This window comes from Oncorhynchus kisutch, linkage group LG29, assembly GCF_002021735.2.
Source record: "Oncorhynchus kisutch isolate 150728-3 linkage group LG29, Okis_V2, whole genome shotgun sequence".
NCBI lineage: Eukaryota > Metazoa > Chordata > Actinopteri > Salmoniformes > Salmonidae > Oncorhynchus > Oncorhynchus kisutch.
In genome coordinates, this window is record NC_034202.2 from 20,475,483 (window position 1) to 20,619,661 (window position 144,179).

At 42.5% G+C, this 144,179-nt stretch overlaps 3 protein-coding genes across 3 annotated transcripts in view; all 3 read left to right on the plus strand.

Annotated features, from left to right (window-relative positions):
- Positions 1-10,217: 10,217 nt before the first annotated feature.
- LOC109873627 (zinc finger protein 618) lies at positions 10,218-57,716 on the plus strand. The gene is made up of 13 exons (XM_031809271.1): positions 10,218-10,584; positions 18,946-19,204; positions 23,352-23,429; positions 23,896-23,940; positions 40,713-40,802; positions 41,198-41,281; positions 42,177-42,266; positions 42,425-42,520; positions 43,395-43,472; positions 44,179-44,223; positions 44,967-45,044; positions 46,285-46,455; positions 47,382-57,716. The coding sequence occupies exons 2-13, from the start codon at positions 18,979-18,981 to the stop codon at positions 48,983-48,985; spliced, it is 2,685 nt and encodes an 894-aa protein (XP_031665131.1). The 5' UTR covers positions 10,218-10,584; positions 18,946-18,978; the 3' UTR covers positions 48,986-57,716.
- A 19,152-nt stretch (positions 57,717-76,868) lies between these two features.
- Positions 76,869-82,876, plus strand: LOC116358297 (uncharacterized). The gene is made up of 5 exons (XM_031809474.1): positions 76,869-77,001; positions 77,174-77,266; positions 77,365-77,643; positions 77,762-77,866; positions 77,979-82,876. The coding sequence occupies exons 1-5, from the start codon at positions 76,986-76,988 to the stop codon at positions 78,362-78,364; spliced, it is 879 nt and encodes a 292-aa protein (XP_031665334.1). The 5' UTR covers positions 76,869-76,985; the 3' UTR covers positions 78,365-82,876.
- A 26,785-nt stretch (positions 82,877-109,661) lies between these two features.
- The window catches only part of LOC109874377 (pappalysin-1-like), a 126,572-nt gene continuing 92,054 nt past the window's right edge, over positions 109,662-144,179 (plus strand). Inside the window, 7 exon segments of the mRNA XM_031809557.1 lie at positions 109,662-110,400; positions 119,818-120,919; positions 127,502-127,647; positions 127,986-128,279; positions 129,443-129,635; positions 129,955-130,076; positions 141,580-142,081. Of these exon segments, the coding sequence (XP_031665417.1) occupies positions 110,010-110,400; positions 119,818-120,919; positions 127,502-127,647; positions 127,986-128,279; positions 129,443-129,635; positions 129,955-130,076; positions 141,580-142,081 (2,750 nt within the window). The 5' untranslated portion in view covers positions 109,662-110,009.

Consider the following 144,179-nt stretch of genomic DNA (forward strand, 5'->3'; position numbering starts at 1 on the left):
CTTCTCTGTATACATCAATGATGTCGCTCTTGCTGCTGGTGAGTCTCTGATCCACCTCTACGCAGATGACACCATTCTGTATACTTCTGGCCCTTCGTTGGACACTGTGTTAACAGCCATACAACTCTCCTTCTGTGGCCTCCAACCGCTCTTAAATACAAGTAAAACTAAATGCATGCTCTTCAACCGATCTCTGCCTGCACCTGCCCGCCCGACCAGCATCACTACTCTGGACGGTTCTGACATAGAATATGTGGACAACTACTAATACCTAGGTGTCTGGTTAGATTGTAAACTCTCCTTCCAGACTCACATCAAACATCTCCAATCCAAAGTTAAATCTAGAATTGGCTTCCTATTTCGCAACAAAGTATCCTTCACTCATGCTGCCAAACATACCCTTGTAAAACTGACCGTCCTACCGATCCTCGACTTCGGCAATGTCATTTACAAAATAGCCTCCAATACCCTACTCAATAAATTGGATGCAGTCTATCATAGTGCCATCCGTTTTGTCACCAAAGCCCCATATACTACCACTGCGACCTGTACACTCTCGTTGGCTGGCCCTCGCTTCATACTTGTCGCCATACACACTGGCTCCAGGTCATCTACAAGACCCTGCTAGGTAAAGTCCCCCCTTATCTCAGCTCGCTGGTCACCATAGCAGCACCCACCTGTAGCACGCGCTCCAGCAAGTATATCTCGCTGGTCACCCCCAAAACCAATTCTTCCTTTGGCCGCCTCTCCTTCCAGTTCTCTGCTGCCAATGAATGGAACGAACTATTAAAATCTCTGAAACTGGAAACACTTATCTCCCTCACAAGCTTTAAGCACCAGCTGTCAGAGCAGCTCATAGATTACTGCACCTGTACATAGCCCATCTATAATTTAGCCCAAACAACTACCTCTTCCCCTACTGTATTAATTTATTTTGCTCCTTTGCACCCCATTATTTTATTTCTACTTTGCACATTCTTCCACTGCAAATCTACCATTCCAGTGTTTTACTTGCTATATTGTATTTACTTCGCCACCATGGCCGTTTTTTGCTGTTACCTCCCTTATTTCACCTCATTTGCTCACATCGTATATAGACTTATTTTTCTACTGTATTATTGACTGTATATTTGTATTATTGACTATATGGTTGTTCTTATTCCATGTGTAACTCTGTGTTGTTGTATGTGTCGAACTGCTTTGCTTTATCTTGGCCAGGTCACAATTGTAAATGAGAACTTGTTCTCAAATTGCCTACCTGGTTATATAAAGGTGAAATAAAAATATAAGTTCTGGGTGGCAGGATGGTAAGTTGGTGGTTGAAGATATCCCTCTAGTGGTGTGGGGGCTGTGCTTTGGCGAAGTGGGTGGGGTTATATCCTGCCTGTTTCGCTCTGTCTGTGGGTATCGTCGGACGGGGCCACAGTGTCTCCAGACCACTCCTGTCTCAGCCTCCAGTATTTATGCTGCAAAAGTTTGTGTCGAGGGGCTAGGGTCAGTCTGTTATACCTGGAGTACTTCCCCTGTCTTATCTGGTGTCCAGTGTGAATTTAAGTATGCTCTCTATAATTCTCTCTCTTTTTCAATTCAATTCAAGGTGCTTTATTGACATGGGAAACATGTGTTAACATTGCCAAAGCAAGTGAGGTAGATAATATACAAAAGTGAAATAAACAATAAAAAATAAACAGTAAACATTACACATACAGAAGTTTCAAAACAATAAAGACATTACAAATGTCATATTATGTATATTTACCGTGTTGTAACAATGTACAAATCGTTAAAGTACACAAGGGAAAATAAATAAGCATAAATATGGGTTGTATTTACAATGTTCTTCACTGGTTGCCCTTTTCTTGTGGCAACAGGTCACAAATATTGCTGCTGTGATGGCACACTGTGGAATTTCATCAAAATTGGGTTTGTTTTCGAATTCTTTAGGGATCTGTGTAATCTCTCTCTTTCTTTCTCTCGGAGGACCTGAGCCCTAGGACCATGCCTCAGGACTACCTAGCCTGATGACTCCTTGCTGTCCCCTGTCCACCTGGTCATGCTGCTGCTCCAGTTTCAACTGTTCTGCCTGCGGCTATGGAACTCTGAGCTGTTCACTGGACATGCTACTTGTCCCAGTGATATATTATTATTTGACCTTGCTGGTCATCTATGAACATTTGAACATCTTGGCCATGTTCTGTTATAATCTCCAGCCAGAAGAGGACTGGCCACCCCTCATAGCCTGGTTCCTCTCTAGGTTTCTTCCTAGTGCTTGCTGCTTGGGGTTTTAGGCTGGGTTTCTGTACAGCACTTTGTGACATCATACTTGCTATATTGTATTTACTTTGCCATCATGGCCTTTTTTGCCTTTACCTCCCTTCTCACCTCATTTGCTCACATTGTATATAGACTTGTTTATACTGCATTATTGACTGTATGTTTGTTTTTACTCCATGTGTAACTCTGTGTCGTTTTATCTGTCGAACTGCTTTGCTTTATCTTGGCCAGGTCGCAATTGTAAATGAGAACTTGTTCTCAACTTGCCTACCTGGTTAAATAAAGGTAAAATAAATAAATAAATAAATCAGCTGATGGTAAGAAAGGCTTGAAAATACATTTGATTGATGGTGCATTTGTGTAACTCTTTATTTTAGGGCCCATGACAAATCTGTTCAGACTCCTAAGGGGGAATTTTCGTGCCCTCTTCATGACTGTATGCTTGACCCTTCATTTCCTGTAGTCCATAATCAGCTCTTTCGTCTTACTGACGTTGAGGGAGAGGTTGTTGTCCTGGCACCACACTGCCAGGTCTCTGACCTCCTCCCTATAGGCTGTCTCATCGTCGTCGGTGATCAGGACTACCACAGTCAGCAAACGTAATGATGGTGTTGGAGTTGTGCGCGGCCACACAGTCGTTGGTGAACTAGGACTACAGGAGGGGCCTGAGCACACACCTCTGATGGGCTAGTTTTGAGTGTGGTGGATGTATTGTTTGCCTACCCTCAACACCTGGAGGCGGCCCGTCAGGAAGTTCAGGATCCAGTTGCAGAGGGAGGTGCTTTGTCCAGGGGTCATAAGCTTAGTGATGAGCTTGGAGGGCCATATGGTGTTGAACCCTGAGCTGTAGTCAGTGAAGAGTATTCTCACATACAGTGCCTTGCGAAGGTATTCACCCCTCTTGGCATTTTTCCTATTTTGTTTTCTTACAACCTGGAATTAAAATGGATTTTTGAGGGGTTTGTATCATTCGATTTACACAACATGCCTACCACTTTGAAGATGCAAAATATGTTTTATTGTGAACAAACAAGAAAAAAAACAGAACTTGAGTGTGCATAACTATTCACCCCCCAAAGTCAATACTTTGTAGAGCCACCTTTTGCAGCAATTACAGCTGCAAGTCTCTTGGGGTATGTCTCTATAAGCTTGGCACATCAAGCCACTGGAATGTTTGCCCATTCTTCAAGGCAAAACTGCTCCAGCTCCTTCAAGTTGGATGGGTTTCGATGGTGTACAGCAATCTTTAAGTCATACCACCGATTCTCAATTGGATTGAGGTCTGGGCTTTGACTAGGCCATGCAAAGATGTTTAATTGTTTTCCCCTCAACCACTCGAGTGTTGCTTTAGCAGTATGCTTAAGTTGTTATTTTCTTTAAGCAACGTCTTTTTTCTGGCCACTCTTCTGTAAAGCCCAGCTCTGTGGAGTGTATGGCTTAAAGTGGTCCTATGGACAGATCCTCCAATCTCCACTGTGGAAGTTTGCCGCTACTTGAGGGTTATCTTTGTTGCCTCTCTGATTAACGCCCTCATTGTCTGTTCTATAAGTTTTGGTGGGCAGCCCTCTCTTAGCAGGTTTGTTGTGCTGCCATATTCTTTCCATTTTTTAATAATGGATTTAATGGTGCTCTGTGGGGTGTTCAAAGTTTCAGATATTTTTTAATAACCCAACTCTGATCTGTACTTCTCCACTACTTTGTCCCTGACCTGTTTGGAGAGTTCCTTGGTCTTCATTGTGCCTCTGGCTTGGTGGTGCCCCTTGCTTAGTGGTGTTTCAGAACAGGTGTATATATACAGATCATGTGACACTTATGTGGCACACAGGTGGATTTTATTTAACTAATTGGTTGCACCAGATTTAGGTGATTCATAGCAAAGGGGGTGAATACTGCAAGCACCACTTTTCCATTTCTTTGAATTTTTTGAAACAAGTCATTTTTTTCATTTCACTCACAAATGTACAACTATTTTATGTATGTCCATTCGATGAAATCCAAATAAAAATCCACTTAAATTACAGGTTGTAACGCAACAAAATAGGAAAAATGCCAAGTGGGATGAATAATTTTACACTGTAAGGGTTCCTCTTGTCCAGATGGGGGAGTGCAGTGTATATCCGTTGAGGCAGTATGCGAATTAGAGTGAGTCCAGGGTGACCAGCCTTTTAAAGCATTTCCTGTCTACAGATGTGTGTGTTACAGGACAACAGTCATTTAGAGAGGTTACCTTTGTGTTCTTGGGCACAGGGACTATGGTTGTCTTCTTGAAACATGTAGGTATTACAGACTGGGTCAGGGAGAGGTTGAAAATGCCAATGAAGACACTTGCCATCTGGTCAGCGCATGCTCTGAGTATGCATCCTGGTAATCTGTCTGGCCCTGCGGTCTTGTGAATGTTTACCTGTTTAAAGGTCTTACTCACATCGCTTACGGAGTGCGTGATCACACAGTTGTCCGTAACAGCTGGTGCTCTCACGCATGGTTCAGTGTTGCTTGAAGCGAGCATAGAAGGCATTTAGCTTGTCTAAAGAGTGGTGTTGGGGCTACATAGACCATTGCAAAAAAGTGGGTTTTAATCAGTTATTTGGTGATGTGAATATATTTAGTATCGTTTCACGATTTACATTTTTCTGGAATTCACTGAGTAGGATGGTCCTCCCCTTCCTCTGAGGAGCCTCCACTGCTAGTTACACAGCTTGTGTCTGATAGACAGAGGTTGATATGAAGAAAAAACTATCACAGAAATGTAATCATCTTTGGTCGCCGAATCAAATATTGAACAATGTTGTGGTTTAAAACATGTGTAATAATAACAGGACAATAAACAGCCAATAGCCTACTATCATTGTGCACTTAGCCCAGGATTTAGTATGATAATTTGGACTGAAAATCACCATACTGTTCTAATTTGAAATCTTCTAAAGTGTTGGCCACCCAAGAAGTCAGCAATTGTCATCCAGTTTCAGTAGCCTACCACTTTTAGCTTTGATGAGTGGTCTTGGCCATTGTGGAGAGGTTGGAGTCTGTTTGATTGAGTGTGTGGACAGGTGTCTTTTATAAAGGTATCGAGTTCAAACAGGTACAGTTAATACAGGTAATGAGTGAAGAACAGAAGGGCTTCTTAAAGAAAAACTAACAGGTCTGTGAGAGCTGGAATTCTTACTGGTTGGTAGGTGATCAAATACTTATGTCATGCAATAAAATGCAAATGAATTACTTAAAAATCATACAATGTGATTTTCTGGATTTTTGTTTTAGATTCCATCTCTCACAGTTGATAAAACAAAATACAGACCTCTACATGCTTTGTAAGTAGGAAAATCTGCCAAATCAGCAGTGTATCAAATACTTGTTCTCCCCACTGTATATGAAACTACTTGATTAATCGGTAGTTCCATTCTCCCCAAAATATTCTTGTAAGATCCCCTCAAATGCCAGTTGGATTAGTTGAGCTTTCCTCAGGTGTACTGTAGCATGCTTCTTCTGTGCTGATTGAACACGTTTGTCATAGTGGAAAATTAGTTCTCGCATGTAGCTGTGGATGCCCCACTCATGACCCCTATGATTTCATTCTGAATATCGTGTGGCGTGTATGTGGCATTGTGGGGTATGGTGCTAAACACATTAGCAAGTTCTTTGTCTTTTCGGAGAGTATATTTCATCATAGACAGAAAAAGTCCACTGACTCTATCGCGCCCAATGTCCCCCTCTGGTTGCTGATTTGAAACGAGGAACTCAATAATGTCCACAATGGCTGACACACCAATGTTCCCATAGCACTTTGAACTTGTTTTTATTTCCACAGTGCAATACATTTCAAATGCTCTTTGCTATCAATAGCATGTTTCCAGTTAGAATACCCATATTGGGTGCAAGCCTTGTCTGCATTAGCATTGGACCTAACACAGAAATTTCGACATGAGAAATAAAATGCTGCTTCTGCAGTAACCGAGTGTTCGAGCCATTCTCTTCCTATGAACCAGCTGGGGTAGGATTCTAGGCTGACCTGGGCTGGCTCCTCTGTTCCAAGATCATCAAGAAAAGTTGGAGGTGGAGGGGGCTGTGGAGCCATTATCCTGTTGGCACTGGACTTGGTGGTGGCCTCAGCAGTGGTGTAAAGTACTAAAATAAAAATACTTTAAAGTACTAGTTTTTGGGGTATCTGTACTTTACTTCATTATTTATATTTTTTACAACATTTAATTTTACTCCAGTACATTCATAAAGGAAATAATTTCCCCTGACACCCAAAAGTACTTTTTACATGTTGATTGCTTAGCAGGACAGGAAAACGTTCTAATTCACACACTTAAAGATTAAATCCCTGGTCGTTCATACTGCATCTGATCTGGCGGACTCAATAAACACAAATGCTTTGTTTGTAAATTATGTCTGAGTATTGGAGTGTGCCCCTGACTATCCGTAAATTTAAAAACAAAAAAATTGTGCCATCTGATTGCTTAATATAAGGAATTTGAAATGATTTATACTTTTACTTTTAATACTTAAGTATATTTTAGAAATTACATTTACTTTTGATGCTTACAGTTGAAGTCAGAAGTTTACATACACCTTAGCCAAAAACATTTAAACTTAAAGTTTTTCACAATTTCTGACATTTAACCCTAGTAAAAAGTCCATGTCTTAGATCAGTTAGGATCACCAATTTATTTTAAGAATGTGAAATGTCAGAATAATAGCAGAGAAAATGATTTATTCCAGCTTTTATTTCTTTCATCACATTCCCAGTGGGTCAGCAGTTTGCATACACTCAATTAGTATTTGGTAGCATTGCCTTTAAATTCCTTAATTTGGATCAAACGTTTCGGGTAGCCTTCCACAAGCTTCCCACAAGTGTGGTTCATCATTGGGAGCAATTTCCAAACACCTGAAGGTACCATGTTCATCTGTACAAAAGCAAGTATAAGTATAAATGAACATACAGATGAACGTACTTTGGTGTAAGAAGAGCAAATCCATTCCAGAACAACAGCAAAGGACCTTGTGAAGATGCTGGAGAAAACAGGTACAAAAGTATCTATATCCACAGTTAAACGAGTCCTATATCATCATAACCTGAACGGCCACTCAGCAAGGAAGAAGCCACTGCTCCAAAACCGCCATAAAAAAGCCAGACTACGGTTTGCAACTGCACATGGGGACAAAGATTGTACTTTTTGGAGAAATGTCCTCTGGTCTGATGAAACAAAAATAGAACTGTTTGGCAATAATGACCATCGTTATGTTTGGAGGAAAAAGGGGGAGGCTTGCAAGCCGATGAACACCATTCCAACCGTGAAGCACGGGGGTGGCAGCATCATGTTGTGGCGGTGCTTTGCTGCAGGAGGGACTGGTGCACTTCAAAAAATATATGTCATCATGAGGAAGGAAAATGATGTGAATATATTGAAGCAACATCTCAAGACATTAGTCAGGAAGTTAAAGCTTGGTTACAAATGGGTCTTCCAAATGGACAATGACCCCAAGTATATTTCCAAAGCTGTGGCAAAATGGCTTAAAGACAACAAAGTCAAGGTAATGGAGTGGCCACCACAAAGTCCTGACCTCAATCCTATAGAAGATTTGTGAGCAGAACTGAAAAAGTGTGTGTGAGCAAGGAGGCCTACAAACCTGACTTAGTTACACCAGTTCTGTCAGGAGGAATGGGACAAAATTCACCCAACTTATTGTGGGAAGCTTGTGGAAGGCTACCCGAAACATTTGACCCAAGTTAAACAATTTAAAGGCAATGCTACTGAATTCAAATTGAGTGTATGTAAACTTCTGACCCACTGGGAATGTGATGAAAGAAATAAAAGCTGAAATAAATAATTCTCTCTACTATTATTCTGACATTTCACATTCTTAAAATAAAGTGGTGTTCCTAAGACAGGACATTTTTACTAGGATTAAATGTCAGGAATTGTGAAAAACTGAGTAAAAATGTATTTGGCTTAGGTGTATGTAAACTTCTGAGACTTCAACTGTATATGTAAAAACATATACAGTTGAAGTAGGATTTTAATAGGTGACTTTCTCTTTTACTTGATTTATTTTCTATTAAATGTACCTTTACTTTTACTCAAGTATGACAATTTGGTACCTTTTCCACAACTGGGCCCCGGTGGTTTGATGCTGCTGCTGCTCATCACTATCCTTATCCTTTGGCTTTATTTGGGTACTTTGGCAAAGCAAATGTATAATTTCCATTGTGGCAGATTAGCTGGTTTGAGCTAGCTAAATAGGCTAAGGCTAACAACATTAACACTTTTTGCAGCTAGCTAAAAAGCTAACTAAACTCTGTAGTGGTGGGGCGTGAGGAGGGGGATGAGTGAAGCAATGGTAAACTTGACCCTGGCTTTATAAATCAAAATCAAATTTCAAAGGTTGAGGTGTATCACATTATTTACTTAGCCTACCACAGATGAGAAACATTTTTGACCGCTTTTTATGGAAACCCAAAGGAGTCATACCTAACCACCCCATTGGCTTTTCATAGCCCCCCTACACACACTGCGGTGCTCTCTGTCCATTGTGCTGACACAGTGAAGCGGAGATACAGATTTTGCGCAAACCTGTCACTCAATCATTCAAACAATCATATGTGTATAGGGACATAAAACTAAAACTGAAGGGGCTAAGCTGCCTTTTGCCCCCTCATGGAGCCGGGCCCAACACATATATGCATATTGGCCTATATACACTGTGTACAACACATTATGGACACCTGCCCTTTCCATGACATAGACTGACCAGGTGAATCCAGGTGAAATCTATGATCCCTTATTGGTGTCACTTGTTAAATCCACTTCAACCAGTGTAGATGAAGGGGAGGAGACAGGTTAAAGAATGATTTTTAAGCCTTGAGACAATTTAGACATGGATTGTGTATGTGTGCCATTTTGAATGTTATTGGACAAGACAAAATATTGAAGTGCCTTTGAACGGGGTATGGTAGTAGGTGCCAGGCGCACCGGTTTGTGTCAAGAACTGCAACACTACTGGGTTTTTCACCCTTAATGGTTTCCTTTGTGTATCAAGAATGGTCCACCACCCAAAGGACATTCAGCCAACTTGATACAACTGTGGGAAGCATTGGAGTCAACATGGATTAGCATCCCTGTGGAACGCCTTCAACACCTTGTAGAGTCCATGCCCTAACGAATTGAGGCTGTTCTTAATGTTTTGTACACTCAGTGTATCTATAATTCAGACATAGCAAAAACATTTATTGAAATAAAATATATTACACTGAACAAAAATCTAAATTCAACATGTAAAGTGTTGGTCCCATTTTTCATGAGCTGAAATAATATATTTTCCATATGCACAAAACACTTATTCTGCTCAAATTTTGTGCACAAATTTGTTTACATCCCTGCTAGTGAATATTTATGTCTGTAATAAAGCCCGTTTATGGGGAAAACTCATTCAGATTGCCTGGCTCCACAGTGGGTGGACCTGGCTCACAAGTGGGTGGGCCTGTGCCTTCCCAGGCCCACCCATGGTTGCACCCCTGCCCAGTCATAAGAAATCCATAGGGCCTAATTCATTTATTTCAATTGACTGATTTCCTTCTATGAACTGTAACTAAGTAAAATCTTTGAAACTGTTGCATTTATATTTTTGTTCAGTATACAATATATGTATACATTTGTGAGTGGGGAAAAATGTACAACAAATGTACATCGGTGTTGTTGGATTGATTTACATATTATTTGGAAATACATGGATAAAGGGTACAAATTACATAACGTTTATAATGCTTAACATCATTTCTAATAATGTGTGTCATCATGAAGTTGTTACTTTGTTTCAACTACTATACAACTTCCATATTATTATATCCGGGAATTTTATTCTGGATGATTTATAGTTTTTTTTATTTCCCTGCGCAATTTAACTGTCGTTCGACCTTTTTTTTTCACTCTGCCCAGAATAATTTTGATATAACTAGCAGGCGTTGCAATTTCGGAATCTGTCCTTGTATGATGGCGGACGAAAATTTCCACTGGAGAAACCGCAACGCATAGCCTACCCTGAATACGGAAAAAAAAATGAAAAAATAAAACTAATAAACCGAGCCCGGACGGACTGTAGCCTACACCTTCGTCAAAACAATCGGGCTCATTCCGGAAGATGTCAAGGTTGCAAGCTCGGAAATATAGCTGTTTTAATTTTGATCATTTGAGAATGAATACCGGTAACTCATTTGATTTCAAAGCGTTATTTGTACAGTCACCTCTTGTGGATGAGGAGGATTTTGGAGCTCGAGCAAGCCTACTCGCATGAGCTGCATCATTTTGGGAGGTAGTCAAACCATTCTTTTTCGTTTTTTCTGATTTAGAAATCCTGAATTAAAAAAAATGTGTACAGGCCGCAGTTGCTGATAGTTCACTCGACTCGCTCTTCATAATGAGTGAGGGTGTCTGTTTTCAAGCTAATGCATGTTTGGTGAGCATTATCAAAAGCAATGGTGTGCTGGCTTTAGTTACAGCCACAAATTATCTGTTGATTTTAGACAGCGATTTCGAATAAAGTTTTCGAGTAAAACTCAGCTGTCTGCACTGGCTAATTAACCCAGTGGTCGATTGTAACTGATGAATTGTAGCTTTGGAAGCGTGTTGGAAGTTAAAGCAGTGAAGGACGAGGAGGCACAGTCTGAAAACAACCTTGCAGCCAGCCATGTTTTGTGAAATTTGCTTAAATTTTCTCTCACATTCCATAATCACATCAATTGAGTCGTGACAGTGTTTGTTGTGATAAAGCGTAGGCTATTTGGTTCAATCGGTCGACATGAAGACAATGTTTCCAATTTCGAATATAATTTCTACTTCTGTTTTCGAAAACGGGGTAGGATTTTAATTCATTTCATTCTGAAATTGGCGACACCTGTCGGTAGTTATTTTGTGAAATTAAGAAATTCCAATTAATTTGTCGTTTTAAACATTTTATTGTAACCTTCGTTTTTAAAAACATTTTGTGACATTCATTTTCGTTCATTTCGAAGCAATTTTTGAAAAGTAAGCTGCATTGGTAGCCTATGATTACGACCTTTGACCGTATGAACGTTTGCAGTATGAACGATCTTTCTTTTTTTATTGTAGAGCATAATTGGTAGATTGCACGAGCTGCTGTTTGAGTGCATGTAAAAAGAGAAACTGTTTGATACATTGCATATGGCCTCAGTCTTGAACCAGATTCGTTCTATCATTATGCGCTCTTTGATGTTGAATATGACAAACTAGGAGTAGCCTAGGCCACAGTTTGAATCAGGGTGTGTCAACTCCCATGACGTATAAACAAAAAGTTTGAACTACTATATCGTTTTTGTAAATTTCAATAGTGACTATGTCCTTAATTTAAATAGCTTACCAATTCGCATCATCATACTTAAAATAGGACAATATAACTGCCTTAATTTACAGTGCAACTGTCTTACTCCATCAACCCAAGATCTTGACTGTATTAATCCATTGTTGATGTAGGCTATAGCCTACAAACAATGTAGGCTGTAGCTTCACAATCTGTTTAGAACTAATGTCAATCTAAAAGTAGACTGTTAATCTTTGTTTCCACAGTTTAGCTGCATTTGAGTGTTCATATTTACCCAGCCCTATCAAGCTTTAACAAAGTGGCAGGCAGGGTCTGGCTTTTGAAAGGGTAGATTGTGGCCTTGATACTACTAACATCCTCTCTGATGTTGATGGAAATTGTGAGAAAGTGTTTTTAGTAGGCTACCGATATAGTAACAATCAGCCTAATCTTTAGGCTCGGTGTTCCTTTCCATAGTATTAAAGAAATAATGACATATCTAAGCTCCTAGATGTAGATTGGAAGAGAGGGTAAAGAGATGTGGCAACAACACTGTAATGTAAGAGCTTCTGGATGTCACCCATGCTGACATTCTTATATAAGAATTCCCTTTGCAATATACAATAGAATTGTGCTGTTTGAAAGGTCAAGGTTGCCCATCTTGAATTTGTTTTATGTGTTTTGAGAAAGTATATAAAGCAAATTCATGTCATGGTCTGCTCGAATGATGAAATATGGTAAACAAGGAATACACCGGACTTGTGTCTAAACTTTGGAAATAAAACAAACACTGCCCAAATCAAAGGGAGCAGTATAGAAAGGAGGACCAATGCAGAGGACGACAGTCGGCACATTTTAGGAACAGGAAATACAATCACAACCAATTTCTCTGCTGTTTACATTAATCTTGTGGACACTAAACAATTTCCCGTATAGGATGGTTTGTCTATGTAAGTAGATCTGAGGGAGCCATTTTAGTTTGGTCATTTTGGCACTGACCTTCAGAACTGGACTGTGAATTTGAAGTGTTGGTGGAAATGTTGTACTTTGCATGCTGAACCTGAACCCTGACCTTTTCCCTCCACATTCAATCTAATAAAAAATGCTGGCTATGAATTTCATCAGGAAATTCCAGGTTTTTAATTGAAGAGAATGAATGTATGAATGACAGGAATATTATTATTTAACTTCAGAGCAGCCAGGTAATGAAAATCATTTAGGATTTGTTTTGGTGTGAGGTTGCATTAAAGTGAAAGGTACCTTTTTATAGACCAACAACATGCAACTTGAATTGTACATTTTGATGGTGTTCTGTGCTTCATATATAGTATATGTTAATACATATTAGTTTGTGGAACGTATTCTCAAATGTTTTAACTAATAGACCTAAACTATTTACCCACCCAGTTGACAGACACTGTGGCTTGTGGGATCTTGGTAGAAGGGAGACACAGGACTGTGCAAGACAGCTGTTTGCACCAAGAGGTACTGTAGGGTCTGTAATGGTCTGCTTGTGAACCCCAAAATATCTGCTTCCCCAATTTAAACAAAACAACTCAATAGGTCTGTAAAGAGATGGAGAGCGAGAGAGAGCAAACCCTGTTGTCAGTTCATAACAATTCATGAAGGCCTGACCATCTTTCACTAGCTAGAACTTAGTGTCATTTACTTTTGTCTAGAGTGCAGTCCAAAATTTATGTAGGCATAGCTGTGTTTTTAGGAGGCCTTGTTGCAATGTAGGTAGCTGTAATCCTTCCTTCAAAGCATTTGGATGTTCTTGCTGAGAGCTACGACAGCTTAGCAATTACAGTTGCTAGTAACTTTTTTCTTCCTTCGTTGTTGGCCAGGTAAACGTTGGCATCTGTCCAAATCTGCCAAACGCATCAGCAGTTACCTACCTTTTATGAGCATAGTTGTCCTGATAAGTCTCTGAAAATGACATCACTCGAGTTAGGGCCAGCAGGATAGTATTTCAGGTTTGGACGGCAACATGAAAGAGCTTTTGGCATTTTGGGAGTTTGTGTATTCTGTGCATATTTCCCCCTCTACTTAAAATGAACCTTATTGGTCTCATGAATAATTCATAAGGACACTCAATTGCTGCAGCAAAGATGAATTAAGGCCAGTCTGTACAGTGGTTTTATGCACATAGGAAGTGTGTGCTTTTTGTGTCAGGTTTCTAACGGTTTCAGGGCTCAGGTTGCCTTTCTAAAAATACTATTTTATAAAGATAATTTAATTTCTGTGGAACAGCGGGAAAGTCTCCTCTTGCGCTAATGAATCTATAAATCACAATGGAGCAGGTTTACCAGACCTGCCTCAGCCTGCACTGCAATTTAGATTTTCATAAAAAATGTAATCTGCCAGCGTACAAGGGCTTAGCGGCAGACCGGATGCCGCCCTGAATTTCTAATTTTAGGGCTGCTCTTTCAGGATTTATTTTTGTATAATTCAAGTCCGCTTTTCAAAATCTCTAGTTATTAAATTTTAATTCACAGCATTAACATATAAATTGAAAAGTTTTTATGGGGGTTTGGAGCGCATATGGATGGAATTTTACGAGTTGACGCAGTTCTGTTTTCAGACCATTCCGGCTAATAGAAGGAAATGTTGGAGGGGGGGAAAAAAACGATTTTCCCATTTCTCTGCATTATTGCTTTTTTTTATTTATTTTTATCGTTGGTTGGAAGCCATCTTGAGAGAAATTTATTACACCGAGGGGGCTAGGAAAATGTGCTTTTGATTAAGGAGCGAGGGAAAGAATTCAGACTGAAATAGGTTTTGGTCATCCCTGTGGCTGACAATATTCTACTCACCACTGATACTCCTCTCTGCATAGCAGGAATATAGGGAACCAATGTATTGATTTCAATCACAGGAGGTTGGTGGCACCTTAATTGGGGAGGACGGGCTTGTGGTAATGGCTGGAGCGGAATGAATGTATTTGTATTTATTATGGATCCCCGTTAGTTCCTGCCAAGGCAGCAGCTACTCTTCCTGGGGTCCATGGTTTCTGTGTTTCATGCTATTCCATTCTCTCCATTCCAGATGTTATTATGAGCTGTCCTCCCCTCAGCAGCCTCCACTGATTTTAAATGTTTTTTTATTCATATATATTCAACCAATTTCTATACTCTTGTTTCTCTTATTTTGTATCAGAATTGGTTTAGTAGTGCATCCTTTGTTCTGTTATTAGCCCATCATGCCTGTCCACATTTAGCCTTCTATTTCAAGTATCTTGACCCATCTTGATGCAATGTTTAATTTATTTTTCCTACAATGTTGACCTTTCCGACATCATTAGCAATGAGACTGATTAGCTTAGTAATGTAGTCTAGCACAAATATTATGTTTAATATCCATGCAATGACATTTAACAGCTGCCCTCAATCTTGAGGAAAGCAGGCATCTATTTAAATGGGGAAATTTCATGCTAAACCAGTGTCATAACATGCAGTCTCGCATACACACACTGCCTATTGCCTAAAAAAAAAGCCCTCCATATTGAATTGATGCTGCTTTGATCCGATTTGATATGACACGTTTTCAGAAGGATCTGGTGGAGTATTTTCCTATTTCATGGTTGATATGACAAACGGATCTGGTATAGTATATTCGACCAGATCCTTTGGAAAATGTGTTATGTCAGCCATGAAATCGGAACATTTTAACCATGAAACAGGCATTTGAATAATTTATTAAATAGGAAAATCATCGTCTGTTTTCCTTTGTTGGTTGAACCAGTTGTGTGAAACAAGGTTAAAAAAACATTGATGGGGAAAAATGTTTTAGTTGTCGTGCTTCAATTACCCGAAGTTGCAAGAGGTAAAGCTTCTGGGATCAATAAAAATGACAGATGGCAAGTTTCACATTTTCAATTTGATAGAAAGAATACAGCAAGCCATTTTGTTTGCAGGGAAATATACTAAGGTTAGGCTATACAAAATGGAAGCGTAATATGGGTGCCAAAACGATTCATCAAGACTCTGAAAGAATTCAGCCTATTTAGAAGCATAAAGCATTTATTCAAGAATTTAAATAGGTAAATTCTTCAGACTTATATATTCGGTCGCTTCCCCTTTTCTCTTCTAATGTTGAATGTACCTTTTGTCTACATTTTAGTAAAACCTGTTGGTAATGGGCTGCATTAATGCATGAGAAATGTGCTCAATATACAACCATTTGCTCATTGATTGATTTTCATCCATTTAAACCATAAGAGGGGAGTGGAGATCAATGATGCCTTCCCAGAATTCAGTTGTTCTTTAGTCAATGTCCATACATGCTATTTCCAGGCTGTTTTTGAAGTGTTGTGACACTGTGTTTTTGACATCTTGGAAGTAGGCCCATTTCAGATTCAGAGCATTGGATTATTTGGACACGTTCTGTGTTTTTCTTCCTGATCTCGATTGACTCTGAGAATGGTCAAATTCCATAATGTGAATAGCAAGATGTCTAAATCCCCATAAATTAAAAAAAAAAAGTCTAGGCAAGTCAGATAAGAACAAATTCTTATTAACAATGATGGCCTACCAAAAGGCTTCCTGAGGGATTAAAAATATAGTACAAAACATGCATCACGACATAAAAGAGAGACCTAAGATGACAACACAGCAGGTAGCAACACAAAACATGGTACAAGCATTATTGGGCACAGACAACAGCCCAAAGGGCAAGTAGGTAGAGACAACAATACAGGTGAAAATATCTGTATCAGTAGCTAGGTTTCCATCCAATAGGTGACAGATTTTCATGCAAAGCTTCTAAAATCAGCTTGAAGAAAAATCAGTATGTAACGCTTTACTGCACACAATATACTTTTTTGCCTGAATGAAAATCTTAAAGTTCAATGTGTTTTACATCACATTCTCAACTTTACTGATAGTTTTGCTATTTAACGCAATAGTTTTTGTGCCAAATGGGCCTACTCTGGTTTTGGCACTTGTGCTTTAGCCAGCAGCTCGCACATACAGTGCAGGTAGGCTAGTATACATGATGAGATTATTATGGATAAGAGCGAGAATATTTTAATTTGTCAAATGGTGGTCAAGCATCGATCATCATTTCACCAGAATAAGGCCCTCAATTTTTATTGGAAAGGAGCATCAAGCTCATCACTGTGCACTTTTACCACCCTGTGAAGTTCATCGTAACTTATTTCATCGGCAGCCTTAGTGGGAGGACCACACACCATTATAATCATGTGACTTCAAGTTTACTTCGAGATGATGGTTATTATATCAATATTTCTGCATAAAGGTGTTTCCTCTGCCATTTGTTGCATAATTAATTTAACAATCCAAAAAGATCCCACCATATCGAACTATCGGCATTTTATAAAAATGTCCAGAAACCTGTTTCCGTCACAGCTGTCGTGGTGATACTGTATGAATTTACTCATATAAAAACGTGGCTGTGTGACCTTATGAGAGAAAGTCCATGAAATGGCATATTTTTTTAATAATGTAGCTTGTTGCTCAGAGGCTGCAAGATATATCTTCAGTTGATCCTATTTCATCCATGGGGTGGGGGTTTTTTCACCTTGAGTTTTCACAAATTTGACCAGATGAATTGCATGATGATGTTTCCAGCGCAGAGCAAACTAGTCTCAACTAGCCCAGTCTATTTATCAATAACTCATTCACATCGCTGCCGACCAAGCAGCACAGATTTAATGCCTACGTGTTCTAATTTTGTGATTTTTTTTTTTTTTATCACATTCTGCCATTTATGGTATGAAATCCAATCATGTCCAGCTCTGAGAGGGATTTCACATTTTCTATTTTTCTTCTCGGCTGATATTCCCCTCCATGTAGCTTCCTGCTTCCACTTGTTCCAGATAGGACTGTGTTTTTGTTTGAAATAAAGCTCTCGTCATAATTTCCAACACAACATGGCGCACAGCCGTGACACGGCTGCTGCTGAAATGAACACTCAGCCGTTCCCTTTGCTTCCCAAATTAGCTTTTACGGCCTCCAATCTGCCCAGGCGTGTTGAATTGAATTGGCCTCTTTTGAGGGAGATTAGAATTTCCAATGTTTCCATTGTCGGTTAGCTACTTTTCTTTGCAGGCATCATTTTATTGAGTAGGCTAGATGTCAGGGGCGGTTAGTCATTTTACATTTATTCTAATGCTGTATGAGATTAGTATAGCCTCAGCCCATTAAACTGTTGAACCCATGCAGATATGAAAAACATGGAGGTTCTCTCACTGTCCATTTCTCTACCAGATCAGGAGCACCATGACCAAGCAATGTAGACTAGATTTCAAAATTTGGGAAGTGTGGCATGAAACACATTTAAATTAGGCCTAATATTTGTTTAACAAAGTTTTTTTTAATGACATTGTTGTGTTGAACCGATGCCCTTTTCAATATGGCCAGCTCTGTTTTGAAGGAGCACTTGAGTAACCAATTGCCATCCAGCAATACTCCCTCCACAGCTTGGTCACCTAAATAGAAAGTTCTGCACAATTATTCGTATTTAGGGTGACAAACTGCGACTGCACATGTAACTCTGATCTGCTTTAATAATTAGCGCCAATGTCGGTCAGTTATCGCTTCCAAGAAAAGGTGTGTTAAATATTATTAGTGAAATTCTCATCTTTCCACAAAAAAATCTGTCCTCCCGGTTATAACTCTGTTTTGTTTGGTTGCATTTTATGCGTCCCCTCTTGACTGGAGTCCCCTCATAGTACTATGGTACTTACAGTAGAAGGCTGGGTCATTTGGATGTTTCTGAAATTAGAGCACCTGGGCACTATGGATGTATTGTCATCATAGGTCACCCATAGGTCACCCATACACAATGAAGCACTGTGCTGTAGGGCTAATTATACATAATGATCATGCATATCTCTCCCATCTATTCCCCTGCTATTTTTGGAAAACTACATTGTCACGAGTCACCTATTTTATTTTTTTAAAACCTTTTTTTTTTATATAGATACCAGATTTGGTATCCCTCTTGGTTAGAATAGACCTTTTCATCTCAATAACAATAATGTCCATATGGAGACAATTTTGAGAACCATAAAATGTCCTTTTCTGTTATTGGTACACCAGACTACAGCTCTCTCTCAGAAGTACGTTGGTCAGGCATATGGCAATCCCAGTTTGTGGGTGTTACTGAGTGTCAAGTGCCTTGCCTTTAGAGCTGTCTAAAAATAGGTTTTTCAGTGCTCGGTTGCCTTGATGTTGTCCCTTGATGTTGTATTTGAACTGCACCTGTTTCAAAGAAAAGCAGCTGTTTTTGGCGAGGTCGATTTAGTAAATCTGTATTGTTTGTTTCTCCTCTTTCCTGGTTGTCTGTTTCTCTCACACATATTCTCACTCTCTCTCACACACACACACACAGCCCTAGGAACGCTGGCCCTGAGTAGTAGGAGTCATGAGTGCTCAGGAGGTGCCTACCAATCCTGCGCAGGAGCAGGTTGACACGGGGGATGGAGTCCCAGATGGCCCCACCGCTACCCCGACGACCGCCACCCTCGCTGTCCCGGTCACAATAAAGAAGGAGCCTGGCACACAGGGGGCCAGTAATGGGAAAGATGTGCCTGCCGAGATCTGCGTGGTCCTCGGTGGAGGAGGAAAGTCTCGCAATGACCAGACCCAGGGTATGACCCCTTAACACATCACCTTCCATTCCACACACAATGTGCAGGATCATTTTGCATCACCCTCTGTGATGCAAAATGAGTTTTCACATTTTAAACCATGATGTAAAATGGCTGACCCAAAACGAACAAACCCAGACTGTAGGAAAGAGGACCACCTTTCAACACATGTTCCTGTCATTCTCCCTCTACATCTGCACTCTTCCTCATGAACTATCTCAGATGGAATGTACAGTATTCATACCCTTTGACTTATTCCACATTTTGTTGTTACAGCCTGAATTCAAAATGGATACTTTTTTGGATACTTAAAAATTTTTTTTTTTTTTTTTTTTTTTTTTTTTTTTTTACATCTTCACACAATACTCCATAATGACAGCGAAAACATGTTTAAAATGTCTGTTTTTTTGCAAATGTATTGAAAAAGGCCATTTCTGTATTTCAAAGTATTCACACCCCTGAGTCAATACTTTGTAGAAGCACCTTTGGTGACGATTACAGCTTTGCACATCTGGATTTGGGGATTATTCTTCCTCGCAGATTTTCTCAAGCTCTTAGATTAGATGGAGAACGGCGGTGAACAGCAATCTTCAAGTCTTTCCAGGGAATTAAAGTCTGGTCTTTGTCTGGGCCACTCGAGGACTTCCACATTCTTGTTCTGAAGCCATTCCAGCGTTGCTTTGGCTGTATGCTTGTTGGAACGTAAATCTTCGCCCCATTCTAAGGGTGTTTGCACTCTAAAGCAGGTTCCCAAAGGTTTTTTCTGTATTTGGCTCAATAGATTGTTCCCTGTATCCTTACCAGTCTCCCAGTCCCTGCCACTGAAAAGCATCCACATAGCATGATGATGCCACCATCAGTGGTGTAAAATATTACTTTTAAAGTCCTCTTAAGTAGTTTTTTGGGGTATCTGTACTATACTAATTTTGACAACATTTACTTTACTACATTCCTAAAGAAAATAAAGTACTTTTTACTACTTACATTTTTCCTGACAGCCAAACACTTTGTGACATGAAAATGGTTCAATTCACACACTTATCAAGAGAACATCCCTGGTCATCTCTACTGCCTGTGATCTGGCTGACTCACTAAACACACATGCTTTGTTTGTAAATTATGTCTGAGTGTGTCCCTGGCTATCCGTAAATAAAACACATGGTGCTGTCTTGTTTGCTTAATATAAGGAATTTGAACTTTATTTATACATTTTAATACTTAACTATACAGTACCAGTCAAAAGTTTGGACACCTTCTCATTCAAGGGTTTTAATTAATTTTTTACTATTTTCTACATTGTAGAATAATAGTGAAGACATCAAAACTATGAAATAACACATGGAATAATTTAGTAACCAAAAAAGTGTTCAACAAATCAAAATATATTCTTCAAAGTAGCCACCCTTTGCCTTGATGACAGCTTTGCACACTCTTGGCATTCAGCTTCATGAGGAATGCTTTTCCAACAGTCATGAAGGAGTTCCCACATATGCTCAGCACTTGTTGGCTGCTTTTCCTTCAATCTGTGGTCCAACTCATCCCAAACCATCTCAATTGGGTAGAGGTCGGGTGATTGTGGAGGCCAGGTCATCTGATGCAGCATTCCATCACTCTCCTTCTTGGTCAAATAGCTCTTAAACAGCCTGGAGTTGTTTTGGTTCATTGTCTGGTTAAAAAACAAATGATAGCCCCACTAAGCTCAAACCAGATGGGATGGTGTGTCGCTGCAGAATGCTGTGGTAGCCATGCTGGTTAAGTGTGCCTTGAATTCTAAATAAATCACTGACAATGTTGCCAGCTAAGCACGATCACACCACCACCTCCATGCTTAATGGTGGGAACCACACATGCAGATATAATCCGTTCACCTACTCCACTTTTCACAAAGACAGGGCGGTTGGAACCAAAAATCTCAGATTTGGACACGCAAAGGATAGATTTCCACTGGTCTAATGTCCATTGTTCATTTTTCTTGGCCCAAGCAAGTCTTTTCTTCTCATTGGTATCCTTTAGTAGTGGTTTCTTTGCAGCAATTAGACCATGAATAACTGATTCATGCAGTCTCCTCTGAACACTTGATTTTGTGATGTCTGTTACATGATCTCTGAAGCATTTATTTGGGCTGCAATATTAGATGCAGTTAACTCTAACTTATCCTCTGCAGAAGGGTCTTCCTTTACTGTGGCGGTCTTTATGAGAGTCAGTTTCATTATAGCGCTTGATTATCGACTGCACTTCAAGAAACTTTCAAAGTTCTTGACATTTTCTGTATTGACTGACCTTCATGCCTTAAAGTATTGATTACTGTAATTTCTCTTTACTTATTTGAGCTGTTTTTGCCATAATATGGACTTGGTCTTTTTACCACATAGGGCTGTATTCTGTATACCACCCCTACCTTGTCACAACACAACTGATTGGCTCAAACGCATTAAGAAGAAAATAAATTCCACACATTAACATTTTAATAAGGCACACCTGTTAATTGAAATGCATTCCAGGTGATTACCTCATGAAGCTGGTTGAGAGAATGCCAAGAGTGTGCAGAGCTGTCATCAAGGCAAAGGGTGGCTGCTTTGAAGAATGTCAAATAAATCAAAATATATTTTAGAACTTTTTTGGTTACTACATGATTCCATATGTGTTGATGTCTTCACTATTATTCTACAATGTAGAAAATAGTTTTAAAAAACTTGAATGAGTACAGTAGGTGTGTCCAATCTTTTGACTGATAGTGTATTTGAGCAATTACATGTATTTTTGATACTTAGGTATAGTAGACTTTTACTCTAGTATTTTACTTGGTGACTGACTTTTACTTGAGTAATTGCCTATTAAGGTATCTTTACCTTTACTTGAGTATGACAATTGGGTACTTTTTCCACCACTACTGTTAAACGGGGGATGGATGTGCCTGGTTTCTCCAAACATAGTGTTTTGCATTCAGGCCAAATGGTTATATTTTTGTCTCATCAGAATCTTTTGCCTTATGCGCTGTCTTTCTCGTGCCTTTTTGCAAACTCCATGAGTGCTGTCATGTGCCTTTTTTCTCTGGAGTGGCCACTCTCCCATAAAGCCCAGATTGGTGAAGTGCTGTAGAGACTTGTCCTTCTGGCAGGGTTCTCCCATCTCAGCCAAGGAACTCTGTATTTCTGACAGAGTGATCATTGGGTTCTTGGTCACCTCCCTGACCAAGGACCTTCTTATCCGTTTGGTTGGACGGCCAGCTCTAGGCTAGGTAGTTCAATATTTTTTTCCCAATGATGGAGACCTCTGTGCTCTTGAACATTCAACACTCTATAAATGGTTTTAGACCCTTCCCCAGATACATACCTCATCACAATTCTTTCTTGGGGCTCTATGGACAGTTCCTTGAAATTCATGGTATAGTTTCTGCTCTGACATGCACTGTCAACTGTGGGACCTTATATATAGACACACAAATGTCTAAACATTTCAATTTGTCATTATGGGGTATTGTGTGTAGATGAGTGAGGAGAAAAACATATATTTAAGCAATTTTGAATTCGGGCTGTAAAGTCGAGGGGTATGAATACTTTCTGAAGGCACCATCTATTTACTGAGCAATGAATTATTTGTGTCCCTATTTTAGAAGAAAATGTGGTTTGTCAATTCTCATCTAATATCTGTTTTTAACAGATAATTTGTCTGTGAAACAAGATGGGAAATGTATTTCTGTCTCGACTAAGTAAAATATTTACTTAGGTCCCCGAGGGGAGGTTTCCCGGACACAAATTAAGTCTAGTCCCGGACTAAAAAGGAAACTCAATGGCGAATCTCCATTGAAAATAATTTTAAGTCTAGGACCAGGCTTAATCTGTGTCTGGAAAATCACAAAGTGTTTAGGTACGATGTTGTTACACACAGAGATCTATGTTTATTAGGTACAGAAATCTAGTACTGGGTTGGACTCCCCCTTTGCCTCCAGAACAGCTTGTATTCTTCGGGCATTGATATGCTGCTCAATTGGTTTCAATAGACCCAATGTGTGTGTCAGGAAAATATTCTCCACACCATTACACCACCAGCCTGTATCCTGGCTCTGCCATCAGACCAATGGTATCAATGCACTCAACTATTATAGCATTTTCAACCATCTCTGTATTGCTTTTCCTCTGTCACACAGGCTCCTATGTTTGTGGGATATGTGGGAAGAAATATAAGTACTACAACTGCTTTCAGACGCACGTCCGTGCCCACAGAGGTAAGGAAGGCCTGTCCTGAAACACTAAGGCTTCTTTGTGTGATGACATTGGAAATGTTTGATAAGATTAAAATAATCAACTCAAGTCACTACAGACATGATTTAATAGCACCTAATTTTTTATAACCCCCCCCCCCCCCCTCCTGCTAAATATATATATATGGCATGATAATGCAAGCCCCGATCCGAAAGTCACATGAATCCAATTTTGGGGACCTAAAATTGGATTTGTGGCGTAATGTTATGTTTGGGGCTCATTTCTTATCATTAACTTGTCAGCTGCATTCATCCGCTAATACTTCAGAAGTCCCCCCCCCCCCCCTCTCCTTCCTGACAACCATAATTTTTAATGTGAGCGATGCCAAGTGTTGTCTGAGATCCGAGTGAGTCAAGCTGTTGTTATAAGCGTAGGCGCCACGCCAACAGCAGATCTCTTATGAATGTGCCTCTGTCTTTCCCCCCACAGAGTCCGATAGTATGCCAGGGGAGGGTGCACCACCAGCTCCCAACAGTGAGTAAACTGATGTGTATGCACACGCATTCACATGCACAAACAAGCACGCGCTCACGCATGAGCATACACACCGACTCACCGGTGTGTACATGCATACACAGGCGCACATCTACAGTGCCTTCAGAAAGTGTTCACACCCGTTGAAATTTTTCTACATTTTGTTCTTACAAAGTGGGATTCAAATGGATTTAACGCCCTAGAGGCGATTGACGACACTGTGTGTGTAAGTAACAATACAAAAATCCACGTAAAAATCTGTCATTTTAAACTAGAGATATCTGTTGTTTTGCATTGGAAAGACATCCAGAAAATCGGTCTTCTCACGAAAACGTCTGTAGCTTCTGAACAGTTTGACCGACATATGAGACTTTCACGAACACTATGGTTGTCTCTGTTTTGCTCTACAACCCCCATAAGTGTCAGGGGACTCGTCTGAAGTCGAAACAGTTGATTTGCCAACTTCTGTTTGTAGCTTCTGAACCGCTTGGGCTACAAACTAATGTGATCACACGGTGGAAAGGGGACATTTTCATGAACACGATGGTGTTCTCCTTTTGGCTTATTTTTGTCTACCAAAAGTGTCACGGGACTCATCTGAATGTAACCGCTACCGATTTAAAAATGTTTTATGGAAGTGTGAAGGTAGTTGTTTGTTTCTTTGGGCTATAGTAGTAAAGGCCAAATTAAATATTTTTATAAATAAATATATATATACATATGTGTCATGCCTAAAGGGGTCCTAAAATTCATAATCAAATAGCTAAATAATTCATAGTTTGAACATCTTAAAACAATACCATATGTCAGTGTAGACCCCCCCCCCCCCCCCCCCCGTGAATATTTTGTTGATCTACACAAACTTGGAAGAAAAATGTGAACAAACAAACACTAATACAGTGCATTCAGAAAGTATTCAGATCCCTTGACTGTTTCCACATTTTGTTATGTTACAGCCTTATTCTAAAATGGTTAAAATATATATATCTAAATACTTTTTTGCCCCACTGTATATAGTCAGCCACCAATTGTGCAAGTTCTCCCACTTAAAAAGATGAGAGGCCTGTAATTTTCATCATAGGTACACTTCAACTATGACAGACGATGAGAATTTTTTTTCTCCAGAAAATCACATTGTAGGATTTTTAATGAATTTATTTGGTCAATAACAAGAGTTTATCTCAATACTTTGTCATTGCCAACAAAGGGTATATAACAGCGGTCAAATGTTTTCTGTAAGTTTTCACACACTGTTGCTGGTATTTTGGCCCATTCCTCCATGCAGATCTCCTCTAGAGCAGTGATGTTTTGGTACTGTTGCTGGGCAACACGGACTTTCAACTCCCTCCAAAGATTTTCTATGGGGTTGAGATCTGGAGACTGGCTAGGCCACTCCAGGACCTTGAAATGCTTCTTACGAAGCCACTCCTTTGTTGCCCGGGTGGTGTGTTTGGGATCATTGTCATGCTGAAAGACCCAGCCACGTTTCATCTTCAATGCCCTTGCTGATGGAAGGAGCTTTTCACTCAAAATCTCACGATACATGGCCCCATTCATTCTTTCCTTTACACGGATCAGTCGTCCTGGTCCCTTTGCAGAAAAACAGCCCCAAAGCATGATGTTTCCACCCCCATGCTTCACAGTAGGTATGGTGTTCTTTGGATGCAACTCAGCATTCTTTGTCCTCCAAACTAGACGAGTTGAGTTTTTACCAAAAAGTTATATTTTGTTTTCATCTGACCATATGACATTCTCCCAATCTTCTTCTGGATCATCCAAATGCTCTCTAGCAAACTTCAGATGGGCCTGTAGATGTACTGGCTTAAGCAGGGGGACACGTCTGGCACTGCAGGATTTGAGTCCCTGGCGACGTAGTGTGTTACAGATGGTAGGCTTTGTTACTTTGGTCCCAGCTCTCTGCAGGTCATTCACTAGGTCCCCCTGTGTGGTTCTGGGATTTTTTGCTCACCGTTCTTTGACCCCACGGGGTGAGATCTTGCCCCAGATCGAGGGAGATTATCAGTGGTCTTGTATGTCTTCCATTTCCTAATAATTGCTCCCACAGTTGATTTCTTCAAACCAAGCTGCTTACCTATTGCAGATTCAGTCTTCCCAGCCTGGTGCAGGTCTACAATTTTCTTTCTGGTGTCCTTTGACAGCTCTTTGGTCTTGGCCATAGTGGAGTTTGGAGTGTGACTGTTTGATGTTGTGGACAGGTGTCTTTTATACTGATAACAAGTTCAAACAGGTGCCATTAATATAGGTAACGAGTGGAGGACAGAGGAGCCTCTTAAAGAACAAGTTACAGGTCTGTGAGAGCCAGAAATCTTGCTTGTTTGTAGGTGACCAAATACTTATTTTCCACCATAATTTGCAAACTGTATTTAGTCAGCCACCAATTGTGCAAGTTCTCCCACTTAAAAAGATGAGAGGCTTGTAATTTCATCATAGTTGAAGTGTACCTATGATTAAATTACAGGCCTCATCTTTTTAAGTGGGAGAACTTGCACAATTGGTGGCTGACTAAATACTTTTTTGCCCTACTGTATACACAGTGTGGGGGAAAAAATATTTGACCCCCTCTCAATCAGAGAGGGGTAACGAGCTGAGATTAGCTGAGCTGAGCTGAGATTAGGAGCACACTCTCAAAGGGAGTGCTCCTAATCTCAGTTTGTTACCTGTATAAAAGACACCTGTCCACAGAAGCAATCAATCAATCAGATTCCAAACTCTCCACCATGGCCAAGACCAAAGAGCTCTCCAAGGATGTCAGGGACAAGATTGTAGACCAACACAAGGCTGTGTACAAGACCATCGCCAAGCAGCTTGGTGAGAAGGTGACAACAGTTGGTGCGATTATTCGCAAATGGAAGAAACACAAAAGAACTGTCAATCTCGCTTGGCCTGGGGCTCCATGCAAGATCTCACCTCGTGGAGTTGCAATGATCATGAGAACAGTGAGGAATCAGCCCAGAACTACACGGGACTATCTTGTCAATGATTTCAAGGCAGCTGGGACCATAGTCACCAAGAAAACAATTGGTAACACACTATGCCGTGAAGGACTGAAATCCTGTAGCGCCCGCAAGGTCCCCCTGCTCAAGAAAGCACATATACATGCCCGTCTGAAGTTTGCCAATGAACATCTGAATGATTCAGAGGACAACTGGGTGAAAGTGTTGTGGTCAGATGAGACCAAAATGGAGTTCTTTGGCATCAACTCACCGTGTTTGGAGGAGGAGGAATGCTGTCTATGACCCCAAGAACACCATCCCCCACTGTCAAACATGGAGGTGGAAACATTATGCTTTGGGGGTGTTTTTCTGCTAAGGGGATAGGACAACTTCACCACATCAAAGGGACGATGGACAGGGCCATGTACCGTCAAATCTTGGGTGAGAACCTCCTTCCCTCAGCCAGGGCATTGAAAATGGGTCGTGGATGGGTATTCCAGTATGACAATGACCCAAAACACACGGCCAAGGCAACAAAGGAGCAGCTCAAGAAGAAGCACATTAAGGTCCTGGAGTGGCCTAGCCAGTCTCCAGACCTTAATCCCATAGAAAATCTGTGGAGGGAGCTGAAGGTTCGAGTTGCCAAACGTCAGCCTCGAAACCTTATGACTTGGAGAAGATCTGCAAAGAGGAGTGGGACAAAATCCCTCCTGAGATGTGTGCAAACCTGGTGGCCAACTACGAGCAACGTCTGACCTCTGATTGCCAACAAGGGTTTTGCCACCAAGTACTAAGTCATGTTTTGCAGAGGGGTCAAATACTTATTTCCCTCATTAAAATGCAAATCAATTTATAACATTCTTGACATGCGTTTTTCTGGATTTTTTTGTTGTTATTCTGTCTCCCACTGTTCAAATAAACCTACCATTAAAATGATAGACTGATCATTTCTTCGTCAGTGGGCAAACGTACAAAATCAGCAGGGGATCAAGTACTTTTTCCCCTCACTGTATATGTCCTCATCAATCTACACACAATACCCCATAACGACAAAGTGAAAGCAGGTATTTAGATATTGCTGCAGTTGTATTAAAAAACAAATACCTTATTTACATAAGTATTCAAAACCTTTGCTATGAGACTTGAAATTGAGCTCAGGTGCATCCTGTTTCCATTGATCATCCTTTTGATGTTTCTACAAATTTGGAGTCCACCTTTGGTAAATTCTATTGATTGGACATGATTTGGAAAGGCACACACATGTCTATATAATGTACGTCAGAGCAAAAACCAAGCCATGAAGGAACAATTCAGAGACAGGATTGTGACGGGGAACAGATCTAGGGAAGGTTACCAAAACATTTCTGCAGCATTGAAGGTCCCCAAGAACACAGTGGCCTCCATCATTCTTAAATGGAAGAAGTTTGGTACCACCAAGACTCTTCCTATAGCTGGGGTGGCAGGGTAGCCTAGTGGTTAGAGTGTTGGACTAGTAACCGGAAGGTTGCAAGTTCAAATCCCCGAGCTGACAAGGTACAAATCTGTCGTTCTGCCCCTGAACAACCCACTGTTCCTAGGCCGTCATTGAGAATAATAATTTGTTCTTAACTGACTTGCCTAGTTAAATAAAGGTAAAATAAATCAAAATATTTAAAAAAAAATAGCTGACTGCTCAGTTTGGCCTGTGCGATCTGGGGAAAAGGGCCTTGGTGGGAGAACCTTCCAGAAGGACAACCTTCTCTCCACCACTCCACCAATCAAGCCTTTGTGGTAAAGTGGCCAGACGGAAGCCATGTAAAAGGCACATAACAACCTGCTTGGAGTTTGCCAAAAGGCCCCTAACGGACTCTGAGAATCAATATTCTTTGTTCTGATGAAACCAAGATTTAAATCTTTGGCCTGAATACCAAGCATCATGTCTGGAGAAACCTGGCACCATCCCTACAGTGAAGCATGGCAGTGGCAGCATCATGCTGTGGGGATGATTTTCAGGTCAGGGACTGGGAGACTTGTCAGGATCGAGGGAAACATGAACGGAGCAAAGTACAGAGATCCTTGATGAAAACCTGCTCCAGAGCACTCAGGACCTCAGACTGGGGTGAAGGTTCACCTTCCAGCAGGACAACGACCCTAAGCACACAGCCAAGACAATGCACTAGTGGCTTTGGGACAAGTCTCTGAATGTTCTTGAGTGGCCCAGCCAGATCCCAGACTTGAACCTGATCAAACATCTCTGGAGTGACCTGAAAATAAACTCTGCAAAAAAAAGATGCGTCCCTTTTTCAGGACCCTGTCTTTCAAAGATAATTTGTAAAAATAAATAACTTCACAGATCTTCATTGGAAAGGGTTCAGACACTGTTTCCCATGCTTGTTCAATGAACCATAAACAATTAATGAACATGCACATGTGGAACGGTCGTTAAGACACTAACAGCTTACAGACGGTAGGCAATTAAGGTCAGTTAGGAAAACTTAGGACACTAAAGAGTAGAGGTCAACCGATTAATCGGAATGGCCGATGAATTAGGGCCGACTTCAAGTTTTCATAACAATCGGAAATCGGTATTTAAAAAAAAAAAAGAAATATATATATATATATATATATATATATATATATATATATATATATATATATATATATATATATATATATATATATATATATATATTACACACCTTTTATTTAACTAGGCAAGTCAGTTAAGAACACATTCTTATTTTCAATGACTGCCTAGGAACGGTGGGTCAACTGCCTCGTTCAGGGGCAGAACGACAGATTTTCACCTTGTCAGCCCGGGGGATTCAATCTTGCAACCTTTATAGTCCAATCTTGCAACCAACTAGTCCAACGCAATAACGACCTGCCTCTCTCTCGTTGCACTCCACAAGGAGACTGCCTGTTACGCGAATGCAGTAAGCCAAGGTAAGTTGCTAGCTAGCATTAAACGTATCTTATAAAAAACGATCAATCATAATCAGTAGTTAACTACACATGGTTGATGATATTACTAGATATTATCTAGCGTGTCCTGCGTTGCATATAATCTGACTGAGCATACAGCATCTAAGTATCTGACTGAGCGGTGGTAGGCAGAAGCAGGCGTGTAAACATTCATTCAAACAGCACTTTCGTGCATTTTGCCAGCAGCTCTTCGTTGTGCGTCAAACATTGCGCTGTTTATGACTTCAAGCCTATCAACTCCCGAGATGAGGCTGGTGTAACCGAAGTGAAATGGCTAGCTACTTAGCGCATGCTAATAGCGTTTCAAACGTCACTCACTCTGAGCCTTCTAGTAGTTGTTCCCATTGCTCTGCATGGGTAACGCTGCTTCGATGGTGGCTGTTGTGTTGCTGGTTCGAGCCCAGGGAGGAGCAAGGAGAGGGACGGAAGCTATACTGTTACACTGGCAATACTAAAGTGCCTATAAGGAACATCCAATAGTCAAAGGTTAATGAAATACAAATAGTATAGAGGGAAATAGTCCTATAATAACTACAACCTAAAACTTCTTACCTGGGAATATTGAAGACTCATGTTTAAAGGAACCACCAGCTTTCATATGTTCTGAGCAAGGAACTGAAATGTTAGCTGTCTTACATGGCACATATTGCACTTTTACTTTCTTCTCCAACACTTTGTTTTTGCATTATTTAAACCAAATTGAACATGTTTCATTATTTACATGAGGCTAAATTGATTTTATTGATGTACTATATTAGGTTAAAATAAGTGTTCATTCAGTATTGATGTAATTGTCATTATTACAAATAAATAAATAAAAATCCCCAGATTGAATCGGTTTCGGCTTTCTTGGTCCTCCAATAATCGGCATCGGCGTTAAAAAATCATAATCGGTCGACCTCTACTAAAGAGGCCTTTCTACTGACTCTGAAAAACACCCAGGCTCCCTGCTCATCTGCGTGAACGTGCGCCTTAGGCATGCTGCAAGGAGGCATGTGGACTGCAGATGTGGCCAGGGCTATTAATTGCAATATCCTTACTGTGAGACACCTAAGACGGCGCTACAGGGAGACTGGATGGACAGCTGATCGTCCGCGCAGTGGCAGACCACGTGTAACAACACCTGCACAAGATCGGTACATCCGAACATCACACCTGCTGGACAGGTACAGGATGGCAACAACTGCCCGAGTTACACCAGGAACGCACAATCCCTCCATTAGTGCTCAGACTGTCCGCACTGGTCTGAGAGAGGCTGGACTGGACTGAGGGCTTGTAGGCCTGTTGTCTGGTGAGGACCTGCCTTACATCAGCGGCAACATCGTCTATGGGCACAAACCCACCGTCGCTGGACTAGACAGGACTGGCAAAGTGCTCTTCACTGATGAGTCGTGGTTTTGTCTCACCAGGGGTGATGTTCGGATTTGCGTTTATCGTCTAGGGAATGAGCGCTACACCGAGGCCTGTACTCTGGAGCGGGATCAATTTGGAGGTGGAGGGTCCGTCATGGTCTGGGGCGGTGTGTCACAGCATCATCGGACTGAGCTTGTTGTCATTGCAGGCAATCTCAACGCTGTGCGTTACAGGGAAGACATCCTCCTCCCTCATGTGGTACCCTTCCTGCAGGCTCATTCTGACATGACTCTCCAGTGTGACAATGCTGGATCGGAGGGTGAGGGCTAGGGCCATTCCCCTCAGAAATGTCCGGGAACTTGCAGGTGCCTTGGTGGAAGAGTGGGGTAACATCTCACAGCAAGAACTGGCAAATCTGGTGCAGTCCATGAGGAGGAGATGCACTGCAGTACCTAATGCAGCTGGTGGCCACACTAGATGCTGACTATTACTTTTGATTTTGACACCCCTCCTCCCCCTTTATTCAGGGACACATTATTCAATTTCTGTTAGTCACATGGTTGTGGAACTTGTTCAGTTTATGTCTGTTGTTGAATCTTGTTATGATCATACAAATATTTACACATGTTAAGTTTGCTGAAAATAAACTCTGTTGACAGAAGACGTTTCTTTTTTTGCTGAGTTTAGCTGTGCAGCGACGCTCCCCATCCTACCTGACAGAGCTTGAGAGGATCTGCAGAGTAGAATGGGAGAAACTCGACTAAAGATTTGTTTTTAGTCGAGCAGTCAAAAATATATATTATGGCACGAGACGCCAGTCTGATTCACGCCTGTCTCTCAGTGGACTAATCCACTGTGGGGATGGCACACCAGTATCACCAGTAGTACATTTACTGTTAATTCCTGTTTCTAGTCTACAGTGTTTTTTTGGTTATGGTAATTTCTGTTAATAATGTTAAACTTATGTCTGTTTTTACATCTTTCCCTCTATCCTGACTAGTTCCTCCAACGTAGCCTATTTGAAAAATCTTTCCAGCTATAACCACTCTGTGTGAAAGGGGGACAAAATATCATGCTCTGATCCGGTGGAAACGTCATAAAATAGGCCTACCTGATTACTACTTATCCCTTGCGCAAATAGCATACAGCTACAGTATGTCTGTCCGGGACACTTATTTTATACAATGTTGCAAGTTTGCTAGCTCAAGCTTCAGTTGATACAATGTTTCAAGTTCCTTGCAGACAGACCATTCATAGCCAATGTGATTTATGGTATATTTATTTTTAACAGGATATTTTCTACCTGCAGGCTGAAATGTTTATTTGTTGGCTTTATGTGGGCTATTTCTACATAGTTGGCAATGGCAGTAGAAGTTACTTTTTGATATTTTTTTTTACACGCACATGATAATGATTTTGAGATACAAAGACTTTCTTATAAATTAAACTGTTCCATGAAAATGTGAATATAAAAATCATAACTGGCACACAGATTTTTAGGAATGGTAAGATAAATTGGGACTCCAAATGGAAAATGTTGCAGAGGGCCAGAGAGACGAGTCTAGGAGGAGTCGGAAATGGCGTTGAGTAGTGCTGACAGAATTGAGAAAAAGATGGTGAAGCAACAGCTGTGCTGGAATGCGAACAATTTGGGTGTCAGTTCTGATGGTATGAAGCGGAATGATGAGGGTCAAGAACATAAGAAGAAGAGATCATAATACAGAAAGCAGTGGACCATCTAATAAAGAAAGCATAAAGAGGGCCAAGGTAGGAAGCAAGAGTAATGATGTGTTGGAATGGAAAGTGGTGATAGTGTTTGATGAGACCACAGGGCCTCACACCCTATCCAACTAACTAATGCTGTAGGTGAAGTGAAATGAGTTAATTGGAAATGGTAGATTTTGTTAATACTTTGTGGTAGCCAGGCTCGGCAAGAGAAAGTTCTATCAACAGAAAAGCTTAATGGGAAGAAGAGGAAAAGTCATGTCCCTGGTGGTTATGCTAGATTGAGAGGAGTCATCACCGGGGTCCCAATATCTATGTCCATAGACGATATTAAAGGAAATGTAAAGGGAGGAAGAGTGATTGAGGCCAAAAGGTTGATCAGTAGGAAAGAAGGATTTCACTTTGACCTATCAGTGCTGCTGAGGTCTGAGGTTTGAGAAGGTTATGCCTGGGAAAGTACAGATAGGATTCCTTAGTTTCAAAGAGATTTTGCCCCATCCCCATTGAGGTGTTTTTAAATGCCAAAGAATGGGACATGTAGCTGCTCAATGTAAAGGAAAGAAAGGGTGTGGAGGGGAGCAATGTGAAGGTTGTGTTGTAAATGTGGGGGAGGGGGGCATAGTGCAGCATTTGGTGGGTGCCAGGTGAAGAGAGGCTCAGCGAAACAGTGCATTAGGAAAGTATTCAGATCCCTTCATTTTTTTCTCACATTTTGTTATGTTACAGCCTCTAAAATGTATTAAAAACCAACAGGTTTTTAGAAATGTTTACAAATGTATTTAAAAAAAAGTTTTTTTAAATGATAGCACATTTACACAAGTATTCAGACCCTTCTCCCCCGATTGCTCAGTTTGACCGGGCCGCCAGCTCTACGATGAGTCTTGGTGGTTCCAAACTTCTTCCGTTTTTAAGAATTATGAAGGTCACTGTGTTCTTGGACCTTCAATGCTGCAGAAAGGTTTTGATACCCTTCCACGGGTCTGTGCCTCGACACAATGCTGTTTCGGAGCTCTACAAACAGTTCCTTCGAACTCATTGCTTGGTTTTTGCTCTGATATGCACTGTTAACTGTGGGACCATATTTGCTCCAGAGTGGCGCAGTGGTTTAAGGCACTGCATCTCAGTGCTTGAGGCGTCACTACAGACACCCTGTTTCAAATCCAAGCTGTATCACAACCTGCCGTTGTTAGGAGTCCCATAGGGTGGCACACAATTGGCCCAGCGTCGTCCGGGTTTGGCCGGTGTAGGTCTTCATTGTAAATAAGAATTATTCTTAACTGACTTGCCTCGTTAAAAAAAAAAAAGTTTGGGGTCACTTGAAATGTTGTTGTTGAAAGAAAATCAATTTTTTTTTGTCATTTTTGTATTTAAAAAAGAAAAAAAACATTGATCCGAAATACAGTGTAGACATTGTTAATGTTGTTGTAAATGACTATTGTAGCTGGAAACTGCTAAATGGAATATCTACATGGGCATACAGAGGTCCATTATCAGCAACCATCACTCCTGAGATCCAATGGCACGTTGTGTTAGCTAATCCAAATGTATCATTTTAAAAGGCAAATTGATCATTAGAAAACCTTTTTGCCATTATGTTAGCACAGCTGGAAACTGTTGTTCTGATTTTAAAGAAGCAATGAAACTGGCCTTCTTTAGACTAGTTGAGTATCTGGAGCATCAGCATTTGTGGGTTTGATTACAGGCTCAAAATGACCAGAAACAAAGCTTGTCAGTCTATTCTTGTTCTGACAAATGAAGGCTATTCCATGCGAGAAATTGCCAAGAAACTGAAGATCTCACAACGCTGTGTACTACTCCCTTCACAGAACAGCGCAAACTGGCCCTAACCAGAATAGAAAGAGTGGGAGGCAAGGGGACAAGTACATTAGTGTCTAGTTTGAGAAACCGATGCCTCACAAGTCCTCAACTGGCAGCTACAGTAAATAGTACACTCCAAACACCAGTCTCAACGTCAACAGTATACGGCCATAAGCGACTCCGGGATGCCTGCCTTCTAGGCAGAGTTCCTTTTGTCCAGTGTCTGTGTTCTTTTGTCTATCTTAATTGTTTCTTTTTATTGGCCAGTCTGAGATTTTTCTTTTTCTTTGCAACTCTGCCTAGAAGACCAGCATCCTGGAGTCGGGTCTTCACTGTTGATGATATTTTAATGAACAACAAAATGTGCTTTTCATTGAAAAACAAGGACATTTTTTAGTGACCCCAAACCTTTGAGAGAGTGTGTGTCTTAGTCTTACCAAATCAGGTGAAATCAATTGAATTTACCACAGGTGGTCTCCAATCAAGTTGGTGAATCATCTCAAGATGGAAACAGGATGCTCCCGAGCTCAATTTCGAGTCTCATAGCAAAGGGTCTGAATGCTTAGGTAAATAAGGTATTTCAGTTTTTTATTTTTATACACTTGCAAAGATATCTTAAACTGTTTTTGCTTTGCTAGTATGTGGAGATTGAGAATTGTTTAAAGGCTGTAATGTAACAAAATGTGGAGAAAGGGACTGAATACTTTCTGAATGCACTGTATAGAAGTAGTCATGATGTTTTGTATGCAGAGGCTGTAAAACCGATTTGGGGGAACTACAGTGTGGAATAATGGAGCTTCCATGGCTGCTCATGTAGTAAGTGGACCTAATGTCGGGGCTTGTGTTTCTGCTGGTCCTGGCTTGGTTTGAAGGCCTGCTCAGAAATCTTGCGCTCATGAATGTGCAGTGTCAAAGGACACTTTGAAAATGAATAAAGTAAACTTCAAAACTTTTAGTTGGTAAGGTTGTCAGTATGACTTTAATCCAGACAGGGCCCTCATCCCCGTCATTCACAGGAGGAAAAGACGGAGGTATCGTGGACAACGTTCCGGGTGCCTTATAAGGATCCGTTGCCGAGAGGGTAATCTACCTTTACCATCGGTCCTATTAGCCAACGTACAATCAATCAATAATAAAATGGACAAACTACGAGCATGTATAACCTACAAACGGGACATTAAAACCTGTAATCTCTTATGTTTCACAGAGTCGTGGCTGAACGGCGACATGATTAATATTAATATTAATTTCGGCAGGATAGAACAGCGGCCTCTGGTAAGACTAGGGGCGGCGGCCTATGCATATTTGTAAACAACAGCTGGGGCATGAAATCTAAGGAAGTCTCAAGGTTTTGCTCGCCAGAGGTAGAGTATCTCATGATAAGCTGTAGAACACACCATTTCCCCCAGAGCGTTTATATCTATATTTTTCGTAGCTGTCTATATACCACCGCTGGCACTAAGACCACACTCAATGAGCTGTATACGGCCAAAAAAGGCTTTGAAAGGCTGACCATGGGCTCACATCAACACCATTATCCCAGAAACCCTAGACCCACTCTAATTTGCATACCGCCCCAACAGATCCACAGATGATGCAATCTCTATTGTACTCCACACTGCCCTTTCCCACCTAGACAGAAGGAACACCTATGTGAAAATGCTATTCATTGACTACAGCTCAGCGTTCAACACCATTGTGCCCTCAAAGCTCATCAATAAGCTAAGGACCCTGGGACTAAACATGTCCCTCTGCAACTGCATCCTGGAATTCCTGACGGGCCGCCCCCAGGTGGTAAGGGTAGGTAACAACACATCCGCCATGCTGATCCTCAACAAAGGGTTCATGCTCTGCCCCCTCTTGTACTCCCTGTTCACTCATGACTGCGTGGCCAGGCATGACTCCAACACCATCATTAAATTTGCCGATGACACAACAGTGGTAGCCCTGATCACAAACAACAACGACACAGCCTATAGGGAGGAGGTCAGAGACTTGGCTGTGTGGTGCCAGGACCACAACCTCCCTCAACGTGGTCAAGGCAAAGGAGATGATTGTGGACTACAGGAAAAAGAGGACCGAGCACGCCCCCATTCTCATCGAGGGGGCTGCAGTGGAACAGGTTGAGAGCTTTAAGTTCCTTGGTGTCCACGTCACCAACAAACTAACATGGTCCACGCACACCATGACTGTCATGAAGCGGGCACGACGAAACCAATTCCCCCTCCGGAGACTGAAAAGATTTGGCATGGGTGCTCAGATCCTCAAAAGGTTCTACAGCTACACCATCGAGAGCATTCTGACTGGTTGCATCACTGCCTGGTATGGCAAATGTACATCACTGGGGCCAAGCTTCCTGCCATCCAGGACCTTTATATCAAATGGCTTCAGAGGCAGGCCCTAAAAATTGTCAGACTCCAGCCACCCTAGTCATAGACTGTTCTCTCTGCTACCGCACGGCAAGTGTTACTGGAGCACCAAGTCATAAGACTCCTGAACAGCTAATCAAAGGGCTGCCCAGGCCCCTCTTTTACGCTGCTGCTGCTCTCTGTTTAAAGTCTTTGCATTGTCACTTTAACTCTACTTACATGTACATATTACCTCAACTAACCAGTGCACCCACACATTGGCTTGTTATTTTACTGCTGCTGTTTAAGTAACAAATAAATGTAATTAACACTTTTCTTAACTTATTGAAAGGTCTACACTTGTTGTATTTGGCACATGTGACAAGTAAATGTTGTTTGATTTTGACTTGGGTTGTGGAAAGCAGAAATGCCAGGTTGAAGGTTATTGTGGCGATGCCAAAAGAGATATTGTGGCTAACAGATGTTACTGTTGAAATGGTTGTTGACCTGCTGAACAATCGTAAGGGAGTGTTTTTAGCATGATATAGATAAAGTGTAATGGGGTATGGTGGGTTGGGGAGGGTGTGGCAGAAGTAGTAGGAATTTATTTGGTATTTATTTTCATGGTTGTACAGAATTGGCGGCATGCACTTAAACGATTGTTTAACGGATATCATGGAAGAGGAGAAGGACCGCCATGATATCATGGAAGAGGAGAAGGACCGCCGTGATATCATGGAAGAGGAGAAGGACCGCCATGATATCATGGAAGAGGAGAAGGACCGCCATGATATCATGGAAGAGGAGAAGGACCGCCATGATATCATGGAAGAGGAGAAGGACCGCCATGATATCATGGAAGAGGAGAAGGACCGCCATGATATCATGGAAGAGGAGAAGGACCGCCATGATATCATGGAAGAGGAGAAGGACCGCCATGATATCATGGAAGAGGAAGAAAAAAAGGTTGCTGACCCCTAGTGTAGCCTTTTAGTAGCGTAACAGCAGAATCTGCAAAGGCCAGCTGCAGCAGCAGCAGGAGGAAGAGGGTCGGGAACATTCTTTTTTTCCCCCCCTTCTGGTTAGGCTATCTTGATCTCTGGCACCCTCATGTCATTTGTGTGTCTAATTTATTTAATCAACATGTGCTTGACGCACCAGACAAGCTCAGTAGCCTACATATAGTTGATTTGATTAAAACACATGGTGTGACTATATGGGGGAAAAATACACAATTGCAATTTCTATCAATCGATTAGTTGAAAGCACAAAGCAAGTTTGGACAAGCCTAGTTTGCACAACCAATGAATTTCTGCACAAACTGTCAGAAAACGTCTCTGGGAAGCTCATCTGCATGCTTGTTGTCCTCACCAGGGTCTTAACCGACTTCGGTGGGCAAATGCTCACCTTCGGTGGCCACTGGCTTATTGGAGAAGTTCACAGATGAAACCCTGTTTCAACTGTACCAGGGAGCTGTCAGTGTGTGTGGTGTGGACGAGCAGTTTGTGAATGTTGTTAACAGTTTCCCATGGTGGCGGTGGCAGGCATGAGCTACGGACAATGAGCACAATTGTATTTTATTGATGGCAATTTGAATGCACAGAGATACCTTGATGAGATTCTGAGGCCCATTGCCGTGCCATTCATCCATTACCTCATGTTTCAACATGATAATGCACACAAGGATCTGTACACAATTCCTGGAAGCTGTAAATGTCCCAGTTCTTCCATGGCTTGCATACTTTTAGACATTTTTGGGATGATGGCGTGTTCCAGTTAATGGCTGATACTCCACTCAGCCATTGAAGAGGAGTGGGACAACGTTCTACAGGCCACAATCAACAGCGCAGTCAACTTTAAGCGAAGGCGATGTCGTGCTGCTTGAGGCAAATGGTGGTCACACGAGATACTAACTGGTTTTCTGATCCACGCGCCTATCTTTTTTTTTTAAGGTACCTTTGTCCAGCAGAAGCATATCTGTATTCCCAGTTGTGAAATCCCTAGATTAGGGCCTAATGAATTTATTTAAATTGACTGATTTCCTTATGAACTGTAACTGAGTAAAACATCTTTGAAATTGTTGCATTTAAAATGTTTGTTCAGTGTCGATCATTCTCTCTAACCCATATTTAAAACAAATAATGTAACCTTTTAACTACAGTCAGTTAAGTCAGTTAAGAAAAAATTCTTATTTACAATGACGGCCTACCGGGTTAACTGCCTTGTTCAAGGGCAGAACAACAGATTTTTACCTTGTCAGCTCGGGGATTCGATCCAGCAACCTTTCAGTTACTGGCCCAATGCTCTAACCACTACGCTACCTGCCGCCCCATAACACTGTAATCACTACTTCTAGGCCACTTATATCATTTTAAACATAATAAAACGTGCTCAAATCAATTAGTTTCCAACAATATGAAGAGTTGTCCTCTGTGATATTTTTGTGGCAAACACAACGCTTTGTATTCAGGACATAAAGTTAATTTCTTTGACACATTTTGGTAGTTTTACTTTAGTTCCTTAATGCAAACCGGATGCATGTTTAGAAATATTTGTATTCTTTACAGGCTTCCTTCACTGTGTCCGTTAGTTAGGTTAGTATTGTGGAGTAACTAAAATGCTGTTGATCCATCCTAATTTTTTCCAATCATAGCCATTACTCTATAACTGTTTAAGTCACCATTGGCCTCAAGGTTAAATTCCTGAGTGGTTTTCTTCCTCTCTGACAACGGAGTTAGGAAGGACTCCTGTATCTTTTCTAGCGTCTGGGTGTATTGATACACCATCCAAAGTGAACTAAATAACTTAAAGTTAAAAGGAATATTCAATGTCTGCTTCTTTTTTTAAATTTTTTTCATTCTTTTTTTTCATCTACCAATAGGTGCCCTTCTTTGGCATTGCGAAAGCTTCCTGGTCTTTGTGGTTGAATCTGTGTTTGAAATTCACTACTCGACTGAGGGACCTTACAAGTATCTGTATGTGTGGGGTACAGAGATGAGGTAGTCATTCAGATATCATGTTAAACACTTATTGCACACACAGTGAGTCCATGCAACTTATTATGTGAATTGTTAAGCACATTTATACTCATTTAGGCTAGCCATAACAAAGGAGTGTAATACTTATTGACTCGAGACATTTCAGCTTTAAAATGTTTTATTAATTCGTAAAAATGTCTAAAAACACTTCCACTTTGACATTATGGAGTATTGTGTGTAGGCCAGTGATGATAAAATCACATTTTAATCTATTTTAAAGTCTGTCTTACAGTCAGGCTGTAAGACAACAAAATGTGGAAAAAGTCAAGGGTGTGAATACTTTCTGAAGGCTCTGTAGCTACAAACCATATGTTTTCGACCTTCACCATTCTCTTCACAACACCACCTTGATAATTCTCTCAGTAAGGGAATAGGTCACATCTCAACAAAAAAAAACAATCTTCTTCCTGTACGACATGGAATAATCCACACTGCACAAAAGCAAAGTCGACGGACCAACAACACGAAAAAAAAACATTCACCGTTTTTATACCTTATTGAGAACTGAAAGAAATGACTGCTGTGAGCTAGGCAGTGACTAGTGGGTTGTGACATCGTTGTGTGTGCCGCAGATAGCTTCCGCTACTCCTGTGACATCTGCGGGAAGAAATACAAGTACTACAGCTGCTTCCAGGAGCATCGTGACCTGCATGCTGTTGACGGTAATGGACTTGCCTACCTAACCTCTCTTCTCCTCCTTTTACTTTCCATTTTTTTGTTCCTACTAGGCCTTTCTATTCGGTGTCTGTTTTTGACTTCAAATGGGAACTTGTTCTGTCTCCGTGGCGATGTTGACTTGACTTGCAGTTCCATAAAAGTTTGGTTTTGTTAATGAATTCCTTGGAAGTTGAGCATGTAAAGTCCCTAGTAAAAGGAAGATCTCAAATGCTTAAAACAGGAAACTAGCCAGTCACAGGGCTGATATTTGTAATAATAATGTAATTGTAGCTATTAAGCAATTTGATTGAACCTTCACTTCCACGGCTACTGCTGCTCTAAAGAAAGTACCCTTGACCCCTTCCTCCATATCGCTCTCGGTCTCCCCCTCTACCCCCAGACCCATATGAGCAGGTGGTTCTAGGACCTTTGGAAGACCTCAAGGAGGAGCCGCCAGTGGAACCATTCCAGAAAATGGGACCAAGTAAGGCTGCGCTGCATGCTGGTCTGCTGTTGCTTGGCAGATTTGTGTTTTGCTATTGGGCACACCATACTGTGCGAGATATACACTGAGTGTACAGAACATTAGGAACACCATCCTAATATTGAGTTGCACCCCCTTTTACCCTCCGAACAGCCTCAATTAGTCGGGGGCATGGACTACAAGGTGTCGAAAGTGTTCCACAGGGATGCTGGTCCATGTTGACTCTAATGCTTCCCACAGTTATGTCAAGTTGGCTGGATGTCCTTTGGGTGGTGGACCATTCTTGATATACATGGAAAACTGTTGCGTGAGAAAAACTGGCACATACTACCATACCCCGTTTTAAAGGCACTTAAATCTTTTGTCTTGCCCATTCACCCTCTGAATGGCACACATCCACCTTCCATGTCTCAATTGTCTCAAGGCCTACAAATTCTTCTTTAACCTGTCTCCTCCCCTTCATCTACACTGATTTTGAAGTGGATTTTAACAGGTGACATCAATAAGGGATCATAGCTTTCAGTCTATCATCTGTGTTTTGTACAGTCAGTGTATACTGCAAAGTGGTTGATTATGTATCTGAAATCCATCCTTTTGCAGTGTGTTACGGCAATGTTATTAGTTTTAGCATGTAGTGCTTTACCTCATGGATGCAATGTATTTGGCTCTGAGGATAAATATTAGTAGATTATATCCCATTATGAGCGTAATACAATATGATTAGATTTGGGGAATAATTCAGGCTCATTTTCCCCAGCACTGAAAATGAAGGGAACCATTTCAGGCAACCACCAGAGATGCTACACATGTTGTTCTTCTATCATTACAGGAAGTTATTTTTATTGAATGCAAGTAATGTGACATTTTGAGTAACTTTTGTCAATTTCTCCCACAGAAACTGGGAGCTACGTGTGTGAGTTTTGTGGGAAGCAGTACAAGTACTTCAACCCATACCAGGAACATGTGGCTCTTCACCAACCAACGAGTAAGTCATCTCACAGGTCTACGGAAGGGACTAGTCATCTGTTGTAGTCTAACCTCCCAAACTCTCGTCACCTGTGTTAGGTCATCAGTTCAGTTAAAGTAGGTAGATAAGTTGGCACTTATTTATCTGATGGTACTGACACAACTCTCTACCCACAGATTGGTCCTTCGATAATATGAAGTCGCCTCGGTCACGTGGAAGTGTGGGTGGAAACATGGACGTCAGCAAGTACAGTGCCACTAAATTAGAAACCGGTATGGACAACTGAGCTAGGATGTGAATGTATATAGAGTGACAACCAAAGAAGGTGTCCCAAACCACTTAAAGATGTAAACTTTTAGACCTTAAAATGGACCGGAGCGTTTATAATTGAAGTGGGCAGGTTCAAACACTAACTGTCGTTATGTAACATTGTGATATCACTGTAAAGCAAGGCTACAACCTCCTCCCGCAGATCGTTTTGTCTCAACCGTCTCTGCTGTGATCCAAAGCACTCCCTCGCTCGTCTGTCATATCTCTCACCTGATCAGTTCCTCTGTCTCCACTGACTAGTCTGTCTAAGCAGAGCTATTTAAAGCTTGACACACTCCTCTAGCACAGAATAATGGGTCAAAGGAGATGGTGGACAGGAGTAGTAGGACTCGTATTCAAATGCTATGGGTGAATATTCCCTTTTTAATTGAATCCGGTGACGAAAAAGCAATGAATCATCCCAAGGTGACACTCCATATGCAGTACCCATGATGGTCATTTCACTGGATCAGAAAGCAGATATTGCATCATTATCCACCATTATTGTATGATACGTTATGTAGCCACCTGTTTTTCACCCATGTCAGAGGTCTACACTCAAAAATAACTTCATTTTTTTGTGTATCTGGACTGTTTTTACTCACCAAGTAAGAAACCTTTTTGGAGAGCGCAATGGGTTTTCTTTGGGTGTTGTCAGTTAAAACATTGTATTTATTCATACTTTTTATTTATTTTGTGTGTTACTTTTCTATTATTTCTCTTTATTTTCTTTCTCTCTGCATTGTTGGGAAGGGCCCGTAAGCATTTCACTGTTAGTCTACACCAGTTGTTTACCAAGCATGTGACTAATACAATTTGATTTGATATATTCCACAGACAGTCCCTTCAGTCGGAAAATAGAGAGCAAAACCCAGTCCAGCTTGGTGGACACCAACAGTTCCCAGAACTCAAGCGGTGAGCACTGAGGCGCTTCTCATTAGCTGTATACTTGTGCATTTTATGAATGTCTCTCTGCACAGTGCAGTATATTTTCAGTTGGGCAACTCTGACAATCATTAGCTGTGAATGTCAATACATAGGGAGACGATGTGTTCTTACTGAGACCTGGGTAGAACATGGAGGTAGATGGAGAGTGAATCAGGCAGAAATGTGAGTGTTGGTGGCTTAGTGCAGTGTTTCCCAACCCATGTCCTCGAGTACCCCCAACAGTACACAGTTTTATTAGAACTCTGGACATGCACACCTGATTCAACTTGTCAACTAATCACCAAACCCTCAATGAGTTGAATGAGTTTGTGTTGAGAGTGTTTGTCAAGGGCTACAACGAAACTATGTACTGTTGGGGGTACTTGAGGACCAGGGTTGGGAAACATTGGCTTAGAGTCCAAGCATATAACCACATTCAAATCAAGGCTGTAGTATGATTCCCTACCCTACTTTCTGAAGTATACACTCGTTTGCTCCCCCTTGTGGATTGAAAAATAAGGGATTGGTCTAGGAAATGTAGTGGAAACATCCTCAGTCTAGCCAATGCCTACATCAATCGAATGCTTTTAAATCCACAAGGGGAGGAGAGAAAGTGCACACTGAAAGGGTAGGGAATTTTATCTGAAAACCAATGTAGTGTGTCTGAGTCTGTCACTCACTTTCTCTCACTCAGGTACTCCAAGCCCCCTGGTGACCGGTTCGTTCCCTGCGTCACAGAGTGAGTCCACTCCTCTCTCTACCTGCTTGCCTGCCTGCAAACACAAACAAATTTCACCCTCTCCATTTAGTTTATTTTGACCATAATGAGAAACAGCTGCTGCCAGTGATGTTTTCCTACTCGTCATTTTACCCTGTTCATTTGGGCTTGTCACACTTGCACCTCCATTCTGGCAGTGTTTGTGACCCTGAAGTACTTGATGTGAATGGTTGAATTTAGGCAGGTTAATCCATGGCGAATGGAAGAGACTAGGTGTATGACTGTTTTAAGTGGTGTCATGACATGAGGGACTTTTTTTGCTGTCCCATACTTTACCCCAGCTGGGCATAATGATTCTGTGCCCTTCAACAATAACCTATTACAGTTGACAAGCCAGGTGGGAAAATGTCATGACAAAACCTATGCAATCAAATGAAGCTTTATCTACATCTTTTACCAAATAAATTAGCCACAAAGTGCTTCACAACAATCAAGACCTAATGCTGCTAGAACCCCAAAGACAAAGCGACAGAGACAATGTCACTAGGTAGGAAGACTCAATCACCCTTAAATGGCATACATAGATAATAAAATATTAAATTAAGTAGGTTGAACATGTCCCTGTATTTTTATATGCGGTAAAATTAAACTTGCCGGCAGTGACCTAGATCTAGCGATGCACCGGGAATAGACTGGACAGGTCTACAGTGGATGTGCTCTTTCTTATGCAACAGGAAGCCTCATTCTGGTTCTTGTGTTTCTAGAACCCTACACATGTGGCGCCTGTGGCATCCCGTTCCAGTTCTACAACAACCTGCTGGAACACATGCAGTCCCACGCTGGTGAGTTACCTGCACCTAGAGGGAGATATGCCCGACTGGCTCTACTCATGGAGTGTAGTCGTCAAATGGCTGGGAGGCAAGCTTTCAGCTTGATCAAGTTGGTCTCAGTCCAAGTTGAAGTTGAATTCTACGCTTGTTAATGGCTTCATACTTTGGATTCTTAAAGCACTTTGATATTCTTTCAAACTACACCATCATTTTGGAATAGTTTGACACAAACAGCTGCGTATATCACACCCTTAGGTTAAGATATATATCACACATCAAATGTTTTACATATTACATTTATTATGCACTTTATTTGTGTTATGACCCTGTACTTTTATGTGTACCTATTCTTTTGGTTAATTATTGGTTGTTTACTAACCCCATCTAACTGTTAGCCACTAGCTAACCCTCAGCTTTTAGCTAACCCTCTGGAAGTATACGCTGCAGTTCATTAAAGGTCATCATGAAATACATTCATTAGGCTTTAATCCATGGGTGGGACTTGGACGGCACAGGCCCACCCCCTTGGCAGCCAGGCCCAGCCACTGGGAAGGCAGGCCCAGCCAATCCGAAAGGGTTTTTACCATAAAAAGGGCTTTATTACAGACAGAAATACTCCTCAGCACCCCCTCAGACAATCCCGCAGATGAAGAAGCAGGATGTGGAGGTCCTGGGCTGGCTTGGTTTACACGTGGTCTGCGGTTGTGAGGCCAGTTGGACTTTGGAGGCAGCTTATGGTAGAAAAAGTAACATTCACTTTTCTGTCAACAGCTCTGTTTGACATTCCTGCAGTCAGCATGCCAATTGCCCACTCCCTCAAAATGTGAGAAATTTGTGGCATTGTGTTGTGGCAAAACTGCTCATTTTAAAGTGGCCAATATTGTCCTCAGCACAAGGTGCACCTGTGTAATGATCATGCTGTTTAATCCGCTTCTTGATTTGCCACACCTGTCAGGTGGATGAATTATCTTGGCAAAGGAGAAATGCTCACTAACAGGGATGTAAACAAATTTGTGCACAAGCTTTTTGTGCATATGAAACATTTCTGGGATTTTTTATTTCAGCTCCTGAATGGGACCAACACTTTACATGTTGCGTTTATATTTTGGTTCAGTGTATATGGCCCTATAACAATTAACCAATTACTAACACTTTAGCTATTAGCCTTTAGCTATCCCTCTGTAGCTTCTAGCGGTTTGATACTGTAACCCTAGCTTAACAGTTAACCAACTTTCTGTCTGTTTCCCCTCAGCGGATAATGAAAAGCATACCAAAGGGGAGTCTCCAAAGACATCACCGGGCCCAGCCTCACAGGACCAGTTATGGAGGTCCCCCCAGCCCCAGCATCAGGCCCAAGCTCAAATAGTTCAAGTCCAGATACAGGCTCAATCCCAGGCTGCACAGAGAAAACACTCCATCAACCGTGAGTAGGCTACGAATCATTCAATATCGCTGTTATAGTCAATGCTGCCTATGAATAAACAGGGTTTCCACCCACTCTTGAAAATGTGCTATGGTGATGAAATTTCACTTGTGTTATAAAATACATTTCACCTGAACATGATTCGTATTTCGTAACCTAATAAATCCGATGATAAGCACCAAGCTCTGTTGACAGAGCGGTGCCATTTCTTTTGCAGAAACTTTTGAGGATTTTACATGTTGTGGTTGTAGTCTGCAAAGTTGTTTCAAAATTCAAAATTAGCATGGCACAATCTAAATTAAATGTAAAAGGCTTTGCAAGTAAAAAGCTTGCAGTATGCTCAGTGCTCCGTTGACATACCAGAGAGAGGCTTTGTTTTTGTAAGAAATCTTCTGAACAGAACAGGAATTTAAATGAAAAGCGTATACTAAAATATAAAAATGCATGACGTCTCAAAATCAATATCCATCTTACCTCTATATTGTTTTATGTCCTCCGGATTCCAGAAGAAAGATGATGTGTTCTATGGTAAGCCTGTCAGTTAGCCTGTCAGTTAGCATTCTCGCACAGCATCCAGCCTAGCTGACGCAATGCCATAATCCTGATTAATGACCACTTTTTTTCTCTGTTCTCCATTGATTTAGTCACCTTCATTTTGGTCAAATCTCCAATAACCTTTGAATGGATTATGATAGAGACGTGATTATTTTACCCCCTTGTCATAATATGCGTGTTTGATTGGACACCCTAATAAACCCACTTTGGCCACACTGCCTATGAATACATACTTTATCTCTCTTGCTTAAACTCTTTCTCCTCTCTACCTCCCTTTCCCATAGTTTCCCTCTATTTTCCTCTTTATCCCATCTCCTCCTCCCTCTCACTGCATCTCTCACTGCATCTCTCCCATTCCTCTCTCTCCACAGAGCACAGTGGTGGGTTACCGGAGAAGGAAAGGCAACAGGTAGCCGAGCGTCTCCTGAGGGTGATGTGTACAGACCTGGGCATGCTCAACATGCTCAACAGCAAGGACTTCCTGAAGCTAGCCCAGACCCTGGTGGACACGGGTGCCCGCCACGGTGCCTACTCCACCCGCGACGCCCTGGGCAACATGAGCTCTCTGGCCCTACGCCAGCTTCCCCGCATGTACAACCAGGTCAAGGTGAAGGTGACTTGCGCCCTAGGCTCCAACTCCTACCTGGGTATTGCCGTCACCTGCCACTCCCAGACAGTGGGACCTGATGCCTGCCTAGTGCTGACAGCCTACCAGGTGGAGGGGTCCAGGCTCAAGCGCTATGTTTTAGGAGTCAAGGAGGCAGACCTGAGGGAGGCGCCAGAGCAGGTGCACCAGTGGACACAGAACGTGCTGTCGGAGTTCGTCATGTCAGACATCCGCACGGTGTATGTGACTGAGCCGCGGGTGGGGGTGGGGGGCTTGCCGCTGGGTGGAGGCGGGCGGAGGAGGGTGTGCCTGCGGTGTGCCGGGTGCTCGTTGAGTGCTGTGGTTCAAGCGGTGCTGGGGAAGCACAGCTTGCAGGCAAGGGGGCTCCACGAGCTGGCTGAGCTGTTGGCTGCCTGCCACGACATCGCCGCCTCCACCAGCCTCTTGTCCACCAGCGCCGCCACGGATGAGGGCATGTCTAACCCCTCCACTCCCCCTGGGCTCAGCCCCACTCCTCCCTGCTGGGACCGCATGGCTGAGGCCCTCCTTCAGGTGCACTCCCACTTTGAGCAGATCTTCGAGGCGTATGGGAGGAGCAAGGCCACGGCTTCCACACTGCAGGGCCTCAACAAGCACCTTCTAGGGACACTGACCTGCCTGTTGGCCCCTCTGCGCCTGGCCGCCCTGGAACTCAGCAGCCAGAGGAGGCCAACCCTGCAACAGGTGCTACCTGTCTACCTGCGCTTGGAGAAACTGTTCACCTCCAAGGCTGGGGAAGTGGGGACCTCCAGCAAGCTCTGCCATTACTTTCTGGAAGCTCTTAAGGAGAACTTCAAGGTGGAGAAAGCCCACCAGGTAGCCATGGTGCTGGACCCCCAGCTGAAGCTGCGTCCTGTCCCAGCCTACCAGCAAGAGGAGATCATCGCCCACGCCTGCGAGATGGCCACAGACGCCCGCGACGGTGGGGGGTCCGGAGGTGAGGATGTGGATGGACCCTCAACACTCAAACGGCTCCGCGTGGACGTCCCCAGGGGTGGGGTGAATGCCAGAGGGGTAGTAGCCGTGTCGTCGGGTGAGGCGTCGTCAGATGAATGCCAGACCCAGGTGAGACAGGAGGTGTTCCAGTATCTGGCTGAACCGCTCCTCCAGGGTACCAACCCAGACCTCTTCCACTACTGGAGCACCACTGTGGGCGACCGCTACCCCAAACTGGCACGCCTGGCACTGTGGCTGCTGGCCGTGCCCGCTGTGGGTGTCCGCAGCGAGTGTGTGAGCGTCTGTGAACAGAGCTTGGCCATGAAGAGGAGGCAGCAGGTCACCGCCGAGGAGATGAACAAACTAATCTTCCTGCGCTCCAACATGGCCTGAATGTTACGGTCCGACCAATAAGGCTGACCGAACCACGACCATAGCTCGACTGTCCTAGACCGACCCACCAATGACTACACAGACTTTCTACAGCGGGATAGCGGAACCCATAGTGCGATCTTCTCAAGATGCTGATCAAACTGTGGTTAGTGCCAAATGCAACAAAGAAAAAATGTATTATCAGGGGTTGAATTGCTTTTAAAATTGATAGGATAAATGACAAGGATAGTAAGTAAGGGGTGTTGCGTCTGGTGCTAGCTAGTAACCGCTGTTATTAGTAACCGCTGTTATTCTTTGGCCCTTAAAGATCTCGCTTTCACTGAATCACTTCTGACCCTTATGTGTCAAAGTCAATTTCATGCCTTTACTATGTTATCAAACTGCCGTCTTTTTACAATTTCTTCAATGGCTTGTAGTTGTCTGGCTTTAGTAGCCCTTTGAAGGACTAAAGGAGGAAGATTGGCCTTCGGTGGTTGTGTATGGCCTGGCATCAGATCCGTTCTGGACAATGGTGCCATTGGAGTGATCTGTTACTGAGTGACTATACTGAATGACTTGATGGTTGGGGTGGGTGTGATTAGGAACTCGTCGGCCTGATTGCTATATATATTTTAGTAATAATAAATTCAATAGAAAGAGGAAAAGAGAACTTAAATGAAGTGGGCCTCCAACCCCACCCAGCCAACATGTTTCCATCCATCCCACACCTGGAAACCATGTTTCCCCACCCCCCCTAGAAACTAGATTTGCTCGTCAGTCAGCACTCCCCCCTCCAGGTGACCAGAGGTGTCGAAAGCATTCCACAGGGATGCTGGCCCATGTTGACTCTAATGCTTTCCACAGTTGTGAAGTTGGCTGGATGTCCTCTGGATGGTGGACCATTCTTGAGACACACACAGGAAAATGTTGAGCGTGAATACAACAGCGTTGCAGTTCTAGACACACTCAAACCGGTTTGCCTGGCACCTACTACCATACCCCGTTCAAAGGCACTTCAAAATGTTGTCTTGCACATTCACCCTCTGAATGGCACACATAGACAATCTATCCAATTTATTATAATTTATTATTTTGTATATGTGTTGGGCTTTATACATTTTATTTGTATGTATTAGGCTTTAGCTAAGATTATTCTTTAGAGTCAAGTATATTTGTTCAGGCCTCAATTGTTCCTTGATTAGCACCATTCATTCTCGCTGTGGATAATTCTGATGTTAGAGCTTCTAACAGTAACTGTATCCACTGGAGAATTGGGAGAGAGTGAGGTGATTGCCATCTAAGACACAACAGCTTTTTTTTTGCGGCAATGCTGCCTGCCAGCAGTTAATCATCTCTTATTGAGAGGTTCAAGGAGCTATCGTTGTTAAGTAACATGTGCAGGGCACTCCCACATAATTTGAAAAATTTGCCTAACTGATTTAGGGGACACAGTGAACAGTTGGGAGTTGGGGCCAATTTTATCATAAAACGCATCCTTGGTGATAAATACAGTCTGTGAACAAACTTAAAATGTATAAATGAATGGTTTGTGTAGGTCATATTTTTCCATGTTCTGTTCGTTAGTCAGATTCAATTAGATCTGTCGAAAACAATACGTTTTTTTAATGGCTAGCTCAGAATGAGCTTTCCAAGTTGTTTATATATTATAGAGATCAGTCCTTTCCAGAGCCCAGATCATTTATTTATAAGTCCCATCATTGGACGGTTCGGTAGTTGGGTTTCCCAAGGGACTTCTTACGCCAGCATAGCTGACCTAAGTTGTGTAAAAAAATATTTTAAATGTACAAAAGAAGAAAGAGTTGCCTGGTATGTGTATATCTCAAATCTTGGAATATTCTCAAACCATTTCTGTCCATGATACCAGTAAAGGTACGGATTCCAAATTTGGACCATTGGGGAGGATGCAAAAGGCTGCCCTACAGATCGCAAGGCATTCTTGTGATATATTGGAGCATGCCATTTTGATTCCTAGTTGCGTTGTTTAACAACTGGCGCAAAATAGAAATTGTGTGAGCTATAATGGGACCAAAGCATACTTGACATTGTTTAAGGGGTATATCTGTGAAGACCACCTCTTCCATGGCAATAGGAGACAATATTTCTCTCTATTCAAAACGATTTAGGATGGGTTGAAATGCTAGTGCCTGGAAATACTATTTAAAGTTTGGTAGGGATAGTCCTACGTCTTTCCCTCGTGATTTTGTTCAGTTTAGAGAGATGTCTGGTCTATCAAAAGCTTTTCCTGCATGGAGAGAGAATGCAGCCCAAGGAGCATCTAAGATATGTCATAGTCGAGGGAGGTTATCCAAGAAGAAATGTTTTTAAACAAACCCATGTGGGCCAATTTGGGTAAGTCTCGAGATGGGACGACAGCATCTTGGAAAAAACGTTTAATATTTATGTTTATCAAAGATAGGAAGAACACTGGCAGGCATCCTTAACTTTTTTTTTTAACTTAAAGTGAAATTAGTGCTGTATTCACATCTCTCCCAAATGAACCTTTGTGAACAGCTGTGTTAATCATTTCGAGCAATAGTGGACCGAATTGATTCCCAAAATTGTATTAGACCTCAGGAGGAATACCCTCCCATCCAGGTGATCATGCTAGCCCCAATGTCCTTTTGAGTTTACTGAAAGACTTTTGGGCTCCCAGTGAGGTGGCTTCCTCTGATAGAAGAGGTGTTCTTAATTATTTTAGAAAGGACTTAGTCTGGGTTGGTGTGGATTTATAATCCGAGGTATACAGTTCTTTATAGAAGTGGGAAAATATTTGATTCATTTGGGTTCTGATGGTAATTCCCGTGTTTCAGATTCAATGGTCGCTATGTCAGCTAATTGATCATTAGTCCATAGCTTGTTGGCCAGTAAACGACTGGGGCGAATACCATGAAAATAATGGTTGAGTCTAACTCGATGGATGGCAAATTCTGCTCTCTGTCTTATCAGTAAATTAAGTTATGTCTTGACATTGGAAAGAGTAATAGCTACCTGGTCTGAAAATAGTGTTTGTTGAGAACTCACTAACGCAGTTAACATTTCCAATTTTGATATCTTATTTAATTATAGACATGCGAGACAAGTACAATGAGACCAAGTCTCTCCAGCATATACTCTCTGGTTACAACCTCATTGATGCCTGGCGAGCAAATAATCCTAAAGCAGAGGAGTACACTTTCCACTCAAACAGGCATAATACGTTCTTCTGTCCCGATAACAACATGGAAATCAGTTAATTCTAACAATATGTTCAGAGAATCAAAAAACCTAGGATCATATGAATTTGGAGGATACACATTAAGGCATTTTTCTTTCCATTATGGATACATTTAAGGAAAGTGATTCTGCCTTCTTGGTCTTCGCCTTTACCCAATATTATAATTACACCTTTTAGTTTTGTTTGGGGCTGATGAAAAAGCAGCCATTTTTTACAAATTCTCTTTTCTATGTGTGTCCTTTTTGAGCAGATGTGTTTCTTTGAACTTTGCTATATTAATATGGTTTCTTGCTAGGATATCAAGACAGCAGGAACGTTTAATAGAAGTATTAAGGCCCTTCAAATTCCAAGAGAGAACAGCTAGTGTGGACATTGAAGAAGAAAACAAAAAGAAATCATAATGTATTATTAATGGTTGTAATTTGTTTAAATTATTTAATTTTTTGGTTTCTTTCCTTTCTTTCCTTGTCTTTTTATTTAATTTGTTCAATCGTGGGCATGTAATACCATTGACAGCCGTTACAAATAGCCATCCCACATTAGGGAAGTGGGAGCTAAAGATTCATGGTCCCCCAGACTAACCGCCACACCTCCCCCTGAACACCCCACTACCTCGGTGTGGTGGACACATTGTCATATAACTGGCTATCAGGAGCACATTTCATTTGTCTATGAAATCAGGTCCATCCCTCTTGATGTGTTATTTGGTCCAACTTCTCAGTAAAATCTTGACCTCCCACTTTCTTTTGCAATAAATCCTCCCAGTGTATAATATTGTTTGACAGTTATTTTGAAAGAATCTAATACTAAGATATCGGTTTTGAGTTAAAAAAATGACAACCTTCCCCAGCAGAATCAAGAGATTCTTTATCGTGTTGCATCTCTCCCTTAAGTCTCTCCCGTAAGTCACAATTTAACTCTTTGTGGAGATATAACACAATAGTATAAAACAGGGAGTAAACACTTGTACTTTTGCCCAAAAGTTGGAAACTATGGCCCAATGCCAGAAAATATGTAACAAATCCTCCACTTCCACACCAAAAAATTTGCGCAAATGGGATTGTTCAATGCCCCATATTTGAAACATCTTGTAGCCAGAAATGTGTACAAGATCTTCAACTGAAACATTCGGATTGTGAAGATTGTTTTGAGTTACAGTTCATATAAGGAAATCAGCCAATTGAAATAAATTCATTAGGCAGTAATCTATGGATTTCACATGACTGGGAATACAGATATACATCTGAGCACTGATACCTTAAAAAATAAATAAAGTAGGGGCATGGATCAGAAAACCAGTCTGTATCTGGTGTGACCAGAGCGCGACACATCTCCTTCGCATAGAGTTGATCAGGCTGTTGATTGTGGCCTGTGGAATGTTGTCCCACTCCTCTTCAATGGCTGTGTGAAGTTGCTGGATATTGGTGGGAACTGGAACACACTGTACTCAGTGGGTGACATGTATGGTGAGTATGCAGGCCAGGGAAGAACTGGGACATTTTCAGTGTCCAGGAATTGTGTACAGATCCTTGCGACATGTGGCTGTGCATTACCATGCTGAAACATAAGGTGATGGCGGCTCATGAATGGCATGAAAATGGGCCTCAGGATCTCATCACGTTATTTCTGTGCATTCAAATAGCTTTTGATAAAATGCAGTTTGTTGTCCGTAGCTTATGCCTGCCCCTACATAACCCCACCGCAAACATGGGGCACTCTGTTCATAATGTTGACATCAGCATATTGCTTACCCACACAACGCTATACACGTGGTTTGCGGTTGTGAGGCCAGTTGGACGCACTGACAAATTCTCTAAAATGACGTAGGTGGCTTATGATCGAGAAATGAACATCACATTTTCTTTGCAACAGCTCTGGTGGGACATTCTGCAGTCAGCCAATTGCATGCTCCCTCAAAACTTGAGACATCTGTGGCATTGTGTTTGACCAAACTGCACATTTTAGTCGCCTTTTATTGTCCCCAGCACAATGTGCACCTGTGTAATCATCATGCTGTTTAATCAACTTCTTGATATGCCACACCTGTCAGGTGGATAGATTCTCTTGGCAAAAGAGAAATGCTCACTAAAAGGGATGTAACACATTTGTGCACAACATTTGCAAGAAATAAGCTTTTGGTGCGTATGGAACATTTTCTATGATCTTTTATTTCAGCTCATGAAACATGGGACCAACACTTTACATCTTGCGTGTAATTTTGTTCAGTGAATGGGAGTATCAAACTGCTCTTCCCAGAAAGTGGAATGGAATGGCAACCAATTTGTTGTTTTCCAAATGAAAATTATACCTCTTTTATACATTTTAACTCTACTTAACCGTCAGTAGCTGTGTTTTCATCCAATTGGTGACAGATTTTCATGCAATTATTCAAAAATATGCATTAAGAGAATATGAGCATTTTCCCACAAGTGGTGTGTCCACAAAACAGATTTGTTACAGATATAAAATCAGTGTGTGATGTTTTATGCACAGAAAATATACTTTTTCACATAAGTTTTTATGTACAGAATAAAACTCCAGTAGCAGTGCGTGGGTAAAATCACTGGGGAAGCCAGACCCGCCAAACCTTAACACCCACCCGCTTAACCCGGAAGCCAGCTGCACCAATGTGTAGGAGGAATCACCGTTCAACTGATGACCGAAGTCAGCCTGTAGGCACCCTGCCCACCATAAGGAGTCGCTAGAAAACGATGAGCAAAGTAAAGCTCTCACCGCCTAACCCGGACGACGCTGGGCCAATTATGCACCGCCCTATGGGACACCCGGTCACGGCCGGTTGTGACACAGGCTGGGATCGAACCCGGGTCTGTATGGATGCAGGTCCTTAGACTGCTGCGCCACTCGGGAGGCCCAATCACTCACAATTTAGTCCAATCACTGTAAACTAAATATAATTTGGCTGTCCATGGTTCTGATTTATGTATGTGTGTGTGTGCACGTTCATACAAGTAGAAGAATATGTTGACTCTCCCTATTTGTTGAGAAACGCCAATGCCATTCTCCTCTCGTTATTGTTGACAATGGTCTATCACTCTGTCATACAGTAAACACTACTTTTTTGTTGTCCTAGGCTACCTGGCTAAAATGCTTGCTCGCTAGCCTAACTTCCATTCTTGGGCAACGTTAGCTAGTTAACATTAGCCTTCTACATCTAGCTACATATTGAACTTCCATCCTCTCGGGCCAAGGGCACAACAATGATTGAATTAATGGTTGGATCAGAATCACCATTATAATCATTGGCCATTACCGAGAATTAAATCCACAAATCCAAATCTCGATGTCCATCATGGCTAATGTAGGAAAGGGCCAACTTTAGCTAGCTTACTCTACAGTTTTGTCACACAAACTGTTGCATTAAATAGCAAATGTGCCTACTCTGGTCTTGGCACGTGCGATCTAGCCAACAACTATCAAATACCGTGTGGGTAGGCTAGTCTACATGATGAGATTATTATGGATTAGAATATGTTTGTCAAACGGCAGTCAAGCATCGATCATCATGTTACCAGAATCGGCACTTTCACCACCCTGTGAAGTTCATCATAAATAATTTATTCTGTAGTTTAATAAACTGTGTGGTTTCCCGAGTCATTGAGGGAGGACCACACACACCATATCATCATGTGACTCCAAATATACTTCGATATGATGGTTGTTCTATAAATATTTGAGCATAAGGGCGTTTCCACTGCCATTTCCCTCATAATACATTTTACAGACACAGAAAGATCCCACCATGTCAAACAAACAAATTATCTGTCAGCATTTATAAAATGGTACCGAAACTTCCTGTTTCCATCACAGTTGTCAGGATTTTTGATTTATACGCTATGACTTTACTCCCATAAAAACTGGATGGAAACATGGTTCGTGAGATTTAATGAGGTCTACAAACAGGTTCTCTTCTCTTTTAACCCTTGTTGTTTTTAAAGATCGTCTCACTATACCAAACTCCATGTCTTTTATGTATAATATGTCAGTTTCTGATATATTAGTCTTTCTTAGTCTTCATTTTGTCGTTTGTACTTTTTACATCGAATATAGACCCATGTATTAATTTATCCAAAATCAAATAGTCCAAAGAAACTTGCTGGTGTGGCAATTATGGTTTTATGCTTTTAATTCATGCACTGATTTTTCTTGTAGGGTAAATTTTTTTGGCATGGTTGATCCATCCCCGCACTTGAGTTTTGTCAGTCCTCCATTCAGTGACACACTCCACTTTCTCATTTAGGAGTTGTTTGTGAAATCTATTGTTGCCTTTGTGAAGCCTTGCACAAATAAGTTGGAATCCAACTGGCTAGCTAGACCAGTACTATATTGGAAGTGAGTGTCACACATACCTAGGTACACATGTTGTTAACATGTCTATTCAGTATAGATGGTTGACTTAACTTTCCTCTGTCCATAGCATCTGAGTTCTTTTTTTACCTCCAGAACTCAAGGACATACAGTTAAGGCTAAGATTTTGTCCGACATGATGAATATAATGAAATAATAAGTGTAGGATATAGATAATGCCACTGAAATTGATTTCATTTTTAAGTGGTATTTTTTTTTGACAACCATAGTCGAGGGATTTAACCTGTAGATCTTACATAAGAATTTCCAACAGTAAATTCTCCTGGACATGCAGTCGTTGATTTGGTGAGCTCCAATACTATACACTTGCCTCGTACACTTTGTTGGTAAGATGAGAATTTATAACAAAGATATGCATGCAATCAATATGAGAGGACTGATCTATTCTATCGTGTAAGCCAGAGTGTTTATTCTAAAACGGAACCGTTTCAGGGGGTCAGAAGTTGCTCGTAGGCAGTTGACCTCAGATCAGTGTCTAGGGGCAACTTCAGCCTCCTTTCAAGGGGTGGCAGCATGCGAATACAATAACTGTTTGACGTCAGTAGAGGGAGCAAGTGTTGCAGAAATGAGGCGTACAGTTTGATAACGCCATACCTCTTTTTATAAACTAGCATTTCAAGGGTTTTGATACACACAACTCAAATACTGTTTGTTATAAAGAACTGAATTCAGATGACAAAAAAATATATATTTTGCCGCTAACTAATGGCTTCGCAGAAACGCAGGTCTTGTTTTTATCCGGTGGGTATAACAAGATGCTAATGTTCACTGCAAGTACAAGATGGCTAACAAATACTCTTTCCTTCTCCTTCAGAAATTTAGACTATTCTCAATTCTAATTGAGCATCAATGTTGTTTGTCTTATTTTATGGAAACATGTCATATTGTTTGTACTTTTTATACTCTGCTAGACTACAATTTTTTTTATTTTAACTTATTTTAATTCCACCATATTTGTCTTATCAGTAGGCCTAATTTATACTTTTGTAGTGACTATTTTGATATACTGCTGATGATAGGATACAGTGTTTTGTTTCAGAATGTCAGAAGTGACTGCACTGTAGAATGTTCTGAAATACGTTACCCACTGTAGTATGTGCTGTGTGAATAAACTGGCTGAAATGAGCATTATCCTCTGACCACGTTCTAATGTGCAGTGTGGATGCATTGAGGAGTGTGTTTGTGAGACAGAAAGGACTCTTAACATGTAGACCAAGTTAGAGCGAGAGACACTCAAATATGAACATACTGAGACAGGTGGCTGCTTTTTTTCAGTGGCATACAGACTTCCACATGGAGAGAAAGAAAGCTGCTGAGGGAAAAACTGAGGGTTCATGGAAAGGGGTGAGAGGACTTACATAAAGGCAGAGTGAGAGAGAAGACTCACATGGAAGGATGGAGAGAAGCCATACAGAGGGTGGTTGGTTGGAGGTGCGTGTGAGGGTTCTCTGGGGGCCACTGGTGTGGTGAGAGAGCGAGGGGGAGCGTGGGTTTCGGCCTGCTGTCTTTCTTCCTCCACTCGCACCCGGGTCACTGAGCCCCCGAGGCACTGCAGACTGCAGCCATGCAGAAACACCCTTGATGGTTTCTAAGGTTACTCCCACAACTAGCCTGCCCGCGAAAGCTAATTCACAGCACATGTGCCCATCCGGGCCTCCATTTCCCCGCCCCACTGCTGAAGGTGAGTTTTTCCATACCATTTAACCACAGAGTTGGATGCCAAGTTTGTTATTGCTTACATCACAAGTGTTAGGGCAGCTCAAATGTTTGGTCATTTAGAAAGCAGAGGGGAGAGAGGAAAAAACACCACCCTTAGACAATTACTTCCGTTATGCACTAGTAAGAGAAGTTGTTGCATCTCAGCTCTTTCTAAGGGTAGCATAGAAATGTTGTGCACACACGTTTTCACATTCACTTTAGCACCTCTATATAAACTGTAGCTTTATAACGCCTTTAACCTGACTAGTGCTTAATTTCATTGGCAGACAAGTTAGTTTTAGAAGACTCTGGGATTGTGAGGGGTTCCCCTGTTTACACTCTGGGCCAGCAGGTGGCAGTACAGCCTTTAGCTCAATGTAGCTGGAGACATTCTTCAGGTGGTGAACTGGGAAAACATTGATATCCCAACTCCAGGTAACCTCTGGCTTTGCTATGTCGTGCTGTGCTTTAGGGGCTGATGTACTTCAGGGCTGGAAGCGGGAGGCAAATTAATTTAACAGGCAAGTGCTGCCAAGACCAGGGGGCCATCCAATCACAATTATTTTGGATTTGTTTTCTGGCACACGTGCAGCGGTTAGCGTGTTGCCCTTAAGGTAAATGTGAGAATAGTTTTTTCGTCCAGGTGCTGCAAGTAGTGAATTCCCAGAGAGCACACCTCACCCCAAAGTGAAAACCCATGAGTTTTGATCAATGAGATGAGACTGATTATTGCAAGGTACCATCACTGGCATAATGCAGTTTCTCTCGACCACTTGCAAGGGAATTTGGGCCCTAATTCTATTTTTTTAATATAACTGTCCTGTATAAGCATTTTGCTACATCCGCAATGCCATCTGCTAAATATGTGTATGCGACCAATGAAATGTGGTTTTAGCCTACCTGAACCTGCATGACTTGAGCCGTCCTTGCGCTCTCTCCCAGTTTGGACAGAAAGTTATGCGTAAAACCAGTCTTTTTATTTAAAAATGTTTTATTTCACCTTTATTTAACCAGGTAGGCTAGTTGAGAACCAGGTAGGCTAGTTGAGAACAAGTTCTCATTTGCAACTGCGACCTGGCCAAGATAAAGCATAGCAGTGTGAACAGACAACACAGAGTTACACATGGAATAAACAATTAACAAGTCAATAACACAGTAGAAAAAAAGGGGAGTCTATATACATTGTGTGCAAAAGGCATGAGGAGGTAGGCGAATAATTACAATTTTGCAGATTAACACTGGAATGATAAATGATCAGATGGTCATGTACAGGTAGAGATATTGGTGTGCAAAAGAGCAGAAAAGTAAATAAATAAACAGAGTATGGGGATGAGGTAGGTAAAAATGGGTGGGCTATTTACCGATAGACTATGTACAGCTGCAGCTATCGTTAGCTGCTCAGATAGCAGATGTTTGAAGTTGGTGAGGGAGATAAAAGTCTCCAACTTCAACGATTCTTGCAATTCGTTCCAGTCACAGGCAGCAGAGAACTGGAACGAAAGGCGGCCAAATGAGGTGTTGGCTTTAGGGATGATCAGTGAGACACCTGCTGGAGCGCGTGCTACGGATGGGTGTTGCCATCATGACTAGTGAACTGAGATAAGGCGGAGCTTTACCTAGCATGGACTTGTAGATGACCTGGAGCCAGTGGGTCTGGTGACGAATATGTAGCAAGGGCCAGCCGACTAGAGCATACAAGTCGCAGTGGTGGGTGGTATAAGGTGCTTTAGTGACAAAACGGATGGCACTGTGATAAACTGCATCCAGTTTGCTGAGTAGAGTGTTGGAAGCAATTTTGTAGATGACATCGCCGAAGTCGAGGATCGGTAGGATAGTCAGTTTTACTAGGGTAAGTTTGGTGGCGTGAGTGAAGGAGGCTTTGTTGCGGAATAGAAAGCCGACTCTTGATTTGATTTTCGATTGGAGATGTTTGATATGATTCTGGAAGGAGAGTTTACAGTCTAGCCAGACATCTAGGTACTTATAGATGTCCACATATTCAAGGTCGGAACCATCCAGGGTGGTGATGCTGGTCAGGCAGCGAACGGTTGAAAAGCATGCATTTGGTTTTACTAGCTTTAAGAGCAGTTGGAGGCCACGGAAGGAGTGTTGTATGGCATTGAAGCTCTTTTGGAGGTTAGATAGCACAGTGTCCAAGGACGGGCCGGAAGTATATAGAATGGTGTCGTCTGCGTAGAGGTGGATCAGGGAATCGCCCGCAGCAAGAGCAACATCATTGATATATACAGAGAAAAGAGTCGGCCCGAGGGTTGAACCCTGTGGCACCCCCATAGACTGCCAGAGGACCGGACAGCATGCCCTCCGATTTGACACACTGAACTCTGTCTGCAAAGTAATTGGTGAACCAGGCAAGGCAGTCATCCGAAAAACCGAGGCTACTGAGTCTGCCGATAAGAATATGGTGATTGACAGTCGAAAGCCTTGGCAAGGTCGATGAAGACGGCTGCACAGTACTGTCTTTTATCGATGGCGCTTATGATATCGTTTAGTACCTTGAGCGTGGCTGAGGTGCACCCGTGACTGGCTCGGAAACCAGATTGCACAGCGGAGAAGGTACGGTGGGATTCGAGATGGTCAGTGACCTGTTTGTTGACTTGGCTTTCTGTTTGTTGACCTGCCCTGCCTTAGATAGGCAGGGCAGGATGGATATACGTCTGTAACAGTTTGGGTCCAGGGTGTCTCCCCCTTTGAAGAGGGGGATGACTGCGGCAGCTTTCCAATCCTTGGGGATCTCAGACGATATGAAAGAGGTTGAACAGGCTGGTAATAGGGGTTGCGACAATGGCGGCGGATAGTTTCAGAAATAGAGGGTCCAGATTGTCAAGCACATCTGCTATCTGGATTTGGGTAAAGGAGAGGCTTGGGCGAGTAGCTGCGGGGGGGGGGGGGGGCGGAGCTGTTGGCCGAGGTTGGAGTAGCCAGGCGGAAGGCATGGCCAGCCGTTGAGAAATGCTTGTTGAAGTTTTCGATAATCATGGATTTATCAGTGGTGACCGTGTTACCTAGCCTCAGTGCAGTGGGCAGCTGGGAGGAGGTGCTCTTGTTCTCCATGGACTTCAGTGTCCCAGAACTTTTTGGAGTTGGAGCTACAGGATGCAAACTTCTGCCTGAAGAAGCTGGCCTTAGCTTTCCTGACTGACTGCGTGTATTGGTTCCTGACTTCCCTGAACAGTTGCATATCGCGGGGACTATTCGATGCTATTGCAGTCCGCCACAGGATGCTTTTGTGCTTGTCGAGGGCAGTCAGGTCTGGAGTCAACCAAGGGCTATATCTGTTCTTAGTTCTGCATTTTTTGAACGGAGCATGCTTATCTAAAATGGTGAGGAAGTTACTTTTAAAGAATGACCAGGCATCCTCAACTGACGGGATGAGGTCAATGTCCTTCCAGGATACCCGCAGTCAAACGAGGGGTGGTCGTTTGACTGCGGCTCCGTAGCGGATACAGGCAATGAGGCAGTGATCGCTGAGATCCTGGTTGAAGACAGCAGAGGTGTATTTGGAGGGCCAGTTGGTCAGGATGACGTCTATGAGGGTGCCCTTGTTTACAGATTTAGGGTTGTACCTGGTGGGTTCCTTGATGATTTGTGTGAGATTGAGGGCATCTAGCTTAGATTGTAGGACTGCCGGGGTGTTAAGCATATCCCAGTTTAGGTCACCTAACAGAACAAACTCTGAAGCTAGATGGGGGGAGATCAATTCACAAATGGTGTCCAGGGCACAGCTGGGAGCTGAGGGGGGTCGGTAGCAGGCGGCAACAGTGAGAGACTTATTTCTGGAGAGAGTAATTTTCAAAATTAGTAGTTTGAACTGTTTGGGTATGGACCTGGAAAGTATGACATTACTTTGCAGGCTATCTCTGCAGTAGACTGCAACTCCTCCCCCTTTGGCAGTTCTATCTTGACGGAAAATGTTATAGTTGGGTATGGAAATCTCCGAATTTTTGGTGGCCTTCCCGAGCCAGGATTCAGATACGGCAAGGACATCAGGGTTAGCAGAGTGTGCTAAAGCAGTGAGTAAAACAAACTTAGGGAGGAGGCTTCTGATGTTGACATGCATGAAACCAAGGCTTTTTCGATCACAGAAGTCAACAAATGAGGGTGCCTGGGGACATGCAGGGCCTGGGTTTACCTCCACATCACCCGCGGAACAGAGGAGGAGTAGAATGAGGGTGCGGCTAAAGGCTATCAAAACTGGTTGCCTAGAGCGTTGGGGACAGAGAATAAAAGGAGCAGATTTCTGGGCATGGTAGAATATATTCAGGGCATAATGCGCAGACTGGTATGGTGGGGTGCGGGTACAGCGGAGGTAAGCCCAGGCACCCGGTGATGATGAGAGAGGTTGTATCACTGGACATGCTGGTTGTAATGGGTGAGGTCACCGCATGTGTGGGAGGTGGGACAAAGGAGGTATCAGGGGTATGAAGAGTGGAACTAGGGGCTCCATTGTAAACTAAAACAATGATAACTAACCTGAACAACAGTATACAAGGCATATTGACATTTGAGAGAGACATACAGCGAGGCATACAGTAATCACAGGTGTTGAATTGGGAGAGCGAGCTAAAACAGTAGCTAAAACAGTAGGTGAGACAACAACAGCTAATCAGCTAGCACAATAACAGCAGGTAAAATGGCGTTGACTAGGCAGGGAGGGTCGAATTAACTACACACAGAGCCTGAGTGCGGCTGGGGCCGACAGATAAAACATAAACAAGCAGAATGGAGTACCGTGATAAATGGACAGTCCAGCATGCATCAGCTATGTAGCCAAGTTATCAGTGTCCCGGGGGCAGCGGTGGATGGGGCAGGGAAGCTGGACTGGCGAGTATTACCCAGGTTTAAAAAACTGTCTGGCTGTGCAGAAGGTAAAAGGTAAAAGCCGCTAGCAGGTTAGCTTCTGGAGGTTCTTGAGTGTGTTCTAAAAGTTTAAAATAATAGCGATTCCGTATCACATTGGGTGACGCAGGTTACCGGAAGGTATAAACAAATTAAAAATCTAAAAGAGATTGAAAGTAAATATGGGTCCCTTGAGTGTTTGGGACGCGGCGATTCAGATGGTTAGCAGGCCTGTGCTAACAAGCTAACAGTTAGTAGGCCGGGGCTAAACAAGATAGCAGTTAGCGGACCGGGGCTAAACAAGCTAGCAGTTAGCAGGCCGAATTAGCAAGCAAGGAGATAGCACGGGCTAGAAAGTTAGCCTTTGGGGGGCGTCGCGATGAGGTGAGTCTGCTTATGCCTCTTCATGCGGTGACATCGATAGACCGGTCGTGGGTCCGGATATTGTAGCCCAGGAGTATGCTTCGGTGGTAGCACAGGAGCTCTGGCCGGGCTAGCTTCAAGCTAAGTGGGTGGAAACGCTAGCCAGGAGTAATCATCCGGGGTTGCGGTTAGCTAGTTGTGAAGATCCAGCTGAAAATGTTCCGTTTGCGGTGGGAATCCGGGGATTAACAAAAAAAATAGGTCCGTTATGCTCTGGTTAGAGTCGCGTTGTTCGAACTGGCGAGAGCTTTCCGAGCTAAAGGTTAGCTGATGACCGGTTAGCTGAAGACCGCTAGCAATGGTTTGCTGACTGATAGCTGGTGGTTAGCTGGCTAGCTTCAGTTGAGGGGTTCCGGATCCGAAGTAAATATAAATACTTTAGAAAAAATAGCTACATTGGGTGAGGCGGGTTGCAGGAGAGTATTTAGAAGTTGAGGTTTAGCAAAATGTTTTAAAAGATATGCGAAGAAAAATATGTTTAAAAAAACGATATATACAAGGGACACGACACGACAAGACGTCTGACTGCTACGCCATCTTGGACCAATCTTGGACCAATGCCAAATGTCTTAATGCCAAATAAGTCAGTTCACCCTCTAAACACCTCCTTACTAGGGATTGTTTCATTATGCAGTGACGTGGCCAACCCGCGGGGGGACTTGCCTGTTTTGCATGTTATTTAGGCATTAATACGTGTCCATATCAGTTTGCAAACAATGTAAAAAATAATATATAATTGAGTTAATAAAGCTGCATACAAACATGGTCTCTTTTTTGTTGTTGAGTAACGTATCTCCAAAATGCAGGTGTTTCAGCCTAGCTCAGTGTTATCTGTGGTGGGGCAAGCCAGCAGAAAATACGGAGCATTGCGCCGTGATTGGCTCAGTGTCTGTCATTAATGGGGATACTATGTCACCACCAAGTCTAAGGGGAGACCTCATTCTTGCCCCTTGGGTGCCGCCATAGAGTTGCATTAGAAGTGCCCATCCAAGAAGGATCAAGGTCATTGGCCACAGATAAAATTACATCAAATCACGTTATATGTACAATAGCTTTGATTGGACTAATCATGTCAACATCATATTTTTCAATCTTAGCATTGTTATAAATCAAGTTGACAATCTACTGGCAATTCCTTGTCATATGAAGAGAAATTATAAAACGTATCGGTGCACATCGGCCATTGGACTTAATTATTACACAAGTTGGAAATTCAACAATGAGTGGTTTGGAAGGAATCAGTGGCTTTGTGGTCTGGGATTAAGGGGCTCTTTTCCAAGTCTTTTTGCCCACGAAGGACCGCCACACCACCTTGCGGGTCAAGTGAGCACAGCACAACAATGTATTTTATGCTGCTGCATAAATGATATAATATACCAGGGAGATATGTATACTGTAGCTAAGAAAGTAACACTAAATATATGTTGTGTAGTAAGATGTTAGTAGCCCATGTGCCTCACCCTAATAATTTGGTCTATTTATTCCTCTTAATTTTGCCTACTGTTCTAATTTGGTGGTGGACATGCAGCCCATAATCTGTTTTAGAGAAATGTAGTCATTGAATATTGTAAGAGTCTGCTTATATGCCACCTTTTATTTATCTTACGGTTCTGACTTGGTGTACAGGGAGAACACTAAGAACGGCCCATGTTCTGAATTCTGTCGCTGTACATTTCAAAAGTGCTAAACAAATAGTTATATTGACTAACATTACGTCCGTTCTAGCTCGCTCATTGTTTTTATCGAAAGGATGGATTGCCTCGTATCCACTTATCTTCTCTTTATGCCATAGTTTATACATTTGTTTAAGCAACTCAGCCATATCATCTATGCTTTTTTTAAAGGCATTAAATGTGGCTGAATTAATTGTTTAGCTTCCAGACAAGGCTCCGCTGATAGCCAGGTGTAGCAGTGGTAAGATGTTGGCACAGCTTTATGTTAGGCCCTAACAGTATGTGGTCACTGGTATAGTGCAATTAATGTATTGTTTAGTGTTGTGGCTTTGCTGGCATGCATCTCCCCCCCAACCAAGATTTACATGCTTAAATCGCCGCTGATGCAGTGTAGCCTATTACAGTTGAAGTCGGAAGTTTACATACAATTAGGTTGGAGTCATTAACTCGTTTTTCAACCACTCCACAAATTTCCTGTTAACAAACTATAGTTTTGGCATGTCAGTTAGGACATCTACTTTAATTTTTCCAACAATTGTTTGCAGACAGATTATTTCACTTATAATTCACTGTATCACAATTCCAGTGGGTCAGAAGTTTAGATAGAAAATGATGTCATGGCTTTAGATGCTTCTGATAGGCTAATTGACATCATTTGAATCAATTGGAGGTTTACCTGTGGATGTATTTCAAGGCCTACCTTCAGACAGTGCCTCTTTGCTTGACATCATGGGAAAATCAAACGAAATCAGCCAAGACCTCAGAAAAAAATTGTGGACCTCTACAAGTCTGGTTCATCCTTGGGAGCAATTTCCAAATGCCTGAAGGTTCATCTGTACAAGCAATAGTACGCAAGTATAAACACAATGGGACCACGCAGCCATTATACCGCTCAGGAAGGAGACAGACGTGCTTTGCTGCAGGAGGGATTGGTGCACTTCACAAAATAGATGGGATATTGTGGGAAGCTTATGGAAGGCTATCCGAAACATTTGGCCCAATTTAAACAATTTAAAGGCAATGCTTCAAAATACTAATTGAGTTTATGTAAACTTCTGACCCACTGGGAACATGATGAAAGAAATAAAAGCTGAAATAAATAATTCTCTCTACTATTATTCTGACATTTCACATTCATAAAATAAGTGGTTATCCTAACTGACCTAAAACAAAGTTTTTAAATGTATTTGTCTAAGGTATATGTAAACTTCCGACTTCAACTAGACACAGTTGAAGTCGGAAGTTTACATACACCTGAGAGCTGCCTTTTGTCCAGGGACTGCTCATTAGCTCCCATGCTCCTCAGGTGTGTGGGGCGTGGTGGCTCAGGTCCCATGTAAACACACTCATTCCCACAACGAGACAAACTCACAAAAAGGAGGTTAAACAATTCAAAGAAAATGAAGTCACTCAAATAAGAAATAAACTAAAATACAGCACAAGATAGAATAAATATTTAAAGCAGTTCTAGGTTAATGTATTCAAAATAAAGTACACACAAGGGAATAAAGAAAAAGGACTAAATAGAACCAAAGGGACACGTGACATTGCTACCGCAATCAAGCTTTTACCATCCCTGTAACTAGCTTCTGCAGAAGTTTATTTAAACTAAATCTCATAAAGAACGACCTAAGAAGCATTAGGGTCTCGGTCTGACATACTCTTTTGAACACCTGAGTAAACTCCACGCATTGCACTGGCGCCGTCCAAGGCTTGACCACGGCATTTGTTCACCGATATCCCCTTTTCTTACAATCAGTAAAAAATATATCAATAATTCATGGCCTGAAGCACTTTTTCAGTCACATTCCCAAGAAAAAAACATTTTTTAAGAGCACTTAGCTTCCTACATATGGAAAATCAAAAAGTTTATGAATTACTTTATGGAGGGTAACTGTCAATGATGTATTAAATAAAAACATTTAAAGCAATGTTGGACTGACCAATGTAGATATTTTCAAATACATGCAACTTAAAAGTTTCATATCAGGATATTTTGATTAGAAATCTTTTGGACATCAGAGCAGTCTTTGGGGAATCCTATTTGATTCAGAAAAGGATATTTATAAGATGGGTACGATATACAAAATCTTGCAGAAAGCCTATCCAACTGACTACCTCTTCGGGGGGGAAAATAAATTATTGGAACCAAGACTTAGAAATAACTGATATTGGCAGAAGATGGAGGGAATGTTGGAACATGACTAATGAAATTACAGTTTACGAAAATGTAGTATAAGATAATGTATAGGTTTAATTATAAAGAAAAATGCACATTCGACTGCACAATGTCAGAGTCATGTCTTAAATGTAAAACTGACAATGACTCAATAATTCATGCCTTCTGGGAACGCTAGAAAGTCAAAGTGATGGGCGTTAGTTAGAAGGTTGCCTGTCAGAACTATTACAATATAAAGGTATTTTTAATCCGTCTGTCTGTATATTTTAAGACATGGCATATGAGGGTGCAGTGAGATACCAGATAGGTTGGACAACACTTTTCAAGTCAATCATCTTGAAAAAACATATATTTAACTGGAAATCAACCAATCCTCCATCGTTAACACAATGGAAAGGTCAAAAGCTTGTATTATCTAAATGTTGAAAGTGTGTGGGCGATGGAGAGAAACAAAATGGTGCAGTTTGAGGCCATGTGGTGGAGAGTGATGCGGGCGCTGGAGATGGGGTTGTGAGCAGGTGGGTCTGGGAAGGTGTGATGGTATGGTTTTAAAATACAAATAGATTGTATCAAACAAAAGACATCGATGACCGGTGTATGGGCCTGTGTGCCCCCCACCCTGCGTGGGTGTCCGGTATGACTGTGGGTAACATGCAAAATGTAATGAAGTAAGTAGCCTACACACAGGTCTGATCTGATGACTCTCACTGGGCATTGTCATGTTTCTCCTACAGTACAAGCCACTACTAGCCCTTCACACTGTCTCCACCTTGGCAGTTCTCTCATTCCCAACGCTAACAGGTGTCCAATTGACAGTTTATAACAGAGTTTGGCAGATCCTGCATCTCCAGTCGATGAAAATGAGAGGAGAGCCACTTTCAACTCAATTCAGGCCACGCCCCAAGTCCCAATTGGACTTCTTGATTGTTACCCAAGCAGAGAGAGAACCACAGCTTCATCTTGCTTTCTGGACATGCATCTCATACCATGTGCCTGACAACGACAAGGGTGCTGACACCTCCACCTCAGACAACCGGTGGGCATCCCACCTGTCTCCAGCTGTCTGTTCAGTGAGCGCAGGGAGACAGAGGAGGACACAAGAATAGAAGTATAGAGAACTCCTGTCCCTGACAGTGGCAGCAGTGCTGTAGTTCTTCGTCACAGGCGGTGACTTTATCCGTAGTGACATGGATGTACAGAAGTGCCAGGGCGGATCCACCCCACCGCTGTCAGGTGTCGCCCCCAGGAAACATTCCACCTAGCCCCCTCTGACTTCACAGGCACCCAGTGTGCCTGCTTAACTGCATCTCCCTCCCTGCACACCTACACACAGAGAAACACACACTTTGGACTGGATTCAACATCCAGCCACATCGGTGGGGCTTTTCCCAATGATACAGTATGGCATAAAGATTGTGAGTGTGTTGAATACATTCAGTTGGACATCTGGCTAGGTATCCCCCTTTCCCTCTCCCTTTAATGTTATTTTTAAAGACACATACAGGTTTTATACTTCTGGGCTACACACAATACTTATAGAACATTGTACAGAAGAGATGGCGTGTTAGGCAGTCTTATCCTATAATGACACAGAATTTAAGTATCACCGTCATGTTGCAGTTGCGTTAGTAATATATACAGTGCTTCTAATAGACACAGTATACAGGTGTAACTACTAATAGTGTACTGTCTACTTCAGAGAAAAAGCACACGGGTGTATCGCTGTCCACTGGTGAAATACACAGGTGATACTTTCCCCATCATCCACAACCTCCAAACATACAGTATACCAGTGTTAATATTTCATAGTAATGTGGTGAGAGGAAGGTGTGAAAGGATGACGTAGTGGTCTTGGCTTGAGGAGGACGACCGTGGTCAGTGTGTGAAGTGAGGTGAAGGTTGAACTGCCTGTCTATAAATAGAGCTGTGATCTCTCCATTATTATTTATTAATCATAGTCATGATCTGGGGACTTGGGCCAGCTCCCTGCATGATGTCTGACAACCAATGAGAATGTCAAGATGGAGATGACAAGGAAGGGCAGCGAGTGAGCGCAGTCTGTGGTGTTCTCTCTGTGGCCAAATCTGCAATGATCATATCCCTAATCTTCATCAACATTTCATTTGAAAGTTAGCTCATTTTCTTCCCTTCCCATGTCACTGCAGGGGATGCTAGATACAAAATTGTCATTTTTTTTCAGGTAATCGTAGCAAATGTATTAATTAATTCAGTCCCTTGGCTTGTAGTGTCAGTCTTTCTATGTAGAACAGTCAACAGAAATGTTGGGAGTTGCTATCAACGAGTCAGTCAAGTTTATGACACACAACAATGAAAATGGACAGCAGAAGTATTTTTTTCCTTTTCTTTAGAAGTGTAGACATCCACTGACAAGTTCCTGTGGCACAACACGTCTACTGTCAGGAGAATTCAAAACATGAAAATTATAGGACAACAAAACTCTCAGGCACTCACTCAGAGCGAGTTGTCTGCTTCCGTGGTAGCGTAGAGTGAAGGTGATTAACCCTCTGGAGTCTAAGCCCTGTCTAAGCCAGGGGAGGGTGGTTTCTACTAAGCTAACATATGGAATTGTTTTAAGATGGTCATAGCAAGGATCATTTAGCTATTTGACTTTGAATTTTAAGACTTAAGGTAACAAAAATACATATAACATTATTTAATGAAACATTGAATTTGGCATTACTGCTGTCAGCCCATTGAATAACAGATTATTATTTAAATACATTTTTTAGGGTGTAGATCAGCTTTAATTGTCTGCATCATTTCCAATACCCCATATATTTTTGGGAATATACCGTGCATTCGGAAAGTATTCAGACCCCTTGACTTTTTCTGCTTTTTGTTACGTTACAGCCTTTATTCTCAAATTGATTATTTTGTAGAAATGTTTGCAAATTTATAAACAATTTTAAACAGATATACCTTATTTACATAAGTATTCAGACCTTTTGCTATGAGACTCGAAATTGAGCTCAGATGCATCCTTTCCATTGATCATCTTGATGTTTCTATAACTTGATTGGAGTCCACCTGTGGTAAATTCAATGTATTAATTGTACATGATTTGGAAAGGCACACACCTATCTACAGTGCATTCGGAAAGTATGTAGACCCCTTGACTTTTTCCAAATCGTGTTACTTTATAGCCTTATTCTAAAATTGATCAAATTAGCTTTCCCCCCTCATCAATCTACACACAATACCCCATAATAACAAAGCAAAAACACTTTTTTATTTGATTTTTGCAAATGTATTAAAAAAATATGAAAAATGAAAAATAGGGCTAGAGAATCGAAGGCCCATGAATATAATAAGAAACCTTAGGTGCTGGCTTAAGGCCGGTAGCAATTATTACAGAATGGAGCCACGAAGCAGAAACAGGGGATGGCCACAGGACAGGCCCGGACAGAGGGACAAGGTGAGGGCTCCGGATCAGGAGGTCAGGTTTGGCCACAGGCCGAGGCGAAGGTCTCAGTATTAGTGACCACAGGTCCGCAGCAGCAGAGCTCCAGCGGCAACGAGAGGCCCCAGGAACAGAAGTTGGAGTCGGCTGGATCTCCACAGCAGTTACAGGACAGGAGACAGCGGCACACCTGAAAGAGAGGGAGACACTGAGTGCACAGAGCTGTTGACTTGGGGCCTGACAGCGCTACTGACTTGGGGCCTGGCTGTGAGCTAGGGAATGTTAGATCTATCAGGATGGAAAGCTCTGGGCCTACTGGTATAGGAAATCTTGGGCCCAAAACAGGGGTCGGCAGAACCTGTGTCACTGGAGACGGTGATGGCACAACTGTGGGAACCTGTTGAGACTCTGCGACAGGAGATGTGGGAGTGGCGAGCTGAAGCTCCAAGACAGGAGCCGGTGTAGTAGGCCACACTACTAACTTGCACTCCATTGTTGGAACAGGCTGGAGCAGCATGGCTGGGGTCGGCTGGAGCACAGTGGCAGGGTGCTCCACCAGGAGGAGTTCTGGTAGCTCCACTGGCCCTGGAGAAAGCTGTAGCACAACTGTGGGGGACTACACAGCAGGGGTCGGTTCTGAGACCGGAGCTAATGGTGAGGCTGATGTGGAACGGCACTGCGTCTCGAGCATCTCCTGACATCTGGCATCAATGAGCTGGTCGTGCTGGCACCGCAGAACCTCATTCTGGCACTTCTGGTGTAGTATCTGTTGCATGATGAGCTCTGAGATGCCATTAACTTCTTCGGCAGCTTGGTGGCACAGGTCACATTTCTCCCCCTCTAAGACGTCTTTCAGTTGTAAGAGGAGAGGACTGGCTGAGGTAATCAGGTGACACCTGGCAGTGTCCATCAGGTAAGTACAGGCGATGGTAGTCGGGGGAAGAAGGCCACTGGCTGTAGTATATCCTGTATCAAGCGCTCAAGAAACCCCTCTAGCTACTCTCCCTTGTAGGAGAGAGTAGCCAATACCTTGACTTTGTTGTCCTTAAGCCATTTTGCAAAACTTTGGAAGTATGCTTGTGGTCATTGTCCATTTGGAAGACCCATTTGCTACCAAGCTTTAACTTCCCGACTGATGTCTTGAGATGTTGCTTCAATATATCCACATAATTTTCCTCCCTCATGATGCTATAGTGCACCAAGCCCTCCTGCAGCAAAGCAACCCCACAACATGATGCTGCCACCCCCGTGCTTCACGGTAGGGATGTGTTCTTCAGCTTGCAAGCCTCCCCCTTTTTCCTCCAAACATAATGATGGTCATTATGGCCGAACAGTTCTATTTTTGTTTCATCAGACCAGAGGACATTTCTCCAAAATGTACGATATTTGTCTCCATGTGCAGTTGCTAACTGTGGTCTGGCTTTTTTATGGGGGTTTTGGAGCAGTGGCTTCTTCCTTGCTGAGCGGCATTTCAGGTTATGTCGATATAGGACTTGTTTTACTGTAGATATAGATACTTTTGTGCCCGTTTCCTCCAGCATCTTCACAAGGTCCTTTGCTGTTGTTCTGGGATTGATTTGAACTTTTCGCACCAAAGTACGTTCATCTCTAGGAGACAGAACGTGTCTCCTTCCTGAGAGGTATGACGGCTGCGTGGTCCTATGGTGTTTATACTTGCCTACTACTGCTTGTACAGATGAACATAGTACCTTCATGCATTTGGAAATTACTCCCAAGGATGAACCAGAGTTGTGGAGGTCTACAACTTTTGATTTTCCCATGATGTCAAGCAAATAGGCACTGAGTTTGAAGGTAGACCTTGAAATACATCCACAGGTACACCTCCAATTGACTCAAATGATGTCAATTAGCCTATCAGAAGCTTCTAAAGCCATGACATCATTTTCTGGAATTTTCCAAGCTGTTTAAAGGCACTGTCAACTTAGTGTATGTAAACTTCTGACCCACCGGAATTGTGATACAGTGAGTTATAAGTGAAATAATCTCTGTAAACAATTTTTGGAAAAATTACTTGTGTCATGCACAAAGTAGATGTCCTTACCGACTTGCCAAAACAATAGTTTGTTAACAAGAAATGTGTGGAGTGGTTGAAAAATGAGTTTTAATGACTCCAACCTAAGTGTATGTAAACTTCTGACTTCAACTGTATGTGTTCACCCCCTTTGCTATAAAGCCCCTAAATAAGATCTGTTGCAACCAATTACCTTCAGAAGTCACATAATTAGTTAGATTGCACACAGGTGGACTTCATTTAAGTTTCACATGATCTGTCACATGATCTCAGTGTATATATACACCTGTTCTGAAAGGCTCCATAGTCTGCAACACCACCAAGCAAGCAGCACAATGAAGACCAAGGAGCTCTCCAAACAGGTCAGGGACAAAGTTGTGGAGAAGTACAGATTAGGGTTGGGTTATTAAAAAATATCTGAAACTTTGAACATCCCACAGAGCACCATTAAATTCATTATTACATTTTTTTAAAGAATATGGCACCACAACAAACCTGCCAAGAGAGGGCTGCCCACCAAAACTAAGGGACCAGGGATGGAGGGCATTAATCAGAGGCAACAAAGAGACCAAAGATAACCCTGAAGAAGCTGCAAAGCTCCACAGCAGAGATTGGATTATCTGTCCATAGTACCACTTTAAGCCGTACACTTCACCGAGCTGGACTTTACAGAAGAGTTGCCAGAAAAAAAGCCATTGCTTAAAGGAAAACATAAGCAAACATGTTTGGTGTTCACCGAAAGGCATGTGGGAGACTCCCCAAACATATGGAAGAAGGTACTCTGGTAAGAGACTAAAATGTAGCCTTTTGGCAACAAAAAATGCACCTATCAATGCCTGGTGCAAACCTAACACCTCTCATCACCCCGAGAGCACCACCACCACAGTGAAGCATGGTGGTGTTAGCATCATGCTTTGGGGATGTTTTTCATCATCAGGGACTGGGAAACTGGTCAGAATTGAAGAAATGGCGGATGGCGCTAAATACAGGGAAATTCTTGAGGGAAACCTGTTTCAGTCGTCCAGAGACTTGAGACTGGGATGGACAATGACCCTAAGCATACTGCTAAAGCAACACTTGGTTAAAGGGGAAACATTTAAATGTCTTGGAATGGCCTAGTAAAAGCACATTCCTCAATCCATTTGAGAATCTGTGGTATGACTTAAAGATTGCTGTACACCAGCGGAACCCATCCAACTTGAAGGAGCTGGAGCAGTTTTGCATTAAAGAATGAGCAAAAATCCCAGTGGCTAAATGTGCCAAGCTTATAGAGACATACCCCAAGAGACTTGCAGCTGTAATTGCTGCAAAAGGTGGCTCTACAAAGTAATGATTTTAGGGGGCTGAATAGTTATGCATGCTCAAGTTTTCTGTTTTGTGTCTTATTTCTTGTTTGTTTCACAATGAAAAATATTTGCATCTTCAAAAAAACATATTTTTTTAAATTCCAGGTCGTAAGGCAACAATATCGGAAAAATGCCAAGGGGTTGAATACTTTTGCAAGACACTGTACATGTGTCCTTCCTAACTCATTTGCCAGAGAGGAAGGACACCACTCGGGATTTCACCATGAGGCCAATGGTGACTTTCAAACAGTTACAGGGTACAATGTTGAAGTTACTCCACAATACTAACCTAATTGACACAGTGAAAAGATGTAAGCCTGTACAGAATACAAAAAAATCCCAAATATTCATCCTGTTTGCAACAAGTAATACTGCAAAAAATGTGTCAAAGCTATTAACTTTAAGTCCTGAATACAAATGTTATATTTAGGGCAAATCAAATACAACACATTACTGAGTAACAACACTCTCCATGTTTTCAAGCATAGTTGTGGCTTCATCATGTTATGGGTATGCTTGTAATAGTTTGACTGGGGAGGTTTTATCCTAAAACAAACAAACAGAATTAAGCTAAGCACAGGCACAATCCTTTAGGAAAACCTGGTTCAGTCTGCTTTCCACCAGACACTGGGAGATTAATTCACCTTTCAGCAGGACAATAACAGAAAACACAAGGCCAAATCTACACTGGAGTTGCTTACCAAGAAGACAGTGAATGTTCCTGAGTCGAGTTGTAGTTTTGAGAGAGAATAGAGTAGATGTCACGGGTCAAAATTTTGATTGATGACCCTATGTGAACTCTATGGGAACCCTATGTAGTGATGACGTGTGCATGTCTTCTGGTCAGGCAAGCCTGGTTAGGTGGGGGCTATGGGGTGAGTAAGGGTCCCTTTGACAGGCCGTTAATGATTGATGACCCAAGCCTGATAGACAAGCCTGGTTAGGTGGGGGCTATGGGGTGAGTAAGGGTCCCTTTGACAGGCCGTTAATGATTGATGACCCAAGCCTGATTTATGACCCTATGTAATGATTTATGACCCTATGTCATGTAGAAGGGTGCATGCCCTGGGTTGAGTAAGTGACCATGTGTCAGGTCAACCTGTTACTGTTTCTCACGGTTTGGGTTGGTTAAGGCCCCTTATAAAGCCGCTGAACAATACCTGTTTAAGACTGTACATGATAACCCCCCTGAATATTAAACAAAAATGACACCTATGCCAATTTTAGGGATGTTATGCTCGGCTTGTCATGAACCCAGTGACCAAAGCCTTGAAGAAGTTCTGTGTGAAGCTCCAGAATGTTTTAAAGGATTTTTGGGGACGAGTGAGGGCCACATGTCTTACATATTCCACCCGGAGGATTCTACGGTAAAGATATTCACAGACCGTGGACCCAAACCCCTTTATCCTGCAAAACCTGGGAGTTTTCCCCCGGCTCTGGGGATGAGAGAATGGCTAAACATCAGGCTGGCTCTTTGTAAAATTGAACAGGTCCTAAGTGTTACAAATGTGCCAGGATATGCGTTGGAAGAACAGGTCTGCGGCCGCAGTGATCTCAAGGCTCTAAGAATTGCTTCAATGGACTATAGCCCTGACAACAAAGTGACAATTTTAGCCTGTGACCTTTATGATAAGGCTAATGCTACAAAGTCTGTCAATTCTCCGGTAGCTTCCAGAGCCCGCAAACATGTAAACTTTTTTATTCCTGTGTTTAGTTTTAAATGGGTGGATTATCCAATTTTCATAACACTTATGAATAAGCTGGACATTCTCTTCCAAAATGGGGAACAGTTAAAGCGCTGGGCGAGGCTTTCCTTGAGACAGAGTCAAGACCAAAAGGCCCGACGGCGGATCTACCCCTGGAGTGAAAACTTACCATGTGTTGATGGACATAGCAAGAGAGCCTTGCCTTTTGAGGGTGAACTCGACACGGACAATTGCGGTTGGTTGCATAAGCTCCCAGGATCTGTAAGAAAGGCATCGTAAAATACCTTAAGAATGTAACGATATAAAATGTATGTACTAAATATTTTGAATGAAATAAATGGTTTTAAAATCAGAATCTCACCACGTTATGAACTCTCGCGTTTGTTCACTCTTAGCGCAGTCTGTCCCTGAGAAAAATCTTGCGGAAAAAGCCATGTGCGCGCGCATGTGCGTGAGGGAGTTTTCTGTAGTGGCTGTGTGTGTGTGTGTGTGTGTGTGTGTGTGTGTGTGTGTGTGTGTTTCAAAAACAGAAAAAGGGGGGCGGGTTGTTTGTTAAAAAAATACCCCTGCATGCCTGGTGGGTCGTTTGAAACCAAGGTTTACACTAGCCTGCAAAACAGATGCCTACCCCCCCCAACAATAATATTGTGTCTTACGACTCCTAATCTTAAAGGCCTTTCATAAAACTATTTTTTTAGGGGGGCTAAAAAGTCATTCATCCCAGCGATGTCGAGAACAACACACCCCATGCATCTAGGTGCTAGCACCCCGGAGATTTTAGAAGCTCCAAAAGGATCCTAATGTTTAGACACACCCAATACCATGTGTTTGAAATGTGTCAAATATACCATGGGCGGGGGTATAGCCCGAAAAAAACGACAAACCCCAAATGCTATGTAAAAAAATCATTCAGGGGTTTTTCTCTAGGTCGTAGGGTACAAAAGCGCTAGAAACCATGGGCAATGTTAGCAGCGTTTTAGTTCCGATGCAAACAGCACCTCCAGAAACTCCAAGAATCGTTATCGGACTGAAGCGTTAAAAAAGATAATCGGGGAAAAAAGTCTAATGGATCTATCACAAGGTGAGTTCTTGAAATAAATCTTTATTAGATTTGGTTGTTGTTGGGGAATTGTTTGAAAAGCGTGGGATGTTATAGAAATATTAAACAATCATTAGGATCAGTATGCTTACCGTATAACAAGGCAATATTAGCTAAAGTGATTATAGCTTTAATATTGTCGAATGTTTTATAGATTCTGAAGCATTCACGCAGATACTCCGAGGTATAACTGAGCTCGAATCATCCCATGGGTCTCCGAAACAAACGCCTGCCCTGAATTGTCAACGTAAGTAAGCTCCAAGAATTCCATACATAAAAATATTTATACCTTAAAAACAAAAAGTGTGGGCATCTTATATTAAAAGTTATTTTATATGTTTACAGAGGACCTAAAGCCTAGAAGGTTAAACGATGCCCTATGGAGCCTGAACGGTTTCTGCGAAGCATATGACTACGAGACAATTCTGCCCTACTCCCAGGATGTATTTACCCAAAAGCAGCGAACAGAGACTTTAAACGGCAGGTCAACTCCCCTTGGCCAGGACAACGTTGTCCCCCATATTTCTAAACACCAAAGGATAATTAGTGCTCAGATCCACAGTTCCGCTTCACCCGAACAATTCTACTTGGCCGATATTCACGAGACGTCGTTCCAAGGACTAGGTATGAATCAATTATATATTATTATTTATATATATTATTATTTTAATATTTATATATTTTTTTTTTATGCCGGAATATGTTAAAACAAGGCCTAATGCTGTTTTTTTGTTTTTTTCAGGCTCCCCATCTACCGGACCTGCAGATGTTGTAATACAGGTTGAACAAACACAACAGCCCTTGGTTTCAGAGCTTCTTCAGAACAGCCCTCGTCAAAAAAGCAGAGGTATTTAATTAATGTATTGTTAATATATAGGCTTATATCTGAAATGTATTTGTCATTTTTAACATATTTTAGGGTTAATAACCTATTTGTGTATGTATTATTTTTATTTCAGACTCCTCACCGGCTTATGAACACAACGCACAAACATCGGAGGATGCCCAGACAAGCATCCCCGAGGAGGCTCCAAAGACACCAGCGAAACCTGATGATGTCAAAGATTTAAATGACATTTCTGAGGTAGACGATTTGATGTTCTGTGAAGCTGCCAACCTTCTTGAATCGGCCAATTCTGTGGGGGAAACAGCAGATTCTGAAATAGACCAAGAACGTTTTTTCAAAGCGTTTACCCTGGGTTTAAAATCACGAAAGGCTCTACTCCAGAGGCGCATGTGTATTCTACTCGAGCATCAATACAATCAGGATGTGTCATTCTGGCGTAGCGAGCTACCCCGTATGTTAAAAAACATTAGGGCTAAAACAAGCAAATACCGCCGTTAAAAAACACACATGTAAACACACACACACACACATCCTTAATTAGACAGATGGCGCCCCCTATAGACCAAAGTGAGACAATTGAAACACTCTTAGCCAGGATCCCTACAGAGCTCCAAGATATAGTTAACCATATGAATGATTCGGGGGTAATTGACATAATGACAATAGATGAAAATCTATTATCCCAGATTCCCTCCGAACTCATAGACATTATTACACGTATGAATGAGTCAGGGCCTTCCGAGGAAAACATGTTAACACAGATTCCCGAAACCATCATATCTCTAATTACCCAGCTTAACGCGAGCCCTAGGTTTAATACGGCCCCACAGACACCTCTAAGACAGCCTTTAACAACATTGTCCGAAGAGTCTGAAAGTCAATATGATGTTTTTGAACAGTTGGACAAATGTCTAGCAAATCTGGAGGGGGGCGGTCTTGAGATCAGTGTACAGAACGAGAGCGCTAGGTTTAATTCGGCACCCCAGACACCTATAAATCAGCCTTTAACACCAATGTCCGAAGAGTCTGAAACCCAATACGATGTTTTTGAACAGTTGGACAATTGCCTAGTAAATCTGGAGGGGGGAGGTCTTGATCGAAGTGTACATGTTTTGCGTCGAAATAAATTCAACAATATTGAGGTTCGCCAGTTTTTCAATTTCGCATGGGGGGGTCAGATTCGGGAATATGCTGTGTTTTACGTAATGCTTATGGACACTTTGAATGAACTGTTAGCGAGGATCAGAGATTATAGCGAACCTAGGGATCTCTTACAGTTGGAAATTTGTGGAGACAGTCTACAGAGCAAGGTATCGCTTATTTTACAGAATGGTGAAGCAGAGCTTGAACAATTTGTTAAACTGCTAGAACGCCTTGTACAGTCAAATTTAAACGTGCTAGCAGATAGGACCCTCGAACTTGTAGTACAATTAGTACGCCAACCACAAGGGGGCGGGGGTCAGAGACGAAAGCTCGAGAGTTTAATGCAGTCCGAAATCATAAGCAATAAAAGGGCCTATCTCATAAACGTTCACAATCCAGGTAATAAGCTATGTTTTGCCATAGGTTTGGCCCACTTACTCAGCCCCGGATGTACTGATCAAGCCGCGTTACATAAAGCTCTCGAGCTACAAACTGCGGTGGGTCTCGGTATACAGGATGCTGTGGCTTTCTCAGACATAGTCAAATTTGAAAACTTTCTGAACATCAAGATTGTGGTTTTGTACCACAGTAGGGCTAATGACGCTCTCCTCAAGTTCCAAAATATACCCGAACCACATCCTAAGACTATGTACTTTTATGTGCAAAATGAGCATTACTATGCCGTAACTAACATCACAGCCTTTTTAGGCGCGCCATATGTCTGTCCAGCCTGTCATACCGGCTACACACGCATGGGGGGGCACTCGTGCCGTTACAACTGTTCAGTATGTCTGGATAAACATTGCCCTATGCAGCCGCTAAACTTGACCCCCTGTGCGGATTGTCACCGCACATGTCGTTCGGCCTACTGTTACGAAAAACACAAAACTGAAACATGGCATCCCAAGGCATGTAAATCTGTAAGCAGTTGTGACATTAACAAGAAATGTCCAAAATGTCATTGCAATTACAACCTTAAAATAGATAGCCCTAAACCTCATGTTTGTGGAATTATACACTGCCCAATCTGTAAAGGTCCTTTGAAAAGCAGAGACGCGGAAGCAGTTCAAGAAGTAACACATGAGTGTTACATTCAGCCCTTGGCTGAAGATGAACATACAGAGAAATATGTGTTTTATGATTTTGAGACAACTCAGCAATCAGGGGTTCATTTGCCTATTTTTGTGTCAACCATGACTTTCAAGGGTGAAAAATGGTCGGCCGAGGGACCCGATTGTGCCCAACTCTTTCTAAAACATTTTAGAAAAGCCCAGTACAGAAACTTCACGTTTATAGCTCACAATGCTAGGGCCTATGACTCCTATCTGCTTCTGAACCCTTTGATACAGCAAGGCGTGGCACCCAGTGTCATAGCTCAAGGGAGTAAAATATTATGCTTTGTTGACCCCGCCTTCAAACAGAGATACATTGACAGCTTAAGCTTCTTACCCATGAGATTGGCTCAAATGCCAGAGGCCTTGGGTTTTGAAAACTCTGTCAAAGGCTATTTCCCTCATTTCTTCACATCTGAGGAGAATCTACATTATATAGGATCTTATCCAGCCCCCGAAATGTACGGGTGTGATCAAATGTCTCCCAAAGAGCGTGAGAGATTCATGACATGGTACGAGACCGTAAGACATGGCACTTTTGATTTCCATAAAGAGATGGAATCATACTGTGACAATGACGTTGTTATACTTCGTGAAGGATGCCTCAGATTCAGAGAAGAGGTAATCAAAGATGCGGGCATTGACCCCTGGAGCTGTACAACTATTGCATCAGCGTGCATGAAAACCTATCGTACACACTATCTAACTCCTGAATCTATAGCTATCCCATCGCCAGACAACTACCGACGCCAATTCAAGGCCTACTCTAGTGGTTCCATTCAATGGTTGGAGTACTTGGCCCAGGATAAAGATATTTTTATCCAACATGCTTTGAATCGGGGGGAGAAGGCTTTTGGGCCTTACCATGTAGATGGATACACACAGATTGACGGGGTTGAGACAGTGTATGAGTACAACGGTTGTTTCTTCCACGGTTGTAAATTATGCTTTGTCCCCCACACCTTGTGTGTCCTAACCCAAAAGACTTTTGGGGAAATGTACCAAGAGTTTCAAGACAAACTGAATTCTTTAAAGGCTACTTACGGGTTAAAAGTTGTGGTTTTGTGGGAGCACGAATGGACAGCCCTCAAAAAGGCAGATCCTAGTGTTAAGGCCTTCCTTACCCATTATGACCCTCCAGAGCCCCTGGAACCGCGACAGGCCTTGTTTGGAGGCCGGACCAATGCTTTGACATTGCGTTATGTAGCTCAACCCGACGAGACAATAGGCTATGTAGATTTTACATCCCTATATCCTCATGTAATGAGTTCCTCATTCTATCCTATAGGGCATCCTGAAATTATTCACAGCGACTTTGACGAACCCCAAAATTATTTTGGTTTAATCAAAGCGACTGTCTACCCTCCTAGGGGGCTGTTTATACCTGTGTTGCCTTACAAGGGTCCTAAAGGAAAACTTTTCTTTCCCCTTTGTCGCACATGCTGTGAAAACCACAACCAGGAAAACCCCTGTGATCACACAGATCAAGAAAGAGCCCTGACCGGTGTATGGGTCACTGTAGAATTCTCTAAGGCTTTAGAGAAGGGGTATCGTGTGGCCAAAATCTTTGAAGTGTGGAACTTTTCCAGGAAATCAGACACACTTTTTAAAGAGTACATCAAAACCTTCTTGAGATGCAAGCAGATGGCTTCAGGCTATCCTGCATCGGTCACAGATCAAGAAAGTAAAGACCAGTACATTCAAGACTACCATGACAGAGAAGGCATACTTCTTGACCCTGACAGAATAGAGGTCAACAAAACCAAAAGAAATGTGTCGAAATTGTACTTGAACTCCCTTTGGGGGAAATTAGCGCAGAGATGCAATATGCTAACAACTTCGATCATTAAAGACCCCGAAGAATTTTTGGAATTTGTTTTTTCGGACCAATACGAAATTTCACATTTTTCCTTCTTGAGTCAAGACATTGCCTTGGTGCAATGGAGGCGCCACCAAAAGTGGGTTCTACCCCCGGGTAATGTAAATGTGTTTCTTGCAGCATTTACCACAGCCTATGGCCGCCTTGAACTGTACACCCTCATGGAACAGCTTCAGAGGCGGGTTCTTTACCACGACACAGACTCTGTGGTCTATGTAAGCAAACCGGGGGATTGGACCCCCCCACTTAGCAACTATCTTGGGGGTTTAACGAGTGAACTCGAAGAGGGTGACCATATTACAGAATGGTCCTCATGTGGTCCAAAAAGCTATGCTTTTAGGACTAAAGCCAATCACGTGGTGTTGAAAGCCAAAGGCGTGACTCAAAACTATGAAAATGCACCGCGTGTAAACTTGGAATCAATCACGCGCTTGGTCGAGGGGTTCGTAAAGGACAAGAATAGTGACTTGGAGATTTTGAGCTCCTACAACAAAATAGTGAGGGATAAAAAGGGGTTCCATCTAAGAAACGCACCACTCACTAAAAGATTCAGGGTAGTCTATGACAAGAGACAGCTATTGCCTGACGGTACCACATTGCCCTTTGGCTACTGACTTATGCTACAAGCCCCAGTGTGTCTTAAAGCTTAAGATATTATGACTGCTGTCGAGGGTTTTGACCCCCGGCTACAATTGCCTTTTTCAGCATTAATTGCCGGCCCTTCAAACAGTGGCAAAACTTTTTTTGTAAAAAGTATTTTAGAGAATTCTGAACATGTGTTATCTCAAAAGCCTGACAATATTGTATGGTGTTATTCATGTTACCAACCTCTGTATGATGAATTATTGAAGACAATAAAAATCAAGTTTGTTGAAGGAATACCCGATTCTCTGTCTGATGATGAACTTCTCCCCCCACATGTAAATAATCTGCTGGTTTTGGACGATATGCTATTTGCTGGTAGCGAACACCCTGAAATTGCACGAGCTTTTACCCAATATACTCATCATAGAAACCTGTCCGTGCTTTACTTGGTCCAGAATGTGTTTCACCAAGGTAAAAATAGTCGGACCATTAGCTTGAATGCCAACTACATGGTATTGTTTAAAAATCCTAGAGATAAACTGCAAATTAGCACTCTAGCTCAGCAGATGTACCCTGGACGGAAATCATACTTTATGGAGAGCTATGAGGACGCTACCAAAGAGCCATTTTCTTATTTAATCGTGGATTTAAAAGCAAATACTCCAGAACACCTTAGGCTACGTACAGGGCTGTTTCCGGGGGAGAGGCCTGCTGCATACCTTCCTAAAAAGTAAACGCTATGTCTCTGCGTTTAAAAAGAAACCTCCCCCTCTTGAGAAGGCTAGTAGGTTCTACAGCTAAAGAACGGAAGGCCATCTTGGGTCGCTGTTCTTCAGATCTCATATTAGCCCTATGTGAGATTGCTTTGAATCTTCTCAAAGGACGCATTCCACTCACCCTGAACCAATTGAAAAAATTAAGGAGACAAAAGACAGCGATCAAACTCTTTGCCAATAAAAGGGCCAGTCTTCAAAAGAAAAGACATAGTATACAACAGTCTGGGGGTTTTCTTCTACCTTTACTCAGTATAGCCGTGCCCTTCATCACCAGCCTTATTGCGGCCAGACGTGGTGGTTGAACACGGGGGTGTGATGGCCACTAAAATGTACTTGGTGCCTCAACAAGAGTTGGATAGACTTAAAAAACAAATGCAGGGTCCTGAAGATATCAGACAAACAGCGGAAAATGATTTGGATACGGCCATGAAGGATGTTTTGAACCGAAAAGGATTGAACCCCTATGATAAGATTCAAAAATACACAAACCTAATGCAAAGGTATTTGACTCGGGTAAAGCAAGGGGAGAGAGAGACTAACCATTTAACCCTTTCCCTACCGGACCCTTTAACAGATGTCGAACCTAACGATAGCCATGCCCCTGTAAGGCCTGTACCGTCGATCTTACCTAGTGGCGATAATATGTCGGGTGAAGCTCAAATGCCATTTGAAGATAAAGTTATGCATGACCTACTGACACATGTGCCTTTACGTAACAGGAAGAATGTTAAATACATTATGAACAAGATAAAAGACTCAAAGGGGATAGCTGCTTGGAACGACTCTGGAGAGTTTATCCTTCAGGGCTCTGTGGTTAGGGGGTCCCATATGCAGGACTTGCTTAAAAGTACCACGGCTGCCCACAAGGTTGCTGATGACCGAAGGCCTCCCGGCTGGCGTCAGTTTCTTAAGGCCCTGGCAATCCTCAACATCCCCCTCTCCGGTGTACCCAACCATAAGCTTCGTCAACAGATTCAAGCTTTAAAACAAAAGCCTTCAACGAGATACAGCACCCCTAAAGATGCCCCAACGACACCGGCCCCATATGAAAGCGATGATGCTAACTCATTTACTCCCATGAACGTCTCAGGACCTTTTCCTAAACCCGATCTCTCGGCGTGGTTAGACTTTTGAAAATGACTTTTGAATGACTATGATTAAATTCAATAAATTTTTTATTTGAAAAATAAGCAAGTTAACATTTGTGGCATTCTTGAAACATATGACGTGAGCATACGCCTTGATTACGCGTTCTTAAAGGACACACATTTGAACACTTTTGATATTTTCTAACAAAACAAGATACAAGGTTATCATTACTTCTTAAATCATCCTTATAAAGAGACATAACATCTTCAAAAGAAACTCCCCGGGCTCTTTGGCACAGGTAAAATACACAGTGGTGACCGCATGTAGTGGAAAGGTTATCTTGCACTTGTTTGATGTTGTAGTAGATCTTTGTACCGTTTAGGGTCAAAAAATCTTTAATAGATTTAGGGAAATGTGAAAAACCGGGGGGAAAGCCATAGGAATCAAAAAAAGTTGAGATTTTTCGTCCACCTTCCTGTTCTAATGTCATAGCTAGCCAATGTTCACCAGGCATGTGTTTAGGATGGGTATTGACAATAAACATTGCAGGCCTCTCAGACCATATCTCCATAGGTAATTCATCACAAGCCAACACTCCACAAAATTGTTTTCCAATCAAGCGGCTCATGAGCCCGTCCAACTCTTGGGTATTCATGTCTTTGTTCAAAGGTCCTTAATAATAATCCACTAAGACCTGTCTTCGGGCATTCACTTCCAAGATTGAATCAGAGCATGCGTAAACAATCATGCTAACTGTACAGGCTAAAGGTGTACGGAAACGCATTTCCAGCCTGAGGTTACCTTGGGACACCACAGACAGATTTCCTGAGGTGTCATCATCAGGTGATAAATTGAAAGCATACAATGTGTAACCCTCTGCAAAATCATTTCTGTCAATAGGTAAAGAGAGATCTTTTAGATGTCGCCCTGTAGCCAGGAATAGATTGTAAAATTCTCGCACAGATATGTTGTTATTAAATTGTGGTTGGAAAGCCTTCGCCGGAACCTGACGTCCGTCCTGACAGAGCGCTACATACTCTGCATTGAAGTGCTGAAAATTAAAGGGGTTTTTATCTAAACTGCCCGTATTAGAGGCGTGATCAACCAGACCTATAACCACATATCTAGGTAAAGGGCCTAGAAATAGGTTTTCTTGACTGCAGATTCTACTGCCCACAGGTATGCTAAAGGTTTTCATGGTAATTCTTTGGAGAGGGTAAAGGGCATTTCCTTTCATCAAAGCATGTGAGTGACCCAGGCGCACGGCCGGAGATACAGATACTTTTTTAATAAAAAGGGTTGCCCCCAACACTTTCAAACTAAAATCCCCGTCTTGGGGAGACATCAGGCAAAAATCATCCTTGGCCCTGGTTAATTTTAATCTTAAATCAACCGAATTTAAGAGTAACCGTTCTTGAAAGAAAATGTCAGAGTGTATAGGGCCTAGCAAATGAAACTCTCGAGATTCGGCGCAGTAGCGAGCTCGTGCCGCTAGTCCTTTGTTTGCACCGGTGGAAGGGTCTGTCGATTCCATAGAGGCTCCTGCAGTATCCTTGCTAAACAGCCCGGCGCTAAATTGGGTTTTGAGAGTGTCTTCGGAGTAGTTTAGTAAACACTCCATGATGGCTCTATAAGGGTATGTAGCGCTGCTTTGACTGATTAGGCGTTCACCCAAAGTCACATCAACTTGGGAGAAAATGGTGGCCAAGGGGTAATTAATGAGACTCACTTTGGCATCGTCTGCAATATTAGACCCATCTCTTTTGGTCACTTTTAGACGTAAATGCACCAAGGTGTTGTTGAGGTCCAGATAGTTGTCACCATGGCCTGGTATGAAAAATTCGATAGGCCCGTTATCGGTAATAGCAGAGAGAGGGGCTATCTCCACATAACTGGATCTATCTATTGAATGCTGCGTTAACGGTGCCGTGAAAAGATCAAGTTCTGTCTTTATAGCTTCAGAGGACATTCGATGTAAAAGAGCCATGTCACTTATTCTTTTAGAAAATACTTCCTAGTATTCTTTTAGCCTGTTTTGGTACAGACCTCCTCACTTTACCCCGTCTTTGACTTACTGAGGTTCTTTTAACAGTTAACCGACGCTTTTTAGGTGCAGGTCTACGCCTTAAACCAGGAGGTCTCTTTTTTGGCCTTCGAGACAATATCATAAGCCCCGAGCCTTCTTGATGCTCCACCTCTGGTGACGCCCTTCGGGTCATAGCATTGGCTACAACCTCACTTACTATATTTTTAGCCGCTGATTTTAAATGTGGTTTGGCTATGCTGAAGCCTCTCTTCATAAACGGTAAAACCATCCTGAAGAGGTTACGGAATATACCTCCTATCCCCGAACCATACATTGTCGGCGCTCCATGATATCCTGGTAGTCCATTACCCACTTGATCCACATAGTATGAAACATAACGGTTAGGGTCGAGCTGATGGAGCTCCATAACCCTTTTATTTGTATTATGTTTATAAATATAATACAGCTATTATATATGTAGAGAGGTTTTGGTGGGTCTAAAGTGGAGTTTTACAATCGTTTTACCATAAGTAAATTCAATGTTTTCGTTCTGATCCGTTTTAAGCTCAACCAGAATGTTTTCAATATAGTTCTTGCTGACATGTACGTAGTGCGGCTTGTCATAATTGACAGTGACGATGTCCCCATCCTTGCCGTCTATATGAACTGTTCGCAGGAGGGGGACACAGCTGTCTCCGACCCTTTGATAGGTTATGATGTCGGTATAGACAAATATGTTGTAAAAGCCTGCATGTATATCCGCAGGGAATGGGAATAATTTATCGTTCACATACGTCCATTTATTGGGACCCATCCCCAACATGTAGGATAAATTACCGCTGGTCTTTATACCTCCGTTAGCAGGCCCTGAGATTTGTATCCTTTTATGGATTGGATTGTAGAATAGGAATATTTCCATCTTGTTCAGGGTTAGGTGTTCATTCAACTCTGAGACGATCCTGTCGACGGTTCTATAGAAACCTTTTTTAAGCTTAATAAGTTTCGCAGGTTCCGAGAACCTTTTGCAATAAAAATCACGGTCCTTAGCTTTGATATTATACCAACTATGGGGGTATGTAATCTCGCTGAGACCTACTTCCCAAGCCTCTGATAACTCTATAGGCTTTGGAAAATTGGTTGTATACTTCGAACTCTGATTATTCCGATATATCTGTGCCGACGCATTACTGGGGAGAGTCAGGTAGAAGCCGCTGTGTTCCATGATGCCCAACTGTGTACACGCGAATGATGCGCTAGTTATCATGACTAGGGGTTTAAATTAACCCCCGTTGCCTCCACCACATCCTGCTCCAATACCCAACTGTTGAACTTTTGAGGCCAGTTTTTCCAGCGGACCAGCAACCATTTTTTACCCTTTTCTCTCTTCTGATCTAGAATCTCCTCCACGTGAAAGACTTTGTCTTTACCCAACTGGACCTTCTGTAATTCCTTCTCATAAAAAGATCCCTCTATAAGATCCCCGTCATAATCTTTTAATTTGTAGACCGGCGGAATGCGTGGCAGACATTCGGTAACGGTAAACAACTCCGAGCTAAAGCCTTGTTCGTATTTTTTGTCGAAAACACCCCTCAACTTTGATATACGCACCAAGTCACCCACTAGGAATTTAAAAGTCATTTTTTTCTTACGGCGAAGTGGGAACAAACCATACATATTTTTAAAGACTTGAAAAGAGTTTTCCGAAGAGACCTCCGAGGGCTTCATACGTATAGTCTTATGGTAGCTGTGGTTGTAACCGTTTACTAAATCCTGAACTATGTCTGTATATCGGTTGGTGTTGTGAGCTGTAAAATAGCGCCACATCCGCTCTTTCAAAGTCCTATTAAAGCGTTCCACAACCGAAGCTTTCAAATCAGAGCCTGTAGCAAAATGTACTATATTATACTTATTCATTAGCTTCTGAAATGTTTTATTAAAAAATTCTTTTCCGCCATCCGTCTGCACTTTCTTGGGGGCGCCTCCTGCCTTCAAGATCGATTCAAAGGCCCTGGTCACCTCTGCCCCGCTCTTATTTTTTAACACCCTTACATAGGCTAATTTAGAGAAAATATCTATAACCGTTAGCATGTAGCGATTTCCATCATTTTTATCGGCAAGGGACTGCATGTCACATAGATCCGCCTGAAATTGGGATAATGGATGCGTAGAAAAAACTCTATTTCTTGGAAAATGTTTTCTTACAGGTTTATGTAGAGTGTAGGCATCTTGCTCTGATAACCATTCATTCACTTTAGCATCGCTTAACAGACTCCCTGTTTCTTCGACTATAGCTCTCTGTAAACGCTCTTTACCACCATAAGACCCTGGGGTTAGAGGGATTATAATATATGTTTTTCAACAGCTGCTCAGCCATCCTTCTTGCCTCTCTGAGGTACAATAACTGTAATGAGCCACTTTCATATAACGACAACATTTCAGTTTGTGAATTTTTATTTTAAGAATGCAACAATTATTACGTATACAGACAATTCAGGATTTGTTGCAAGATACAAGTCCCCGTTTTCTCAACAATCACAGCATGCAACACCCTGTATATATTGTTTAGATTTACAGGTTTGTTTCGCTGAATTTTTAAAACACACACGTCTGATATATAAGTATATAAACAACAAATATGATACACATTCACATTAAAGGGTGGTTCAAACAAATAATGTAAAATCTTAGCCAAAGTTATTTCTAGTTCTTCAGAATCCTCAACAAGCCTTGATACCATATGTGACCATTGTAAACTCTCGCCCGTATGTCGGACATGTTTCATGATTTGCTCCATTTTTAACACACGCTCTACAATAACCCCTGTATTGTGGGTTGTGTAGAACTTTACATTGTTCACTTTATTTTCAATAATCTGATGCATAACATTTGTAAGGTCTCTCAAAAGAAAAAATGTATTTATTCGCTCAAACATCGTAGACACATAGTTACCCATAGCTCTAAATAAACAAAATGTCACTCGGTCTCTTGGGATTTATTGAGCCAGAAAAGCATCACATCAGCCATCACAGCTTCCCTGTATTTGTTGTCGTCCACCAGGGTGTGTCGGATTTCTTTGAGTTTCTCATGGATGAAGAGGGCCTCCTTCAGTTCATGTAGGAAGGCTTCGGTTACCCCGTAAACTCTAGGGATAGACGGCGCAATACCCATAGACTCCAGGGCGATGACCAGCGCTGGTATAAAACGGCAGGACCACAGTCTTTTCACCAGCTCCTCAAAATGATTGAAAAAGTAGTATCTAGGAGGGTCGTAGAGGCAAGGATGACGACGCTGGCTGGGATGATTGATCTCACAGCCGATGCATTTTTCTCGTATATATTCGCCAATCACCACGTTTAAAAGTGTAGCTACAGAGGCCTTGATTGTATCCACAAAAACAGTACTTGCCACCCCATCAAACACATCCTCAGGCTGGGTAAATGTCGGTGGTGTCACGGGTCTTGCCAGGGGTGCGTAGAGTGTAGGGCTTCGTGGCATAGAGTCTTTAGTGTCGGGCCCCCATGACGTAGTGGCTTCCTCGTAGATGGTCTGGAGATCCATGGTGTATGCTGAAATGAAGAACTGTCTGCTTTTTTTCTTTTTATTGTAGAACAAGGCCCTTGGGTATCTGGGGGGGCGGGGTTAAAGCATCCGCTTACTTAGTTTTCTTCTGACGCTGTATCTTCTTGAGGCTCTTTTGCATCGTAATCTTTACGATTCGTATATATTATGCACTTCTTTAAATGAACAAGGCTCTGACGCTGTTGGCTCTGTACAAAGAGAGCATCCAACGGTTGCAACATTTTCAATTCCAGTACATCCCAACTGTTAAAAGGAATAAGCAGACGCAGTCGGGTATCCCCAGTCAGGCCACCACCCCTAAGTTTGTGGTTTCGGATTGCCTCGGTGCCGATATAGAACTCCACGCTGCCGCACGGTCGGCCATTCTTTCTTTGTATTTTCACCCTGTGAAATATTTGTCCTGAGGAGTCCGGGGTACCTTCCCAACGGGTCTCGTGGCCCGTGAACACACTATACCCCTTGGTGATAAGGCTCAGTTCAGGACACACAACCTTGCGAAAAACCGACCAGTCTTCAACACCATATTCCAAGCCTACAGTCTGGTCTGTATATTCTTCTCCTTCATCTACCGTATAGAGGGTCACTCTACAGGCCAGGTAATCAAACCGATACCCCCACTGCTGGCCATTAGACATCAGCACTTGATCTGTCAGAGCATGTGCTGGCGGTATTTGGGTTCTATACACATTTAAAAAACGTTTTTTTGGCGCATCATATATTGCGGGTTGATACTTTGCCCTTTCTCTATGGGCAACCCGAAGGCCTGTTTCAGTTGTTACAGTCATCACTGCTTTGGTACCGATCCCAAATTCCATGGTTATTCTTAAGATCTTGTGCACTCTTAAACAGGTATTGTTCAGCGGCTTTATAAGGGGCCTTAACCAACCCAAACCGTGAGAAACAGTAACAGGTTGACCTGACACATGGTCACTTACTCAACCCAGGGCATGCACCCTTCTACATGACATAGGGTCATAAATCATTACATAGGGTCATAAATCAGGCTTGGGTCATCAATCATTAACGGCCTGTCAAAGGGACCCTTACTCACCCCATAGCCCCCACCTAACCAGGCTTGTCTATCAGGCTTGGGTCATCAATCATTAACGGCCTGTCAAAGGGACCCTTACTCACCCCATAGCCCCCACCTAACCAGGCTTGCCTGACCAGAAGACATGCACACGTCATCACTACATAGGGTTCCCATAGAGTTCACATAGGGTCATCAATCAAAATTTTGACCCGTGACATCTACTCTATTCTCTCTGTTTTGAATTAAATCTACTTGAAAATCTACGGCAAGACCTGAAAATGGTTGTTTAGCAATTATCAACAACCAATTTGACAGAGCTTGAAGAATTTTGAAAAGAATAATGGGCAGATGTTGCCCAATCCAGGTGTGGAAAGCTTTTAGAGACTTAACCAGAAAAACTCTAAGCTGTAATTGCTGCCAACGGTGCTTCTACAAAGTATTGACTCAGGGGTATGAATACTTATGTACTTATTTTTCATAAGAGGCTGAATCTATTTCACCAGAGAAAGCATCTGAATGAGGCAAACACATACTAAGTGCGCTGCACATTGATTGGCTTAAATGGAACTATGTTTGTACGTATGTTAGTGTTTTGGTTACGGCATTGATTGGTGCATTTCATTCTGTGGCACAACAGAAAAATAAATTAAGGTTTGCGCCTTTAACATTACCATTGTCAATTTGTTCAAAGGTAAATTGTAGTCACAAAACTCTTCAAGTGGTATCAGACCTATGGTTTGGATGCAAGGCTGTAATAAATACTTCTGAGTAAGTAAGATATTGTTTTCACTGTTTAATCCTTCCCTCTGATAGTGTTTCTCACTGCATGCTATATGTTCCACCTCCCTTCCAAATATGCATATGTTTACACATAAACAAACACAGAGCACTAGTGAGAATACTGTAGGTACACAACAGATGCAGGCATCTGGGTCTAGGCCTGGTTCCAAACCTCTGACTACTAAGAATGCACAGGCTTACATAACAAACCAGGGAGATTGACTTGACTGAATTATTTTGGTACTCTGAGCTCTGTTGGCTTGGTGGAAATCTTTCTGATCTTCTTTTATGTTGCAGATGTTGTGTACACACACACACACACACACACACACAACCATTTCCACCTTCTGGCTAGGTATTTCCATTTATTGCTTACAGGTAAAACACACCACCACAGCCTGCTCTGTAGTAAGACTTGTTCAAACTCAGCCACGCAAACACACAGATGCCGCTCGCTCTGGCGCCATTCTCAGAATCGGATGCTTTGTTAATAGTTGGCATTCAATTACTCTTAATTGTTAGTTTGAAGGTAAAAATGTACTGCCTGTCAAAATCCATTGCCTCAAAGATATTGTGAAATAACTCTTGAAGGTATTCAAAGGAACACTTGGATAGGTGTTGGTCTTTGCCATGCACACACAATGGATTCTTTTGATCCATGTGTATTGACTTGCTAATACTGTAGGTTCCTGTGTTGAACTCGTCCTACTTTTGACAGCGACTGATTTACTCACTACTGCTGGTAGACTGTGCAAACAGATAGTCACACATTGAATTTGGCATATGTACACATGAATATGCTTGCTTTGACAGATGTTCATACTGTACATATGCACTCTCTTTCTTCCTGTCACACACATACAAACATGCACACACATGTGTGGAAACGCATGTGTACACACACACCTAGACACAAAGACACACACACATATAGGCCGAAACATGCGCACGGGTGGCTGACCTCTGCAGAGTGGAACCATCTCTCAATTGTCTGTGTTAACGCCTATGAAAAGAAAGAAGAAAAGCCTAGCGATCACTTTAATAAGTCTGTTTTCTGACAGGATATTCAGGTTGCCGTTGTTTAACCTGATTTATCCGATAGCTTTTCCAACACCCATGGACAGCTCCTTCCATACTGTATGTCAGTGGCAATTGGTCATTTTTGCCAAATCAATGCAAAAACATAATTTGGTATCTTTTATGTGGTAAAGTTTCCCAACGTTTATGGCTGTATAATATTGGCTTTGGTAACAGTTATTCAGAGGAAAGGTCACATCCAACGGGAGGCAATAAGGTAACAAATGAACTGTCAAAGAGCACACACACAAACACCATTAAAATCAGGAGTGCTGTTTGATTGTAAAGCCTCTCGGTAGCTCTGCAAACTTTCTCCTGTTTGCAGATTGGATATTTTAAAGTGAGTGGTAAAGCCACTTTTTCAAATCATCTACCCACCAAACAGATCAGAACTTTTAGGGTCTGAATCAAAAGGCCCAGCAAATGTCACTCAAACACTTTTGGGTACCATTATCCAACCGTCAAACTAACATACTTTAGCTGGAAAGCTTCACGTGTAGACACATATCTCTAACTTCAAAACCAGAATGTACCATGCTAGTGGCGTCTCTACAGACCCTGGTTCGATCCCAGGCTGTGTCGCAGCCAGCTGCAACTGGGAAACCAATAAGGTGGCGCACAATTGTCCCAGTGTCGTCTGAGTTAGGGCAGGGTTTAGCCAGCCGAGATGTCCTTGTCTAATCGCGCTCTAGCGACTCCTTGTGGTGGGCCGGGCACACGCTGACTCATGTTGCTAGTTGTATGGAATATCCTCCGACACATTGGTGCGGCTGGCTTCCGGGTTAAGTGAGCAGTGTGTCAAGAAGCAGTGCGGCTTGGCAGGGTCGTGTTTCGGAGATGGGACAAGACTCTAACTACCAATTAGATATCACGATAAAGCTCAAATACTAAAACAGTGTACCATTGTTGGATCCCCATTTAGTTTTTAGGCACAGACTCAGAAATTACCATTCTTGTTCATGCCCTCAAGCTAGACTTTCGCAATACTGTATGTTTTTAATAAAACCAAGTAATTATTCTTCCAATGGACCATACCGTAGACCATCATATATTTTTTTAAAGTTTTCCATCCTTCCTCACCCAGGCTACAACAACAAAGATCCAGAAACCTTCCAAGAAAACGTCCTTCTCATTTCTTGGAATGCAGTCAGGTTTCAGCCATCACTCGAGCGAACAGGGGTTTGATGCCTCGACCTGGTTAATGCCGCCGCAGAAACCACTTTGCTTTGTGCTTTTATGGACAAGCGTCACTGTGACTGTATTTAAAGTAAGCCGACTAATGAGGGTTTTAACCATCTCCATATGGATGTGCTCTACTAACCAGACGAGACGTAGTATGGGGCAGGAGCAGTGGCAGATGCGTGTGTGCTGCCGACTGGGCCATAGTTTGACTCTGCGCCCCTTACCCAAAAAAGTTAAACCCGAGGGCAAGTCCTCAAGAGTTATTGTATCCCACAGAGCCCTATGGCGGTGGTGAAGTTGTAGTTTGATTACCAGAAACACGTTAGTTCTGTAGGTTCTGATTTGGAGACGATGTCACTTTAGATATCTTCAGTAATGATCAAGGATAGAGTTGGTGATTTGATCATGTGAAGTTCCTTGTAGAATTCGATACACAAGATCTTGAAGCATAACCGTCAACGTGGGGTTAATTCCAATAAAATTATTGAATTCACTCATGAGGTGGAGAATTTACCTTGAATTAAATTCAAATGTATACAATTTCAAGTTAAGAAATTGGAATTGAATTGGAATGAGACTGTTTGAACTTTTTGTATTTGACTTTAATTGGAAATATAAAAAGATTCAATCTCTGGAACTGAATTGGAATTCAATATTTTTAAATTTCCTAATAGAATTAATACACATAGTATAACAAATGTACTGTAAATGAATTTGTTGTTGAAAACATTCTGCAAGTATGTGGCAAATTTGATGCAAAGTAAATAGTGTGTCACAAAATGTTGCCAGATGTTTTCAAATGTTTGCCACAAGTGTTTAATGTGTGGCAAACATTTGGCAACAATAATATTTATTGACCAGAGGTTATTTTCTGGCAAACAATTCTCTCAAGATTGTATTTGAATCTATGGCAAACCTGTGGCAACTATTTATTGACACGAGTGACAAACAGTTTACCAGAAGCCGTTTCTGCTTAACACGAGTTCCAAGACCAGTAACCATTCACTACCAATCTGGGGGATTTTTAAAAATCTGTTAGAAAAAGGAACCCAAGTTTACACATTTTTAGCTAATTGATGCCTAGTCAGGAATGTCATGTTTTATCGGATAGAGTGAAACACATTTTGGTGATACCGGTTTCAATCTGTCAGCGCTGCTGGCCAACGTTAGTTAGCATATTTTTGCGCAATTAATGTGATAGCTAGCGAACTAATGATTTGCCACTTATATTTTTAGGATAATACGTTGCAGTCTTATAATACCAATATGCATGTAAATATGATGGTGTCACTGTTCACTGTTCATGTTAGATAGCACAACTAAGGTAGCAACAATATGAGCTGACTTGACACCAAAGCAAAACATTTGCAGTTGTATACTCTTCCCTACCCGTGGTGTATTGGGAGGAGGATGGCATCAACAACCTAGAAAGATGTTTGTGGTGCACTCGCTCATAAAACGTTTTTTTGAGTGATAAATCAGTGATCGTCTTCAAGCTTGATAAAGTAAGCAAATGCATGTATTATTCTCATAAATGTAGCCTGTACATTCATTATTTGTAAGAATTGGATATTTCATTGCTTTAAACTAATAGCTAGCTCATCTTCATCATGTACTGCTCCTTCTGTCTTTCTAGAAGCCGTCAATTACTATGTAAAAAGACAGATTGACACCTACAATCAATCTAAGGACAGGGAAATGTGTGTGCACCAGGTCAAGGCATCTTGCATGCATGGCTTCGAGATGTAAGTTAACAATAATTAATTTTGGAAAAATAATATGAATTGCCATATTAGGCATAACTCAATGTTATGTTGCTTTTCTTCCACCCAGGCCTTATACACCTGACTGAGGAAGAAGAAATCACTATAAAACGACTGTCTCCTAATGATTAAGTCCCTAGTCTAGATTGAATATCATAATTAGTTTGTTAGTTTGAAACACAAATGATGAGACTAAGCTGGAGAAGCATCTTGTATAATGTGGCTCTTTAGGAACAGTTTAAAGGTACATTTAGTAGGCCAGTTTAGTCCCAGTTTATGCTATATACCTCATTAGTTTATAAAGTATTTACACAAGGCAGAAACACTGTTTCCCTTGCTGAAAAATATATAGAATGCCAGTTTCTGTGAGAAGTATAGCAACATCAAGGCAACTTTAACAGTCTGACCTCATTTTTCCAAAGCCAGTTAGTCACCGAGTCAACCTTTTTAAGATGCCAAAATAGAAAATGTTTTCAGTATCCTCATTTTGTTTTTGTTTTGTGTTTTCTGATCGTTTCAGAGCATGCATCCAACAAGCTTTGGACAAAGGACTTCCACCGAGCTGCCATCTCTGAAGTTCCCTCAAAAAGGCAATAGATCTGAACTGGGTTTGATTTCGTTTTTGTTATTTTAATTATTTACATTTTGTAAATGATCTTTTAATCTTGTCTTCACAAGAATGTTAAAGATTTCAAGTTGTATTGGATTTGTTTTTATCTGATAAGACATTGAATGCAGTACATGTTGTTTAGTATATTTAGGACATTAAGTATGTTTAGTTCTCTGTGAGAAGCAAGTTAATTTAAAGTTATATGTGATTTGGTTTATGTAGATACAACATGTCAATGTTGTTAACACGCAGTAACCAGAATCTTGATTTAATCTGCGTATTCATACTGAGTTTGCCACAACTGTTTGCCAGAAGCATGTTTTTTTCGGTAAGGGTAGATTGTTGTTCTTCTTCTATTCCTATATTTCCAGAATAGCTAGGATGTCTGAATAGTGACAAGATCAGCCTGAAAGTCTGAGGAATTTGCATTTGTTGAATTGTTGGGGATAATATTGAATTGGGAATTTAATTATTGGAATTATCTAACATTGGAATTCAAAGGAACTGAATGACTGTATATCTGAATTCAAAGACTGACCTGGAATTTGAATTGAATTAAATGGAATTTACAGGGAGAGAGAATTATAAGTGGAATTGACCACGACCCTGGTGTTAGGTTTATCCCTAAACGTCCGTTGCCACCAGTTTAAACAAATCATAAATTCATCTAATTTGCATGTCTGGTTACTGAGGTTAAACAATTTCCCTCAACGGTACAACACCAGTGCTCCAACCCAGAATCTCTACTCCTCTCAGTTACATTCTGAGCCGAATCTTTGCCCTCCAGTCAAGACCACCTCACTTCTGATGCAATAGGGGTTCAATCTGTTCTCTCATGGCACTGGCTTGCGAGATAACTGATGGCTGAACTGATGGAGCTCATTGGATTCCATAGGATTGTGTCTATCATGTGTTGGATATTAGGGCAGCCTGGCATGAGGTGAGGGTGCCAGCTGTTGGGTCTTGTGATCCTGATTAGATTGTTGTTTCAGTGTTGATTATGTCTAGGAGCAGAGGTGACCTGGGGCTGGGAAGGGAAAAAGATGATCACCCTTGTGTCCTTTCACGCCCAAACACATGCGGAGCTTAACCGTTCGCCAGCTGATCCTTTGAAGGATCTCTCTCTCTTTCTGTCTGCATTGCCTATCTTTTAATGTCTTGTGTGTCCTTGGTGATACCTCTCTTTCCCTCTCCTCTCCCCTTTCTGTCTATGTATCTGTCTCCCTTTTTCTTTCTTTCTCTCCCTTTATCTTTCTCTCTCTCTCTCTCCTTTTATCTTTCTCTCTCTCTCTCTCCTTTTCTCTTTCACTCTCTCTCTCTCTCTCTCTCCTTTTCTCTTTCACTCTCTCTCTCTCTCTCTCTCTCTCTCTCTCCTTTTCTCTCTCTCTCTCTCTCTCCACTATAAGTTAAAGGAGTGAAGGAGTGTTTTATGCATCAGTCATGCTTCAGTACCAGTGAGTGATTAAAGGAAAGTATATGGGCCATATTGTGAAGTTATAAAGTGGGTGTGATTCTCCACTTCAACTGCCAGCTTCAATTAATTTCTGCAGAGTTGATTTGGACTGAAATGACACTTTGTGTGTTGGTTGGTCAGTTTCCAGAATTGGTTTTGATTAAGTAAGTACCCAATGATGGGGCATATAGCAATCTAATAGTGCTCGTAATGAAAGTGCATTTCAAAAGTTAAGGGATGCCAAAATGAGTATGATGGTGTGTGTGGAGGCTAACAAGCAAATAGAGTCACATTGGGTACAGGAATTATAACAATGTTTGCCTCAGCATATTATGCTGCCGTTGTCATCTGGTGAGCAGAGGACAAAATAAGAAATGTTGGGTTAGGGTTGTAAAAGATGTTGTCGAACCTGATCTTGTTTCCGTCAAATTGAGTTAGTGAGTGACTAAGCAGAAAATGTTTTTATTTTATTTATTTTTTTAGCAATATTTTGGATTTTTTATAAATTAGTCCATTGTTGAAGAACGCATCATCATGTTGTGACTAATGATACTTTGCTTCTTGAAAGTCCTATGTCTTGAAAACTTGACTACTGACATAGAAAACATTTTGTGCGCTAATAAAAAAAATACAAATGTCATTTTTTTGTGAATTCTTCCATTAACCTTTAGGATGAGTTGTTACAATTTGCTGCCAAAAATCTGCCCAATTGATCCTTTGCTAAACCCCGCCCCAGACTTTTGGGCAACCAACTGCAGCTCTCCAATGAACAGCAACTGTCGTTGAGTCCGACATCTCAGACAAGCTCACATTTAAATTGAATGAAACCCAGTGAGGGATATAGCAAAAACTGACCTTAAAAATAAATAAAAAAAGCTTGAATAGCTAAATAATTTAACAATGCACCAGGATGATGATAATAGTTAGGTGGGTGCTTTTATTTCTCCTATTTCACAAATGTATTTTTTGCATATCCCAACTCCCCCTGACACACTCTTGGAGAGTAATGTCACAGCCAGGGTCTGCCATTACAGCAATTTGGGTTAATAGCCTTGCTCAAGGGCACATTGACAAATTTGTCACCTTGTCAGCTCAGTGATTCAAACTAGCAACAGTTTGGTTACTGGCCCAACGCTCCAACCGTTAGGCTACCTGTACTTGGTACTATGTTTCCTAAAATGCAGGGCCTGTTGGAGTATTTTTGTAATCTGAAATTATACTTTTGTTACATTGTTTGCTAGCTTATCTGGTTAGCCTGCTCTCAATCTGATTAACCATCAATTGTTGCTAACACTAGATTTCCACTTAATACAACTTGTTTTCTCAATGTATGTTAGCAATGTTATGAATATAACTCATTTGCTGTTAACATCAGTATACTATTTGAGAGCACTAGTTTGCTCCTAAAGTGGTTATAGCTTTGACTGCATGCTGACAGTGAATTCAGAGCCATTCAGTGGCTAGCCGCACTACAAACATAATTTTACCAGGTTCCCTTGAAGCAATTGTAATGACAGTCCACCACAACATAACCAAGAGTTTCCTTGTTAGCAAGGGATAGTCTGTGTTTAATTTCAATGTGGGTTAAAAACACAGTTTGAGATCATTGGGAGGGGATTTTGGCAGTGGTTGAATTGGGCTTCCCGGGAAATGTTGTCCAAGGTTGCAACAGTAACCAAGGGGGGCGGGGCTTGGCGAAAGGTTAATTGAAGGGCTTGCTTGGATGTTGAGTCTGAGATGTGTTTATTTTATTTTTACAGGGACAGTGCACATTAATCAACGTTTCAGTAAAAGTGCAGGTTTTAGCCAGCCGGCTAATTTTCAACCGCAGTCCTTGGGCAGGTTATTAAAAACAATTACAATATAGACAATCATTGAGCAGTGAGCACACGCAGAGCAACATAGGACAAGAAAGACATAGGACAAGCAAGATGTAGCATACAGACAGAGCAACATAGGACAAGCAAGACGTAGCATACAGACAGAGCACTGTGGAGTGTTTCGCTCTGAAGCAATACTGCATGGAGGTTAATGTGAAGGGACTGTTGTTGAGGTGGGCAATCAGTTGTTCTGCTACATACTTTTCAACAACCTTTGACACCACAGGTAGTATACTAATGGGCCTGTAGTTACTCACATCAGCAGGGTTGCCCGATTTAAAGATGGCCGTTATTATGGCCGACTTCCATACCCTTGGAAACACCCCCTGACCAATAGATGTGTTGGTGACCTTAGTAATGGGGCCAATGAGTGACTCTTTGTAGTTTTTAAGAAAGGTAGAGTCCAGCCCAAACACATCTTTGGCTTTAGAGTTCTTTAGTGAGCTAATCACCTTGTTCACCATTGACTCAGAAACCTCCCTTATGATGAAGACAGGTTGAGCGTCATTCACTAGCACTGAGCCCAATAAACCAGTGGAGGGGTTCTGTGTCAGTACCCTGACAGAGTCAATAAAGTAGGAATTAAAGACTATTGCTATTTCGACTGCATCCTGTGTTAGATTGTTATTCACCATGATTTCTAGTCTTTTTGCAGTGTTACTATGGTCTTTCCGTGTTAACTTTTTTAGATTCTCCCAGATCAATTTAGAATTTCCTTTTGCTTCACCAATTATGTTGGCCATAAAAACCATAAAAAGGTTTGCCTTTGCCTGTCTGATTTCTTTCATCACCTTATTTCTCAACATGGTAAACCATGAGAGCAGGAAATAGGAGATGTAATGTGATATGAGTGTAGATGTCAAGGATTCTCTCTGTGGCAGCCAAGGTAAGAGGGAGAGAGACAACGCAATCCACGTCGCTCTGAGGCTGTAGGCTAATGCTAATAATGTAGCGCTTGGATAAGGAAATATAAGGAAAAGACCGGAGGAGTTTGCGGGAAAGAATGAGGAATTGGTACAAGTGAAGGGTTGAAATGGCTGCGGTGGGCATCCCCCAGGACTCTTGATGAGGGTGATAGAGGGTGATAGAGTCATAGGAAATGTCATGATAAAGTAATGAATGAGTCATCACAAAATAAGGCATTTAAACTTTCTCCACACCAGACACAATTACAGGCACTGAAAAGTGTCTTTTCCTGAACACTTCTTGTACTGTAACATGGTCATTCCACAAATAGAGTGCCTTTTGGGCAGAGTAATTTTGTCAAAAGTAAACTATTGATTTATGATTTATTTCACCTAAGTTTAACATTCTGTAATGACATGAGCCGCTTGTGAATTTGACAGCCCTAATGCAGTTCCACCTCTGACACCGCAAAAACAACCGCTATGAGCTAAAGTGGATCTGATTGAATAGAGCCCTTAATTTAACCGTTGGATCCCATACATCTACTTTCTTACTAAAGTAAACCACACTAACTTCCAGTAGTAGCGTGTTTAATAAAAAATAAATACGTTGTTTTCTTTGAAAATCCTCATTTTGGGGATGTCATGTTTGTCCGACTTCTATGATGATATTAACTCACTTAACCCCCCCAAAATCCCATGTATTCTTCGCTATTGTAAAGCCCTAGTTATTTTGTTGTTTTGACAATGTCACTTCTGAAGATGATTTATTTCATGTGATTAATTTACGTTTGTCCCTCTCAGGTTTAAATTCAACGCTGTTACATGAACTGAACCCTTGTTTTAATATGGTGAAACTATTCCTTTTCAAAAGAAACGTTGAGCATCTAATAGTCAAATCATAGGGTTAAAGCAGGTGAGCTGGTTCTACTCATTTTGGCAATTTTTTAACAAGTTGGTTTTGTTACTGGAAGCTTTACATTCAATTGCTCCTACCTGTTGCACGCAATAAGCTTCCATTCCCCCTGTCGCAAGGGGAGTAATGGCTGATTTAAGATGAAATTGTCAACCCTCTTAAGGTCAACCCTGTTACTTTAATGATCACGTTTGATAGTAATTTTTATTCATTTAACCTCTGGAGATGAACATGGGCTCTCATTCGGAAAGTTTTCAGACCCATGACTTTTTCCACATTTTGTTATGTTACAGCCTTATTCTAAAATGGATGAAATTGTTTTAATACCCCCATAATGACAAAGCAAAACATGTTTTATTTGAGCAAATGTACACTGCTCAAAAAAATTAAGGGAACACTAAAATAACACATCCTAGATCTGAATGAATGAAATATTCTTATTAAATACTTTTTTCTTTACATAGTTGAATGTGCTGACAACAAAATCACACAAAAATGATCAATGGAAATCAAATGTATCAACCCATGGAGGTCTGGATTTGGAGTCACACTCAAAATTAAAGTGGAAAACCACACTACAGGCTGATCCAACTTTGATGTAATGTCCTTAGAACAAGTCAAAATGAGGCTCAGTAGTGTGTGTGGCCTCCACGTGCCTGTATGACCTCCCTACAACACCTGTGCATGCTCCTGATGAGGTGGAGGATGGTCTCCTGAGGGATCTCCTCCCAGACCTGGACTAAAGCATCCGCCAACTCCTGGACAGTGGATGGAGCGAGACATGATGTCCCAGATGTGCTCAATTGGATTCAGGTCTGGGGAATGGGCGGGCCAGTCCATAGCATCAATGCCTTCCTCTTGCAGGAACTGCTGACACACTCCACATGAGGTCTAGCATTGTCTTGCATTACGAGGAACCCAGGGCCAACCGCACCAGCATATGGTCTCACAAGGGGTCTGAGGATCTCATCTCGGTACCTAATGGCAGTCAGGCTACCTCTGGCAAGCACATGGAGGGCTGTGCGGCCCCCCAAAGAAATGCCACCCCACACCATGAGTGACCCACCGCCAAACCGGTCATGCTGGAGGATGTTGCAGGCAGCAGAACGCTCTCCACGGCGTCTCCAGACTCTGTCACGTCTGTCACGTGCTCAGTGTGAACCTGCTTTCATCTGTGAAGAGCACAGGGCGCCAGTGACGAATTTGTCAATATTGGTGTTTTCTGGCAAGTGCCAAACATCATGCGCGGTGTTGGGCTGTAAGCACAACCCCCACCTGTGGACGTCGGGCACTCATACCACCCTCATGGAGTCTGTTTCTGACCGTTTGAGCAGACACATGCACATTTGTGGCCTGCTGGAGGTCATTTTGCAGGGCTCTGGCAGTGCTCCTCCTTGCACAAAGGCGGAGGTAGCGGTCCTGCTGCTGGGTTGTTGCCCTCCTACAGCCTCCTCCACGTCTCCTGATGTACTGGCCTGTCTCCTGGTAGCGCCTCCATGCTCTGGACACTACGTCACAGCTATTTTCAGGTCTCTCCAGAGACGTTCAAGTCTGGGCTCTGGCTGGGCCACTCAAGGACATTCAGAGACTTGTCCCGAAGCCACTCCTACGTTGTCTTGGCTCTGTGCTTAGGGTTGTTGTCCTGTTGGAAGGTGAACCTTCACCCCAGTCTGAGGTCCTAAGGGGTCTGGAGCAGGTTTTCATCAAGGATCTCGCTGTACTTGGCTCCATTCATCTTTCCCTCAATCCTGACTAGTCTCCAGTCCCTGCCTCTGAAAAACATCCCCACAGCATGATGCTGCCACCACCATGCTTTACCGTCGGGATGGTGCCAGGTTTCCTCCAGATGTGACGTTTGACATTCAGGCCAAAGAGTTCCATCTTGGTTTCATCAGACCAGAGAACATTATTTCTCATGGTCTGAGAGTATTTTAGGTGCCATTTGGCAAACTTCAAGCGGGCTGTCATGTGTTTTTTACTGAGGAGAGGCTTCCGTCTGGCCACTCTACCATAAAGGCCTGATTATTAGAGTGCTGCAGAGATGGTTGTCCTTCTAGAGGAATTCTGTCAGAGTGACCATCGGGTTCTTGGTCACCTCCCTGACCAAGGCCCTTCTCCCCCGATTGCTCAGTTTGGCCGTGCGACTAGCTCTACGAAGAATCTTGAAGGTTCCAATCTTCTTCCAAATTAAGAATGATGAAGGCCACTGTGTTCTTGGGGACCTTCAACGTTGCAGACATTTTTTGGTGCCCTTCTCCAGATCTGTGCCTCGACACAATCCTATCTCGGAGCTCTACGAACAATTCCTTCAACCTCATGGCTTGGTGTTTGCTCTGACATGCACTGTCAACTGTGGGACCTTATAGTGACAGGTGTGTGCCTCTCCAAATCATGTCCAATCAATTGATTTACCACAGGTGGACTCCAATCAAGTTCTAGAAACATCTCAAGGATGATCAGTGGAAACAGGATGCACCTGACCTCAATTTCGAGTCACATAGCAAACGGAGGGGGGGGGGGGGTGTTCAATCAGATTTCAGGTGGGGCCTTAGCCGTCCTGGGCCACCCCCTGGACACGCCACTGAAAGCCTGGTGTCTGCTCCACTCCATTGGGGGAGTTCATCAGAAACTTCCTTCACCATGGAGTGGAGTTTAGTCAGATAGGTGCTTTCAGTAATCGCAACAGTATAAACTGTACATGTTTCTATATTGTTGTGCCATTGGAGTGGTGTTTTTCTGATATTTTAGTGCAGGCTTCAGCATTATAATTGTGTCCCCCCCCTCAAAAGTTTATAGTAAAAATATTCCCAACTATTCCCACATATACAAAAAGAGACTTCATCGTTTCACAATGTAATCAAGGTATGAAATTATAGTTTTTTTTTTTTAAATACTACCTCTTTTTGGGAGTAGTTGTGGTCAAATTGCAGTATAAAAAATATTATAATTATGTTCCGGCCCCCTGACCATCCGCTCTGACATAAATCGCCCCGCGGCTGAATCTAGTTGCTTACACCTGTTTTGGTATATTGGCGTCCCCAAATCAAGTCTAATCCAGGATGTAGCAGTGCAATGTATGTGATCTGTTACTTGTGTCAAGACTGGGCAACTCATACATTTGTAGTAAATTGAAATGCCCTGCTGAACTGTCTCCCCTAAGATGTTAAGCGTGCTTAACTGAGATATGTCATAAGCATGAAAAAATATTAGATATGGTTTATGGTTGTATTTTTGGACACATGAAATTGTTATTTTCGTTACTATGTAATACATACAGTAGTATAGTATATTTTATGGCACGGAATTGCCATTTACCTGCTCCCCAGAAATAACCAAATATTTTCTAGAAATTAACAATGCGTGATGATTTTCATTTCATAGCTAATTACCATTTTTACAACTGACATAACATTATCCAAATGTACTGTGCATGCACTGTATGTCATGGAATGACATTCTCTCTTCTCTCTTCTTTCCCTAGTGTTGTCAGTGTGATGTATATATTTTCCTCTTCTGGATCACACAAAAAAATAGAGGAGAGAGCATTTAGGTTTGCACTTTACCACAGTGGCAGATTAAACCCAGTGCATTAATGGATTATAGTGGACAGTGTTTTTTTTCTGTTTGACTTCAGTCAGTTGACACACACACTTTTTCTGTTGGAAAACAGGGTCCTCCCCTCACTCCAAACACATGCATACCGCTGCTCATGCTGCCTCTCTCCAAGCTGTCACTCCCCTCCCAGATTGTTCTGCTCATGCAAGTATTAAACTGTAATCTGTCCATAACGAGTGGCCAGAGAGAAAAACCCAAATGCCTTGGCATGCATTGGAAGTTGAATGGTAATCCTAACTGCATCAGTTAACCGTCTTTTATCATTCTGGCATCTCATGGATGTTGCCGTACAGAAGAGAAACTACAGTACAGATCACTCCTTTGTTGCTGAGAATTTTCCTGCACGGCAAGAAGTTCAAGCTTGGTAGTGTATTCAAGGCTTAAAAAAGCTTCTAAAGTTTGTCATTTCCACTTTAAAATGTAAGACTTGATTTGCTCTAACGAAAAATTCATCAACCCCTACACATTTTCTTTTCATGAATTAGAATCCACATAATAATTCAAATTTCCTGTTGCTGCAGGATTATTTTCCTACTGTAGCAAACTGGCTCAAATTAAGATCCTACATCTGTATCTGCACCAGTTCTCATTGTATAATTCAAACGGGTGTGTTTTGATGATCGCATCAAGGGCACCAATGGTCAATGCTGACATGAATAATCTGGAATTCTGGCAAAGCAGGCACACAGAAATTGCAAATGATCTCCTAATATGCTTTTTCAAGATACAAAAATTATTACGCAATATAAAACCAGCATTGCACAATTGCTTTAAATGGCATGATGCTCATCACTCTGACACAATGCTCTAGATACGTGAAAGCATCTCCTGTTTTTTTGTAGCAGCAATATCCAGAATATCCATTGTGGTGGCAATATCCAGAACAGCCCCCCCACCCCCACCCCATTGCTCTTATTTCCAACCCTGACCCAGCGTTGACCTAAGCTGCCATTCATGTAAGAGGGTTATTCCAGGCCAGGGCTGCTCATTTTAGTTCCCCGGAAGACTTAGAATAAATGGTGGGCACAATGACACGCAGTATCACTGGTCATGGGTTTAGATGGGATGCTATCATCCCTGTATAATCTCCAGGCCGTAGAAACAATTGGCTGATTTGAATGTGAGTGACGCTGCACTAGAAGGGTGCAGGCTATAGTAAAATTGAGAGCAATTGTCATACCTTAATGCACACTGCAGCTGTTTTCTCCGGTTGGTACATAGTGTACCGGTGAGAGGAGAGTTGAGTGCAGGAATTAAGATCATTCAGAGTTTTGGATCTCCTGACCTAGACATAAGATGAAGTAGTATGCACACATCACTACTCTAACTGATGGTGTACTCTGTATAATTGCAGTGCAATGTAAGTGGCAATCTTGTGGGACTTGACCGAGAGATAGACTAGGTGTTGCAGGCCAAGACCCAGACCAACACAGAACAAGACTGTATTTATGAGGTCAGTAGAGGTCACTAGACAGCCAGACCTTAGAAGAATGGGTGTATCTACTGTATGGGGGTTGGAAAAGTAGAACTTCAAATCAAATTTTATTTGTCACATACACATGGTTAACAGATGTTAATGCGAGTGTAGCGAAATGCTTGTGCTTCTAGTTCCAACAATGCAGTAATAACCAACGAGTAATCTAACCTAACAATTCCACAACTACTACCTTATTCACACAAGTGTAAAAGGATAAAGAATATGTACATAAAGACATATGAATGACTGATGTTACAGAACGGCATAGGCAAGATGCAGTAGATGGTATAGAGTACAGTATATACATATGAGATGAGTAATGTAGGGTATATAAACATAAAGTGTCATAGTTTAAAGTGGCTAGTGATACATGTATTACATATAGATGGCAAGATGCAGTAGATGATATAGAGTACAATATATACATATACATATGAGATGAGTAATGTAGGGTATGTAAACATTATATTAAGTGGCTATTGATACATTTTCTACATCAATTTCCATTATTAAAGTGGCTGGAGTTGAGTCAGTATGTTGGCAGCAGCCACTCAATGTTAGTGGTGGCTGTTTAACAGTCTGATGGCCTTGAGATAGAAGCTGTTTTACAGTCTCTCGGCCCCTGCTTTGATGCACCTGTACTGACCTCGCCTTCTGGATGATAGCGGGGTGAACAGGCAGTGGCTCGGGTGGTTATTGTCCTTGATGATCTTTATGGCCTTCCTGTGACATCGGGTGGTGTAGGTGTCCTGGAGGGCAGGTAGTTTGCCCCCGGTGATGCGTTGTGCAGACCTCACTACCCTTTGGAGAGCCCTACGGTTGTGGGCGGAGCAGTTGCCGTACAAGGCGGTGATACAGGATGCTCTCGATTGTGCATCTGTAGAGGTTTGTGAGTGCTTTTGGTGACAAGCAAAATTTCTTCAGCCTTCTGAGGTTGAAGAGGCGCTGCTGACTGTGTGGGTGGACCAATTCAGTTTGTCTGTGATGTGTACGCCGAGGAACTTAAAACTTACTACCCTCTCCACTACTGTCCCGTCGATGTGGATAGGGGGGTGCTCCCTCTGCTGTTTCCTGAAGTCCACAATCATCTCCTTTGTTTTGTTGACGTTGAGTGTGAGGTTATTTTCCTGACACCACACTCCGAGGGCACTCACCTCCTCCCTGTAGGCCATCTCGTCGTTGTTGGTAATCAAGCCTACCGCTGTAGTGTCGTCCGCAAACTTGATGATTGAGTTGGAGGCTTGCATGGCCACGCAGTCGTGGGTGAACAGGGAGTACAGGAGAGGGCTCAGAACGCACCCTTGTGGGGCCCCAGTGTTGAGGATCAGCGGGGTGGAGATGTTGTTACCTACCCTCACCACCTGGGGGTGGCCCGTCAGGAAGTCCAGTACCCAGTTGCACAGGGTGGGGTCGAGTCCCAGGGTCTCGAGCTTAATGACGAGTTTGGAGGGTACTATGGTGTTAAATGCTGAGCTGTAGTCGATGAACAGCATTCTCACATAGGTATTCCTCTTGTCCAGATGGGTTAGAGCAGTGTGGTCGCGATTGCGTCGTCTGTGAACCTATTGGGGCTGAGGTTTCTACTTAACACTTAGTGGTCCACTTGAAACCTTCTCCCAGGGTTGTGCTCTCTCTTACCCTTACCATATGTCATTTCCCCTTCCTAAGGCACAAATGGAAATATGTGGCCATCCTGCCACGACAAAGTCACAACACAATATGGCTTGGGCTAGGCAAATATGTAATGTTTGTTCCCTCTTACTTTATGCTAGGTGGAAATGTCCAACTCTCCAAGCATACATTTATTCCAAAGAACCCATAGGGGAATATTCCTGACTGTCTCTGGTAAAAGCCATGAAAGGGTGCTGTAAAGCATTACATTCCTGTCAACTTATGTGATGAGAATTTATATTTCCAACTAGGGACACATTACAATGCAGTTTTGCTGGTGGGGGTGCTGAACATCAACAGCTTTGTTTTAGTGATGCACAATATTTTACCACAGACATAGTTTACTGTAGGCTACAAGTGGGATATTAAAATGGAATTCTGGGTGTAAGGTTTTTTTATGCCTTTGCTGTGTATTGCCAAATCTGACTTCAGCCCCCTGGCCTTACCTACTCTCTATATTTTCCAATCCTGGTTAGTTACACAATTGTATTGATTACTTCTGACCATTTAATAGCTAATAAGACATGACAATCAACATTGGGTTCATGTATTTTAAACAGGAAATCGTATAGGATTGTGATCCAACCGCAACAAGGGTACTGCTGGATGGCCTGTCACTTTCAGGTCTACGTCTGTTCTGTCTCAGAATCAGGTAAAATTGTAGAAAACTGTATCCGCTAGAGGGATACACATACGCTTTCCAAACTCCGTAAACAACGTCCCATCACTGTGTCCCACGGAGAAATGGAATTTCCGCCAGTGAGTACCGGTCTGACTTCCCACTTCGGCTAAAAAATACATTTAAAAAGCCCGGAACATTCGAAACATGATTTCCACGCTCTTAAAAAGACCTGAGAAATCGCTTTAAAGCGGACGCCCAGTGCTGACTCTCTCCAAGTGTCTCTGCTTCAGGCAAATAAATGAGGATCGCGATGCTTATTACTTTTGCAGCTCTCTCGCCTTACAAGATAATGTTGTGCATTTCAACTTTTGAATATCAAAAAGCAAGTCAAGGAATGTTTTTTTTTCTTTAATAAAATAATGACAGGTCGGTTTATTATGACTTTTATTTAGAATGTAATAGGTGGCATTTTGCATACTGTCTTACTTTACTGGTGGGATAAGAAAACAAAACGGGGTAACAAGCGTTTGGCGGACAACTGTGGGTTTCTGCGACTAAACTAACTCATACAATCCAAGGAGTGATGGGGGGCATGATCAACCGGATCCCCTCTGATTGATTACTTATTAGTCATCCCTTCGGCTTAATGAGACCCATTGAAAAGGCACAGTAGAACACCTGCATGAATCAAACATTCCTGAATCTCTCCAGAAGAGTCTTACTTTTGCTTAAACGCGGGCAAGGAAAGGGGGTCGTGGCTTAACATTAGCCAATAAGGGGGATATTACAGTATCGCTTCATGGGTTTATTTAGACTGATTCTACGGTTTGACAAGCAGCTGTAAAGAAAAAAAAAACAGAAAGAGAAACTCGGGAAGATTTTATAGAGGAGCATTGTGGACCTACGAATTTTATTCTTATCTAATTTATATCTATCCATTGCTCTTTATATATTTTTATCACTCCTGAAAATGAAACTTTGGACTTTTCCCTGGCTGCCTTGCCTGGTGATACTCATCTTATGTTTTGGATCAGAGTGCGGGACTGTCCGGAGAAAGGGGAGATCCAAAAGGGACTTGGTGCGTATCAGGGAGGCGAAAGCCACCTTCCCAGGGGCTTGTGCCACACGTCTGCCGCGGGGCAAACGCTCCTTGCCCGGCATGGAACGACGGGTGCCTCGCCAGCGTCGGCGCTCCTCTCAGGCGGAGGAGAACTCTCCAAGTCGGGTGAAAGCTGTTTATTTTACCGGCAGGGGAGACCAACTTCGGCTTAAACCGGGCGTGGAGATACCGAGAGGGAATTTTACTCTGGAGATGTGGATCAAACCAGAGGGAGGTCAACGATCTCCTACGGTGATTGCAGGTAGCCTAAACAACTGTCTCAGTTCACAAATTAATGAATGATCAGAATGATTTTACTAGTCTATGCGCCCTAAAATTCAACAACATATTTCAAAGTTAAGTGTGAAATATGTATATTTTATTACCTCGAACACATTAAGCAGTAAAGTAGGCTAATATATGTTAATAAACCAATTGAATGTCATGACCCATATTTAGCTGTGTAGGCTATAATTTTATCATGCATGTTGTATTAGCTCAAATCATGCACGGTTGTCACCGTAAAACATCTTGCAGTCGTAACTGAGTTGAGAGTGAGTTCATTTCACAACTGACCCACGCCAATGTAATGTGATGTAATACCTTGAAAAGTGCAATAGCCTTTGAGAGATTTTGTGTAGACGCACGCATTAGCCTACTTGGGTATGATCATTCAGCTAATATTTTCGGTCTTAATGAATGCATTTTATATAAATATAAATAACCTGGTATATTTTTCGAAATATTCCTCATTTAAACTCTCATGAGCAAAATTACTCAGATATTGGGTGGTCTATCACCATTTTAGCTTATTTCAAGGTTGTTTGATATTGCCATTTATTCCGCATCACTTGATTGACAGGTGATGTCATCGTGCGTAGAAATTGTATTTTTTGTGAGGCGTCTGGCTATTTTAAACTATGATGTAATGCTCAAAACTTTGAATCTGTTGGCACGTCACAGCAGGCAAAAGGAGAGAGCTAGAGAGATCCATTTTTATTCTGGTGTGTCTAGGGCACCGTCCGTGCCGCAATCCAAAGTGCCTCCCAAATCGACACTTCTGGATTGGCTGCTGAGGTTACGAGACAGGAATAGAGTCCCAGGGTTTTCCCCATTGCGCGGAGGGACGCGCTATTAGCTGCGTCTGGGATTCCTCAAACCTCAACATTTGTGCATAACATTAGGTGACTCTAACATTAATAAAAAGTGAAACCGACTGTTGGATTGGGTGGTTTTAGCAGTACAGTCTAAAGACTGGCTTTAGCTTTGTAAAGGGATGGGAGGGAGACAGTAACCTGCTTCATCCACGCACAACGTACCCTGTGAATGTTGTGAGCTATTACGCAACCGACTAGAGCAGACACCGTACTGGTTACAGTCATTTCATTCTGAAATCCACAATGCCAAGTCTTAGAAGACATTTTCTTCCAATGTATATAATGTTTATAGATTTCAGTGTCTGTTCCACTGCTTCTGATGTATATTTGTATGCGATTCGATCCCATTGGCTGCCAACAGGGAGCGTCGCAAACACAACTGATTGCATGTGTGCAGATGCATACTACTGTCTGCTACCCCTTGTGAGGCACTTACCATTGAGAAGGGATCTCCAAAAGGTTTTACTCTCCTTCACACACACACACACACACACACACACACACACACACACACACACACACACACACACACACACACACACACACACACACACACACACACACACACACACACACACACACACACAAATTACAGTTGGCCCAGAACAGAGCAGCACTTTTGGCCCTTAAATGAAGGCCTACAAGGACAGTTGATATCAACAACATGCAAATCAATCTCATCTGGCTCAAAGTGAGAGGTATTGACGTATTAGAGTATCAAACTGTCTTTTTATTCGGTTAACACACAGCTCAGACACTCATACATACCAACCAAGATACCAGAGGTCTCTTCACAGTCACCAAGTCCAGAACAGAGGCTAGGAAACGCATGGTACTTTATAGAGCCATGACTACATCCAACTCTCTTCCAACTCAGGTAACTCAATCTATCAGAAAAATCCGATTTAAAAAATTGATAAAATAACACCTCACACACTAAAAAATACACACTCACACTATTCTTAGCAATGTAATATAGTATTGTGGAGCAATGTAAATATGTATAAAATACTAATACTCCTGGTCCATCCCTGTGTGTGTGTGCGTGTGCGTGTGCGTGTGTGTGTGTGTGTGTGCGTGCGTGTGTGTGTGTGTATGGGTGCGCATGTATATGTGCGTGTGTGTGTGTCTGTGTGTGTGTGTGTATACAGTATGTGTGTACTAGGTTTGGCCTGGTGGTGGGGGCTGCCTAAGCCAGCCCCTTATTAAATTCACTCTAGGCATTTCAACTCTTCAGGGAATCTATTGAGAGCTCTGTGACTCAGATAAATGTCTTAGCCCAACTGGGACATGCAGTCTGCTTTGGGGATGTCACGTGTATTACCTATCTTATACATTCAATTTTATTGTTTGCTCTCGTCACATTAAGATCAGTGTGGTTGGAAAAATGTGCTTTTGAAGGAAAATAAGAAATGCCCTATCGAGCAAATGTTGTGATGCCTAATCTTTTAAATCCAATTGAGACCTCCCAACAATCCCAGGCATAAAGCAGTCCCATCCTGTTGTTTTGACCCTGGCCTGGCTTGTTTTCTACAGCTGTTTCAGCCTTGTTGTTGTTTTTGCCCCGCTTTTTATCACGACACTGCTGTTGTTTTTTTATTGAGCTTGTCATCTCGCCGTTTCATAAGTGAGGGGAGATGAGTAGTACAGTACAGTTATGTGGCATTTACTTATTGTTTACAATAAAGCCCACACAGTGAGACCTCTGAGTGCCAACAAAGTGACGGCTTGAGGACCAGTGATAACCCCTGTTTGATAAACATACATCTGTGGTTCCTTTCTGGTCTTACTTACTTTAAAAAAAAACTCTACATTGTTTGTTGAAGGCTTGTAAGTAAGCATTTCACGGTAAGGTCTACACCTGTTGTATTTGGCACTTGAGACAAATACAATTTAATTTGCTTTGATTTATTGACTCTGTGGCCTAAAACAAGGGCTAGTGGAATACTCAAGTCATAGTCCAAACCACTTACACAGCAAGCAAGAGTTCCAAGACTCAAGGCCCACCATGTACGTATGTTGCATTGCTGGCATGTGTAGGCCCCACCATTGCTGACGTATTTACAGAATGCAATGTATTTAGTGATGCCTGTTTGTTAGTGGTAACATTTGCTCTGAGACACAGAGAGGCATTTATGGGATGGGCACTTGCCAGGAGAACTCACTGCCTACTCACATGAGGAGATGTACCCGCTGCGGTCTGCTTACTGCTATCAAACAGGAATGCAGGGGATGTAAAACTGACCTGTATGACACACATACACACACACACACACACGTTGTCATTTGTAATGCAGATTTGGTCGATGGAACTGCAGGAGAATGACTCCAGCAGAGAAACACGATTCAGGACCTTGAACAGCGTTGACAAAATGAGCATGCGCACACAGGAAGTAGAAAGGACCATCAAAAAAGGGAAAAAAAGGATCCCAGGGTAGCAATAATGGAATAGCTCAATGTTACGACTCCACTGGCTAGCTGAATTGATTTGGGCACTCGTTCAAATACACGCAAACACCTGTCACTGAGCAGCCTTTCATTTTACAAAGGAGGACGAGTGCTGTTGCTTCAGCTTAGCCTCTTTGGGCTAACCCTCCAGTCAAAGAATCTGTAGCATTGTCTTCTCCCCATTGTGACATGTTGTAACAATTCGCCCTGCTTTTGAAAGTTACTCAAAGATGGTCTTTAATGAGGAAGGGGACCCTTAAATTACAGTTCAACTTGACTGAATGCTACCATGTACTTTACATCCTCATGGCAGTTCATGTCACACATTAGCATGTCATGTTCCGTGTCCTAATGTGAGATGAACTTTACTTCTGACCTTTTTGCCCTTTTATCCAGGTCATGGAGGCCTGTCTCACATCAAAGGAAGGGAAATAAATAGCAAGACAGTGGATCAGAGTTTCTCTTCCATGACCAGCTGTAAACAATAAATGCCCATGTTGGCAGACGCATCATTTGATAACAAAGCAGAGAGGCACTTAAGTGCTATGAAGGTTTTAGATGTTAGATCATATAAAACTAATGACATATACCATACTAAGATGACATAAATACACTTTGGTTAATGAGATAGTTGAGTATTAAACTTTAATACTCACTCTAGATTTATAGTTTTATAATACGTTAGAGGAAAGCCACAGGACACAGCAAAGGACTACATGTAGTCACTCATCTCTTGATTTCAGACTGTAGTAGGAACCTTAAGGATGAGGTGTGGGGGTTCTGTTGAGGTAATCTAAGGCTGGAAAATGCTGTCAAATTACCATGGTATTTTCCCCAAGCTGTCTGTTACTGTATAGTTTTGCCACATAAGAGATCATTTGCATTCTCTTTTTAATCATTAAACGTAATGAAAAGGTTTCAAGTTAATTACATTGTTGAAAGATGTCTCAAGTTAGTTATAGAGCAAAATGTAATTGACTTGTAATTGACTGTAATTTTTCTGGTGGTTAAAGGGTTTTCACCTGTGGGATGTCTATTGTGTTTAGAGTCTAAAGTATCCGTGGAAATTTCCAACATGTCAAATATCCAGTGTGACGCTCACTTCACTGTGTCCGTACACACAGTCCCTTTCACAGACTTTCAGAGCCCAAACATTTCAAAAGCACACGCAAAGGCCATTGTTCCCTTTCTCCCTGCTTTTCATCAGATTTCCCTGACATTTTCCCTCTCTTTTTTTCTGTATCTGAGTGTGTTTGCTTTGGGGGAAGACAAATCGCAAGTTCAAGCAAGGTTGACTTTGAACCTGACACGAATGGCTTTTAGCCATAGCGTCAGTGTGTGTATGCAAATTCCTGTGTGTGTGCGTGTGTGTGTGTTGTGTGCCCCATCCAACCTCAGAGCAGGTTGGGTCTGGAAAAGTGTACTATATTAGATGAATTGAGGTTGGCAGAATTATGACAGCTGTTTACACTAGGAGCCTTACACACATTTCAGAACACCTTTTAGCCTTGAGTGCGCTAGCTGACAGATGGAGGGTTTTTTCCTTGCACTGTAGTGGAAACAGTAAGGACGTCACACTCAATACGACAGACCTTGACGTTGAACCCCACCATGCTCTTTGAATGGCTTTGGAATTAGAATATCCCCCTGACTCTTACTGTATGTATGTACAGCTGATGAAAAACATGTGAAAAATCCTTAAGAGTCTATTGAAGCACTGGTGCGTCAATCTAAGTAAGATGATAAAAAAATCCCTATCAAAATCTGCCAGTTTAAGCTAGAGATATCAGATACATATTTTGCATGGGCTGCGTCTCAATCCACCGCATCTGCCTATGTTGGCCTTCTGGTGGAAGGTGGCCGAGCCACAGCAGTGTTTGTCAGACCATGAGACATCCCCAAAATTGTTCTTCGAAAATGTCTGTAGCTTCCAGACGGTTTGGCCTGCATGACCAGTCTATAGAATGGGAAGTCTCTCACGAACACGATGGTGTTCTCCGTTTTGCTCTATGACTCCCACTAGTGCCCCGGGACTCGTCTGAAGGTAACCCATACAACCCATTGCTGTGTGAATACTGTGGATTGCATTGGGTTGCATTGGATTGTATTGGTCTGCATTAGACACTCCTACATGGTTCACATTGGTTTAAAAAGAGTTAAAAAAGTTATAATTTTTAGTTAAACTACACTAAATATAATCACACAACCAAATAATTGATTAAAACACACTATTTTGCAAATAAGGTCTACAGTAGCCTTAACAGCACACTGTAGGGTAGCCCCCTGGTGTAGCCGGGGGACAGCTAGCTTCCATCCTCCTCTGGGTACGTTGACTTCCATACAAAACCTAGGAGGCTCATGGTTCTCATCCCCTTCCATAGACTTACACATTAATTATGACATCTTCCGGAGGACGTCCTCCAGCCTATCAGAGCTCTTGCAGCATGAACTGACATGTTGTTCACCCAATCAAAGGATCAGAGAATTAATCTAGTCCTGAAAGCATAAGATACAGCTAGCTAGCACTGCAGTATATAAAATGTGGTGAGTAGTTAATTTAATTTCTTCCAAAAGGAAGGAGAAGCAATAGAGAAATATATAGAGAACTAGGCGAATGGAATATGAATGAGAGTCATCCAATATGCTGTTGTAAAAATAAGGCCATACTCATGAAAAAAATGTGTCCTACCTCATCTTAAACAGCACTGACTTCCACAGGGCCCCTCGCAGGATTCGGAGTACTGCTTTCCCCCCGTGTTTGAAACATATGCCCCTGCGAGCGGGGGATCCCACTTCTCCGCAAAAATGATTTGTGAGCACATGTACTGTACTTCCTCATGCTTGAGGAGCTCTGCTAGGTATTAGGCATATCAGAGTTCTCTGGTGAATGTGCATAGGCATACACACATTGTGTTCACACACGTACTGTACGCACACGTACACACACCCATGTGAAAAAAATGTTTTCGGACACGTGTGAACAAATTACGTAAACAATTCAGATGGGGCCTCCTGAGTGGCGCTGCGATCTAAGGCGCTTGAGGCAACACTACAGATCCGGGTTTGTGTCGCAGCTGGCCACAAATTGAAGACCCATGAGGCAACACACAATTGGCCCATCAGGGTTAGGGAGGTTTTGGCCGGATGGGATGTTCTTGTCTCATCGCGCTCTAGCGACTCCTGTGGCGGGCCGGGCTTAGTACGCTGACACGGTCGCCAGTTGTATAGTGTTTCCTCCGACACATTGGTGCGGCTGGCTTCCGGGTTATGCAAGCAGTGTGTTAAGAAGCAGTGCGGGTTGGCAGGGTTGTGTTTCGGAAGGACACATGGCTCTCGACCTTCGCCTCTCCCGAGTCCGTACGGGAGTTGCAGCGATGGGACAAGACTGTAACGACCAAATGAATATCACGAAAAGGGGTAAAAATATATATATATATTATAAAAAATGTAAAAATCTGATGGGATTTTTGTATGTTCACATGAGTCAGATGTGGTTTTCGGACACATGAAATTTCACATTCATAGATTTTTTTCACCACTTCCAGGTACGTCTGGTCTACCATGCAGGGATAGACCAGGACCAACCCTGCTTAGCTTCAGAGACAAATCAGTAGTGGGACGTAGGGTGGTATGTTGCTGGAATTTTAACATACCAAATTTTGCAACTGGAAAAAAGGCAGCAAAGGGGGTAACAGGGTAACATAACGAAAAACAGGGAAAATGTCATTACTATAAAAACATTTTCAGATTATATACTTTTCTTATCCATTTATAATTCATTTGTTCTCACATTTGGAAGTTATTTCCTTGCAATATTTTGTTTGGCTATTTTTGCTTTTGGTTTTATGTTTTGCTTTCAATATCATTATTTTTGTTTACAATACTAAGAACTTTGTATTCGACTTCAGAAGTTTTGCTTGATATTAAATGGTACAAAGGTAACACTCACAAGAGGATTGCACCATATAATTACACTATTACTCTATTAAAGGTGCTTAAAGTGGCAATCCTTAAATTAAACATGAACAAATTGTCATCCCCGCCACAGTTTCAGTAAACAGCTGAGGGATGGATCTGGAGAAATTCAATCATTCTCAAATCTGTAGACTACGCTATAGATGCAATGACCGACATCCATGACATCAAAATGATAGGTTTTACTTTTTTTAGGCTATACAATTGTTGCTTACATTTACAATTTGTTTACAAACATTGCCGTAAAACAAGTTAGAATTTTGGGTTCTTTAACAACAGTTAAACTAAGCTCATGACGCATTTATACAATATATTCTTCAAGAATCAATAGGTACATATCATTCATTTATAAGTCCAAAAATGAATGTAGCAACTAAGGATTGTCCCTTTAACCTTCATACAGCAGAACTATGTCACCATCTGAATGTGATCCATTAACCTGCCCCTAAAAATGTATTCTGTCCACTGTTCCGTCTTATCACATGTGAGGAGAAGACATTATTTCAATTTGAATCTGCAATTCCACATGTGAAAGTGATATTTTCACATGATTTTCTTACATGTGAAACTGCAAATTTGACATGTTTTTTGTTGTTGTTGTAAGGACACATACGCACTCTAAACACACAAACATTTAGCATTTAGAGATCACCTAAGAAGTGAAAGCACATTACCATGCTGAAGCTGACATGCTTTCCAAGTGCAACAGGGAAAAATATGTTTTGGTGCCTCTAGCATAGCAAGGCTTTTACAGAAAACTACTATGTCTGGCTCCCCCCGAAATGTTGAAATGGCCTCAATGCTCATAAAATCTTTCTTGTAAGAGTTTCTATGGGTCTCCCCAAGCTAAATACTGCATGCACCTTAACCCAATTTCCAGGACATTATGTCAATACTATCTTCAAATGTATCGTGTCAGTACATCTACTACATAATCTGTACCATATTGTTCATGTCTGGCCTACATCTGAAGAATGAGAGAATGTGATTACATGACACACAGATGCATTTGACATTTTGTTGGATGAACTATAAGACGTAAACTCTACAGTAGAGCGTACACATTTTACTGTAAAAAAATTCACATTAAGAATTGGCTATGGGCGACTCGAAGCAGACCTCCTAGGTTGATGTTGTTCAGGAGACAGCCTGAAAAACTAGCTCTGGGGCGGGACCAAAGCCGTGATGCCCCTGAGACTAAACTTGAAATGTTAATAACGAAGAATACAAATGATAGTGGTGTAAAGTAACTAACTAAAGACACTTTGAAGTAATACTTAAGTGATTTTTGGGGGTATCTATACTTTACTATTTCAATATTTTACAACTTTCATTTTTACTCCACTGCATTCCTTATAAAAAAATATGTACTTTTTACTCCTCTGCATTTTCCCTGATACCCAAAAGTACTCATTACATTTCAAATGTTCAGGCAGGACAGCAATATGGTCCAATTCACACAACTATCAATATAATGAGTTGTCATCCCTACTGACTCTAACCTGCGGACTCACTAAACACAAATACTGAGTTTGTAAATGATGTCTGAGTGTACGAGTGTGCCCCTGTCTGTCTGTATATAAAATAAAAACAAGAAAATCATGCCTTCTGGTTTGCTTAATATATGACATTTAATGTATGGCATTTACTTTTACTTTGTGTTTTTACTCAAGTTTGACAATTGAGTACTTTTCCACCACTACACTTAATTACATTTAAAAACGGATACTTTTAGCTTTTTACTCTAGTAGTATTTTTCTGGGTGACTTTCACTTTTACTTGAGTCATTGTCTATTAAGGTATCTTTACTTTTACTCACCACTCCACCACTGACTGCTGTAGTGTTCAGCTCTGCTCTCTCTCAGCTGTACTAGAGGTGATCAGTGAATTATCTAACACCCTCGCTCTTTCTCGCTCTCTTTCTATCTTGATTGAGTGTTGTTCTCTTTAAATTAAATGAAGGTGTATCTTTGCTGATGTAGTCAGGACCTTTCTGAAAGTCAAAGCTTCTTTCTCTATTTTTCTCTATTTGTCTTACCATATCTCTCTCTCTGTCTCTCTATCTAATGTTAACTGACTCTCTCTCTGCTCTCTCTCAGGTCTGTACGATAAGTGTTTCTACGCCTCCAGCGACCGGGGTTGGCTGCTGGGCATCCGGGCAGTCAGCGAGCAGGGCAACCGTGACCCACGCTTCTTCTTCTCCCTAAAGACGGACCGTGCCCACAAGGTCACCTCCGTCCACTCCAACGCCCGCTACCTGCCCAACACCTGGGCCCACCTGGCAGTCACCTACGACGGGCTCTACATGAAGCTCTACGTCAACGGCGCCCAGGTGGGCGTCAGCCGTGAACAGTCGGGCAACGTCTTCAGCCATCTGACCAAGAAGTGCAAGGTGCTGATGGTGGGCGGGAACGCTCTGAACCATAACTACCGGGGGACTGTGGAGAGGGTAAGTCTGTGGAGGGAGGCCCGGGGACAGAGGCAGATAATCAGGGACATGCAGGGTCACGAAAATCCTCAAGATGCACCTCTGCTGGTGATCAGGGAGACCTTTGAACACCCTGCCCGGAAGTGGCTGACGGTGAAGGATGGGAGCTTCCCCCAGCCAGAGGAGGGTTGCAGCAGGGTGGGGCAGGCTGGAGTAGGGGTAGGAGAAGGTGGAACTGGAGGGTCTCTGGACACTACCCTGGAACCCCCGCCCTGTGGTCAAACTGTCTGCGACAACGTGGAAGTGGTGACCAACTACAACCGCACCTGGACCTTCCGTAAGTCCAAGACGGTGCGTTACCGTGTGGTCAACGTGTGGGACGACGCTCGGCGCCGGCCCACCGTCACACCTCGTCAGATCCACCTGCAGCACCAGCAACTCAACAACGCCTTCGCCGTCTACAACATCACCTGGGAGCTGAGCGTCCACAACGTCACCAACTCCTCGCTGCGCCACCGTCTGGTCCTGGCCAACTGTGACATCAGCAAAGTGGGTGACGAGGCGTGCGACCCAGAGTGCAACCACACGCTGACGGGTTTAGATGCGGGTGACTGTATTAGGCACCGTAGCCACTGCCCTCAGTCCAAGCAGGGCAACGGGGTGTGCGACCCCGAGTGTAATTGGGACAACTTCTTCTACGACAACGGAGACTGCTGTAACCCCAATGTGACGGATGTGACCAAGACCTGCTTCAACCGCTCCTCTCCACACAGGTCAGCTCTCTGTCTTTGTCTTTCTCTTTGTCGCTGCTTGATGAGTCCTAAACAAAGATATAGCCTGGCTCCAATGTTGGAGTCGAGGTTTCTCACAAAGCATGAAATGATGTCGAAAGGAGATTTGTATGTACTGTACATTTGATCTTCAAGTTAGGATTTGCCCATTTTTCAGGGTCTAGTCAACAGTTTTGTGTCTGATTGTTCAATCATAAGTACTATCAAGTACTATATATGTATGTGTACCTGACATGGCATTCTGTGCATGCTACGCTCACCAACACTGTTATTTTTCACTGCTATGATCCATTGTTGTCATACATACACACTGTCTGGAGTGACTCACATAACACACATCTTCTCATTACACATCAGTCAGGACACTGATGTGAGGTTTTGATACACAGTCTGTCAGTTCCACTGTCTCCTGGCTTGCCCTCTGTGAGCAGAGTGTAACTCTACCCCCGGCAGTGTGTGTGGCCCAGCAGGGTGTCCTCTGGGGCCGCGAGTCCAATCTGGCTTTAAGACAGACTCAATCCGCATCCTACACTTGGGGGGGGGGGGGGGCAAACCAACGAAACACACTGTAGTGACCCTGGGAGAGCCCAGATGGATTTTTTCTCTCTTCATTTTTCAACTTCTTTTTCTCTCCCTCGCTCTTCTCCGTCTATCCCCTGCTGCCCTAATGAAGCTAGATTGATTGGAAACAAGTGAGATTGGAAACAATTACACTCTAGAAAGACCAGAAGGGGTAATTACAGGTCAGAGGAGAGTGACCAGCATCACTTTGCTAGCAGCAATAGGGACTCATTTCAACGTAGTACTTCTCTATCCAGGAAACACCCAAGAGCCATTTTTGCAGGGGAAGTATATCTCCCTTGGAGGGGGGACACTTCTCTGCACCGTTACTGCTCTTCTCTTTAAGCCTCTGCAAGAATGTTACAGAAAAATCATAGGATTTTTTTTTTACCTCAGAAAATCATTTTGAAGTTTGATTACTGCAGGGTTGTGGCGAGGATCAGTTTGATAGGGTTACTGGGAGGAGATGCGGTGGCCTCCACTGATCTAGTACCTGCCAGTCTGCAGGATTCCTACTCTGTACCACAGAGGATGATTGAGCAGCATTGAGAAAAACAGTCTCTGGTTCACTCTGGAACTGCTTTTTGTCATGGACCTTGAGGGGCTCCAGTAGTAAAGGATTGGATTTTTCTTGGCAGGCGTGACACTCAAACACAGAGGCCGGAGACATTTTGTGGCAGTTGTAGGGGGGTCCTTGTGGTCTTGAAGTTCTCTCGCTGCCTGGATAAAAAAATCGACCAATGTCAGATGCTCGTAAATGTTTTTGGACACCGCCATGCTAAAGAGAGGGGGGGGTGGAAAAAGCTCCAAATAGGGTTATTGTGGGGATTATTTGTGTCTTTCTGATGTAGCCAGAATCAAGGCACTAGGCTGTTTTCTATCATTCTCATTGCTCAGGCCTGGAAGCACTGTCTCGCTGGCACTCTCTCTGTATTTAAAACGGCTGCTAAACAACTTTGTGTGAGACGACATCAGAAAGCAAAAGCAGGTGGGTTTGCCATCTCTTCTCTCCCCTCCGTTTCAGTCATCATTACAAAGTCATTCATCAACAATCAGCCTAGACGGCTTCTCTTAGAAATCAGCTATTGGCACACGCTTACAGTCCCTACCATTCAAATATCCCTGCAGACGTATGAAAGATGGGCTGTTGAAAGGGGGGATAAGAGAGATTGAGAGAAATTAAGTAAGAGAGAGAGAGAGAGAGAGAGAGAGAGAATTCTTAAGTTGATAAAGAGAAGCTCCCCAAGTGCTTGCTTATTTTGGTTTGATTGTGGTATGTGGAGGACCACACTACAAACATTATTCAACATTCCTCGTTAATTGTGGAATTCTGGATGAACAGCGCGCCACATACGCAAGGGAACAATGGCTGTGAGGTCCTGCGTTTATTTTTGTAGCCCTCATGCCTGTTACCACTTAGTGTGTTTAGGAATCTGGCTAGCAGGGTACTGTGGTAGGCCGCTTGCGCTAGCTACTCTTCTCTGCAGTCCACAGACAGAGGTTCCTCTGGAAATACCAGCGATAATACTTAACACTCCCCCCCCTTCGCCGAAGGAAATATTTTTCATTGTTTTCACAGGCCTTTGTTGTTATGCTGTTTTACGGTTATGCCAATATTTTTCATGGGATGACATTCTTACTTATGTCTGGTACTGTGCTTAATGGTATGTGAATTTCTGAGGTAAAACAACAGTAAGTATCCTTTGCGGAGAGTAAGAGGAAAACATGGTCTGGACACTGACAGCTCTCTTAGAAAAATAAGCGGATGTTTGTGTTTGAAACACTAAAAAGAGACATTCGAACGCAACTCAGTTGAATTCCACATGTACAACACACAATCTCAATATGCTACATCCTATAGACATGTCTTTCCTTCCACGTAAATGGTCCTATCTAGATTTACTGACATACCTGTTGCACAGGAGCTACACAGGGTGAGAAAAGAGGCCGTCACGCCTCTGGCCCAGCTTCGTCAGGGATGAAGAACAATTTGTTCCCGCTTGGCCTCTCTGCATGTCACTGTCTCTCTCCCTGGCACAGTGGCAGGTTAATGGTCACACACACACACACACACACACACACACACACACACACACACACACACACACACACACACACACACACACACACACACACACACACACACACACACACACACACACCCCAGCCCACTCCCCTCCTGTCTTTCTCAATGAGTGTATTCTCCTAGGACCATTGAGTTGGGTGCTTTACAATCTGTCTTCTAAACCCTAAGCCCTGCAGCTCATAAACCAGGCCCATGTTAATGGCTTCACCCTAATGGAGTGGCTAGGGCATAAAACTAGCTGTTAGCACTCTCCCATGAAAGCCGTAACACCCTTGTAAATGCACCTGTTTGTTGGTTGACCCCGGTCCGGACTGAGTTCACCTGCACTCTGTGTGTTCGTCCCCACATGTCATCAGCCGGTACTGGGAGGAATGCTGAGATGGGGTGAGGTAGGGAGGGTGGGCCACAGAGGGGGGTGATGGACATCAATAGGGTCATTTTGGTCAGGGTGTGGGGCGGAGAGGTGTTGAGTAAAAGTTTAAGATTGGCCTTTTCCATCTACCTCAACTGAAGGGTTAGGAAAGACAGAAGTACTGTTATTGCTATCACCACCATAGTTGATTTGATTTGGAAAAACTCCCAATCAGGAGTTGATTATAATTTACATGGTTGAGATGGTACAGAAATGTTGTACAGTGGCAGTCACCTGGAAAACTGTCATGTTGAAATTTACACACACAAATTTCAGAGGTGGGGGGACAACACATTTTGAAGGTGGTGCCCCCACCTCTGAAACCCAAGTTTAAGGTCATGATTGGTTGGTATGGACACACCACAACACTATTAAGAGTGTTGGTATAAACAGAAGAACTTCAAGCAATGGAAATTATATAATGTGTTTCTAGGCTCGGCCCTATATACTGTACTGTAACTGTGGAAATCCCAGTTGTCTAGCTCTGCTGTCCAACCTTTGAAATTTGAGTGTCAACACTTGTTGTGTCTTCCTTGGAAGGTGAAAAAACACAAAATATTGATGGAGAAAAAGAGCATGAGTGTGATAATAAAGGCAGGGATGAATGATGGCTTTAGGATCTGTGGTGTTGACCGACTCGATGACAGGAGAGCTGAGGATTTCTTGGCTGTAAGGCTGCCAACTCACCACAGCGTTTCACACTCAGCAGCCCCAGACATATGTATACGAGGCACATTTATGGGCTTATATGAATTATATATGGGTGTAAATGGATGAAGTCATAATCCTCTATTTAATATGTATCAGATATACAAGCATTAACACAGCAGTTTCAGCGCTCATCACACCCCGGACTGCCTAGGAACAGATGCCCGTTGACGTCTGAATTTAGTGAAGTTACATTTTCCTTTTTTTTTCTCCTCTCGCCTCTACTCTCGGAGGTTCTTCTCGCAACGTCTCTTTCTAAAATCTAGATTCTCTTCGCAGCGCATGCATGAAAAGTGGAGTGTTCAAATGAATGGAAAATGTTTTGTGTGTGGCTCGTCCCTTATGAAAGTGCAAGATGAGGGGCTAGAAGCGAGGGATAGCGGATGAGGGGTAAGGGTTAAGGGTAAGCGATGAGGGGAGAGGAGAGGAGCGCTGAGGGGGATGAGACTGACCCTCAGGTCCTAATTTGGGTTATACCAGAGACAGGACATCCTTAGAGAAGGGACTTGAGGCCAGGGAATGGAGAGAGGGAAGGCGGATGGAAAGAGGAAGAACCGGAGGGAGGGAGAACGCAGAAGAGAGAGGGGGATAGACAGGGAAAGTGAGAGAGCGTGTTAGAGAGGGAGAGAGACAAAGTCGATCGCATGACTGGTCTAAGACTGGCATACTCACTCCCAGGGGCGACACTGGCTAAAGTGATGTCAGACAGCCACTGCTCTCTCCCCTTTCTCAACAGCATCCCACTACATCAAGCAGTCAATTACTTTCCTACAAAGCTGATCACATATTTATACACACAGAAGAGTGCAAATCCATGCAACACGACAGACACACATGCAGCCTGGCCTGTTTTTATGCAGTCATGCTAAACCCTGCTGTTTGTGCGCCGGCCAAGGCCATAGCCTGCATCAGTCCATCCAGTCCACATCTGATGTGTGTTGTGTTGTTGTAACGGAGCCAGTGCATTAAACCTAATTGAACTCAGATCAGATGGGTTCTGATCTACAGTAGTACTGCTTTTATCTGTTGCTGACTTACTCATCTCCCCATTAAACCCCCCTGATCCTTTTCCCCCCTCATGCACGGCGGCCAAAAAGCCGGACAAATATTTTCAGAGGAAATAATGAAATTCCTGAAATGATTAGGGAGAGGGACATTATATCATGTGCTCTCTGTAGGTCTGGGCCTGGTGCTCGCCTCTGCTCTCCCATAGGCCATGGAGGACCTTTCCACTATGCCACCCCTTTATTCCAAACATACCTGGCCCAGCCCCTGTGGCAGGAACTAAACTAACACAGCATCCTTATCCTTCCTCACCTGCTGGTCCTGGAAGAGGCAGATCAACAGCAGCAGGGGATTGTGAAACAGTTCAAGTGCTTACAGTACTTTAATTAACAATACTGACATACTTGACCAGCCCGCTTCGACCCTCGTGCTCCGTTGCCCTCCTTCCCCACTCATGGATTCTCTCCCTGATTCTGAGACCTCCCCTCCTCTTCTTCGCTTTGCAAATCAAATTTGTCACACGCTTCGTTAAACAACAGGTGTAGAGTAACAGTAAAAATGCTTACTTATGGGTCCTTCCCAACAATGCGGATAGATTTTTTTTAAAAAAGAATAGATAAATAATTACACAAGGAATAAATACACAATGAGTAATGATAACTTGCCTATATACATGGGATACCAGTACAGAGTTGATGTACAGGGGGTACGAGGTAATTTGAGGTAGATATGTACATATAGGTAGAGATAAAGTGACTAGGCAACAGGATACATAATAAATAGTAGCAGCAGTGCATGTGATGAGTCAAAAGAGTTAGTGCAAAAAGGGTCACTACAGATAGTCCTGGTAGGTATTGGTTAACTATTTAACTAACTATTTAGCAGTCTTATGGCTTGGGGGTATAAGCTGTTCAGGGTCCTGTCCAGACTTGCTTTACTAGTCATGTGAAGCAGCTAGGGCTCTTTCAAATGAATCGTTCATGTAATTACATCAAATATAGCAGGTCAATTTTCTGCCATCGTCTCCCCCTGTAGATATAAATGGTTTTCTCTTTGGCTGGTCGCCTATAATGCCATGGTTTAGAACCAGACATTATAGAAGGTGTATATTTTGTGATTCTTACAAACAAGGAACTCAAACTTGGGTGAAATAAGGGTTCAAACGTGAAATGCAACTTGTTCTACTGCATGTTTGTCATTCTGATTCGTGATGATATATCAGAGAGCGATGTTTTTTTTGTTCACCTTAGTTCGCCCTTGTGTTCACAAAAACAGCTGACAACTATGAACTGAAGAAACTCACATTTGCAACGTATTACTCTCTCCTTTAAGACTTCACTGATCTTGTCAATAGGATTTGCCAAGACCAAGAGCTTGGTTATTGAATAAGGGCTTTTGACATGGGCAGAGAGAAGGGGACTGACAGTTTCATGGGGTGGATTATGTGTTCTCATATGATATTCCATGTCCACCTCTTGCATAGTATTAGCCAAGCACGGTAAACACATCTCAATCAGACCTGCTCAAGGTGGGCTCTAGACTATCTATCTCATTTCTGTTTCAATCTGATCAGAAGCCTGTCTCAGCTCCCGGAATGATCTAGCTACCTCTTTTCTTAAGGGTCTATTGTTGTCAGAAATGTTCAAATTCTTCTTCAGAAATAGGAAATAACTTTGCTCCAGGGCCCATTGTAAATCTAAAGTCTTTGAGAAATGAACTGGCTCTCATTCCTAGGAACTACAGTATATTGTTTAAGTGTCTCTCTCTTTCTGTCTATCTCTCTGGTCTCCAGAGCCTATTTGGATGTAAAGGAGCTGAAAGAGATCCTGAATCTGGATGGCTCCACTCACCTGAACGTCTTCTTTGCCAACTCCTCTGATGAAGACCTGGCTGGAGTCGCTACTTGGCCGTGGGACAAAGAAGCATTAACACATTTGGGTAAAGACACACACACACACACGCACGCACACACGCACGCACACACGCACACACACACACACACACACACACACACACACACACACACACACACACACACACACACACACACACACACACGCGCACGCGCACACGCACACACACACACTCCTCCTGCTCAACAGCCTCACATTGTTGATTGGGAGTAATTGCAGTCTCTCTACCTCCGCTCTGACAGGGAGGAAGGTGATAATGAAGCTGTGTGGGTCGATGAATAATGCATTGTCTCAATCCCACTCCAGCTTCCAGTACTTTCTAGTGTGAATAGGTGTTTGTCTGTGTCTGCTCTCCATTTGTAGGTGGCATTGTTCTGAATCCCTCCTTCTACGGCACATTTGGTCACAACCACACCATGATCCATGAGATCGGCCACAGTCTCGGGCTGTACCACGTGTTCCGGGGGATCTCAGAGATTGAGTCCTGTAACGATGCATGTCTGGAGACTGAGCCCTCGTTGGAGACAGGAGATCTGTGTGAAGACACTAACCCCACGCCCAAGTACAAGCACTGCAGAGACCCTGAGCCTGGCAACGACACCTGCGGGCGTCGCCACTTCACAAACACACCGTACAACAACTACATGAGCTACGCAGGTGAGATTGCACTGCTCACATACAAGCACAGAAACACACACATGCAAGCACACACACGCACACATACTCATGCAAATACACACACATTCATAACCACACATACAAACAAGTGCACACTTTAGGACACAGATAAACAGGCACACACACACGATGTACGCATGCACAAACACACACACACACACACACACACACACACACACACACACACACACACACACACACACACACACACACACACACACACACACGCCATACAAACATGTCCAGATCGTCAAAAAACCCATCACACTCTCCACTCCCTTACTCAGGGATATCACTAGTTACCACAGCCACAAAGTAAGAATTATCGCTCAACCTCGCTTATTTCTACAATTTCTCTACTTAAAATCAGATTTTGAACCTAACCTTAACCAAACTGTTAACCTTATGCCTAACCCCTAACATTAAATGAAGACCAAAAACCATTTTTTAGTTTTTATGATTTTTTACGATATAACTTTGTGGCTGTGGTAACTAGGGATAACCCTCAATCAGAAATAAACAGAGTACAAACAGATGTAGGGTCTGAATTTTATCACCCTGTTGCAGGAGAACTTCCCTGCAATGCAGCAAATGTACAACTGGTTTTAAAAGTATTCTGAAGTTTGTTATTTCCACTTTGAAATTTCAGAAATATATCAACCCCTATTATCCACATAATAATTCACCTTTCCTGTTGCTGCAGGTTTATTTTCCTGCTGTAGCAAACTGTCTCAAATAAAAATTCTACATCTGTAGGAATGTCCAACCATACAGTATGCTGACCCTGAGTATGTGTGCCTTGGCAGGTGTGGAATGTAGCAAGGACATTGCATTGGAAAAACACACTCGATATATTCTAATGTATGTTCAGGTCATGGACCTGTAGAGACTTTAATAATATCTCTTCTCTTAATAACATTGCTACAGACTATGTATATACCAGGCCCTGTTTTTCTATCTACTGTATGTATACATGTACATTACTTCTAAGGGCTTCCCTAACCTTGCCCTATTGGTTAATTCAACCTTTAACCTTTGACCTGCTCTAAAAGAAAATACATTCTAAATATCACTTAGTTTACGTGAATACATAATCTACAAACCATCATATTAAACTTTCTGATCTGATCTCTTCCACGTAGATGACGACTGTACGAACTCTTTCACCTCCAACCAAGTTGCCCGGATGCACTGCTACCTGGACCTGATCTACCAGACGTGGCAGCCCGATCCCAAGCCACCCCCTGTGCCCATGGCACCCCAAGTGGTGGAGCAAGAGCATGCCGCCATTACCCTGGAGTGGTTCCCGCCTATTTCCGGCCACTTCTACGACAGGTGAAATTAGCTGGACGAATGGGGCAGGCAGCACAATGGGGATATTTTTGCATTGACCTCCACACTCTGCAAAGGACCTGGAGATATTTTGGATAAATGGGTTGACTGTCTGTTTGGATCACATCTAAATTAACACCTCTCTATTTTGACTGTATCTAAGTGAGTAGTACCTGCATGTCTATATGGCCTGTATTTAAATGAGGGCCAGTCCAATTGGACTGTATCTGAGTTTGTTTCCATATAAACTGTATCTAAGTAAGTGTGTTTCCATATAAACTGTATCTAAGTTGGTTGGTGTGCCTGTCTGTTGGTTTCCTAGAGAAGTGGGATCAGTGTGTGATAAATGCACAGAGGGCCGGGTACTGATGCAGTACGCATCCAACTCCTCGTCCCCCCGACCCTGCGCCCCCTCTGGACACTGGAGCCCCCGCGAGGCCGAAGGTAAGCAGCCAGGTCACCCGTGATACAAGTCAGTATTCAACGTCCATCCATGTCTGAGGACTTCAGAAGATGACGTGGAAACCGGCCACTAGGGGCAACAGTGAGCGCTGTTACCTTCAAGTGGGTTTTGATTTTGATAGGGCATTGTGGACAGGGATGACGGATGGGTGTAAGCATATGCCTCTGATTCCAAAGGTTGCACGTTCAAATCCAGCGATATACATTTTTTTGTGTATTTTTGTTTTAAGCCTATCCCAAACCTTAACCCTTACCTTAACCATTCGGAGTTAATGCCTAACCGTAAGAATTTGGATATAATGCCTGAACTTAATACTAACCTTAAAAATGTGGGGTTAATGCCTTAACGTAACTTTAAACACTTAGAAATTTGACATTTGCAATAACTTAAAAATTTTACGTTTGACAAACATGGATGAATGTCTAATTCTGACATGAGACTGTGAGAGCTGGTAGAAGGTAAGACCACTATATCCTGGGTTATTTATTACCACACATGTCTGTCTGTCTGTTTCTCTGACTGACTGGACAAACTCAGGGCCTACTGTAGCCCACTGGCTCTCATCTCTGTCTCACCCAGGCCAAAACAACTTACCCACCTTATTTGCGTCCTCCATTCATCACTAAAACCTCTGTAAACTTCACATCTCAGTGTACTTCTCCTTACTCACTTCATTTACATTTACTCGCCTGGATTCTAACCATCCTACCCCAGAACATACAGCACATACAGTAGCTACTGTGTACCACCCACCCTGCCTTATAAGACATGCCCACCAACCCACCCACCTCCCACACCACCCTGTCAATAACACACCTGAACTTCTTCCTCCTATGAATCCTCCTTCTGTCAAATCACCCCCCCCCCTCATTTTTCTCTTGCTGATAGTATCTTCCCCACATGATCAAATCTCACTATTCACTCTAAGCCAGTATCTTACTTTATTTGGCTTCTGAGTCAACTCTCAAACATGCTAATCATATGGTCGCAGAGTCGAGCCCCAAAGATGCAAATGATTCATTCCTCGTCACAGCCCTTGACACGAGCTGAGAGATGCAGAGGGAGTGAAAGTTGAACCTGTGTTCATAAGGGAATGGAGATTCCGTATCCCAGAAATCCCAAACGTGGGATTGTGGGAACTGGGGAGAGCTCTTCTCGGATCATGTCTGTAATGTAATTTTCCCCATTTGTTATCAGGGAAATTGAGGACAGCTAATGCTACAATCAGAAGCATTCCCAAAATAGGATGTATTTTTCTCCCCCTCTCTCCCCCAGTTCATGCAGTGGATTTTAGGGAGGTGGAATTTGGCCTTTATAAATAGTCTGCACAGCTGTGTACCTCTGACCGCTAGCTGGTTCTGGCAGCTGCAGTAGTAAGCATTGTTCAGAGTGTGTTTCAGTGTGTATTTCAGTGTGTGTATCAGTGTGTGTATCTGTGTGTCAGTAAATCTGCCATTATTATCACATACCAAGTCTAGTGGAAGTTCAATTCACAGCTAACAGCTATTACGACTAGAGCAGTACTACTAGATCAGTCTATTCAATCTAGTCTAGATATAGAGATACAGAGGTCTTAAAACTCTCTCCTAGGTCCTCTGATAAGAAATCAACTGATAAGGAATAAATGACCCCTACTGGTATGTTGATAGAGATGCCACGATGGCACAGTTCCCCAAGCTTAAAAGTTATTCCATTGTTATTCTGTGGTTGTGAACTCATTATAAAATGCTGCAGTCTTTCAGGGTCAGAGCTAGAGTCTGTAGAATCCAGTGAGATCTGATCAGCTTGGCAGGTGTCCGACAGCACATGGCTAATAATGAGCCCAGTGACTCATTGGGCTCGAGATCAGACGGGCGCTAGAACGGTGTGTGTGTGTGTGTGCGTGTGTGTGTGCGTGTGCGCTTCTGTGTGTGTGTCTGTTTGCAAAGTCCTTTTGCTCCACACAGGCTACAGTGTGTGTGAGAGGCATGTCTGGGCTTGTCCGCTGTGCTGTGTGTAAACCTCTCTCTGATTTCCCGATTGGAAGCTCTCCATGTTAGCAAGCAGCAGATTTCCACTCCCCTGTTTACACGCCGATGCTAGTCCATCACAGGCTCCTAACAGCTGGCTTTGTGTGTGTGTGTGTGTGTGTGGTGTGTGTGTGAGCGCATTGTCTCTGCAGAAGTGACAGCTTATGGCAGTCAAGTAACTGCCACCCACAGACATCCCGACGATGCAAGCAAGCATAATGCCAATACCATTAGTGTGTGTAGGTGTGGTTGAAGTATTGGTGTGTGTCAGTGGAGGCTGGTGAGAGGAGCTATTTAAGGATGGGCTAAATAGTCATGTCTGGAATGGAATAAATGGAACGGATGTGTTTTATACTGTTCCATTTATTCCATTCCAGCCATTACAATGAGCCTGTCTTCCCATAGCTCCTCCAACCAGCCTCCACTGGTGTGTGTATGGGTGCGTGTTTGCAAGGGATGGTGGGCATGTCCAGGCATGTGTGTGTGAATGGGCATGTACAGGCGTACATGTGCACGTTTGTGTGTGTGTGTGTGTGTGTAACACGCCTGACACCTGTCAGTCCCGTGGCTTGTGTCCTCACACCACAGGAAACCCTGGCGTGGTCAGAGAGAGAGCTGGAGCACCCCTAGTAAATCTTTACTGCCCTAGACCCACAAGAAATATGGCTGGGGGAAGAGGATGAAAAAAATTGAGGGAAGAAACCATGTGGAAACCACCCAAGATATTTAAGTGAATTGCATGTGGTTCATGAGGAGAATTTTGCAGCTGGTTGGAACCAGGAGAATGTGTGGTTGTACGTGAAAGACCTGGGATGAGTGTGCACACATGTAAAGTATACAGTGCCTTCAAAAAGTATTCACACCACTTGACTTTTTCCACATTTTATTGTGTTACAGCCTGACTTTTAAATGGATTAAATTGAGATTTTGTGTCACTGGCCTACACACAATACCCCATAATGGAATTATGTTTTTAGAAATATTTAGAAATTCATCACATTTTTTGTCCATAAATATTTAAATTATTTGTTATGGCAAGCCTAAATATGTTCAGCAGTAAAAATGTGCTTAACAAATCACATAATAAGTTGCATGGACTCACTCTGTGTGCAATAATAGTGTTTAACATGCTTTTTCAATGACTGCCTCATCTTTGTGCCCCACATTATCTGTAATATTCCTCAGTCGAGCAGTACATTTCAAACACAGATTCAACCACAAAGACCAGGGAGATGTTCCTCGCCTCGGAAATAAGGGCATCTATTGGGGGATGGCAAAACATTTTTTAAAAGCCGACATTAAATACCCCTTTGAGCATGGTGAAGTTATTATTTACACTTTGGATGGTGGATCAATACACCCAGTAACCACAAAGATACAAGGAAGGAAACGGCTCAGGGATTACACCATGAGGCCAGTGGTGACTTGAAATATAAAGTTATACTAGAGAGCGTACTTAGATCATGAGCTGCTCTTGACTGTTGGACTTGAATCGTTCAAATCAAATCAAATTGTATTGGTCACATACACATGTTTAGCAGATGCTATTGCGGGCGTAGCAAAATGCTTGTGCTTCTAGTTCCGACAGTGCAGCAATATCTATCAAGTAATATCTAACAATTTCACAACAAATACCTGATACTCACAAATCTAAGTAAAGTAATGGAATTAAAAGTATATAAATATATGGATGGGCAATGTCATTGCGGAATAGACTAAGATACAGAAGATAGTATAGAATACAGTATATACATATGAGATGAGTAATACAAGACAGTGACTAGTATTCCATTTATTAAAGTGGTCAATGATTTCAAGTCTGTTTATGTTGGCAGCAGCCTCTCTGTGCTAGTGATGGCTATTTAACAGTCTGATGGCCTTGAGATAAAAGCTGTTTTTCAGTCTCTCGGTCCCAGCTTTGATGCACCTGTACTGACCTCACCTTCTGGATGATAGTGGGGTGAATAGACAATAGCTCTTTTTGGCCTTCCTGTGACATCGGGTGCTGTAGGAGTCAAATCAAATCAAATGTATTTATATAGCCCTTTGTAGAGCCGATATCTCTAAGTGCTGTACAGAAACCCAGCCTAAAACCCCAAACAGCAAGCAATACAGATGTAGAAGCATGGAGAGACTGAAAAACAGCTTTTATCTCAAGTTTATGCTCTCCAAATGGACGTTTGCTGTGAGGGCAGAGATGCACATGCATTGACTTATGTTCGCTATACATGAGGGGGATGCTATTAATGAGGACATATTGTTTTGTCTCACATTTCCCAAGCATGAAACGGCACAGGGGATGTTCAGTGTCCTGCGTGGCTATATTGACGAAAAACAGATTCCATGGGATTAAATGGTGGGCTTTTGTACAGTTGGGGCTCAATCTATAGCGGGACGGTGGGCAGGCCTCTGCACTCTAGTTATGAATGTGTCTCCCTCTGCCATTATGGACTCATTGTATGATACACGGAGAGCAAGTGGTGGCAAAAGAGCTGAGCACAGAACTGAGATATACTGCAGCAGGTAACTTCCATTGTAAACTACATTTAACCACATCCACTGGGCACACACCTGTTTGCAAAACTAGTTGGAGATATGGGGTCAGAGCATTGAGAGAGGAACTGTTGTCATTAACAATGGATGTAAAGAAAAAACAGACTTAGTTAACTTTCTTTGTAATGTAAAGAAACACTCCTTGCGAAAATAACAGACATATTTGGGAAACTGAACGAACTGAACGCAAGCATGCAGGGGAAAATACAAAAGCATTCCTCAGATGAGTGACCGAATCAGTGGATTCAGAGGAAAGAACTCTTATTGGAGAGAGAGAGAGTCTTTCAAAAGCCAACCATGCACCTTTCCCACGGCTGTGCAATGTTTCTAACAAAAACAGCATCAGTAAGTGTCCCACACGACTGCTCACCTCCAACACGTGGAAGACCACTTTGGGACCTACTTCCCAATCCGTTTGACTGTGATCCTGGTCCAGTTGACAGCTGATTGAGCTGTCATGTGACCGAATGCTGCAGAAAACACGTTCACAGGTCACGATGGAGGAGTTTTGGTTCCTGACACAAAGGGAATACCATAACTGGGAATTTGGAAATCTCCAACATCCGACTTCATTGCGTTCAAGACAACTGGGAACTTGGGGGAAAAAAAGAGATGAGACTGGGAAAAATTGTATTGAACGGTCATCCAACTCGGGAACTCTGGCCACTTTCTAGAGCTCTGACTTTCCGACCTGAAGATCACTGACGTCATGATTTGACCTCGTATTTTCTGAGTTCCCAGTTGTCTTGAAAGCACCATAAAACTCATGGTATCCTTCGCCCGCTCACGTCTGTGTGAAGCTGGATTCGGTGCTCTGTCTTAAAGCCAAATATCAAGCCAGGTTGGATGTGACAGCAGAGATGAGGTGCACACTGTCAACCACGCCCACAGACTTTGAGAACCTCCGACACGACATGCTTCAAGCACACCCATCTCATTAGTGGTGGTGAGATAATATACATTATGTCAAACTAATTTGCTATTGACTGTCATAGCCCCACAGTAAAAGTATATGATAATGAGTTGAGAAGACAATCAGAAGTACTGTTAGAATGTTTTTTAAATTGACTGCCATAGCCCCAAATAATAATTGGCTGTTAATTAGGCCTACATCACATGGTTGGGGTCGCAAACCCTTTAAGATATCAAAATGGGATCGTGGGCCAAAAAGGTTTAGGAACCCCAGCTGTGCAGAAAATAAATATTCCAAAACATGCATCCTGTTTGTAATAAGGCACTAAAGTAACTAAAGTAAATTAGATATCTCTGTCATTTTATAAACTTGCAAAAATGTCTTAAAACAGGTTTTACTTCGTCATTATGGGGTATTGTGTGTGAAACATTGTGGTGAAATATTTTTTGTATACATTTTATTCAAAGGCTTATTCAAGTCAAGGGGTATGAATGGCACTGTAGGCGTGTGTGTGTGTGTGTGTGTGTGTGTGTGTGTGTGTGTGTGTGTGTGTGTGTGTGTGTGTGTGTGTGTGTGTGTGTGTGTGTGTGTGTGTGTGTGTGTGTGTGTGTGTATTTGTGTGTGTATTTGTGTGTGTATTTGTGTGTGTATTTGTGCGTGTATTTGTGCGTGTATGTGCTGCTGCACTGAGCCGTGCATCGCTAAAGTGTTCCTGTCTGACTCTGGCCCAGATGTCGGGCCATGCTTTCATTAGCATCGCCTTCCTTTGAAGGCGGGGCAGTGTCAAGCCTCGCTGCATTACGTGATACCATGTGTTTGTGTGTGAATATTTGGTGTGTGTGTGCTCTCACTGTCTGTCTGGGAGAACAGGGGTTACATTCATTGGTTTCTGCTCCATTGCTGCCAGGGCTGCACACTGCAGGGACTCAGGGTCACAGAGTTCAGACACAAAGTACCTAAAGAGAAAGAGCAGCTTCCCCTGCTTCATCTCAACTAGCACTTTATGATGGTCATGAGATAATGATTTGTGGATGGAGGGCTATTGGATATGCGCAGCCATGCACGTACTGCACACTCACTTATTCTGGAGAATGTCAATCCTGGAGCGCGCTACCTGATCTTAAGCGATACTGCCTTAAAGTGATACTTTGTGATTTTGGCAATGAGGACATGTATCTCCTTCCCCAGAGTCAGATGAACCATTTTTATGTATCTGTGTGTAGTATGAAGGAAGATATAGGTACAGTAGTTACGCAAGCCAATACTAACTAGCGTTACGGCAACGACTGGAAGTCTATGGGTATCTGCTAGCATGCCAAATACCAAAGGATCCCTTTAAGGCGTTCCAGAGTTGCACTATATAAAAGCATCCGCACACCGGGACAAGTTTATTTATTTTTTAACATTGGGATGTTGAGTGGAGGCCAACGAGGTTTGATCTGGAATAGAAGGAGAGGCACAGTGGATGTGTGCTGAAGGAAATATGCGGAAAGTCCCCAGGCGAGGGAGAAGAGAGGAGCTGGACTGTCAGTGTCACCTCCTCTCCTTTAGACCTTCTGCTTTCCCCATCACTCTCCCTCCCTCACCACACCCTCCATCCCTCACCAACTGTTTACACTGCAGATATCATATGCAGAGAGATGGAATAAATGACTGACTGACATTTTTTGGCCTTCAAGACAATTTCTATGTATTTTTTTGTGTTGTATTTAACCCTTTGTTTAACTACGGAAGTCAGTTAAGAACAAATTCTTCTTTACAATGACGGCCTAAACCGGCCAAACCCTAACCAGGACAACGCTGGGCCAATCGCCCTATGGGACCCCCGATCCCGGCTGGTTGTGATACAGCCCGGGATCGAACCAGGGTCTGCAGTGATGCCTTAGACCGCTGCGCCACTCGGGAACCCAACACTGTACTAGAGGAAGTTCTTGAAGATTGACTGCTATGCGGGATTGCTTGATTGATTAATTGACACCGTATGGCTGTCAAGGGACACAATACAAGTGAGCAAGACATATTTCCATTGTGGTTACTCTCATGCCCTCTAGTTAAGGGTCATGGTATGAATTGATATTTGCAAAAATGGGTGGCTGTGGTCATTAAAGTGGAGGACAACGGTTGCCTCAGTGCAAGTCAGTCAGTCTGTTGTGTGGGTGTGCTATCGAGAGTGTGACACACGAAGGAGAGGCAGGCCCCTTTCTTAGAAAGCAGAGTGCGTGCCCGGACATATCCCTCTATGTTTATCCATCCGTATCCCAGTCAATTCCAGTCCCCTTTTCCCAGCGCTCCACGACTCTACACCGTCTGATTCCCACATAATGCCGAAGGGCCCTGGCACACAGACACAGTGCTCCACATTCAACCCTACTGCAATTAAGCTGGAATTCCGCCCAATGTCTCTTTCCCCCTTTCCTAGAACGAGAGCTCTCCTAGACAGACTAATACCCCGGTGGGATTAGCTAATCAAGTGAGAAAGCAAGGCCTCTTATTCAAAGGCCAGGTTTGGATTGTCTGATCACCCTTGGGGCCTTTCAGCAGCCTGGGAGGCAAGGCTAGGTCAAACGCTTCAGAGCTGTTTATATACCAGCGAGTAGATTTAACCTTAATGAAAAATTCAGATGAGAAGTCATTGCAGGTGCTGTTTTATTTGGATTTGAAAGATATAATCTGTAATACTTAAAATTACTGTACTGGTAATTCTACAGTGTTGAAAAATAGACTTGGGTCTTGCCAAGGATTCATATAATCTTTATACATGTCTATCCTTTCTCATCGTAAATCTCTAACCTCTGGCATCCGTAGCAGGAGTTCCAAAGCAGGAGGACAGCCCACCATAACAGCTGACATTACAACACATTGTCAGTGGCTAAAACTCCTTTCCTCAAAATGTAAATGAAAAACTCACCACAGAATGAGAGAGAGAGAGAGAGAAAGGGGGGCTGGGTACAAACTGTAAGTGCATCTCAGTTCCTCCGTTTCTTTTCTGTCCTTTTTTTCAAAGTTACCTCTATTCTGGCCACACAGACGCTTACAATACATGTGTTAAGATAATGTGGCCTGGAAACCGAATTCGGTGCTCACTTGATTAAACACTGGAATTCTGTGCAGTGCCCAGAAATGAGGTTAGCAAATGGGTTTTGTTGGTTGCCAGTTTGGAAGTGCACAAAAGGAAAACAGGGAGAACACAGTGTCTGCAGCGCTGGCTTCTCAAAGCACTTGATGAATGTTGGTGTACGTCACTCTGGATAATACAAGGTATCTGTGGACTCCAAATATGGCTGGAGGGGCGCTGTTTGGGGTTGTAATGACATATGCTAAAGTGAGAACCCTGTGCAGGGCCCCTCTCAGTAGGAACACACCTCAGTCTGCAGCTAGTCTGCTGCCTCCACTGCTTTACTGGCAATGAACTCAGTCCTCTGTCTGCCGCATATAGTCCATTGCTGAGAAAAGTCAACAGCTCATTCAGCCCTGGTACTTCACTGACCTCATCCATGTGTAGTCAGCCAGACCACTGTTCTAAATACGTTGTTCTACAGAAGTGGTATAAATTGTGTCCTATTTCTCCCCAACTTTCAGCACACATCTTCCAACAAACAATAATCAATCAATCAAATGTATTTATAAAGCCCTTTTTACATTAGCCGGTGTAACAAAGTGCTGTTCAGAAACCCAGCCTAAAACCTCAAACAGCAAGCAATGCAGATGTAGAAGCACGGTGGCTAGGAAAAACTCCCTAGAAAGGCAGGAACCTGGGAAGAAACCTAGAGAGGAACCAGGCTATGAGGGGTGGCCAGTCCTCTTCTGGCTGTGCCAGGTGGAGATTATAACAGAACATGGCCAAGATGTTCAAATGTTCATAGATGACCAGCAGGGTCATATAATAATAATCACAGTGTTATTCGAGGGTGCAACAGGTCAGCACCTCAGGAGTAAATGTCAGTTGGCTTTTCATAGCCAATCATTCAGAGTTAGAGTCCAAAACAGCAGGTCCGGGACAAGGTAGCACGTCCAGTGAACAGGTCAGGATTCCATAGCCGCAGTTAGAACAGTTGAAATTGGAGTAGCTGCATGCCCCGGTGGACTGGGGAAAGCAAGGAGTCGTCAGGCCAGGTAGTCCTAGGGCTCAGGTCATCCAAGAGAATAGAGAATGAGAAGGAATGAGAGAGAATTAGAGGGAGCATACTTAAATTCACAAAGGACACTGGTTGAGACAGGAGAAATACTCCAGATATATAACAGACTGACCCTAACCCCCTGACACAAACTATTGCAACATAAACACACAGATGTAGGATCCTTTTAGTTTTTTAGGGCGGGGGGGAGGGCATCCACCACCACCCGACCTCTTCGGGGGATAAATGTCCTCAGATGTAGGATAATCCCGCAGCAACAGGAAATGTGAATTATTATGTGAATTATAATTCATGGACATTACAACCATTATAATTATTTTTTTAACTCAAATATACTACAAGTTTGCAACAAAATAGTGATCAAATTAAGCTACTACATCTGTATACTACTTACACACTTTTTGCACATTTGACACATTTACCTGAATTCCTTACCACCCCACTAAATGTGTCACTACTGAAACATAGTGAAAGAGTTGCGGTTAAGGGGGAAGAATGCATAGTAGTGATCATTTTGATTAATATTCTATTACACATACATTTTATAAATGTTATTTGCATACCAAATTACCAAAATAGTCAAAACATGATTTTTAACTTGATTTTCAAAATCTTTCAATTGAATTTAGAGAAATATAATCTCTATTGTTCTTTGTAAAATGTTCAGTGTTGATTGTATGAATCTGAAACTTGTTGATTGATTGAATTTATAATATAGTACAAATGACTTTGTGCTATATGAATTTAAGATTGTTTTGGGTTGAATTAGAACATATGATGATAGGAATGAATGTCGCAGATTTGGAGACTGACTTGTGGGCGGGACGGCAATTCACACCACTTCTGTAGAATCGCCCATATACACATAGCACGCTACTAGAGGTTCAGCTACAGCACACTCTATGCTCACATCTATACTCTAGCTCTTCCGTGCCTGCAAACACATTCAAACAATCACACTCTATGCTCACATCTATACTCTAGCCCTTCCCTGCCTACAAACACATTCAAACAGTCACACTCTATGCTCACATCTATACTCTATCCCTTCCCTGCCTACAAACACATTCAAACAATCACACTCTATGCTCACATCTATACTCTATCCCTTCCCTGCCTGCCTGCAAACACATTCAAACAATCACACTCTATGCTCACATCTATACTCTAGCTCTTCCGTGCCTGCAAACACATTCAAACAATCACACTCTATGCTCACATCTATACTCTATCCCTTCCCTGCCTGCCTGCAAACACATTCAAACAATCACACTCTATGCTCACATCTATACTCTAGCTCTTCCGTGCCTGCAAACACATTCAAACAATCACACTCTATGCTCACATCTATACTCTAGCCCTTCCCTGCCTACAAACACATTCAAACAGTCACACTCTATGCTCACACCTATACTCTATCCCTTCCCTGCCTACAAACACATTCAAACAATCACACTCTATGCTCACATCTATACTCTATCCCTTCCCTGCCTGCCTGCAAACACATTCAAACAATCACACTCTATGCTCACATCTATACTCTAGCTCTTCCGTGCCTGCAAACACATTCAAACAATCACACTCTATGCTCACATCTATACTCTAGCCCTTCCCTGCCTGCCTGCAAACACATTCAAACAATCACACTCTATGCTCACATCTATACTCTAGCTCTTCCCTGCCTGCAAACACATTCAAACAATCACACTCTATGCTCACATCTATACTCTATCCCTTCCCTGCCTGCCTGCAAACACATTCAAACAATCACACATGATGCTCATGTGAAAATGAAAAGTGCTATATCAAATAAATACATGTATTATTATAAGTGATGTCTGATCTGCTGGGTCCCTGTCCTTTTGACCCCTAGGACCTCCAGACGTGGAGCAGGCATGTGAGCCTAGCGTGCGTACCTGGAGCCCCAACGCCGGCATCGAGCAGTGGGTTGTGGGGCTGTCTGAGTGCCCCCTGCAGGGTTGCATGCTCCAGCTGGAGTTCCCCCACCCACTAGTACCCGACTCCCTCACCGTGTGGGTCACCTTCTTCAGCCCCGAGGAGATGGCCCTTCCCGCCATCCACAACATCCTGCTCCTGACCGTCAGTGGAAACAACCTCTCGTTGGGTCCTAGTAACGTGTTCTGTGATGCGCCGCTGACGCTGAAGCTGGACGTGGAGGAGGAGGTGTACGGCGTGCAGTTCTTCACCATGGAGCAGCATCTGGAGATTGATGCCACCCTACTGGCGTCCAAGCCCGACTGCCCGCTGTGCCGCCACTGCAAGCCACTCATCCACCGACTGCTGCGTCAGCCGCCATTCTCCCATACCCCCCATGGCGTGCTGTTGAACAACCCTGCCAGGCGATACACTGACAGGTGAGAGACTAGGGAGGTTGGCTGTTTACTGTCAGTTACACGTGACTTTGAATGCGTTGACTGTGTGGGTTGTACTGTATAGGCCTGGTGTAGGTTAATGATACCTCAGGATTGCTGCGTTCTCTACTTAATAGGTGAGAAATTGTGTAGTAAGCTTTATCTTGTCACACAGCCAATTAATCTGATCCCGAGCCCAATCTCCTCATTGACCCTGTGTTGGGGGAAAACACTCTTATTTTTGCACTAAGTTGTTCTTGGTCAAGGGGTGAACGGAGCCAAATTTAATATGCTGAGGAAAGCACTGCAGCTGCAGGCTGATTTAAGCCTGGGCCTGCAAGCCTGCCTGCCTATGTCCAGAAGGGCAGCTGATGTGGTCTTCCTGGCCCAGCCTCTGTCTACCCCAGCCAGGCATCAGGGATCTGGGCTGTGGGCTCTGTATATCTCCCCTCTAGAATGGGCCTAAGCCTACCTCCCCGCTCTCTGGCCAGCCCAGGCCTGGGCGGAGTGATATTTTGCACTGGTATAAATACATATTTTTTACTTAATTTTGTTTTGGGGTCGGAAGAAATGCCTTTTAAAATCCCAAATAAGAAACCTCTATGAAAATGTCTCCTATAAATATAAGTCATGACATGATGTTTCAATGTGTTCTTTTGGAAGACCCTCAGGCATATTAGTGGGCCATCACCAGTTTGGTGGTTTCAAATCCACTGCCCAGCATCCATTTCTCAAGTCAAAGGTCATTCATTGATAGCCACATTCGTTTTTTTCCAAGTTCCATGGAGTTGCTGGGGAAAACAAACGTCTTGTTGATGGCATTATCTGTGCACAGTTGAGTTTTGTGCTTTGCTTTCATGGAATGTAGTGACTAGATAAAGGTAGAACTCTCTGTGGCATTGCCATGTGTTGTGCCATTTCACTTTCATGCTGTCAGCGTGGTTCACATGAGAAGGAAAATGGGTGAAAAGACACGATAGGGTGAGTATGCCTGTTATGCAAGATAAAAAGGGTGTTATAATGCACTAGGCCTATATGATCAGGAATATTTTAGTAAGATAACTTTTAATATATAATATATCATATTTTAGTAAGATAACTTTTTAACATTAAATCTGTCTTCTCTTGAGATTAAAGTTATATTTACAGTTTTACTGCAAGATTTTAATTGCCACAATGATATTTGTTCGTCAAATTATGTATTTTATTAGCTCTGCTGCTGTGGACAAATAGGGTAAGGAAACCAATGTGTCATTTTGTAATTTGGGTGAACTATCCCTTTAAAGGTTTGGCCTGTTAATCAATCACTGTGGGTGGAATTGTCAGGGGAGGGGGCAGGATGTTTGTGGGTTATTAGGGTTTCAGACCTGTCAATCAATCACAGTGGGTGGGACTTTGAGGTAAGGAGGTATATTAGTGATCTAGTTAGAAACACTAGTCAAGTCTACTCTTTCAATTTAATTTATTGTGGCAAAAACAAAATCTAGTGTACTCTTTCATTGTTGTTTATTGGGCCAAAAACCTAAGAAAAAAGGTTGTGTTCTGTCAAGTAAATATGGATTCCCTGTTGAGAAACGATATCAAATTGCACAAAAAATGTTTTGTTTTTTTATGTTCAGGGGGAGGACCCCCAGATCACCACTTTAGTTTAAGAATGTGAAATGTCAGAATAATAGTAGAGAGAATCATTTATTTCAGCTATTTCTTTCATCACATTCCTAGTGGGTCAGAACTTTGCATGCACTCAATTAGTATTTGGTAGCATTGACTTTAAATAGTTTAATACCCTCTCTGGGATAGGTGGGACGCAATCGTCCCTCCTGGCAAATAGCCAGGGAAATTGCAGAGCGCCAAATTCAAATAAAATACTATCCAAATCAAACTTTCATTAAAGCTACACTCGTTGTGAATCCAGCCAACATGTTAGATTTCAAAAAGGCTTTTTGGCAAAAGCATAAGATGCTATTATCTGATGATAGCACAACAGTTAACAAAGAGAGTAGCATATTTCAACCCTGCAGGCACTATACAAAACGCAGAAATAAAAATATAATTCATGCCTTACCTTTGACAATCTTCTTTTGTTGGCACTCCAATATGT

What these genes read in the sequence shown, in the direction of transcription:
- LOC116358297 (XM_031809474.1), top strand. An exon ending in GACGTCGTTCCAAGGACTAG is followed by an intron (nt 77,644 to 77,761) that starts GTATGAATCAAT and finishes TGTTTTTTTCAG; the next exon opens with GCTCCCCATCTACCGGACCT. An exon ending in CCCTCGTCAAAAAAGCAGAG is followed by an intron (nt 77,867 to 77,978) that starts GTATTTAATTAA and finishes TTTTTATTTCAG; the next exon opens with ACTCCTCACCGGCTTATGAA.
- LOC109873627 (XM_031809271.1), top strand. Translation starts at nt 18,979, where the DNA reads ATGAGTGCTCAGGAGGTGCCTACCAATCCTGCGCAGGAGCAGGTTGAC. An exon ending in TCGCAATGACCAGACCCAGG is followed by an intron (nt 19,205 to 23,351) that starts GTATGACCCCTT and finishes TCTGTCACACAG; the next exon opens with GCTCCTATGTTTGTGGGATA. An exon ending in CAGTTCCCAGAACTCAAGCG is followed by an intron (nt 43,473 to 44,178) that starts GTGAGCACTGAG and finishes TCTCTCACTCAG; the next exon opens with GTACTCCAAGCCCCCTGGTG.